The sequence below is a fragment of the Ammospiza caudacuta genome, chromosome 2, assembly GCF_027887145.1.
Source record: "Ammospiza caudacuta isolate bAmmCau1 chromosome 2, bAmmCau1.pri, whole genome shotgun sequence".
Lineage (NCBI taxonomy): Eukaryota > Metazoa > Chordata > Aves > Passeriformes > Passerellidae > Ammospiza > Ammospiza caudacuta.
In genome coordinates, this window is record NC_080594.1 from 41667966 (window position 1) to 41812144 (window position 144179).

General features: G+C 39.3%; 1 protein-coding gene across 1 annotated transcript; it reads right to left on the reverse strand.

Moving 5' to 3' along the window:
* Window positions 1-28580: 28580 nt before the first annotated feature.
* On the reverse strand, window positions 28581-113851 carry SLC36A4 (solute carrier family 36 member 4). Its single transcript, XM_058825645.1, is given in 12 exon segments — window positions 28581-28888; window positions 71234-71403; window positions 77106-77275; window positions 91289-91387; window positions 92097-92324; window positions 100926-101010; window positions 102219-102314; window positions 103572-103660; window positions 104677-104767; window positions 105288-105411; window positions 113744-113827; window positions 113830-113851. Coding segments are annotated over 12 exon segments (1566 nt in total).
* Window positions 113852-144179: the final 30328 nt, after the last annotated feature.

The following is a 144179-nucleotide window of genomic DNA, read 5'->3' on the forward strand; positions in this document are numbered from 1 at the left end:
AGTGTAACTGCTGAAAATGAAGATGCAATTACCCAAAAGAGAGTCCTGCAGCAAAATCAGAGGTGAGAACAAAAACAGTCCAAGGAACTTTCCCAGACACTAATCAAAGAGGCATGCACATATCTGTGTCTGTGTACTGGGTGTACTGGGTTTGCATGGCAAGCTTTTGGTAGCAGAGGATCTACAGAGGTGGTTTCTGTGAGAATCTGCCAGAAACTTCCCCCATGTCTGACAGAGCCAATGCCAGCTGGCTCCCAGAGTGACCTGCCACTGAGCAAGCTGAGCAATGGTGGGGATAAAATGCCAAAGCAAAATGAATAAGTGCTGAACAGCAGCCAGAGGAGAGGAGTGAGAATATGGGCTAGGAACAGCCCCACAGACACCAAGGGCAGTGCAGAAGGAGGGGCAGGAGGTGCTGCAGGCGCTGGAGCTGAGATTCCCCTGCAGCCCATGGGGCAGCCCATGGTGAGGCAGCTGTGCCCCTGCAGCCCATGGAGGACCATGGTGGAGCAGAGATCCACCTGCAGCCACTGGAGGTCCCATGCCTGAGCAGGGGGATGCCTGAAGGAGGCTGTGACCCCATGGGAAGTTCATACTGAAGCAGGGACCCACACTGGAGCAGTTCATGAAGAACTGTGTCTCATGGGAAAGACTCAAGTTGGAAAAGTTGTGGAGGACTTCCTCCCATGAGAAGGACCCCGCACTGGAGCAGGGGAAGGGAGTGAGGAATCCTGTCCCTGAAGAGAAAGGAGTGGCAGAGACACGATGAAGAAGAAGAGTGTGATGAACTGGCTGCAGCCCCCATTCCCCGTCTCCCTGTGCCAATCTGGGAGAGCGTAGAGAAATCAGGAGTGAAGTTGACCCTGGGAAGAATGGTGAGATAGAGGGAAGGTTTTTAAAACTCTTTTTTCCCATTATCCTTCTCTTATACTGACTAGCAATAATTAAACTAATTGTCCCATGTCCAGTCTATTTTTGATGCCATGCTAATTGAGGAATCATCTTCCTGTCCATATCTTTAACAGTGATTCTATGAATGGACAGGATTTTAGAAGATGGGATCCAATCATAGAACAAGGGATTGTAACCAGTAGTAACCAGCCAAGTACTAAACCAGCTACTAAGACTGCCACTGCTTTGGGAGTGCTGATGCTTTGTTCCACAATTTACACCTATGTTCTGACCATGGGAGGGTCAAGGTGGGCTGGGCTATGATCAGATAGTCCAGCTGATACTGATACTGATACTGATACTGATACTGATACTGATCCTGATACTGTCCTTCCTACTCCATGTGCACCCCTCTGCACTCTTCTATCAGCCCCTGTCAGCCACTCAGCTCTTCACATACCCACAAGGACAGTGTAAGGTGCCCTTTCCTTTGATTACATCTTTAAATGTTATTGCTGTATAAATGTCACCATTTCCAGTGCTGCCCACAATACTACCCACTGCAGAGCCTCATGCTGCTTTTTTAGTCTGTGGCTCTTTTCCTTTTTTCTGCTTTCCTTCTGGCTCTGGACCAATTCCTTCTTTAAAATTCCTTTTGAAAGGTTCAGCTTGAGAACACTTCATTTAAGTACTGACAGTAGGTTCATACTTTCAGAAGTACTGCTGCAGAGCACAGGAACTCACCAACTTCCCTTGATGAAATGCCTCATAGGTTTTTTTTAATGACTCAAGGAAAAAAACTGTCTTGGCTCCTTTCCTCCCTCCTCAATGATTCAGCCACACAAACACACAGAGCAAGATGTGTCAAAAGCCATTCTGTAAACAAAATTATTTAAGTGAAATGAATCCTATTGCATTGGTTTTGTACAAGTCCAGTATCAATTCTATGGGACAGGTTGAATTAAACCCTGGCTTAAGTTTGCATAAATTAAGACAACTCTTATTTGCTATCTGAGATCTGTCACAAATTCCTCTTCCAGTACATGAACTTCCATTCTTCCAAAATGCTACCCCTGAATGTGCAACGTGGTCTGGCACACAGCATGTATCACCAACAGAAAATCTCTCAGAGAAAGATGGACAGGAGCTGGAGGGAGGCAAGCATCTGTTCAAACTATTCAAGGATTAAATTGATTGCCTCTAAATTAATTGGGCCAGAGAAAGGAGATAACAGGTTGGCAACTGAACACTGCTCAGAGGGATGTAAATTTCATAAAAAGGTTGGAGTACAGTGCAAGATAATTTATAACAGTGAGGCACCCTATTCCACTCGGCTACAGAATTGAAACAGCTGAAGAAAAAGGTCTGCAAACATAATGCAGGGAATTTTTGGTAGCTCAGAAAGGTTGATAATAAAATAAAGGACTGTAAATGGGGGCTCTGGTCAGTTCATCACGCCACTGCTTCCTCTTTGTGGGGAAAAGTCCTTCCCTTGCTCCAGTGTGGGTCCCTCCTATCGGCAACAGTCCCCCACAAACTTCCCCAGTGTGAGTCCTGCCCATTGGCTGCAGTTCTCCATGAACTGCTCCAGCGTGGGTCCCTTCATGGGCTCCAGTCCTTCAGGAACAGGCTGCTCCAACATGGACCCCCCATGGGATCACAAGTCCTGCCAGCAAACCTGCTCCAGTGTGAGCTTCTCTCTCCCAGGTCCCACAGGTCCTGTCAGGAGCCTGCTCCAGTGTGGGCTTCCCATGGAGTCACATCCTCCTTTGGGCATCCCCCTGCTCTGGAATGGGATCCTCCAAGGGCTGCAGGTGGATCTCTGCTCCCCCATGGGCTGCACCATGGGCTGCAGGGGGGATCTCAGCTCCAATGCTTGAAGCATCTCCTGCCCCTCCTTCTGCGCTGCCCTTGGTGTCTGCAGGGCTGTTCCTGCCACATGTTCTTACTCCTCTCCTTTGGCTGTTTCTGACTCTTTCTGTCTCTGCCCACAATCACTCCTGCACAATGTGGTTTTCCCCTCTTCTTGAATACAGTATCCCAGAGGCACTAACACTAACACAAGTTTCCCTTGGGCTTGTCCTTGGCCCGCCGTGGGCCTCTCTTGGAGCCCACTGACACTGGCTCTGTTGCACGTGGCGGAAGCTTCCAGCAGCTTCTCTGAGAAGCCACCCCTGTAGATCCCCTGCTACCAAAAGCTTGCCAAGCAAACCCACTACAAGGGACCAATGTGAGAAATCTGGTTTGGAATAATTCAAAGTTTCAGGAATGGAAACAGTGGCTGTTTCTGGATGTTGTTCCTCTCTCAAAAGGTAGGTAAGAGTACCAGAATATTGGCATGAGTCAATGTCCTCTACACTGGATGGCTAGAGAAGCTTGCACTGCTGACTGTTCATTAACAGTAAAGGAGGGCCCTTTCATCAGTGATTGCAGATTTTTGCTGGAGGGAGAAGCAATTAAAGTTCTTTAAAATTGCCTATTCCTGAAGTATTTCTCATTATAAAGGACTGAAGAGGGAATTACAAATCTGTTATTTTTTCACCATGCGATCACAAAATGAAACAGTTCCTTAATGCATTAACGTGATACTTGCAAATAAATGTGAGATAAGTTTTGGGACAAAACCTATGTTGTTTGAAAATCTGTGAGCAGATTAATAAAAAACCAGTAATTTGGTTCAAATAACTGAGACGGGCCAACATGATTCTCATTCCTATTTCTTTTTCCTTCTTCCACCCTCCAGGGAGTAGTTTATCCATTATAAAATGGGGGTTTGCCAGGACCAGGTGTTATTAAGTAAAAATCCCTCATGCCTGGTTATGTTTTACTCACTAAGATATTACATAAAAGGTTAATAGTGCAAATACTGCCCTCACCTTCCTGAAAGGGAGGAGATGGTGTACTATCCATAATTAAAAGGTTGGTGGTTGCTTAGACCTAGACACATTACAGGATACATTCAGTGTCCCTGAAATACACTGATACATTCAGGAAACCTGATTTTCAGGGTGTAAGTGGGATTGCAAACACATTTTTCTTCTCTGCATTGTCTATTCCTCAGCTCTGTAAATTCACCCCAGAGCCAGAAATGCTCAGTGGTTAGGAAACACTGCAGATCAGTCTCAGAAACTCTGATAGAGGTTTCAAAGCTACTTTTCTACCAGGTTATGGCACTATTCAATGTAACAGAGCATAGGCTAAACTACTTTCATTTTAGGGTAATATAGACTGATTTTGCTTTAAATGTTCTCTGTTCTCTAGGTAAGAACAGTGCTTCCCACCTGTGCTTGGGCACAGCCTGGCTCTCAGAATGATCCAGGTTCATCAGTTCCTGTTGGATTTAGCAATGGCTACTGGGGCACAACTCTGGCATCAACCACATTTTAAATTCAGTCTTAGGAGGAAACTACAAATAGTAGCAGCATGCCTTCAGCTGGCTATTCAAAAATCAGTGACCATTAACAGTACTGAGTGCATGAGAAGGTGTTTCTAAAAGGTTTGCTAATCGCCCCCTGTTCCTGAAACTTGGATCACTGCAGGTCCCCTCACTGATGCCACTTTGCCAGCAGCCAGCAGCTGCTGACAGACATGAGCTGCTGAAGATGAACTGAAGTACCTATTGCTTTTTCACAGTACAGTACTCCTTACCCAGAGATTTTTGTCTTCAACAGTCTTCACTACCTGTCTGTGTTTTCTTTGTTTGAAGTCAAGTAATAAATGATTAATGTAACTTCAGATGCCAAATGCAGTGCCCACCCAACACGGTTTGACAGAGACTGGACAGTTTGATGGTTGCCTCAAGTTATGCCTAAGGGTTTGTCCACCCTCTGAAAAGCAAAGTGATAGGGATAGCTAACCTAGGAAAGTTGCAAGTCAGCAGGCACACAGGGCCATGGAAACAGAGCAAAGCAGAGTTAGCCCTGTGCTGTGCTGGTTAGCAACCCCTTGTTCTCATCCACACATCAGTTTATCATCCTCATAAGTCAGAGTTTTAGTAACACAGGCTTGCCCACAACATCAGCTTCATGGTCAGCATGAACCAACTGGGGGAGTCTGCTTGCAGCCTCTGGCTTTCTGACATTCTTTGGAAGGGGCCAAGGAGCTTCTGAACCTGTCAGAGTCCATCTGGTTCTAGCAGATCTATCTCCAGATTTACAAGAAAGAAAAAAAAAAAAAAAAAATAAGTCAACAACTTGATCTCACTAAAGAATCACAGAGAAGCAGAAATGGAAGAAAGAAACTCCCTCTTCCTCAATATTTGCCAATGTGGACTGTGTCTCTCCTAAATGTTATCCAAAGTCTCCTATGAAGTGCCAGTGGTCCTCTTAACTCAAGACAAGTCAGTGAAACTGAGCTTTGCACTTAATGGAAAAGCCATTTTGACTGAACAAGGGCATTTCCATTAAAAAAAAAATCTATTACAGAAATTGATTGCAATGCTTATACTGGGGCGTATGAGAAGAAAAGAGACAGAGAATGTAAGCCATTCATCATTTCTTTGCAGATGCATGCTCCCCAGAGGCTTAATTGTGGTTTGATTATATGCAGTAGTAGCTCATTTACACTAGCCCTGGCAGAAGGCAGTGAGGACTAGCAATGCTTTAACAAAATGTCACACACAGCTTTTCCTTCAAACCAGGCCAGGGCCTGCTGAAGTCAGGGTGATGAAGTTCACTTTACCTAGATCTAGATTTCCAGCCAGATGTCTTTCCTATCAGGTTTCCTCAAGCCTATTTTGGTCATCAGCTCTAGCTTGAGATGCATGGCTCCAGCTGGCAGGAGCCATTCCTGTCCGTGGCACACAGAGGCACTGTCCTGTGACCAGCCAGATGTGGCCAATGTGTTCCTTAGTCAAATGTGTTCCCCTCAGCCTTTGCATTGGCTCAGTGGGTTCTGGCTCAGAGGTCAGCAATGCACTCTGGTGAGGTTAAACAGTTTTGGAGACTTCAAAGGTACACATTGTATCACAGTATGTCACCCTTGAAATAAGCAGTGTCCTGTAGTGAGGCCACAGGAATACATTTCCTCCTTGTTTATATATGTATAAAATACACTGCTAGTTTCTACATGCTATATTTTTCCTGAAATTTCACTTTTCTTTTGTTTTTTCTCATATCACTTCACCTCCTCATCATCTTTCTCTGTTTTCCTCTGCATTTTTCAGTCTTATCTTCCTTGCCATCCTGTATTCTATTTTTCCTTTCTACTGCTTTTATATAATGTCATTATTTATTGGTTTTTATCAACAAATCATCTCTTCAATACACTTCTTACACTTATACTTTCCAAAAACTTTGGAAGAGAAAATAAATTCTATTCTGCTGCTTCTGCAAAACATCTGTTTAGTGTGTTAATACACGTATTTCTAAATATTGTAATACATGAGTGTAAAAGCAAAAGAAAAAAAATTACATTCAGACTATTTTCACATAAATGTAAAATCTTTCTGAAGACTACACACATTTATGGGATAATAAATTATTATCCTGTATCACTTTTATCACTTAACTTTTATTTCCTTAGTCATGTTCGCACTTTCCTCCATTATTTTTTGTGATACAGCTCAGCTCAGTCACTCAAAGCTCTCAGAAATCACACCCACCTTGTTTAGTCTCTATCCTGCATAAGGAACAGGAATTCAACTGAAGAGGCAGCCTCAAAAATTGCTTTTCAATCTTCAGAGCCATGCATATCAGCCCTAAATACAACAAATACAAGTCCATCTGGCATGTTAATTGCTGCTTACCTCTTATCTGTGCTTGCAAACCAGCTGCAAGACTGTCAAATTTGGAAATATGTTTCATCTCCAGTGGGGTTAAAAGCAGTGCTTAGGTTTCTGTGTGCAGTATAGAATGCAGGACAAGATTGCTCCTGGGTAATTAAAGCTAGGGACTGGGACATTAGGATGCTGGGGAGCTCTCCACATCCTGCAGAAGACCCCTAAGCAAATTTCAGGAAGGTGTGTGAACTCAGCAGAACTCTGCTGCTTCTGGGAGAAAGGCACACGCTGGGTTTTTCCATGAAGATACAGGAGCTCACTCAGTGCCAGCTCAGCTCTCTCTAACCAGCCCTCTGCAACCAGCCCTTTGCACTAATGTGAAGACAGGTGGAGAGAGCTGGAGCTGTTCAGCCTGGAGATGAGAAAGCTCTGGGGAGGCATTCTAGGAGCCTTCCAGCCAGTACCTAAAGGGTCCTACAGCAAAGCTGGAGAGAGACTTTTTGCAAGGGTGTGAGTGATGGTACAAGGGTGAATGGCTTTTTGCTGAAAGAGGGCAGGGTTAGATTAGATTAGATGTGAGGAAGAAATTTTTTACCAGGAGGGCAGTGAGGTGTAGGAACAGGTTACCCAGAGAAGCTGTGAATGCTCCATCCCTGGAATTGTTCAAGGCCAAGATGGACAGGGCTTGGAGCAACCTCTGGAAGGTGTCCCTGTCCATAGCAGGGGTTATAACTAGATGATCTTTAAGGTCCCTTCCAACCCTAACAATTCTGTGATTTTATATGTAGCAGAAGTAGCATTGTGGCACAGCGGTGATTTCATACATCCTTATTCAGTCTGGCAGCCAAAACCTGGCTTCTTCTGAAAACTTTCCAGAGCAATAAATAAAAGGGTTTCTGCTTGCAGTCACTGCTGCTGTACTTTGGAAGGAGTATCTGGAACTTCCAGCAGCAGATGGCCCTTCCACATCTTCAGAGTTACTTGGTGGACCTTTGATCTTTCTGCAGTTGCTTCAATAAGCCAGCTGAGTCCGAATCAGAAAAAAATCTAAGGCTCATGAAGAAGTTTAATCCCTCCTAATAACCCAATCTTATGACATTTACAATCTTCCTGTTGTTTTTATGTTCAATAACAAGGTAGAAATCTTCTGCAACTTCATAATTGCTTGCAAGGCTTTTCTAGGAGCATCAGAACCATTTTGCAGGTGCTGCAAAGGACTGAATTTGAAGTGTGCTGGAGCTACTCTTCTCTCCCATGCCTGCAATGTGTGTTCCTGGGTGCTGGTGTGGCTGGTGTGGTTCCACTAAGCCATTGCTGACTTTTCTCAGACTGCTGCCTCCCACTGGACTAGTCCTCTATTCCAGAGAAGAAACATTGAGCTGTTTTTGGAGATAGTCATCTTCGAGTCAGTGAAAACAGCCTAAAACATGCAGCATCTGTTTACCTCCCTTGCTTGCCAAATAAAAAAGTGGTGGAAGACTTCTGGAGGGTATGCAGGAATAGCTTCGTAAAGGGTATGGCAATAACAGGGAATGGCAACTGTTGACTTGCTCTTCTGATTTGACTGCCCTTCCACATTGTTATCTCAGTTTAAAAGGTCTTGGAATCACAAATTTAAATGCACTTAATTATTCATTTTTATAGAGATTAATAAATGCTCCTTTCCAACTCATCATGAAGGCCTTCAGTCCAAGGCATGTACATTTGTATCACTCAAAGCATTTGGCTATTGCATAAAAAGCTTTGCAATGTGAGCTGCATATACTTGCCAGCTTTCCCTGTCTCCCATCAGCATTGTTTAAAAGGGAAACTTTAGGGGGACAGTGCTCCCCTCAGAGCTGCTGAAGCACACAAATTCATCCAGTAAGTCGAGCAAAGGTAGAGCATTTACATAAACTGTTCTCTGTCAGGACTGTGGTCTAGACATTCCCACAGATGTTTCTCACTTTAGTACAGTGCAAAGTGCAATTCGTTTTGTCTAACTTTGTGCATATTCCCACAGCTGTCCACCCTGAAGAGAGAGTCACCTCCACAGATGGTCTCACCCATGGGTTTCATGATTTGATTTGACAACATTGACAACAAAGGGAGATCACTGATTTATTGTTCTATGTCTGCCATTGTATGAAATGAAAATAGCCATGAGCGGCTTCTCTTTCCTTGGCCACAGCTACCACATTGCCAGCCTTCATTGAACACACCTCAAATGTCTTTTCCTTATGATCATCCCAGTCTTCTGCACCTCCTTGTTCCATGGAACATCCCTTTCATGTCCTGAACTGTGGAGAAAGCTGACAATATCCCTGCTGTGTCAGCTGGTAGGTTTTCTCACACTGCTTCTACTACATGGGCAATGTCACTTAAGAGCAGGAATGATGTTTACCTTGAAAAGGATGGGCACTTGCAATCTACTTTTACTAATGATGGACTAAAGGAAATCACATATCTGAGATCCTGCTCAAATATTAATGTCTGATCTGTATATTTTTCTATTTTTTTACAAATTGAATGTTACATTTCACAAGGAAAAAATCAAGATGCGTTGATCAGAGAACTTTTAACACCAGAGACTTATTAATAGTAACTACAGTACAAAAGCAGCTGTTTCCAGCTTTTATACAGCATTACATTTGCTTTATGCAGATAAAGAGAAATTACTCATGAGGCAATGGAAGGAAAGGTGTAGGAGGGTGAATCATGTTGGAAGAATAGGAAAAAATGAAAGTGGGGGCAAAATTTTTTAAGCATGCTGTGTCATCCCCAGTAAAAAGTAATTTGCTATATCAGTGGAATGCTATCAACTCCTGCTTGGTTGGGCATAATGCATGGTGGAGGAGGGAATATTTCAGTCAAATTGAATGACAGTAATTTTGGGGGAAAGAGAATGACTTTCATTACTTTTTTTTTTTTTTCTAGAAGGAAACTCATTGGCATCTTCACATCTAATTCTGATTTGCAGGCAATTAGTGCACAGTTGCACAACTGGAGCCAAACTGTTGCTATTAGCAGGACTCAGCACAATTGTCTAAGGCTGAAAATAAGTGAACACAAAAAGACTGCAGGTTTTCTTGAGAACAGGGTGACAAACATTTAGCGAAAACATGGTTTATCTGTTAAAATTGCAGTTAATTTTAGGGATGTGTCTTCTTTTGTTCCAATGACCTCCATCATATTATCGAGATTCCTCTTTGAAACAGGACTAAGAAATGCTCTGGAGCAATCTGTACTTCAGGGATAACAGGCTATGTCAAATTAGAACTAACTAATCACTATAATCTGCATATTACACAAGATTGACTGTCACATTGGATTTTTATGCAAGTTTATAACAAGAAACACTGCATGTGCCACTCTGACTGCTTTTTTTCAGGATGACATCTTCCATTTCCTCTGCCAAGGGAGACATTTTATTCCATAAGCAGAGATTGGAAAACAAAGATTCTCATGTCAAAGTCAGACAAAAAAAATACATTTAATATTGTGTCACAGAAGCCAAAATAAAGGGCTTAACCCAGACACAAAAAGTGACATGACTTACAGGCACACTCTAGTTTTCACGTGCAGTTTGTTTCCCCTTTGTGCTGCCAATATCTCTGCCACTTCCTGGCATCCAAAGAGCCATTCCCAGCAAGGAGGGCAATGATCTGGGCTCTCAGGGCTCCTTCATATTAATTCCTCCACCATTCCTTACTGAAACCTTTTCTAGCAGCCAGTCTGAGTCCATATACAAAATGAGGTGGCATCTTGCAAAATTTATAATCATCCCATGAGATCTTTCATTATTTCTTTTCCATTTGAGGGGCACAAAACACTCATGTGGCATATTTAAGGGGAAAAAAAATCCCCAATTGTCCTGTTTTCTCAGTGTTAAGCAGTTTTGGGGTACATAACCCATGCCTGTGTTGCAATTCAGGTATGTAAAACAGGCAGGGCACCCCAGGCCCATTTCCCTTGGCCCCAGGCTGGATCTCCCAGAGCAGTGCTGAGGGAAGCCCCAGCCTGGGTGCCTCCATCACAAGGCCAGAGCTACGTTCACGTGTCTTGTTTCTCCTCCTGAATTCCCTCCTGCTCAGAGCAGTAATTCCACAGCAGATCACATCACCATTTCATTGCAGCAATCCAAAGGACATCCAAATCCTCTGCACAAATATTGGGAGAGGAAAGTTTACTGGGGAAAATATTACTCACAAACCCTTTACACTGTCCAGCTGATAACATGTGCCCTTCATTCCCTTCGCTTACACTACAGAGGTCAGTATGACCAGCTCACCCCAACTCCCTCACCTGCTGCCAAGTCATCTATTTCTTTGAGTTTTTCTCTGCTCTTACCCTTCTCCCACTGCCTCTAGGGTTGTCTCAAAGTGCCACATCCCAGGCTGTGCTTTGGGACACAGATGGAATCTTTGCTCTACCAGGAACACATGCTGACTGTGAGGAAGTTGTTCTCAATTTAGGCTCAAGATTGTGACTCCTCAGATTCTGCCACTGACTGCCCCTTGAAAGCACCACACACCTCACTGTACTTCTCCACACCTTCTGACAGGTCTGGAGAGATTTGCTGAGGTGTCAATACCAAGTATGCAGGATTTCATGCAGGATAACACTGAAGATATTTTATGCACAAATACCTTTGCAATGACAAGAAGGTTTCAGTGAGGAGAAAGGTGTAGGCAGTATTGGAAGGAGTGGGTCTGATCAGCTTCTTGTTTCTCCCTGCTGCAGTGAATATCACACTTGAGACCAAAAGACTCCAGCTAGAAGGGATCTAAAGAGGAGGGACAGGATATGATTAATTATTTTAGTTAAAAGAAACAATATTACTTGGCCACAAGCCCCCAGGTAATAAAGAATTAGTTTTTCTTAGCTAATGAGAAATTACACCTCTACAATATCTGAACAAGAATGCAGTCCACTGAAAGTAATTCTTCAAGAAAGGATGTCAGAAAAGACTAGGAAATGCACAAAACATTTGCACACCACTGCAAAAGGGCAGTTTTGATGGAAAATCATTGGAACTGGATTTAGAGTAATCCAAACTCAGAAATGGTCATGGAAGGTGCTTTATGGATCTAATGTACCTTTTTCAGTGGCAAGACAGGGATTTATTATTACTTTTAAAATTTTTGCTTGTTTGTTTGTTTTTATTTGTTTTGCTTTGTTTTGTTTTTAATAACTAGCTATTATTCCAAGACCTATGTATAGCTACATTTATTAAAGATTTGCATTTATACCCAGTAGGATGGGAGGATCCAAATCTGTGCTATTTTTGAAAGACTTCAAGGGGCACATCATTCCATAAAGGCAGTGTAACCAGTTTCCCACCTGCATCAGAAAGTGGTATAAGAATCAGGTCCACAGGAAACAAGCAAATTAGGAGCCCTTTTTCTAAACAATTGCCCTTTTCCTGAAGAACCTGATGATGCCTTGAAACTATGAGAGAAAATTCTGACAGGGACAAACTTCAAATTTTAGAGGTCTAGAAAAACAAGAAGGGGGAAAAAAGGGAAGAAATAAAAAAGAAATTAAGAAAAAGAAAGAGGGAATGCTTATAACAACAGCCTTTGTGGGGTTTTTGAAGAATTCTGTTCTTTTGCAAAATGTTAGAGGGCAGACTGGGGAACTTGTGCATGTGTACCAGGGCCTTGCCCTGACTGCATGCCAGGTGCCACCAAAGCTGCTCCATCACTCCCCTCAGCTGGCCAGGGGAGAGAAAATATAACAAAAGGCTCGTGGGTTGAGATAAGGACAAGGAGAGATCACTCACCAGTCACCATGGTGGGCAAAACAGGCTTGCCTTGGGGAAAATAGTTTAATTTATTGCAAATCAAATCAGAGTGGGATAATGAGAAATAAGAACAAATCTGAAAACACATGTTCCACTCAGCCCTCCCTTCTTGGGCTCGGCTTCAGTGGTGATTTCTCTGCCTCATCTTCCACAGTGGCACAGGGGGATGGGGAATGGTGGCTGCAGTCAGTTCATCACACACTGTCTGTGCTGCTCCTCCCTCCCCACAGGCAGGACTCCTCACACTCCTTTATCCCTCCAGAGGGCTCTCTGCAGTTTTGGGAGTGGATATTTCCTCTTGGTATTCTTTCTCAGGATCTTGCAGTCACTGGCACACGTCATGGCACTCTGTTTCTTTTTTCCTGTATTCAGATCACAGATCACTGACACATTCAGAGATGACAGGTCAGAATTCATGCAGATAAGAGATCACATTTAAAACATTTAAAATTCCCCTATGTAAACATCAATTTTATAAAGATCTATTTTAAAAAATCCCTCAAAAATATTGAGAGTAAATGGGAAAGATTCACAATTTACTAGATACTTCTGTTATAATTTGATTAGAGACTCAAATTTTTTGAAATGTTCCTACTATAAAATTATCTGTGGATATGAACACCATTTTTAAAGTTTTACACTGTATCATTACACATCTTCACTAGAGTTGTCTTTTTGAGATATCCACTGTTAATACCTGCATTTTTACTGGATACTTCACACCTGTAAATTCTAGATAATTTAATCCAGTACTCCTAAATGCTTATTTTCCCAATGGATTTTCCCAAAACACCAAAACTTGCTACTTTATGCCTCAAGGATAGCCAAGAACTTCTCCAGACTGGCAGATGACCTCTGTAGCTAGCAAATTTAAGTCAAATATTGCTCTTTTAGTCTCTCTAGTTCCATTTTTTATGTTTCTTTATATTTTAGCAGTTAGACTTGGATGTCAGGGACCCAAACCACCTCACACTGGATCTTTAACATTGAGTAGTCTTTATCTCCAGGGTTACTTTTTCTCCCTTTCCTCCTCCTCCACAATTTGTCCCTAGTTTTCCTTCTGCTCTACTCCCACCCCCAACATCTCTGTCTTTGCCTGACTCCTCTCAGAGTAGGGCATTCAACTGCATTAACACAGAACCTTCTTTTTCTTCTGCATCATTGCTGAAGGAGCTACTTGACAACAGTAATTACAAAGATCCCTGGTTTGCCACCTCACTCTGCCAAAAATATTACACTTAGTGCTAACCTTATATGTTCCTAATTTCATTTTCAGTCCCAGGAGAGCTTGTATTCAGGCTCATCTGAATTCTTTCTGAGTGTGAGGTTTTCAACCACTGCAGTTCCTGCTCACTGCTTAAGGAAATGATGTGTTCTAATCCAAAAGCATAATAAACTAGATCAACTGCTTTGCTTTCAGTGACTGTCTTAGCTACTCTATGAAAAGTCTGGCAAGATTTATTCTATATAGACATAGTAATTTCTTTTCCTCATGCTTCTGAAGACCAAATCCTTTTCACCAGTAGGCTGGTTATCTATCTCTCTGCTAAGCTGGAAAAACTCCATAAAAGTAAATAACATTATGCCAGCTTCATACTAGGCTTTTTATCAGAGTTTATTTCTTTTCTTTAGAGGCAAGGAGTTCTGGATACTGACCTTAACTAAAATTTTCAAAAAGATCATATAGACTTTTTCTTGGTTTGGAGCTGCCTGCTCATTTTGAGATTTCCTGGATCTCATTTGAAATCGCACAGACTCCTTTGTTTGTTAGACACTCAGAAGTATTAGCAAATTTAAAACCACTAACATTTCTCCATTCCCACTGTCCATGAAATGCAAGAGATAGTTTCTCTATCTTGCAGGCATATTATGAGGAAAAATGTGTCACTGTAACCTAAGATCTCAGATACTGTGAGCAAATAAGGAAAACAGCAAATAATGAAGCAAATACAGGTAAACAACTCCATAGCCATGAACTAATTCTTTCTTCCTTCACCTTACATTATTGAAAAGTTCTACACCTCAGCTGTGGTTATATTACTTGTACTAACACATAAAATAGCATTTTTTATCCTTCTGTACTTTGTCCTTCACAGACTCAGGATGAGTTGTTGTCCCAGGGGAAATCACAGAAATGAGGAACATGAGCAAGATCAGGTTTCTGCAATACAAAGCTGACCCAAAACATGAAATACACTTTGGTGCCATGTAGGTCATGTAGAAGGGCAAAATATACCCAGTAACAGCTGTGATTGTTAGTTTATACTCAATGGGATCAGAAGTTGATATCATATCTGGTGCTTTTTCTTCCATTTCAACCAGCCATCACAGGTCTTCTGAATCCCCCTCCTCAATTGTGAACGGCTCTTAGACTTCAAAACTACAAAGAAGTCTTCCAAACTCAAATCAAATAAAATACAGCGTGTCCCCTGTGTAAATATGTTCCTCCATGAAGAATAAATCTAATGAATCACACAGATCTCTGCTTAATGACGCTTACAGCCTCTTGTTTCCTTTCCTTCTGTAGCAAAACTCCCCATCCATCTCCCAGGAGCTGAAGGGCTAAAAGCTGGAGCAAGCTGTGGTTGCTTGCAAGGGTTGGGAGCTCTGCTGCTGGAGCAGCAGCTCCATGAGTAAGTGTGATAATCAGAGGAGCTGACAGCTCCACAGGGTTCATTTGAATGCATTTCCCCAAGTCACAGTTTTGAGGAAACTTTAAAGAGTATCTTTGACAACATTTTCAAGGTGATATCTATGCCCTCTGCCAGACTGGTGAATAGCCCTGAATGTGTCAAAGTCATTAAAAGGTGATATGACAGGCAAAGATCCTAATGTGCAATTACATAATTCACTGCCTTGGCATATCGGGCTAAAAATCTCAAATTTCCCAGAACAAAATATTACCAAGGAGAAAACAGTGAGATCCATATGCAATCTGCTTTGCAGGGAGAGAACAGAAACTTCACATGTTTTTCTACCAAAGAGAAAATAAAGTGATAATTCAGGTATGATTGTTTCACATCTCCTTGAGGAGTGGCACAAAAGGATTCCCTCTGTAATAGAGAAACGCCATAAAAAGGCACAAAAATTGTAGACTAGATCCAGGTCTATAAGACTGGAAACAAAATGCCATTTTTAAGAGGTGAGGAGCAACTTAAAACCAGCAACTGATGGAGCAATCAGAGTAGATGAGGTGCTGAGAAGGTGAAGTCTCTAAATAAGCTTTGAAACACTAATAAGTACTGTTACAAAGATACTTTTCTGGTAGCAGTATTGCCAGGTAACACTGCCCCAGGCTGTCTCCCACCAGCATCTTCACGTGCGCCCCAAAATTCTCCTGGCCTGAACCTTCAGAGCTCACTGCCTTGTCAGCTTGAAAATGTTTTAGCTGTTGGAGCTAAGACCAATGAGATAAATGCAAGACCTGACACTGTTTAACATTTTCATCAATGAACTAGGAGTAAATATAAAACCACTGTATAAGATTTGTAGAGCTGATGATGTAAAAAAGAGTGAAGAGAAAAATAGTACCAGAGACAGAACATTATTAAGAGCTGGCTGGTGTTGAGGAAATTATCTCATCAAAATAAGTGAAAATTCATATTCCTGGGGAAAAGAAATCCAATATTTATGCATCAAGGGTTTTTATCAACAGTAAAATATGGGTTATCTTGGGCAGTGAGTACACACTGGAGAACTGTCAGGAAAGACTAGAAAAAGATGACAAAAGATTATATTTCAGAGAGAGAATTGAGTTGAATTAGTTTTCAAAGATAATCAATTATGTCATTCAAATGCTGGAATACTTCTGTGAGAGAAAGCACAATGTCCTACGTCTTGAATGGGGCTCTAATCTGGTGGGGAATAAAACAAAAAAATTTAACAAGATGTCTAGAAGCAAAAAGGAAATCTAAATTGGAAACTACAGACAAAATTCTAGCAGTGAAAGAGACTAAAACAAAAGAGAAAATGTTGGATTTTCAGCCTCTTGATGTTGCATAATGACCTGATGACTTTTTGTGTCAGGGCTGAGATTCTGGATGCAAAGTAACTGTCTGTAATGCATTTGACTCAGGTTTGGTGATCTCCTGATGCTCTTTTTCATTTGTAAAATCTATGAATATCTGTAAATATTGACTTTGCACTTCCACAGCTGTTCCTTTTTTTGTTTCAGTTTCTAGCCAAATAGAGAAGGAATATAAAATCTTTTGCTTAGCCTAACTAGAATCAGTCCATGTTTTATTAATACATATCCATTTCTGTTCCAACAGCTGGAAGAGAAGAGGAAGCTGAAGAAGGCCTAAGCCCCAGACTTATACTCCTGGGCTATACATGTTTTCATATTTTTTTTCAAATGCCAGTTAAGCACTATGACGTATGAAGTGAAACCAGCAATGTAGAAGTATTTTTTTGTGTATTTATACAGCATTTTGCAAAACATATTCTGCTAGTTTCTTCTTCTGTTGCCTGTGAGGCTTTTCAGCAGCATGCCATTATCCCAAATGGCATGGTTTCTTGTAGATATTTGTCTCTATATATATTATGGGTCCAATAAAAATCGACTGAATAGGAACAAATCTTTAAATTCGGATTTGTGAGCTTTAGGCAATGCAGTTATTACCGGAAAGTTGGAACTCATTTACCTTTATCAGGGTCTAATTAAAACACCATTTAAAAGGCACATGATAACTGCAGTGTTCAGTGAAGCTGCAGGAGATTCACAAGATGAGAAGGAGCAAAGAAAGTTCAGCTCAAAAGAGAAATATATTTCCAATGAACAATTAACCACCCTTAATCAGGATCTGCTGGCAGAAAGAGGTATTGGACTGGGTAACAACTCCCAAGCCTGGAGAAGAGAAGGCTCCAGGGAGACCTCATAGCACCTCCCAGTACCTAAAGGGGACCCATAGGTTGGGAACAAACTTTTTTTAGCAGGGTCTAGTGATAGAACAAGGGGGAATGGCTTTAACCAGAAACAGGGCCCTGTTCACTATGAGGGTGGTGAGGCACTGGTGGCACAGGCTGCCCAGAGAGGCTGTGGGTCCAGCATCTCGGGAGCAGAGCTGTGAAGAGCTGTGAAGATTTTGTTGGAGGCACTTGATTGTGGGATCTCAGCACCTCAGGATGGAGGTGCAGAGTGGCTGAGACCACCCTTGGGGGGTTCGGGAATCCTGGAATGTTGCCAGAAGTGTCTGGTGGCAGGGCTTTGATCCTACACAGGAGACGACACCTGTATGAGGACTGGGAAGTTTTCACTGGGTGAATTGTGAAGGGATAAGTTAGTTAAAGTGTAAAACACAGGGTTTAGGATTTTGGTACAGGGGGGTCTAAAGAAGTAAGATGGAGGAATTGGGGCGTGTCCTCTTCTTCTTCTTCTTCTTCTTGGCCTCCATCTTCTGTGGTGATGGTGGCACTTTGGGATTGGTTATTACTAAAAGTGCACCGGTTAATAAGGGTAGAAGGTATTGGGGAAAAATTATAAATATTGTATACGTAACTTCGGGTAAAAAGATAAGTGACCGCCCCGGGGGCTTGCAGTGTGCCCATGGCTGACTTGCTGTGCAGACCTCTGTCGGGCTGAAAGAAAATCTTTTAGATAAACAATTAATAAACACCGAGACCGAGACAAGATCAGAAGTCTCTCCTCGTCCTTTGAAGCGTCGGCTCTTCAAGGCCATCCCTGGGCCTTTCCAGGCCACCAGAACAGCACAGAAAACTTACAAGTGGCGTCCCTGAGCTATCTCCGGACATAAATCAGCCGGGAGAAACAGAAAACCTACACTTGATGATGTAGGGAAAAGTGTAAAGGTGTTTGTGGCTTGCCAGGAGCAACCTCATGGAAAGCCAGCCTTTGAGAACCTGGTGAGTGCATTTACACAGGTATTACTCATAGATAACTGCAAAATAAATGAAAATTAAACTCCCCCCAAGGTAATAAATTTACCTTCCTCAAAATTAATAGCCAGGAAGACTATAAGTATTTATGAGAAAGGAGGAAGAAAATATTTAAAAAGTCAGATAGAAGTCATAATTTGTTCCTTTGTGTGTTGAATAGACACTACAACTGACTGTGAAATTTAGTCTTTTCTATCATTAGATCTCACTTTTCAGTTTCAGAGTCTTATCCCCATGTCTCTCTAGAACAGAAAGACCAAGACATAAGACATTACAAAGTCTACATTTCAAAGTGTTTCACCATTTGGCCAGTACATCAGGGTCTGGAGTGTCCTGCAATGTGTGAAAGGAGAAATTCTTTAAATTAAAATGTTTTGAAGCCTGTGTCTTATAAAGATGGTACCTACTTATTTATCTACCCATAGCCAGAAACAAATAGATGCCTTCTTCTATTATCTTCATTCAGTGCAATAAAACAAGAATGAAAATTCTGAGACTCATGGCTGGGTTATAAAAAACAACAGAGCCACTGGAATGGGATGTTTGAGATAAGCAAGCATGAGGTGACAGCTCCTCGAGATGCTCTGGCAGCAGGATTCATTTCCTAATGCATGTATGTGTGCCTGCCATGCTATTTTGGCAATGAAGAAAGAGGAAATGACAGGACAAGAGCTGTAGGTGTTTGCCCAACAGAGCTGAGGGCTGTGCATGGAGCCCTTTTTCTTGCATGGCACTGGTTTTGCTGCACAAGTTGAAGCATTCTTAGAAATCTCAAATCAGTTAATCCCAGCTCCTCACATGGCTGCAGAGAGTAGGAATTATTCATTAATTCAGCAAAGGAAGAGTAAAAATACACTTGTAGATGATGTAGAAAAAGAGACAGAGAGGTTTGAGATGCACACTGTTCATTTATAAATCCTCCAGACTCCTAATGGCAGAGTGACCCCATATTAGTAACAGAGTTCAGGAAAAAATTAGGAGAGTCTTAGCAAAAGTTTCTATGATGTAATATTCTAATAAAAGAGTCAAACAAAAAAAAAAAAAAAACAGCAAACCAAAACAACAACAACCAAAACAAAAACCAAACCAAAATAAACAAACAAACCCCACAAAACAACTAAAGAGGAAGATAAAAATAAATGCTAGGGAGAGGTGCTTCATAATGCAGAGAAATGGCATTTTCTCAGGACATGGATCAATCAAAAAGAAAATCCTGTTTTGTGCCAAACTTTGATGGAGGTAATTGAACGTGAGATGACAATACCCTCATAACTTCTTATATACTATTCTATAGGGGAGTACGTGTGTTGCACGGCTAAGGCAACATCTAATAAATACCTGTAATGGCAGAAATAAATACCCATAACTTTCAGCAAACATTGCCCAAAGTGAGCCATCCGTATCCATATCTGTGTTCTGTGCAGAGCACTGAACATCTGCCATAACTCCCTGATGGATGGTGCCTTCCTAAGTATGAATTATATAAGCCAAGATTCTCTGAAGTAGCAATCAGACATGGGGATCTCACCTGCATGCCTGACTTGAGATATTGCAAAAAAAATAACTTGTATTGCAGACAGTTTTGGGTAACTGCCCTACAGTTCTGATCTTTTGATAGGAATGCATTGTATTATTGCTCTTGAAGTGTCATCCTTCAGCAGCAAAGAAGAAGGGAAAGAAGAAAGAAAACAGGAATCAGTTATTCTCACCTGCTTAATTACTATGGTGAGCTAAACCCTTGCTGATGCTGATACAAATCTGACTGGTTTCCTCAAAGCACAGCACCCTGGAGATTATTTTACAGAGATGCTTCCAAGGCAATTCACAGTGAGCTAGGGCTGTCTGAAAGTGAGAACACTGCAGACTTTATGGCAGGTACATTCTTGAGGGAAACAGACTTATTTGCTATGTTTGCTTGTCAAGCCCAGCACCCTGTCTTCAGTGCTAGTAAGAACTTTATTTTCTGTTTGATTTCAGAATATTGTGATGCTTTATGCATTTCTCTCTTTTGATTCATACTTTTTTTGTTGAATATCACTACTGTTCTTGCCATATCACTTCAGCTAACTCTAAAATAACATGGAAAAAGAGAGATAAACCACACAGTCCCAATAAAAAAAAAAATATTAAACCCCCCAATTTCTCTCACAAATACAAAGATGTGAGAGTAAGGGCTGAAAAATGGCAGTCAACAACCACTGCAAAGCCAGAAGTTACACAGTTTAGAGTTAAAGTCTCCAGGCAAGTCAGAGACTTGTTTGCTGCCACAGGGTAGCTGACCTCACTGCAGGACAAACTGCACATTTCTTCCCCTAAGCCCCAAAAGAATCAAACTACACTGGGAAAATAACGTTGTTGCAGCAAATTTTGCTGGCATTGCAGCGTCTGTAAGGGATCATTTGTCATTGAATTGAACAACATGACTGTTGTAGGAGAATTGTGATGCCAGCTTGGCCTCTAGCAGTCACAAGATCCATAGCCCTGTTCTATATAAAAAGAGAGCATTATAATTTAGGACATTGAGAAGGGTCACTCTGCTCCATTTTAATTAAGAAATGTAGCACTTACGATTTAACAAAGGAAAAAGTTCTCTTATAAAATGTTTGACAAGCTTCTTAGGAACTCTAGCTTTGCCTCCAGAAGAAGATGCCAACATTTACAGGACAAAACCACAGAAACTGTGATAACTGGCACTGCATTTGACAGTGCCAGGCAAGGCATGTTACTGAAATAAAATGTAACATGGCAGAAATGTGATTGTAGAGAGGAGAGATGATCAGCTGAGCTGGCTGAATCTGATGGAAATAGAAACTGTCTGATGAATAGAGGGGGAAGGAAATATCTGTAAGAACAAAGCTTGACTGGTGCAGATTTTTGCGAACAAAGCACACCTTCAGTGTGTAGTCTGAGGCTGTGGAAGGTAGGCAGGACTGATGGTGAGTCCCAAAGTAGCCTATAAAGGCCTGAGGAAAGAGCTGAGGTCACTGCTTGCTGCTGGTGGTTTTCTCAACAGTGGATCAGGTCTTGTTAGCTACCATCTCCCTGGGTTGTCCCCATGCACATGGACTATATCCAGAAGGGTGCCCCAGCTTCCAGCCTGGACCTTCATCTCAGCTTTTTCAGCTGCATTTCTGCTCGGACATGGTCCTCACCAGTGCTGCTCTCATCCCACCACCCCAGCCCAAATGGTGTGTTTTCCACAAGAGAGCCAAGGCCCACCCTGGCCAGGTCTTTGAACTGAGGGACTGGAGAGCACCTCCAGCTATTTGAGATACAGCCCGAGTGCCCCGTGAACAACCTCTGGGGCTTACCTGAGGGTCTGTGCTGCAGTCACAAGACCATGGCTATTTTAAGAAATTTTTATCAAGGGCAGACCTGAGAGGCTTCTTTGATGGAGTTGAATTGAATTGAATATACCTCATTTTGTTTCTTGGATAACTCCACTGGACACAGACACATTTGCTTATTAGAATCATTGTCAACTGAACCCTTGAACTTCCCATATTCTCACCTTTTAAAATCAGCTGTGACACCTGGGTTCAATAAAAAAAGCAGAAATTTGAGATTCACAATAAATATAATTCAGATATGCATTTATGATATACAGGTGTTTTGAATGAACAAGGCAGAGCATAAACAACAGCTCACAGCACGATGATGAGCAGCATGACTTTGTCTAAAATTGATAGTCAGGGACAGAGCTAGCCTTGCATTCTGAGCCAGAGAAGATCATTGGATGCAAGGCATAGCAGTGACTTCCACAAAAATAGCTTAGGTAGGAAGAGAATGGGTAATTTTAATAAACATGTATATAAAATGTATTTATTTTTATATATAAAAAGATCCTTTCAACCAAGCTGACATGAGTTCAGCAATTTAAATAAAAGTATAGAACTTAAGATGGCAGAGAATTCACTAAAAAATATAAAAGTAAGGAATCCCCCAGTGACAGATAAGGTGAAACATCAGGTTGGGAAGACACAAAATTATCCATGGACTGATGAGACTCAGGAGAGAGAGAACTCAGATGCAATTACCCTGCAGAGGTAGCATATGCACCATGGGTTCTAACAGAAACTTGAAACAGCGGAGTTGCCAATTGAGGGGAAAGCAAGGAGATGAATCTGATCCAACTACCCATGCAAATATTCTCAGCAAAGTTTTGAAGATTAAAGCAGTACCTGTGTTGTAAAAGCTGTGTACTCTTTGAAGGGTAGCTTGTAAGGCTGACCAGGTAAAAGAGTTAAGTTCCCATTGACAGATTTATTCCTGTATATAGTTGGGTCATATTTAGTAATAATAAGTTTGCTGAGCCTTAGGTTGACACCCTCTGGAGCCTACCCAGCAGTAGGAACAAATGGATTCTCTATCTTGTGGGCGAGAATTGCTCCAATAATTTATTATTCAATATGAATCCATTAACAGTAACAATGTCCTAAGCTTTGGAGGAGATGCTGTAGCACAAATTATGCTGAAAGACTAACAAATCCTCACAATGATTTTATTAACCTTGGGGAAGTATGAAAAAAGAGCACTGGGCTTGGTTTCCCAGGACTTTGGTCTCTGGGCTGGCAACTGAAACCAAGAAAAAAAAGGTCGTGTTCTACAAAGAGATTATATTAGATATGAAGATGGTCCAAAAAAATCAATAAACTCTGAAACTTCCAATGGCATTTATATGTCAACATTTAGAGGGCTGGATACATTAAAGGTTATTTAAATTTTGGAAAGTTGCTGAAAACAAAAATATAGAACAATCAATTCTCACTAAGTATCTAAGATACAAATGGAAATGCTCCCAAAATAAAACTTTGTTTCTGAGTGCATATATAAGAGCAAAACTGAAAGGACTTCATTGGCTTCAATAGTTTGAGCTCACTCATTCAAAGTCAAGTAAATCCATCAGGTCAAGAGACAAATACTGTACAGCATAAATTGTCCAGAGACATCATGAAAAACAACTCACAAAATGCCACATCCACAAATTCCAAGAAGCAATTGAGCTGTTTAAAAACCACTAAAGAAACTATTACCTGAGGAAAAGGAGTGCTGGGGGGGCACACGTACCTTTTACCTGCAAGATGACAGAAAGCCCAAAGCTCAGCAGTACGAGGCGATGCTGCTGAGCCCCAGAGAAACCAGTTTTCCCAGGAAATACGACGTGGGGGCGGTGTTGGAGCTGCCAAAGCTGGTAGCAGGAAGGAAGTGAGGTTGCCACAGCTCCATGTCCAGCACACAGTGATGCTGAGCACATATTCCTGATAAGCACATGACCATGTGTTTACACATCCCAAGCAGGTGTGAGCCAGGTAAGGGAAGAGGCCAATAAGAAGTGGATCCTGCAAGGTGGGATAAGGCTTTTTACCATGCCAACTGGCTCAGGTGTGGAAACTGCCCTCCGGGGCAGGTACTGGGACATCGTCATGGGTGGGAGAGAAGCTTCAGAAAATGTTTACTAAAGAAGCCCTACCATTGAGTCACAAGGTGCAGAAAGGACCCCCTTGCTTTCCAAACTCCTTTTCAGAGAGAGGAGCCCAGGCACAGCTGGATTCAGTCCTAGTTTAGTGAGAAGGCAAGAGAGACTGCACTGGTCAGGCACAGGGCATGGACAGACCGACACCTGTACTGACCATTCCCCGCTCACATGGGATTGACTGGACCCTTTTATCTCTACATTCACTGAATCATAAAATTCCTTTTTTCCCAATACACTTTGATTCACCACTTCTCCCACCTTTGGTTGTTACTCCAAATTTCCATTACAAGTCCTGTACATGCCCAAAATACACTTCCCATAGATCCTACAGGGTGTTCCCTTGCCCCTCTAAGCAGTAACGCTCTCAGTTTATAGAGGTATCATGAGAGATGCTCCCCAGTCAACCTCTTTGGTGATTTTCTCACCTGGACCATGGACTGATTGCTGTGCTGTGAAAACACTAGAAGAAGCCAGGTTAGGGCTCCATTTCTCTGATGAAGGTATTTTGGTTCCCCCATTTCTTTGCATTGACAGAGATTGGTCTTTAGGCACACCAGTGGCCCCTCTTCCCTTTTTTGCCGTGCTACGAGACAAGCTCCTAATCATTTGGTGCAACCTGTGAAACACGCTCTTTTGAAATTAACCCTTATTCTGTAAGAACAGAAAACAAGGTGAATTTATTTGAAGTGGGGTTCATCCACTCACAGTTGAGGCTCTGTGCTTCTTTGTGTCTGTGCAGATGAGTGCTTTGCCACATAACCTTGCAGATTCTTTTTCTGTAATTTGAGAAGCACCTCCTTTTGGATGCAGAGAAACTTTTGTTCAACTCAATCTGAATGTCTACTTAGATGCTGCTTTCTACACCCCAGCTACTGCCTGCCTGGAGTGAATCTATGGAACTGCAAATTGCGATCAATTCGTAATTGTTAATAAAAGCATTTCAAGAAAAAACAAATTAAACCAAGAATAAAAAAAAAATTACTGCTATCAGATGCTACTCATCAAAGCATTCTAGAACTTGGAGATGAAACCACTGAGCTACTAATATTGAGTACAAACTAATATTTAGACCAGTCTCAGTATGTACGTCCCGGCATGCTGTCAGCTCACAGACCTACATTACACTAATCAGAACTATGCAGGAGTCTGGAGGATAACTCGGTAACTGTGGGCAAGATTCACACTTCTTATGTCATGTTAAGAAGGTCCAGGATGACCAAAACATCTGTAGAAAACACACAAAATCATGGAGAAGGTTCTCCTCCCTTCCTGAAACCCCACCAAGATGTTGCAGTCATTTCTTCCATGGACAGCATGTGAAAAATGAACTTCAGCTGGTGTTGAAGCTGTATTGCTTGTTTTCTGCTAGAGAACACTTGGTCACTTGAGAAATCAGAATTATTAAATTGAGAAATCAGCAGCAGAAATACTGATTAATCATTACAGAACCAAATAAATTAAAGCAGAAGAATGGGAGGTCTGACAAGGCTCATAATACATTCCAACAATTATGGAATGGTAGTGAGTGATGTATACAGCTTCTCTAGTCCTTCATCAGGACATTTTAATATATAATTAATAAAATAATCACTTTTCTATTATGTCCCTCTTGCCTTTTACTCTCCCTGAGATGAACTGAGTGCAATCTCTTAGGTTGTCCATCAACTAATCTCATTCCTCACTTCTAGTCAGGAGTTTTCCAAGTTAACACTTTCCCTTCTCTGTCAACATGTTGAGACAGCACTCCATCCTTACAGATAAGGCCAAGTCCACAGCAAATCTATATAGGCTTGTCCCATTTTAAAATGGCTGGATTTTTCTTTTTGGTTTTCTAAACAGGAACTGGAATTTCAGTGGGAACACCTGCATCTCTTTTTACATTTAAAAATTAACTTCCTACAGCACCTCTAAAAAGATGCAGAAGCCTAACTTTAACTGTGCCCTCATGAAAACCCTTGGAGTGAGGGTGAGATTTTTCACTACTGCCTATGTGACTTTAAAATGGGATTTTTTATCAATGAAAAATCAGTTCTAGAGCTTGCATGCGAGTCTCACGTCAGTCACCATTCCTTGGACAACTTCAAAGGTAAATTCTGCAGTAGGACAGCTATTTCTTCTAGTGATCCATTATTGGAAACAGGCAGGATAACACTGAGTTTGCAGGATAATTTGTAGTTTTATTGATACAGAAGATTAAAGTTTTACAGAACATCAGGCAAACCCATCCTCTTATTTGCCCAATACTTGAGGATGAACAGTTACAGACAAGAAAATTATCCAGTTACCTGTAGTGCAGCTAATGATTAAATTACATTAAAACTGTTAACAATATTATATTGTAAAATATAAGTTCATATACAGTATATAAATACAAAGGCTTTCTGCTCCTTGTCAGGAACATAAGCTAATCACACATTTTGCAGTTTAATTTAGCTTGTGCTAAAGTACATTTCCATCTTAAATATATACCTTAATGTAAACCATACCTATGAAATCTCTCAGTTTCATTCCCCGCCTCTTAACTTGCAACTAATATTACAGCACTTTAAAAGCTGAATGAACACTCTTATTCAGAAGAGGTTTCTGTCAGAATTTCCTCTCTCTTAAATCTTTGGCAATGCTTTACAGGACATTCTCATTAGTCAGACTTAGTTTTTTACCACATGACATTTTAATCTTATCCAAAGCAGGACACTCTGGTTCCTGACTCCTTCTGTCTGAAAGAGCAGGCCATGCAAATGTATGAGTGTTAAAATTATAAAAATCCTACACTGTAGGAGAAAATTGACATTGTGCAAAATACATCAATAAACATTTTAAAGATTCAAAAGATATAACATTGTTAGACTTGGCTACACTGGCCAACTGCATAAAAGCACTACTTCATACCTGGTCAGTCGGTGGCCATTCACTGCTCTGGAAACCTGTGCCTTGACAGGCTGCACTGCAGTCAGAGCAGGAAGATGTGCATGGCTCTGTCTCTGGGCCAGCCTTTCCAAGGTCTGATGGCTAAGATCAGAACCCTCAAACCCATCAAGCTTCTGAACAAGTTATCTGAGTTTCACAAGGATATGTTACATTCACTGGGTACTGGGGCCACCTCTGTAGGCTGTAGGTATCCAGCTCAGCAAATATTCATTGATAGAAGCGTGGCAGTATCCACTTGCACCTGACAAAATCACCACCAAACTCTGAACCGGACCAGTCCTTCTGCACCCTGGTAGAAGCACCTTCTCAGAGCTGCTCACCAGGACACAACTGAAGTAGAACAGATATGAATGGACTTCAAAGCCCTTTATTCTCCCAACACACAAGTAGAAGGATGAAAAAACAAGAGGAAAAGTAACTTGCATTTAAATCCTCTCAGTCCTACTAAAGATGTTTCTTGCAGAAGTATTTCATGTCAAGTAAAATATGCTGTACAGAAATATATTCTATAGGTGTATGGGTAAGGTAAGTAACAGATTCACTATGAAACAGATGGAAACACTGAGATTTAATGTCTTTTAAAACAGCTTAAAGACTAAAAATCCTTCAAGACGAAAAGCTGAAGTTACCTTTTTCTTCTCTGCTAACTACCTGTGTTTGCTCCGCTGTGGCACTTCCATAAGAAAGGTTAATCTGTGGTATCACACAAGCAGACTCATCCCTTCCAAGTGCCTGCCAAGTATCTAATTTTGCCCATGCTAAAATCAAAATTAGAGGATTACTCAGAACTATTGCTTGAACAAATACATGCAGTTTAAACTACATGCTGTAACAAATCCCTATCAGAAATGCCCTCATCCACATGGAGATAGAAGTGCACATTACAGTCACCAGTTGGTAGATGACAGTGGAAGAATTCTTAAGAGAAAATATAAATATAGATATATTTAGTAGTATATTACTCTAGCACTGTAATGCCAAATGGTAGATTACCAAATGGTAAATTTCTGAGGAATATACTGAAGGCAGGCAAAATATTACATATATTTCTATCTTAATTTGTATGACTACAGTGGAGAGGTTTTGGCATAACATATTTCTTGGGGGAATTTTATGATTAAAAATATTCTGTAGAAAAAATTGTTTCTTCATAACAGGAATGAGTATGATAAATAGTTATGTTATTGCACAAACTATAGGGTTTTTAGAAAACAAGACCAAAAACAGTGCTTCAACATTTGGAGTGAAAGTCATCTATGAAGTGTGAGACAGAAAGTCAAATATGAACCCTGAAAATCAGGATTGTTCATAGGAACTCAGCCAGCAGGCTTGCTAAACAAAACTAATTTCTACCCAGATACCAACTTATGAACCTACTATTTTTTTTTCCAAAAAAGACAAAAGAAGCAAAAATACGTAAAAAGCATGTTAGATACTACTTAAGGCAGAAAATAAAAATGAAAAAATAATTATTATATGTTCCAATAGAAATATAGATATGTAGTCTAAGACTTCAAGCCACAGGCAATAAAAAATACAGCATTTTATACTTTTGTATAGTTGAAATCAAGGATAAAGAAATTGTGTAAAAAATGGGTCAGGGTAACAGTTACCAAAATGTACAAAAATAAACTGCTTATCATGTGTGATGTTGAATGTTTTTGCATGAAAATAATATTGCTTTGATAAACAAAACAAAATCTTGTAACTTTTCATTCAAAGTCCAGAAGAGATATATAATTACTTTCTAAAAAAATAATGCATTTCCACATGTATATCCTACATCTTACAAACTGTACCTCTTTACACAGTACCAGTAGTTGAAAGCAGGTCCTGAGTCAAGAATTTCTTGTTAAGGAATGAAATAGTTCACAGTGCCTGGTTAATTACTTTAACCCAACCACCAAGTCTGTAGCATTTACATCTGCAGGAAAGCTCCCTGTTGCATTAGCAAGAACTGTGGATGCTGGATAAATGATTTCTTCAACCGTCACGTATGTCCCTGTTAAAAATCCAACAAATCCAACCACAGCTATAAAAACATCTTTAAATATTGTCAATAAACTTAGGTTTTCCTTGTAGAAAGTGAGGATTTCAATCAGAGGTGGCAGAATCAGTCCCAGAGTGCTGCTGCTGACAGCTCCGACGAAAGAAATCACCAGGTCTAGGCGAGGGATCAGAACTGCTACAGCACCTAAAGCACAACAGGAGAAATGGTGGCTTCAGATTCAATGTCCTCATGAGAAACAAAACTGCAACAAACACATCATCGAGTGGGTCAGGCTTTTTACAAAGTTCCATCATTCTGTATTTTTCCAGCTCCTATACAGCACTATATAGAGTGTGTGAGAACTATAGATTAATGCACATATTTGTCATTAACCCACATCTTCATGCTCATCTGAGAGACCCAGCTTCAATTCTGAATTTCTGCATGAGCTGGCAGAGCATCAAGTTAAAGTATTCTTGTACTTACAGGGTAAAGAGATTTGGCCTGCAAATCACAGAGAAATGAAGGATATGGAATTGCAAGGAAATGTTTTAGTTTTTGGTTGTCGATAGATTTTTAGGATGAAGGAAAAAAAGCTGAGGAAGAGTAGAAGGGGCTGCTGCATGCTGCTCAGGAGACGGGGCAAAAATATATTACTGTCTATTAATTTGCATAATTAATAATCTAAAAATCACATAAAATTATTCAAAATGAACAAACCTGTGTGGCTTGGCAGTCACACAGTCATTTAAGTGACTTTTACCTACACACTTGAACAATCTTGGTTTGTACAACTGCTTTCAGTCTGTAAAATGTCGCTGTAATAGTTGCCCAGTTAACTAAATGAAAACTTGGCCCTGCCAAGAGGAGTTTGAACACAAGGCCCAGTAATCCTTTTAAGCTTGGCCAGTGTCACCTCCTGAAACTACAACAGTTACAGAAACAGAATCCGTCATGTTGGACCAGAAACACTTCTGGTTTTAACTGCTTTGGCTGGCAAGGTCCCCTAGCATTAACTCAGATATATCAGTTGTGTCATCTTTTCAGTCCTGGACTAGAAAACAGCTTTCAAAAGCCTCTATATGAGCCCTGTATGTGGCAGAAATGTCTTTTTTCCCTTCCACGAATATACTGCCTTTTAACTATCAGACATTAGTGTAAAGAGCATCAGACTGTTTGCACCCTTCCACCACATCTCATTGAGACAAAGAAGCAATCATAAAGAAAGGGGAAGCAGAAAAAAGGTGCAAATGCCACCAGCATTAATACCATGCATTAATACACATAAAAATACCATGTAATATGTTTTGGTTTTTCTCTAACTCCCTTCTTCACTCTGAAGCCAAAATAAAAGCATGTTTGGTTTTAGAGCAATTTCACTGACCATATGTTATTCAGTGTTTATGGTAATGAACAAATGGAAGAAGCAGGAAGGAGATCTCCGCAAAATACATGAGGATGAAAACCAAAAGGTGTGTATTAGCTTTATAATGCATAACCATGAAGTTGTGCTTTCTATTTGTAGAGTGTCTTTGCTGTGGGCTGAATGGCACCAGCTGCATCAATTCTGACACATTGTGATTATGAAAGGCAGCATACTCAAATGATGTTCCTGTTGATGTTCTCCATTGAGGACAACTTTGGGAAAACTGCACTGGAAAATACACTCAAAATTCACTTACGAACACAAGAGCTGTCCACTGCTGCCTAGCAACTTTGCTACACATCTTAATGAAACTTGTAACTATAGAGTTCTCACATAAAAAGGAGCTAAGACTAAAATGTATAAAACTGCAGAGGGAGAGTGGATTAATAACTCATCCTATTTGAAAGGAACATATCACGCACAGATCTGCCAGAAAAAAAAATCTATTAACTTGTTCCTGCTTGAGATGACTGTAGTTTATTAACACTGGGATTCTACAGAGATATGAGAGGCACTGTTTAGTCAAAGAAAAACTGGACAGAGACAGAAGTGGAAACCTTAAAAACACCCTGGCACTCAAAAATAGGTAAGACAGGTTTTTTTATCCCACTGTTAGGATGGACCTACTCAATGCCAAACATATTCTTCCATTTCATGATGTGACATTTGAAGACTGGAAATGTCACATGCTTATGCATTATCCAGGCCAAAGCTGAATGAAAGGCAAAAGGAATTATGCCAAAGTTAATAAAAGTCACTAAATACCCACCACTGTAACTTTTGCAGCCATAAATGTTCAAGCCACAAAAGTAGGCACCATAAACGTACAAACAATACAAGATGAGCACACAAGATTGCTATGTGTGATACTTACACAGCCATACAGAGTCCAAAAGTAACTGAAAAGTGCAGCTGAAGTGTATTGCAGTGTCTGGTAAAACTCCCAGCTAATGACTATGTTGAATGTGCTGTTCCAAAGTAAAAGAGAGGGCTGCACACTTATTATCTTGCCAATTCAATAGATGTAGTGGGTGTATTCATTAAATATAGATTTTCAACTTCTGTAATAGACCTCTTTCAGTTCCACATGTGTCCAGAGTTTAGAAGGCACTCATTAATTTATGGTTTATAGTTTTGATTCCAACACTTATTAAAATAATGAGACTATGTTTCATATTTTTTAATTGGAAAAAAATCCAACTCTAGTTTGTAATTGCTTCAAGTTACAGAAAAACAAAATGCAGTGTGTTGATTTGAATCTCATCAAACGTTTGTCTGACTCATACAAATTTGTATTAATCTGGATATTGCTGTGGGAGGAAGTTTGGAAAAGTCTTTCAAGGTTTTAATTAGTGTCTTATTTATTCCCTAACAAGCCAAGAGAAATACAATGCATGTTTATTACCTACCAAAGAATGTATTCAAGAGTTAAGAAAGGGCTCCTTTTTCCAGAAGCAAATAAGGGGCATTCCCACAGGTAGGAAGCCTAATTTTCCCAGCCATTTGTAGGTTTCAAAAATACAATGTAAAGAAGAAATTCTGATCCTTCATCAGCAGTTATGAAACCTTCTGGTTTGGAAGTTCAGCTGAAGAAGTAAGTTCTGTATTAGTAATAAGACACTTTTTTTTTTGGTCAACAGTTAAATTGTCTTTAGGCTTGAATAAAAGAGTGGGGGCCATATGAACAAAACATTCTGCAGAGATAACAAAAGGTATAATCATATTGATTCTACCTTAAACTCTGCAGTCTAATCTCAAAACCTACAACTCATGGTTTCTCCAGCCTCTCTCAGCTATGTAGCTCCACATTTGGGTCAGCTGAGACTTTTTAAGGAGAGGAATGCTATACTGCAATGTTTAGATTTTCTTAAGGGACATAACACCCCAGAGGGATGATACTCTTAATTTTATTATCTTTATTTTGTAGTGCTGCTTCTTTTACAACTTTTTGTTATAGAATCAGCGTATTAGTTGCCAGACTTGCTTCTTGGGAGGCAATTCCAGTGAGATTGCTGGGGAGGAACGAAGTTTTGCCATTTCCACCCAACCTAAATGCATTATACCTCCTGATGAAGTCAAATAGGTGATTACCATATTCCAATACTTCCTCCAATAATCAAATATTGAGCTACCTTACTTATATCAGAAAGTAATGCATATTCCATGCTAAATCCTTGAGCAGGACGGGCACAGCTGTAATCAGGATCCATGGATGTAAGTAAAGATTGAATATAACTTTGGTCCTATACATAGATAGTTCAAAAGCAAAGCATATTATGACTTCATCAGGACACTTTAATCACAGAACTTACTTAAAAAGCCTTTATTCCCATACTTCTAGTAGTACTTAATTAATTTATAAGCATCTTTAGGACCTCAGAAACCAATTTTGAAATTTAAAATGCTAATAATAATAATTTCTACTATATTTTTCTTTTCCTCAATAATAAAGCTATTTAATACTTCTTCACTAAAATCATTAAAAGAAATTATTTTTCTGATAACACCAGATTTTAGATTTTATCTAGGTACTCAAACATAATTCTGACAAAGAAAACCAGGTTAGTGGTATTCAAATGTTGCATCTGAAAAAAATAAGTAGTACATACACTACCAGATCAGTAGTATGGCACAAAAAAACTTGTCCTAACAACAGGTTTTATAAATAGGCATAGTCAAAAAGACTGGGGGCTTCTTAAGTACAAAAAATGTTGGATATTACTAGGGAGTGGTAAGTTCATACAATTGAAAAGTAAAGTAATTGTCTCAAGTGATATACAACCAGTTCTCTTCAAAGGGAAGTGACAGTGCTGGGGAAGCCCCTGTCCTGCAGGAAGCCAGCATACACCAAACTTTCTATTTGTACCACTTTTCCAGGACCAGAGAGCAGACCACAACACTGACGGGTGTCTGACATCCATATGACCTTCCAAAAACACAAAACAAAATTGTATTCTTAGCATACAGATGTCTATGATATGGTAAGGAATGGATCCCTTCCAGGAGTTAAAATTGCCAAGAATTCTGCCTGTAGGTAAAACAGCAATTCACAATTTCAGCCTGAATGCTCTTTCCTATCCAATATCCCAGGCTGCCCCCTCTGTCCATCTTTCTTTACTGCAGTAGTGCTCACCCACTCAGTCTGCCATCCTTTCTTCCCTCCCCCTACTGCAGTGTTTGCTGGATCCCCTTCCTTAATGCAGCACCTGCATATTTCCTTCCAACTCCCTCCTCCTTTTCTGCAACACTTCCCTCCACATTGCCCAAGGTTTTTTTCCTTTATCTTTTGTGAGAATGGAAGAACATTTCTCTGATATGGACTGCCCCAGAAGGCTCAGCCAGTTTGGCTGCAAGGAGCAAACACGTGCAGGCTGGACAACTGGCAAGTCAAGATAACATCACCTCCCCAATCCTACATCACAATTAAAACTATTCACCTTTTAAAAATAAATGTCAAGGTCTAACAAAATCTAATGTTTCCATGAGAAGTTGCTCGTGTAAATTTAATAAAAAAGAATGCCTTTCACAGTGGACACCAAACTGTTTTGATACATATGTACAAAGGAATATGAGACCAAGTAAAAACTGTTATCTATCTGCAGATAAACCAACGCAAATAATAACTTAAGAACATTTGTGAATAATTTACATGTTGATACCTGCAGTTTAAAAGAAGGATTTTAGTTAAAGATTCTGACATAATTTTACTTTATTTTTTGCTAAAAATGATAATTAACATAGGGGTTTAGGTGGTGTTTGTCTCAGCTGTTGAGACATTAAGACTCTAAGATACATATAGAAGGTAATTTTTTAAAAATATATTTAGATTGTCTTCACAAAAAGTAATTTTTTTAATCCAATTTTCTAAAAGGCAGACTTTTAAATTTGCTCAATCTCAAACCAAAACTAAATGTGAAAAGGAACAAAGCAGAAGACATGTTGCAGTTATATATGAGGTGACAAATTCTACTTGCACATTGGAGAGAAGGAGGGACAGCTTGCACACAGGACAACCACACACATCATCTAGTTTGGCTTTGTTCCCTTTGGAATGAAAAACTCCTTCATCATTATCTTCCTGCAACACACAGTATGAGGGAAACATAAAGTACTTCACATCACTTGCCCTCACACTACACCACCACATTTTTTGTTGCTTTGTCCTGTGCTAGAAGGAAAGACCAGACTCACACAGGAGAAGATGGTTTCAATATCCTAATCTTTCACAAGCAGAGGTGATACAGGTCACTGCCCTGACACACAGCAGGGAATGGGCAGATCCATTCCTTCCCCAGAGCCCCCCACCTTTCTCAAACATGTAAATAAATTCAGGTTTTACAGCATTTGCATCCAAGACGTCAAAACTGTTATTAGAAGGGTTTTTATTATTTTTATTCCTTAAGCAGAAAGACACATGAAGAATGACACCAGACCAAAGAGCAATTTAACAGCAGTATTGAGTCCACTCTTCTTACCAGGCTACTTAAAATACCTCCAGCCAGGGCAAAGGACTGGCACATACCACTGCTATGAGACACCTGTTTCAAGGCAGCATTCCCTCCTTGCTCCACTAATAAAATCACTCCCCTTAAGCTGTCTGTGTTCTAGATAACCCCAAAATTCAGGCAGTGCAATTATTTCAGATTACAGCTTCCACAACCTGCACCCATTTTAAGCAAAATCCAGTGTCACAATAATCTAGTGCAGGAGGAGGCTGTATGAACAGGTGTGGCTTCACAGGGACAGGGATGAAGCAGCAGTGACACAGCTACAATGCAATTCTTCCCTCTATTCTCCTCCTTGGGACCATCCAGACTGACTTCTCTCTCTGAGCCAAATGTCCAAGTGGAAGTCAATGGTAGCTTGGCCTCTTCATCCTGTTCTGCCTGTCCCCATCAGATCTTCAAAATTAATGTATTTTTACTAAGCACCCCCCTTAGATGGCAGCAAACCAAGAAAACCAGGCTGTGAGAGGCCAAGGAATGTCCTCACGCTGCAGTTTGTCCAGAGCTGCAGTACCAAGTGGGCTTCACAAAATCAGTAAGCAGACACGCTTGGCACAGCACACACCAGATTAGGTGGAAATGTATTTGACCATTTAGTTAACTACAAACCATGTAGTCAGAAATGCCTCCTGTTTCAGGCTGTCAGATGTGAAGCATTTTATTTATTCATTTGTCTCTGCAGTAAATTTATTTGAACTTTGCTGCTGATACTTTATCATAAAATAAAAAATTTAAGACATTCTCCAGTGAAATAATGCAGCCAGCTGTTAACATGCATTTCTGGATTCAAGGAATGAATGCAAATCATACAGCAAAACTCAGTAATACTAAGCTACAAATGGATGATCCTAGACCATAAAAGTACTGGCACTTCCCACTGGCAGTCTCCTTCTGATTCTACAGGCTCACCAGAAATGAGTCCACAATTGAACTTTTGTCCTCTTTGTCTCACTCTCTCAAAATAATTTGTGGCTCTGAGACAGCTGAAAGGTTTTGAAACACGTAAGCAAAAAATAATGTTTGCTTATCCAAGGACAAGACTGTTTTTGCTACAGAGAGCAGAGGTGAAGAAAAGAGTCAGGACGCGTGGTTAAGCCTTGAAGAGCCAGCCATACTGCTTCCAATGATGCTAAAGAATGGTATTTTCCAATATTCACCATCACCACTCCATACTCCCCAATCTTTCTCTTGGATGCACTGCATACATCAAGCTATCCCACAGGAAAGTAGGTGGGGATACACGGCTACTACTTTGTAGTTTCATAACAAAAGCAATAATAAATTCAAATAATTTTGTATTAAAATTTTATATTAAAAAGTTTGTCTTGCCATTACCCTTGAAAATAAAATTTTCATTATATGCCTTTTGATTACTACATAAAGCAAGAAATAATATGGTGAAGATGAAATTGAACACACTTAGCTTTAATCTCAAGCTAATATACTTTGCTCCATAAACACATAAATATGAAGGAGAAACATCACCAAAGACACCTTTAGGAATAGTAAAAACTACTTATCTTTACCCTTCAGGCTTCTTTTCCCGTTTCATAATACAATTTTACATTTCTTTAATAAAGATAATTGAAGAAACAGATGATTAAGATGACAAGAAGCATCTGTTATTTTGGAATCCTTTTGTAGTAATAGAATCTATCAGGGTGCCATAAATTGTAACAATCATGTCAGGTAAATTATCTTCTCTAATCACCACCTAAGGACTAAACAATATATTAAGTAATAGAATAAGTTAGCCCTCTCTCACCAAGTATTAAAAAAATTAACATAACAAGGAGATTATTCTCTAAATAGCCTTTAAGAAACTTCTAAGTCTCTAACCCATGTTTTTGGGGAGCAGGGATTGTTTATATGTGCTACAGCTTCCACCAGCAGGAACAGATTAATTTGTAGAATTTCCAAAGAAGGAAGTGTACCAGACCAGTTTGATTAATCAGAGAATTCATCACAGAGCTCTGTAGTAAGAAAAACCACAAAGAGGAGATTTAAGCGAGGACATACCATAAAAGAGAAATTTAGAAACATCACATGGAGAAGTCCGGATGTTCAGAAAATTCTACTAATTTAAGGGATGCTACAGGCAATAAGAAAAGCTTTTACAAGCACACTGGCAACAAAAGGCTGGAAGGAGGATAGTGAGCCTGCTCCTGGATGGAGTGTGGGATTTAGGGACAGCACACCCAGCAAAGGCTGAGGTATCCAGTGCTGCCTTGGCCTCAGTCAGCCTCCCAGTCCCTAGTGTCAGTGCAAGACCTCAGTAAGAAAAATTTCCTTTGGGAGATGAAGATTGAATCAGGGATTATTTGAGACAACTCAGACCATAACAATCTACAGAACATGAAGAGTTGAATTCAAGAATGTTGAAGAGAACTGGCCAATGTCCTTCTAACATCACTCTGTATTGTCTTTTACAAGTCATGGAATCTGGGGGAAATCCCTGGTGACAAGGGAAATTAAACGTTGTCAAGAGAGGCCAAAAGAATAACAGAGGGAAATACAGGCAAGTCATAATTACTTTGGTCCTTGGAAAAATCATGGAGCAAAGTCATCTTGGAGCATATTGCCGGGCTCATGAAGGAGAAAAGGGTATCTGGGATCAGAAAATTAATGGATTTATATAGGAGAAATCATGTCTGACCATCCTGATAGCATTCCTTGATACAATGTTTGGATTTATGGATGAGAGGAGAGCAGTAGATGTTATTTACCTCAATTTTAGGGAGGTCTCTGACACTGTCTGCCACAATATTCCTGTGTCTGAATGGAGGGAAAACAGAGAAGCAAAGAACCTTAATGGATCAAACAATAGCTGTTAATGGGTTGTGCTCTACCTGGAGGCTGGTAGAAATCCTACAGCTAGTAGGGAAAGTAAAAGCTTCCTGTAACTGATAAAAACGCTAAATGATCACTTAAGATGACATGAATTATGTTCTTTAAACCTAGAAAATGATAATGTGCTCACCACAACACTAATATCTAAATATGTCCCTGTATCACAAAGTACCAGTGTTGAAAGTGAGCTGACATCACATTTAAGTGATTCATTTACATTAATTTACATCATTAATTTTTAATCCTGATTCAAAACTGGATCAAATTTGATATTTTAACAGTGATATTTCATAGTACTTTTATGAAAATGGCTTAAAAACATATTAATTCCTGCTTATTGATAACTTCAGATTACACATCAGATTATTTAAGTAACAGCTAAGTACTTTACTACACAAAATGATTTATTCCACAGAGAAATTTTAGCCATTTTCAAATGGGAAGCCACACTCTGATTTCACACAATGTTAAAAGTTTTTCATAAAAAGCAAATACCTGGATTCTCATGTTGTTTTTAAGTATCTGAATTGGCCTACTTATTTTGGGCTGTGAAAAGCAGAGGTTTTCAGTATGATTAGCAGCTGTAGCATATGGCACTTACTCTATTATTACTGACATAGTAATAAATAACTTGTGAGCTTGCTGCAACGTATCAAAAGTAAATTAAAAAATAATGCCCTTAAAAAGATAACAATCACCACCAACCACACTGCAGTGGGATGACCAGTGCATTTCCATAACAATGCTTTGCAACAGCTGGTGTCAGAGGCACGGGCTAGTTGAAGCCTGCTGTGGTGATTGATCATAGAGAAACAAGAAGCTGCCAAGAGCCTTGGCTTCCTGGGGAGGATCATGTGGTTGAGGTTCAGCTCCCTGTGTTGACAGTACTGAATTACGGCCTGCAGTCCAAATCCATCAAAAAATGCAGTCATCTGCAGATGTTTTTAGTCTTAATTTGTTGGTATTTCACCTCACAAAATGAAGTTCAAAGAGAGCAGCTTGCTTCAATCACATGGGTGAACTCACCTCCGGCCCAGCACAGGGAAATTCAGGCACAGCTCCTGTCCTCTCCCAGCATCCCATCAGCCGAGCAGGGATCACACTTTGCCACTGTCTGGGAACACTCACTGCATGCTAAGCACACCCAAGGGAAGAGGCACCCTCCTAGGCATTCTTTCTTAGGTTTTTTTTGACCCAAGTGAATCAATACCCAACAAAAATATGTGATTGCATATCAGAAGCCTGTACCAACACATATTGTCCTTTATCTGTAATTTACAAAGAGCTCACCATCAGCTTTTCACCTTGATGGTGAAAAAATGACCTAGTGCTTACAGCAGAATAGGGGAATTCAGGTTGGACATGTTCCTCCAAGGACTAAGGCTTAAGTCCGAAATACTGGGTTTTCACCTACAAAATTACCATTCAATTATTTTTTTTTCTAAATAAGGAACAGGGCTTGTCTTATGTGAGCAGAAACTTTTTTCCTGGCTATCCTCAAATGCTTTGCATTCTGTTTCAGGGGTGTTTTTTTTTCCCATACCAACTCTATCTTTGGTAATGCTTTTAAGTGGAGAATGAAATTATTATATGTGAATATACTATATAAAGCAGTATGAACTCCTGCAGAATAAAAGACAATACTAAATATCAAGCATAAGATATTACTTTGTAATAATGTTATTTTTAATTAGCAGATATTACAGCCACCATATCAACTAATAAAGCCAACCAAAAAAAAAATCACATAGTAGTATACTACCTCCATACTTTGATACAAATACTGGCCTTAATTAAAATTTATTGGAACATTCTTGTGGAAATTATTATGTATATTTGCTGTCTGTGGTCCTCATATTACTAAAAAATGATTTGCAATTAGTTGCAAACTAGTTTAAAAAAATTACTTGTAAACTAGCAGAGAAAAAAGGTAAATTCCAGTATGTTTGAAATTCACCAAACCCCTAACTTTTTACTGTCCAAAAATTCCTATAATTATTTCATTGTTAGCTCTGGACCACACTGTTATTCAGAATATAATATTCAAATCTAGAGTAATTTCGTAAAACAAAATTCACCTTGAGTGTTAAGTATAGGCAAGATCTTACATTACTTTGGTGTTCCCAAAACACTGATCTGAATGTTGGAGCAATATTTTACACTCAACCTAAACAGACCTGAATCTAAACCACTTTATTCATGGCTAAGAGCTTTGTAAATATTGATTTAAGGATGTGATTATAACCATGGAGTTAGAATATTGATCTACCCATTTTCAGTGTAAGAATCAATTTAGAAAACAAGTGAAACACAAAATTGCCACAAATTTTTTCAATTAGGAGAGATAATACTGCTGTTTATAAATCAGATGAGCAAGAATTTAATTAGTTTCCCTCTGGAAAAAGCGATGAAAGAAACAAGAAAAGGGAACAATGAAAATACTCACAAGAGAATGGTATCATCAAATGGTATCAGAATGGACTGGGAGGATTTCCAACATAAATAAAAGGACAAAAAACTATAGTAGATCTGTATTTGAGTAAAATGGGGCTCATGATAAGATAGATCAGTGCTGACTGCTGGTTTCTGGGCATAAACAAAAACTGATGGTTGGATCATATTGAATGTCTAATACAGTCAGACAACACAGCAGGTCAAAATTTTGCTATCAGTGTCATGAACAAATATGCATACCTCAGTGGTAATGCTCTGTATTTGTTTTAATGCAAGTTTAGTGTTTTACCCCATGGATGGAAATACTCAGTATGTTTACTGGGTAATTATACTTAATTAGCAAAATAATTTTAATAGTTTAATTTTATAAAATGTGGCTATTTATTTGCATGCATTACATAATCTTGATTACAGTTCATTATAAAATTAATACTTCAGATACTGTATGAAAAACCAAAAGATAAAGGAAGAAATTCTGTATTTAACAGCACCAAGTGTTGACAGATTAGGAACAGGTCTATGAGATCCCTTCCCAAAGACCTTGAAGGATCTACTACAAATGAAATGAAAAACAGTTTTTGTGCTAAGGAACATTCTGATTTTATCCCTTGCCTTTGTTATCACAAGGTATTTCATACACTGTCAAGAAAAGGGATTCTTTTTGGATGACACAAATCACTCAATAATTACAGTGTAAAAAAGAAAGTCCTTCAACAAGAAGAAAAAGAAAATGACAATGTTTTATCCATCCCTCCTTTTCATGGCATGAGTTTACAAGTATATACTACAATCAGGTCATCCAGCCATTTCTAAGCATCCTCCTCTTTGGAGTGAGTTGCAGTATTTCAGTAAGCCAGGGGAAGGAAAAACACATTAAAAACCAAAATAAAGCAATAATGCCAAAACCATAACACTACAAAGATTTAATTAATTTAAATGTGCTATAAATTTTTCCTTATTTTTGCTCTATCACTTTAAAGCTGCCTTTATTTTATTACAAGCAATCTTTGAAGTACTAGCTCTGCAGTCTGGTACAGTCATTATAATCAATCCACAGAGGACTTAATTCTCACATAGTTCCCTTGGTTTCTCAAGACTAAGAGTTTGCTGCTCATTACACATGGTAAGGGTGGATGAAACGAAACAATGATTAAAAATTGCTAATTTTGACCTAATGCAGTTCAGAAAGCACAGCAAGCTGCTACCACTCAGAAACCAAGGCAGAAATTTGAAAACCTTTGTGAGATCAGCTTTATCAAGCCACAAATCATGAGTAACACTCAGGCATCATTAATATTCTAGCTTTTATGCTTATTTGAAGCACTAGCAAAGAAAATGCCTGGAGTGACTAATTCCAGCTATGAAGTAATTTTTAAGAGACAACTGAAAACAAAGCAGTGTTTCACCCTTATTGAAAAGAAAAAGAGGCACTAGGATGCAGGTATACAAACCAGCACAAAAGTTATACTTTGATGGCCCTGAGTATTTGATTTATTTCTGTTTTCAATGTGCAGTGGAAACCTCTCAAACATTTTCAAGGAATACTTTTGCTACTTTGCAATTTTCAAAACACTTACTTGCAACCTGCTTATCATTTGTGGTATTTTGAAAAACTCTGTACATTTGGCTCTCTGCACAGCAATCTATCTACGCTTGAGGAAAAATGCATTTCCTCATCAATAAATTAGGAAAGTATTTTGAAAGTAAGTTGCAACCCAACTTTGCAGCACTGTTCTGCTGGATCTCATTTAAAGAGACTTACAATCAATTTTTTATTTTCTTTTTCACTCAGTGAACATTAAATATGGTATTTAGCTATTCAAATTTCAAATGCCCTCTCATCCTAACCTAGAAATACAAATTAAGATCAGTTTTCTCATTTTTACATGAGCTCATACCTTTTGTGTGATGTTGACTGCACTTCCCCTGCCTCCCCTGAGAAAGCAGAGGTTGCTCTTCAACAAGTGCTGCTACAGAAACATAATCAGACTTCCCGTCACTCTTAAATTTACATAAAATCCTACCTAAATGCCCTCTGTCAGTTGAGTGATCTCCAGAATGCCACAAACATAGCACACAGAAGTACGTGCCAGTTCTCCAGTGAATTCTCCACATGGACAGAGTCCTTAGCAAGGAATTCACTGGACCACAGTTTGTCTCTAGAGCTAGTATGTTGCTGGTCTACTTAGAGGTGTTAAAAATAATTACCACAAGAAAAGCAAAACAAAATGTCTGCAATGTGTAAATGTAAAACGTACCTGGAGATGTTTAGAGGAATTATTTCCTTCTTGCTCAGCAGTCAAATCTTTCTGTGTGCTGCATTTGTGGCTAAAACATGAAAGTGTGCACATCATTGCTTTAAACAGGTCCCTGATCAGTTAGCTGAACTAGTAAGACCATTTTCTTCTACCAGATTATTGTGAGCACACATTTCCAAAGAGAAATGGAATCCCATAGGCCATGGCTGAGCCAGAGTTTTTGTCTGGTTTTCTAGTTTGAGTTAGGAAGTCATACTCCAAGGGAGAAATAGCTTCTGTGTCTACGTTGCAAAGACTGGTAACAACTTGACTAGTACCAACATCTCTTAGCATTTTGCTCCATATTTTACATATGTTCCTGAAGGGAATTTGACAATAACTTTGATCTTCCTTTTCTCATAGAATTACCTAGCTCCCCAGTCATATTCACTTCCTTGCTAAGTAGAATGTTTGATAGGTCTTAATTATAGTGTGTATCTGAAAATGGCTTGGAATTGTATCTAAATGACTTTCAAAAGTATCCTAAGATTTTAAGTCTCCCCATTAAGTACTCAGACTTCACTGTCAATCAGTCAGAGGAATATCATTGAGCAAATAGTGCGTAGCTGGTTTTGCTCAACATTTTTGTATCTATTCTTCCTCAAAGCTGCACCACTCCCTAACTAAAATATTTACTAAGGTGGCTCCTCTGGAGACGACAGTGTTCAGCATCTCCCAACTTACTAATGAGCCTGCTTATCTTTACTGGCAACATAAATATCCTGTCTGCAAAGAGCAAAATCAATAAAGGGATTAACTGACTATCCCATTCTTCTTTTAAGTCACAGCCACAGGGAAGACCACTTGACCAAACACTCACATCACTCTGGGCTGATTGATACCACTAAAGATACAGACAGAGCTTTATAAGAAAGGGAAAACAATTTGTGCTAAACAATAAAATTAGCCAGTTGTATGAACATTTGCCTATATATAATGCCTTTCCTTAACCCATACTTGTAAGAAATAAAGATCAATTCGGCAACACAACCATGGGACAGAGTAAAGATTACAAGATATGACAGCCGGAGACAGAGTTCTAATGCCTAAAATTCCCAAGATTTTATTGAGTAAATTCTTCAGACTTCATTTTCTGCTATGCAGAGAAATATCAAGAAATAAATATAAACCTCAGAACTGTATGTTTTCTTTAATGAGATGGCTCACACAAGTAAGCTTATTTATTCAGTGCTGCAAACCAGAGAAGTCATCCCCTGGCTAATGAACCCATTTGTTCTTTTGCTCTAAAGTGGCTTCCACTAAAAGACAAGCACATTCTGTGAAAATCTGTTTTGAGCTACAGAATCACAAAATGTGTCAAGTTGGAAAGGATCCATATGGATCACCAAGTCCCAACTTCCTGCTCTTCACAGAAGCCACCTAAACTGGTTTTCAAATGTTAGGGAGACTTCATTTCCCTAGGCCATCAGACACTGCCTGCATAACACTTTCAGAAGTTTGTTTTCTCTCTGCTGACTCACCCCTGCCCTGAAAGTAGTTCAGTTTCATTTTTATGTTACTAATTCACTGTTGATTAGAGTTTATCCTGGGCTGTGTAGGCTAGGATTAAGCTAGAAAAGCAAGAGATCAGGAAGAGTAAATGATTTTTAAAGAATTTCTGAAGTGCAAGCTGCAACCTACAACTGAAAGGACAATGAAATACCAATACACTGAGAATTAGTAACAATGCAAACGCAAACCCAACCTACAGGAGGGCTTTGGCCATGATAAAAGCAATAATTTCAGCTGGCTGCTCCAGTAAGAGACCACTAAAAGATCACTGTGAAAATTATGCTACAACTATGATAGCCTTATCTTTAGAAAACAGTTATTTTTTTCTTTCATAGGTTTTACCTCTGTTGTTATGGTCATTTTATACTTAATTCTAGTTCAAACATATTAGTTCAATTTGCATCAAAACTCTCCATCAGAAAACTGAAGTTTTTTTGCTCTTTAACTTCCATACCAAAATCAGTTCAGCACAACTTATTCCTGAGCTTTGTGCTTTAGCTCTGTTAAACACCACAAAAAAAGTTTTGTCCCACAATAGCTTCAATATTTGCTACAATGTTTAAGATGTTTTCGTTAATTGATGACGACATTGACAAAGGGATTGAACACATGCTCAGGAAGTCTACAGATGACACCAAGCTGAGTGGTACAGCTGATGCTCCTGAAAGATGGGATGCCATCCAGAGGGACCTGGACAAGCTCAAGAAATGGGTCCATGGGTCTCAGGAGGTCTTGTTAAGGGTGCTGCACCTGGGTTGGGGCAACCCCTGGCATCAGCTCAGGCTGGGGATGAACAGGTCAGAGCAGCCCTGCCCAGAAGGACTTGGGGGTGCTGGTGGCTGAGAGGCTGGACACGGCCCAGCCGTGGGCACTCCCAGCCCAGGCAGCCAATCCTGTCCTGGGCTGCATCCAAAGCCCCGTGGGCAGCAGGGCCAGGGAGGGGATTCTGCCCCTCTGCTCTGCTCTGCTCAGACCCCATCTGCAGGGCTGTGTCCAGCTCTGGGGAACCCCCAACACAAGAAGGATGTGGGCCTGCTTGAACAAGTCCAAGCAAAGGCCACAGAGATGATCAGAAGGATGGAACACCTCTCCTACAATGAAAAGCCAAGACACTGGTGAGAGAGGTGGGGTTGTTCAGCCTGAAGAAGAGAAGGCTCTGAGGACACCTTCTAGCACCTTCCAGTACCTAAAAGGGGCTTACAAAAGAGCTGGAGAGGGACTTTTCACAATGGCACACAGGGAACAAGGACAAGAACAAGCAGTAATAGTTTAAAATGGAATGAGGATGGGCTTACATTAGATGCCACGAATAAATTCTTTAATGTGATAGTGGTGAGACTGGCACAGATTCCACCCCTGGAAGTGTTTAAGGCCAGGCTGGATGGGGCTCTGAGCAACCTGTTCTAGTGGAAAGTGTCTCTGCCCATGGCAGGGGATTGGAATTAGATGGTCTTTAAGGTCCCTTCCAACCCAAACCATTCAAATGTGTGTACCCAGATGGAGGCCATCAAGAGCACTGGATCATGTAGTCCTACTGCAGTTTAAATGGCTTCCTGAGAGAAACACAGCACACTTTTTGATCTCAACTTTTATTACTGGCAGGCTTGTCACTTTCAATTCAATGAGTGTCAAACAGTTACAAAGCTGCATCAGGATGAGTAGTTGAAAACAGCACATCAGCTGATTCGGCTGTTGCCATACTAATGCTCTTCTGAAAACCCTGAATTAGCTACACTAAAAGAAATGGAGATGGAAAGAGGAGAAACAAAAGGAAAAGTAGTGATTCTCAAGGAAGGCAAATGCCAGAGTGATGATAAATGTAATAAGGTAAGACACTGTGATGATAAATATTTGGACATCTATAATACAGCTGTGGAAAGAGTTTATTGTGATAAATGCCAAAAAAAACCTTTCAATTTTATTTCACACAGGTCTATTTCCTTACAGAAAACTTCTCATGCCTTCAGTGAACAAAAATCTCACTTTTGACTTCAGACAATTTTGTTGTAAATAGGTATCAACAGAGAAACATGGACATACTGTGAGAAGGACATAATTTTATTTTTAATTCTACCATATAATAAAATTGATGCAGAATTGTGTTATTTTGCACAGGCTCCTTTATACCAGTAGTCTCTGCCATGCAGAATTTATAATCAAATAAAAAGCTACATATAAGAGGGACAAAAATGGCTGCCTACTTCAACATGAACTGTTTTTATAGTACAAGTCTAAGAAAATATAGTGTCAGAAATTAAAAGGCAGCCTACTCTACATTACTGTTCAACTGCCTGTAAAATTGTACACTAAAAATGAAGCCTTTCAGAGATGACATTGAAAAGGATCCAAAATTATTTCACTTCTCCATTCAATAAAACAAAATTCAGTTTAAAGAAAGGCTTTTCCTGTATAATAATACAGTTTAAAATTGTATAAAATAGAAACTTCTGAAATCTAGTGGTGTTGCTGGAAACCCATACTTTTAGAAAATATCTACTTCAATAAGTGCAGAGGAGCATCCTGCAATGCTTGACAAGCTGCAATCAACTTTGTAGCACTGCTTAGTTGAGGCTTGACTATGCAATGTATGATGTAGCAGCTGCAGAACTCTCACAGTCAAACACTCTCCAAATAAACACACTTCTTACATCCTAAGGGTTGACACAGTAACTCTTTATAAAACTAGTGGAATAGAACTTGGAAGTTCTGGTCATCTTTCAAGCTTTTACCACGTTAAAGACAGAAAAAAAGGTAAAGCTCAATGAGGTTGTTTAATTTTCTTCCAAAATCCAATTCAATATTTAGGCATCAGCTTGAGAATTACTTTAGAGATGAGACTGATCCTGCTTTTTCTGTTCCCTTATAGAGCACTCTAAATTTCAACTCAAGTAACTATCTAGTCTGTACCTTAAAAGAAGCACAACTGCCAATAGCCCTAATGCTGTCACACACATCCAACAGAGAAGTCTTTCTGCATATTAAGGGACACAATTCATTTGTTTTCTCAACAGGTTCATATTCAAAAGTTATAAAAGCTTTGTAGCTGTTTTTATCAAATACTTTCATCTATTTCAAATAAACAAATAAAAATAATTCAAATAAACTTAGAGACTGTGGCCCTTCATAATGATGTATATTCATTATGCTCTGTGGATGTTCTGTAACTAACCAAATATTTTATGGTACTGGATATTAAATAGTGTAAACCTTACCTAGTTTCATGTTACCACATTACTGTGCAGATTGGAATATTTATGGTTGACCTTATTCAGTTTTGCTAACAAAAAACCCCAGAGCGTGGGACAAAATCAAAAGCATTATAGTATGACCTTAGAACACAGCAGTTTGCGCTGATAATTGTTTTAATGGATCATTTAAATAAAAAATTTGAAATTCTAGGAACTTCCAAAGAAATTTGATTAAAGTTACTTCACAGTTGGCCTAGATGTATCCTCAAATGCAGAAAGACTGAAATCAGTGCAAAACAATTTTATCCAACTGATTTGCTGTGGCCAAATTTTTCCAACACAGGTCTTCAGAAATAGGCAGTATTAAACCTCCCCAATATTGTATCTGTGTGTTATAGCATCTAAATTATCTGACTTCTTTCCTCACAGCCTGACCACCTGCAGTTGTATAGGCCAAACTAATGAGATAAGCCTCACTGGCATGCTGCACCAAAGTATCAGGCTGTGTAAATCTGAACATCCCTGTGTTTTCATACAGTCAAAGCTAAGTACTCCTTAGGCACCTCATCAAACCCTAAATTGCTTCCTATGGATAAACTGAAATTAAAGATGACTTACATGTATCAGCACAAGGATAATTCACGACAAGTGTCTGAATGACAGCATTTAACATAAGTGTCAGACACACAGCAGCGTGACTTGAAGAACAAAAGTAAATCCTCCAAGATCTGCAATATCAAAGGATAGCAAGAGAAAAGCACTGGAAAAAACCTGTCTCATACACATCTAAACATTCTCAATTGTATGTTTAATATTTGAAATTTTTATATTTGGCCTATTTATGGAGATCAAATTCAAAGGTATATTTTCCCAGTTCTAGAGAGTTGAATCTTTGGCTGTGTAGACAAATGAAGGAACTGGAACACTCCATTCAGCAGTAATGAAGTCAAAACTTGAAATGCTGAAGTAGAGAGATAGTGAACATTTAAACAACGGAGTTAATTAACATGCAGATCAGACAGGTGATGAGAACATTATGAAAAGTGATTAGCCTGCACTGGGAGAAAAGAAAATGTAAAAATACAGTCAGATTTTCTGGAGGATGATGTTTCAAAAATTCAATTACTAAAATCCTGACAGAATTGGGCAGGAAATGAAAAATAAAGCTTGATAAGCCTATTTATTTTGGCTCATAAGCATTTGCTTAAAATGAAAGAATATTACTTCTTACTCCAATAGACTTTTGTGATTTTGACTTGGGCTAAGGTATTAGTCCCATTCCATGAAAGGTATTTCAATAAATGTGCAATATTTTATAAGAAGACAAACCCCCCCCTTCCTATGTTAGCTGTAACAGGGACAGGTGAAAGGACTCCAAACTGCAGAAGTTCAAAATAAAGTAAGGAATGCATTAGGCATCCTTATTGTATAGATGAATGTTAAAGGGCCTGGTCTTGAAATCATAATATGGACAAACTCATGGTTTTCACTGCCTTAGTGGTCTATTTGTGAGAGTGGGAGCTCTTATGTTAAATCTTTAATGTAAGTGCTTTTCACAAATCTTTGACAACCAGAAGAGTATGTAGGCAAGGTATATATTTGTATATATAGAATATCATTTGCTCTTTTGATAACAGGAAGGATCAAGACTGTACAGAAAATCTTGGTTTCATGATTTCATAATGTCAAAGCTTCATAGCAAAACTACAGAATACAAAATAACACAATTTGAGACCAGATTTGAATACAAAACTGCATGCTGCATTTTGAATGTGCTTGACTGTTTTCAAATAATACCAAATTTTCCAGGTCAAAATCCATGCAATTTTTCAGCATTCACACGAGCATATTGACAAAAATATATTTAATCAACAGGAATAAAAAGCTGGAAGAAACACTAAGAAAAATCATGATTCCTAAGTTTTATTTGAGGGCGATTTGGTAAACGCTCATTTTCTAGCTGCAGGATTTGATTAAAATGTAAAACACTGAAGTGTAGCATATTTATCATTTTCCTTCCCCTTTGCTTCAATCAAAAAAAACTAAAATCTTATGCCCCATTTCCAACTTGAGTAAGCATCTATACTGACAGCTCCCATCATCACACTACTCACACTAGCTTTAAATAGCTTCTTTATCAACCTTAGGAAGTTGAGTCCTCCACAGGTATTTGCACTAAGTTCTGCCTTCCACAGGTACCTTAAAAAGCCAGTGCTAAGGGCTATCATGGATTTCCTTCCCATCTGAGTATGAGAAGAATGAAGTTTCCACCACATTTTCCAATGTAAATGGAAGCCTCCCGATTAACTCAATTTAAATCAATGCAGTGATAATTAATACACAAATGATACACACCTGTTCCCTCAGGATGCCACAATTCTGGGGTTTTCTCTCAACAGGAATGTGATGGGTACTAAATACTAAATCTATTTCTGTTTATTATTAAGTTTTTTCACCAAAGCAACTCAAGAAACGTCTCTGCTTTTAGAAGTATTATAGTTAGTAAGGACTGGGGTAGATACATATCACCTGTTTCTCTCTCATCCCTTTATTTGCTCATTTCATCTACCAAGACACAGAACTTCACCAAATCAGCTTTTTAGCTCCTCTGGAATAGGATAAGGTAGGAAAATTATTTTGCTTTGATTATAGTTTATTTCTTTTTGTGCAGGAAAGATCTGTCCATGATTATTTCAATGTCCAAGGTATCCTTTATCAGCTAAAGTAGATATGCTTTGAAATCATGATTGATTATGAGTAAGAAATCCCTTGGAAGATTTTCAGTTTCATTTATTGGTTTAAAAAGCCTGAATTAAAAAATGCAGTAATGATGCCATAGATCTCAGTACATAACATGTTTCTTGAAGCATAATAACTCCTAACTTGAGTGAAATCAAAGATCTCACAAATAATCTCTAATAAATGTCTTTTCTAACTTGTTTATGGCGTGAGGCCAATGAAGACTTTTACGACATTAAAAAAAATCACAGTATGAAATACTACAGAACCATTTGGAGAACAAGGGTTTGAAATGAACAGTTTCACAGAATTGCTGAAAATCTCTCCCCAGAGAACTTCTATTGATAGTTCATTCTGCTCCTAAAACTCACAATACAGCTCTGCTTCAGCACACTATGGGACACCTCGCTTCTGTGGTTTCTTCTCCTCTTTGTGTTCCTACAAATTGAGCAATCAGATGTAAATCATCACCATCCTTCAATTTTTGCATCACGTTTTGTTCTCCTAACTACTAAACAATGTACTGTAAATTATTTTGGGTTAAAGAAATTTGTTGCTGCTATTTTCTGAGAGCAGGCTAATTTGCAAACCCAATAGTATTTTAGAAATCTTTTATCTATTGTAAAAGTGATGTTTACCTAAATCATGTTTGCAAGGTGCTCTACAATCACAATGCATGTGAAGTACCAGCATCAATTTTCTGTACTGGAATTGCCTTTGGAAAATTGCCATTGTAATGTAATTTCATCACAGCATTGCAAAAGTAGAGAGAACTCAGAAATTGTGACTGAGGCACTTCAACCCTCACCATTTTAACAAGACCAACTATCCTCTTTGTTGTTTGTCATGACCATCTGACAAAACCCAGTAACTGTCAAAAGAATTAAAATCCAGACACTTCACCAGAAAAGAGAAAATAGCAGTATTGACTCTTCATGCAATGAAAAGCAGACCACATTAAGATCTAGTTACACCACTAGAAAATTAAAGGAGTTTTCATATGCCTGAGAGTACATTCCTGTACCAAGTTTAAGTGGGCTGAATTTGGAAGACTGATTCACTCACAAGAAGCACCTCTATATACCATTTGCGTCAGATATTTCATGAAATATGCTTATGTAAACAAAACAACCTTGAGCATGTTTTAGGTGTATTTTTAAATGAAATGTTTGCGTATTTTTCTATCTGCAGTCATGTATTTCAGTTTGGCACTTATTATCTTGTTTCTCCAACTTTCTGCTGTAACCACTGCTCTGCCTGTGTGAGAGGTCACATCCCTCAAAGCAGATTTGAAATTGCATTTGTCCCCTCCAAAGAATGCTGATGGCAGAGATGCTCCTAATTTTAGCATAACAGGGAAGTATCTAGTGTTGAACTGAATGAGTCTGGTCTTGTGATTTAAGCTAGATAGGGTAGATCTGTGTGACTCAGAAAAAATTAAGCTAAAATGCTATGGAGTTCTAACATATACCAAAACAGCAAATTTTAAAAGTTTTTATGTATGCAATTTTGAGTCTTTTCTGAGAGATAACAAGCAACTCATCAGGAAGTTGTAACATCTTCTGGTAGCAAAATATTCCTAGTTCACTCTTGCAACAGCATCTCTACTGCCTACATAAATAGCAACTAATGGATTCAGCTCCAGAACTCATTTTTGCCTATGGAGATCTCAAGGCAACAGGAACCAGCAGTTAAAGGAAAAATATGCTATGGAAAGGACAAAGCATTACCCTCTTTAAGAGGCTGGGAGAAAGAGCAGCCTAGAGCAGACCAGTGCTATGGAGCTCCAGATCTAATGGCACAGGAACATACAAGCAGTGTGTACCCACTCTTCACTAGCAGGAACCACTCAGAAACTACAAGCACTTATAAAGCATGATAGACATGATCCAACACCTGCAAGCACTCTGTGAGAGCTAAATCCTTTAATTATCTCTGCTGTTCAGTCATGTATTGATTTTGAAAACATTTCCAAATTACTGCAAAGCTGAAGGATCAAATCTATCTTGTTAGCTATGGGTGGATGCTCCAAATTTGCTGAATAACCTCACACTGGTAATGCTCCTCGCTGACAGGTATCAGGAATTAAACTGTGAAAACAATATTCAAACATCTACTGGATGTCAGAAACGTCAATCACCACTTGCAATCACCACTTTTCTTCAGTTACATTTGTTGTGTGGCTCAGCACTTCAGAAAATGAGATAAATGTCTAGATCTAGGCTATATTAATTGCAGGCTTTCATTCCTTAAAATGCTGTCATCTTACAAACCTGGGCAATAAATAAGGAGAATTTATCATTTAGTCACATTCTACCATATATACATTACTATTTGACTGGCCATAAATATAAAAACCTTTTATGTTTATATGAGGAGTTTTAAGAAACTGGCTATCTTGTGTCCTACACCTCTTTCACTAATAACGATGTTTTAATGATGTCACTCTATCTGTCAAATGCTCCACGGAGTTGTGACTCATAATCTTATACAGGAAATACTGTATAAAGATTTTAAAATACAGGATTTTAAAATATACTGCTTTTTCAACTAAATCTCATATTTACTCTTCCGAACATATCCTCTTCTTTATTTCAAATGTCTCCAAGAGTTAAGCTGAATTTTTAAAGTATTGCATTAGCTTTAAGAACAAGGAGAACTGAGATCTAAAGAAAATTTGCTCTTAAAATGCTTAAATACATTTTAAAATTGTATTTTTAAACTCAAAGGATCTACACCTGCATAGCTCACGAACATACTAGCTGGTGCATATTTGACTAAGAGCCACAAAGATGATTCAAAGATTGAGTATTATTCATGAGAGAGCTGAGAGCGCAGGGACTGTTCAGCCTGGAGAAGAGATGTCTCAGGAAGACCTTGTCATTGTGTACACTTACCTCATAGGAGTAAGCAAAGAATACAGACTCAGAATCTTCACAGTGCTGCCCAGTCAGAGGACAAGAGGCAGCAGGCACAAACTGAAATACAGAAATCTCTTCCTGAATGTGAGAAACAACATCACTGTGACAGTGGTCAACACCAGAGCTAGTCACCCAGAGGGGCTGTGTAGTCTCCATCCTTGGAGAACTCAAAAACCACCTGAGCAGGACAACAGGGCTCTCAAGCTCCTACAGGGTGCCTTCCTTCCTACCTCCACTCTCCTATGACTCTAGATTTGCTTTCATATCTTCACTAAAAGACTATTTTGTTGTTTATTTGTATAATGGAACTGCTTATATGCAGGTACTATTTATCTAATTTTTTCCATTTTTTTTTTTCTTTTTTTGTTGCTGTTGGAAGTACTGCCTGGAAAGGTGAATAAAGTAACACACATACTGTATACACAAGCAGATATATGAACAATTCAAAAGTTCAGTATTTTTCAAAAGTAAAAGAAACCCATATCAGTCTCAAATAGAAACATAAATATGTTTCACGTGTTTTTATTTGCAGCTGTTAAACTGTATAAACAAATAAAATTTCACCACATAAAAGACATAGAGTTGCACAGACAGATTAGAAGAACATGACTAATTTAAGTGGCAATACTGAGCATAAAGTAAGACAGAATAAAGGTTGACTTCATATACTGAATAAGTACTTGCACAAACTTGGTAATAAAAGCATTTACCTTTTTCAGTGTGACATTATAGCTAATGAAAGTTTAAGGGACTGCATGTTTTCACTAATCTGATTTTTTTATACTTATAAAATAAATAGTGAAACAATTTAATCCATTAATGTAACGGATTTTACACCACACAAGAAGAACTAGAAGACTTTCCAAGCTTGTATGACTGTAAATTATGTGCAATTCTCAAAGACAGGCACTGTGATTACCAGCATATTTAACAACACAGAAGTCTGTATTTTATACTGTCCTAGATATCCTGTGTCTAATTATCTCCATACTAAGATTCTTTGTAAATGACCAAAGAGTGTTTCTTTCTCTCTAGTGCCTGAACCTTCCAAGGTCATTAACTGCATTGTGAGAACCCCACAGAAAACCAAAGTAATTGCAATGAGTCACATATGTGTTAAATGGCACCAATTCTTCAGAACTCCGAAGTACCTAATGATTAGGACATCTCTTGAGAACACTTGGAAAAGCAAGTAGGTGGCAAGAACATAAGATGGTAACAAAGGAACATCTAATTATCCTAGTATGTATATGCATCACAAGCTCGGTGGTCATCCTCTACAGAGAAGATAAGGCACAATGCAGACAGTATAAGTACCATGTTTTACAGCTCTACAAGACAAAACATACACACTAGCATTGCTATTGCAGGCAGAAAAGATGCTGTTGATGTAGAACAAGGAAAACAGAAATAACTCTTTGTCCACATTGAAAACAAAAAACAACAACAACAACAAAAAAAAAAAAAAAAAAAAGAAAATTAGATTTAAAGTTGATGAAGCCTCAAATTTAACATCCCGTTTCTAACAGTAGAATGTAATACTCAGTTCTCCCATGAATACATCATATCCCAAGAGCACATGGTAATAAGAGGACATGGGAGAACATTTTACAAGTTGGGAACTAACAGAATGAAGGTTTCTTATCCAAGCAAAGCGAAGATTCTGTTGCTACAAAAAGTCGGTACGGAATTGCATGGTAAATAAAGTATCTGATATACTTCAAGTAAACTTTTCCAACAGTAATGCATGCAATTTGTCAGCATCCATAGCAATATTTTAAAATGCAATTTAATTAAACATATAAGCCATTAAATATTATTTTGCTGCAATCAGAAAAAGTCCACAGGCTTTGTACACCCTCAGAGAGCAGGGTCTCTGGATTTGTCTGGACCTGTATTAGCCTGAGCTGATTTTAGCTTGTTTTAACTGTGAGACCAACTCTTTAGCCATCAAACAGTCAAACTGACTTAGTTCTGAGATTAAGGTACTTCTTAACAATCTATTAAGTTCATGTACCCACTGAGTAACCTTCTATTTTGTACAGCAAATTCACATTGCATATAGCTTTTCTATCATAATTAACTTGGGCTATGAGCGTTAGTGTCATTGTATCTGGACTACTAACAACTGCATTGTACTTGAATTATACTCATATAATATTAGGCTTTATTAATAAAACCTTGCATCTGTGTATTCTGTTCTATCTTAGCCCATAGCAAAATGGGCTGTGTAAAAAAAAACCCTAAGCAACAAACTTAGGAAAAAGTTGTAATTTGAGATTTTAGCCAAACATATGTATTCTTATGTACTCTGTTCTTGTATCACAATAAAGAAAAGTTGATCATAGAACTTCAGTCTTAATACACTGTTTCTTTAACAAAGTAACACTGTTTCTTTAACAAAGTAACAATACTGTCAATTTCAGAAGAAACCATCAGATTATTTGATACTCATCCACAGCATTTTGTCATTTGTACTAATCCACTTCCACACCTTTGCTCGTAGCTGTTAAACACTTTTCCTCCTGACACACCATCTCACCAACCCTATGTCTCTTCTCCCTTCATAACCATGAATGTCTTTCACTTCTTTTAAACAAGGATTCATCTTTTTTCCTTTCATTTTCAGGAAACTGCTACCGATCCCAGATTTGTTCACACATCTTATCTTCAGGATCTATAAAAACCACACATTTGAAGGCTCAGTCCCAAACACTTCACTGGCTTGGGATTGGGTCAATGGCTAGGAAGATGTGCCTTTTTTTTTTTTTTTTTTTTTACTAAACATCTAATTAAAATTTTCAGTTATTTAAGGGGTTTTTTTACTACATATTGATTTATAAGCATCAGCATTTAGAGAACAGAAAAATCCCTACAATTACATTATAGTTTTCAGCTTTCTCACATGAAGGCCACCAGAATAAAATGGAAATGGATAAATAATTGGAATTTGATCCATAAGACATAATTACCACCTGATTATATAACAGAGTAATTAAACTAGACTTAACTGAGATGCTGCAGCATGTCTGCCACTCCCAGCAATGTGCAGTGTTAGCCTGGTTTTGACTAGGGTCTCTGTCAAAACCTTCTTCCTTCTGTGCTGTGAAGGCACTGTCTTTAACAGGATTCTGCATTTTATATTGAAATATACTTTTTACAAAAAAAATATCTCCTTATAATTTAAAAAAATATTCTCCTGTGTCCTGGACTCTAGGAGTACCCCACCACTTACAGACAAACTTCAGGAGAGAGCAAATCCCCACACTATGAAGATGGAGATGTGAACAATACTGTGGAGGACCATAACAGTTGGGAGTCATTCCCAAGAAATACACGGAGTGTCTTTAGTACAACATTGCAGCAGTGCCTGACATTTCAAAATCCAGGTTGAAAACCACCATATATACCCCATGAAAATCCTGGAATGGATGGGACTTGATGGCTGTGATAACAGAAAGCCTCTGCTTTAAATGCTTTGGAAAGGAAATCCAATCACATTCCCAACTTGAACAATTGAAAAATCACTTCAAATGCCTGTTAAAGGGAAAAGTTTTGCTTGGTTTTGAATTCTCTGCTGCCTCTTAGAAGGATGAAAAGCTATTGCCTGTATCTGTAAAACAAGTTATTGGAAATGATCACAGAAGTTTACCCACCATTTACACTGCTGTAGAAGATTTGTTTCCTACTTATGGAAATCTCAGATCCTGACTGCCACACTTCTAAATGAGATACACAGTTGAAAATTAAAGGTCCGAATTTGTTTGTTCCCAAAAGCATAAGTACAACGTTGAAACAGACTGTCCAATTTGTCTCTTAATTTCCAAATAAACATAGGAGACAATGTAATTAAAACTTGGAATGTAGAAGCACACACAAAAATCAATTTTTGTTCAGAACAACAAACTATTTGAACCTGTAAAGAAACTCAATCCGAGATAATCAGTGCATGCATTGACCAGCTTAGCACATAAAATACTAACAGCTATATCAAACTGCTCTAGTGTCTCCATCTGTGTGAATGTTGTTGATTGGAACTTTCTTGGGATCAGAAAGAAACATTTCCAGCACTATCAGCACTCTCTCATTCCTGGAGGCAACGGGTCTCCAGGAAAAAATGATGGTATCATCTTTCTCCTGCCATTCAGCTGCTTGGCCCTACATTGTGTAACCCTTCCCTGCAAAACATGCCTTTCCTGCATGAGCTCCAGGACCTCCCATATCCCCAGAGGCTTGTTTTAAGCGTTGCCATCATCCCCCCTCACTGAGTTAGAGGTCAGGCAGACACATCACCTGCTCTGCAGCTCTCTGCAGTGGTGCTTCAGGCCAACCCCAGCACCCAGCACTGGAGAGCAAATAACATCTCGCTCCTCTGCGTCATAGTTTGCACAATTACAGTTCCACACTGATTAAAAAAGCTGTGATGAAAACCGAATTGCAACCTTCAGAAAAGGCTATGGAATTATGAAATTAAGGGAACTAGAATTATATACTCAATTACCCAATACTGTTATTTTAAAAAGCTGCCGTTTAAGAAACTCAATTCTAAATCATGAGCTGTAGTAAATTACTTCATTGTACATACTAGATCAATTTAAGGTCAAACTAAATTACATTTTAAATAACTCACTGGTCTTTGAACAAGTCTCAAGATTCTAGTGCAACTTTGGGGTTCTAAAAGTAACTAACTAGATAATGAAATTATCAACTTCAAAAAGTTCACGTTCATCTATAAATAAAAACTTAAACATTCTATTCAATTCCTTTGCTCCAAAATTTAAACAGTATACCATGCCCAAAAGTACTCCAATGCAGGAGTAAATCAGCACAGAAGAACGTCTATCAAAATAGAGAAAAGCAAAAAACAGTTAAGTTTTGTTTTGTAAACCTACTGGTACTAAGGCTGGAAGAACTGAAAGAAGCTGAAAATTATGTCTGGTTTTATAAATTCTTATGCTCTCAAAATGCGTTATTATTACCAATTATTCAGTTAATATTACTGCAAGTGAAATCCTTATAAATATTAAAAGTCTTTCTCCTTCAAAATTACTTTTTCCTATGCTTTATTTTAACAGTATGACAGAGTATTTTCAAAAACATTGATTTTTTTATATTAGGAAACCGAAATTTTACCTTAGGAAACTATTTCATTCCTGTGAAACTTCAATTTTCCATGGTTCTATGCACATGAAAGGAATTAAATATTTAATACTGCTGCACAGTGTAGGGATTCCAAACAAATGAACTTTGTGATGAGAAAATGGCAAAAGAAACTGGGAAGTTAGTAACAAAAAGAGACCTTGGAAGGACATGCAAGAACAATCTCTCTCAGGCCCTCTCAACACACACAGGTAGCCAGTTGAAATTTTAAATAGCCCAGACAATACTGAAGATCACAGCATGAGTTCCAAATAGAGGACAAGAAAAGTATAAAAGTTTTTTTTTAAAGAGCAGGTGTTTTCAGCAATAGATAATTCTTATCTTTTCATTTCCTGTGGTCCAGTGAATTGCATCAAACCCCAGACAATACTTTCCTAATGTTCAGTATCCCATGCAGGATTTATGCTTTCACAAACAAAGAAGAGCGAAGTGATTCTTGAAGCAATTACTGACACCTTGTGCATTGTCCAACTCTCTAAAATATGCACATCCCTCTTTGGTAATACTGTCAACCACTGGCTTCTATAAAGTCTCTTCAAGGTCCTCTGATTTCATAGTTACCTGAAGTGCATCAGTGAGAAACACGGTATCATGACTTTCCTGATTCAGCCAGGGAATTGACACCAGCAAGGGATGTATTTTATGGACTCTCTCCATAAGCATAAGTATCAGGACTCTGTTACTTGCAGATTTTTTAAGTCAATTTTAGAATTCCACTTTAACTTTAAATACCACCTTTGCAGAAGTTCTGTCACCAGCCACTGGCTTGCAGCAGAGCTGCACTATGAATTGTGAAGACTGAAGAAGCAGAACATAAACTTCTCAGCCAATTTTCCCCAAAATATTTCCTGCATCATCTACATCCCCAATAGCTAGGAATTTCTCAATGAACTGACTAAGCTATAACCCCCTCAGTTAGTAAAGTACAGTATTAACTTATTTGTGCCAGTATTTTACTATTTACAATTTTTTCTCTAACTTACACTATCCAGTCCAGTACTCACCCACTGCCCAATATCCACTCATGCAATACCATTTTCAAGTACAAGAAATTTGTGGAAGGAGAGAGATATGCTAAACTGCCTTTGGTTGAAAAAAAGAAAAGCTATGGGTTATTCCTTCAGATGACAGCAACAAAACTGAAATTACATGGGGTTTTGTTCATGACTTCAAATATGCTTGATGTATTTACTGCCTATTATCTAACTTCAAATTTTTCTCTTTCATACATACATAATATTAGTACACACACCATCCAAATTCTCCAGTGCCAGATAAAAATATCGTTGGAGGCATCTAGCAAGTGGTTTTCTTGAAATTTATTGATATAAATACAACAGATATTTTAAACAGGTCACAGGAAAGTAGTGTGCAAGTAGGAGAAATCCATTTACTGGAAGAGAAATGCAGGAAGTGCCTTGGTGCTTTAGTGCTGAAAAGCTGCTGTGCAACTCACTACCACTCAGGGAAAAAGGCTAACTAGGAGTTTAGCTATTATACATGTTTTTTTGACCCCAGCTATTATTTTGGTCATTTCCAGTCTTACTCCATACATTGTAGCCTGTAGGAATGCTCACCTACTCTCTACTGCTGTGAAAGACTCAATGAACCTGACTTTACACCAGAATAGTCAGGGTCAGCCTCATAAATTTTCTCTGTAATGTTTTGTGGTCTGCATAATAAAAACACAGGCATATATCTGAATATACATAACAGTCCATTTTGTTGCATAATGCATTTTGCAATGTTTTTTCTGTGATATTATTAGAAAAAATTATTTTGATTCTCAACTTGTGGGATAACTTTATAGCTGTACATAAACCAGCAGGCAGCTTTATGGAAATGCTAAGCCTTTCCAAAACACAAAACAGCAAATATTAATGACATCCTACATCAAAACTTCTTCTCCAGTCTTCTCTAAAGCTTCAAAGGAGGTTCAGCATGTCTAGTGTTTGCAAACACAACACACAGAAAACCATCTTTAGATGAACTATTCTGAAAGTAACCATACCAGTTTTTCTAGGATCTTCATTTGCAAAGTGTAGCTCTTCCAAGTGACAGAGCTGAATAAATAAGTTACAAAAAAATTTAGCCATAACTTCTCTTTGTTCCCTTTTATCTAAGAAAGAACTTTCAATAACAAGTAGAAATGAAACCTTGACTGCCTAAGGACTCGTGTGCTGGCAATTGAGAGGGGCAATATTCAGCACTGAGAATTGATTTTGAACTTGCTCCACATTCATGGCTTTTAGATTTAAGTTGGAAAATCAAGAACCACAGGACCCAAGATCCTTTTGAGAAACCTTCTCATGATTTTTATTATACACAGTCCTTTGTTCCAAACTAGCTGAAGACTGATTATCTCTGGTGAATTTAAAATGTTACCCTGCACTTTGGTAACCAAATCAGTAATACCGTATTCTTGCCTTATATTTTGCTATCAAGTACTTTTTTTTTTGTATTTAATCATAGCCTTTATTTCTATTGTGCTTATCCCCTGTAATTTTATGTTATATAGAATGACAGTTATTTGAGCTAAAACAATTGCTCACAATAATAAGTGTGTTTATTTTTATTGTGATTATTGTCATTCCAGTTCCCTCACGGCAAGAGCAGAGCACTCTACGTTATGCATATGCACCATTTAGTAACTAAGCTGTTCTTTTCCTTGGGGTTCAACCAACTACTGATGAAAAAACAAAACATAACTATGGATAGAATGAAAAAGTAAATGAAAATAGTAAGTTATCTTCTTACTCCCCTGATAATTACCAATGAAAATTGTAAGAGTAACATGGGAAAATAGCTACTGTATTATTTTTGCATGGAACTATCAGATTTCTTTTCTTTTGGCAAGGAATGGCTTTTAAAGACATAAACATTTACCAGCATGTGTTGATAAGAAACTGACTCCCCCAGAGCTGAATGTGGGCTGAAGTCAAAGAACACTCCTTTTTCTCCACATAATCTCTCTCATCCAAGTATGTCCTTGTCAAAATAGAGTCCAGAACTGCACTGACACGTAAACCACAGAAAGCCAAGATTTACATGGCAGCAAAACGATGCCCTTTGCCTTGCTTTCTCACAATTTCACTGTCCTTTTGGTTGCCAGTGGATACTCAGTTCATGGCTTCAGAAATCTCTGGACAATGATTCCAAGATACCTTCCCAAATTTAATGTGTACTTCTAAGCCCAGCACTATTTTAAGCACAATTTTAACTACTTTCCCCTTGATGGATAAGAGAAGAGAGACATAGCACCTTCCAGTACCTAGACGGGGCTTACAAGAAAGCTGGACAGGGACTTTGCTCAAGTGTCTGGAGTGACAGAACAAGTGGCAATGGTTTTCAACTAAAACAAGGTAGATTTAGATTAGATATTAGGAAGAATTTCTTCAAGAGTGTAGAGAAGCACTAGAAGAAGTTGCCCAGAGAAGCTGTGAATGCCCAATCTCTGGAAGTGCTCAAGGCCAGGCAGGACATGGCTTTGAGAAACCTGGTCTAGTGTAAGGTATTCCTGCTCATTACAGGGAGGTTGGAACTGAATGATCCTTAAGGTCCCTTCCAACCTGAACAGATGTAAAGAGATTGTATGAATGCTAACATTCTTTTATACCAGGTATAAAAAAATTACCTTAAACACGAAGTATTGGAAAATGCCTCCTAACATCGGTTTTTGCAGTTTATGGGAGTACACCAACTACAAGTTTATTATGGCCTGCTTGTACTAACATGTAGAACAAAATATGTGTAGGAAAGGATCTCTAAAACTAGCAGACAAAAGAATGGCACCTACAAGCTCCAGCTTGATAAATGCAAGACAGAAAAAAGCAAATTTTAAATACACAGATAAAAGAGCAAGGATAGTAACTTGCTGGATTCATCTTTACAATCAAGATGGATATGCCCAACACTTCAGGTAATCTTCTCTGCTTTGAAGTAGACACCACCAGAGTTAATTGGGACAGTAGTTCCTTTTAGCAATTAAAAAAAGATATAAAGTCGTTTCTAAAACAGTGACACATGGAAATGTACCTGGGATACCCCAAAACATGAAGGATTCTGGTTACTTTTCTCCTACTGAATAAATGTTAACACTGCCAAATAATTCATAGTTTCTCCTAATTCACAGCACACTCTCATATCCTCGAAAGGCAGGTTAATTTATTACTACTCCACAGTTTATTTGGCACAAAGATGAATAGGAATTATATCTTAGATATCCAGCTCAACAGAGCCACAAAAATGAGTTATTTTAGTTTTCATTTATGATACTTTAACCTTTCCTTAACCCCAGCTAGCTATCTTGCAATTTCTTTCTAGCCCATTAAACATTATTTTGATTGAATTTGTTAAAAATTAGCTACCTGAACAGACAGGACTTTAATTAATGCAATGAAGTCCAAAATTACTACCTCTTTTTTCTAAAAGTAATAAATCTAGGATCTGTGCTTCTGTAATCAAAAGTTATTCATATTTCTGAGCTGCATGCGAATTCCACTGGACACTTCCACAAAGTAAGTAACTTCTAGATGGCCACCTTGAAACAGGATCAAAATGTTAAATCGCAATCCACATACACTTAGAATGTACATTTAACTGAACAGTAAAACTGAACAGTAAATTCTTCCAGCCTAGTCTATATGCTTAAGTACCAGGTCTTAAAATTAAACTCCTGCCATATTCTCAGTGGTGTACTTTGCAGCAAGCATTTGCAATAATTTTGCCTTCCAGCAAGAAATATAGTGTGCAGCTATGAAATAGGGATAATTAAAGTAAACATAAACCACATAATTGCATAAACCACATAAAAGCTTCCTTCACCACTTAGACTTTAGATTTGGAACACATTGTGTCAAGTTGATTACTTGTCACATAATAGTAATGGCTCATTTGATGCATTTATACTAATAATCCTCTGGCTTCTTGTCTGATACCACAGATTAATTATGTCCAATAATTAAAACAAAAAATGAAGGGAAAGGCATAGAAATAAAAATGGAAAAATAAATGCAGCAAAGTTATAAAATATAAAGTTTATGGTTACTGAATAAGTAGTGGATAAACACAGAATACGAGAGTGAGAGGCTTTACAAAAAGAGCAGAAATGGGAGGTTGAAATCTGAAAGGTCACAGAAGATGCAACCAGCAAGATTATGGTGAGGTACCACTGAGGGGAATAAAAAAGCAGTAAGAACAAAAATATGGCACCTGATCTTATTCCAGCAAAGACAAAGACACTTGTGGGGGGAAATGTTGATTGAATAATTGTAAACACATAATTCCTTCAGAGATCTGACTTTGAATGAAGGAGTCTTTAGTAAGGAGGTTCACATTAGTTTATCAGGACAGCAACATGATCCAAGGTATCTTTTACTGAAGGAAGAACTTTAGCTTAGATAACCTTACCACAACACCACATGTTCAATAAGAACAACATTCAACCTCAAAGAACAAGACATAGAATTTTTGACATCACAACATTATTGTGACAACAGAACAGTTTTATCAGTGAGCATTACTGCAAGTCAAAACACAGTATGTTCCATTTCTTGCTGAAGGAAAAACACACAAAGTAGTTGAACAGAGAACAGGGGGGTTGTGCTGATCAGTGAAGCCAATCTGCTCTTTTCTGACTGGATGCTAGAGCTAGCATGATGAAGAATATGGAATTATGTGCTGTGGTGAGATAAAGAAAACCAAAGAAAAGAGAGAAGATACTCTACATTTGTAAGCAGTAAGATGTTAATTTGCCTCACATACCATAAAAGTATATTGTTGAAGTATTCCTCTTTCTCTCCCCATCCCCTGAACTCTAGAAAACAGCTTTTCTGTTTGTGCCTGACATTGCAAGTCAGCCCCAGGAAAACTTCCAGATTAAAAAAAACAAATCTAGATAGAATAAGGTTTGCAGGATACAACAGGAAGGAACAAACTACTGAATCTTTGAACATGAGGTTGAAAACAAAAGGATTAAAAAGTGAATGGGATGTCATTTGTGCTACAGGTTCCTTAGATTTTCTGCAGCAGTAAATTAATGTTGCTCATAATCACAACTTCTACACTGAGGGACCTTATCAAGTGAAAATGTACAGATTAATATTCAACACTACTCAACTCAGATTATCCAACTAAGCAAAGCACATGTTATTACTTTTGGTATGTCCATGAACTCAAAATACTTTTCAATTCTGTGTTGGAAGGAAGACATATGTCAATGTCCTGGAAAAAAATGGGGAGATTTTTAAAATGCCAAGCACTGTTATCTCTTTCCTCTTAACTGCTCACTAAGAAAGTGATGTTTTTCCATCTGCTGAATCCTTTACTTTCCCCTTAGGAAACTCTGGATCTTAAAGGAAATTTCAAGTCTATGAAGCACTGAATAGATGTAAAATGCATAAGGGGTACATACAAAAATAGCTGCTCCACTCAATAAGCATGACAGAAAATCACTGGCTCGTGTATGACATTTAAGAAGAAACCTGATAAATGACCTTCTCTTCTAAGTCAGTTCACGCATAGAAATATAATGGGCTAAAATAATGGAGAAACACAAATTCATGAATTATTGAAATATTACAAATAAAGTTCACTTTCTATGAGCTAGAGAATATATATTTTTTTGTTATTTGGACAAAGAATTTTCACATCACCACTTCACTATATTTGTAAGCACACAGATGGAAAATAGAGAGTGGAACTAGAAAATAAAAGCAGGCTTGATTAGCTTTAAAATTATTGTTATAAAGGGAAAATGGGATTTAACTGTAGGCAACTGAACATGATATTCAGCACCACTTCTCAGTCTTCCTGAGAAGAATTCATCATACCAAATGCAGGATATATTTCTCACCTATATTCCTTCAAACATGCCAAAGAAGGGAATAAGCACTTCTGTGGTCTAGTTCAACCTGTCCAGAAGCAAATATGTAAACCAGATCAGGCAAATTTTGCCATTCCAAGCACCTTCTCCTCTCTCTTGCTTCCAGAGAGTCTAGCCTGGAAAACTACTGCAGCTGTAGAGGTGCAGACAACAGAGTTCTCCATGCTAAATTAGACAAGTATTAAAACACAGAAAACTTTGCAAGTTATGCCAGGCATGACCTCAAATCTCCAGAGCAGTGACTGACAGGTCAATTTACACCAAAAATAGTATTAGGAATTTTCTACTTGCACTTCACCATAACTGAATACAATTTACAAAGGAGTCTCCAAAAAGGAATCATAATTTTAAAAAATATTAATAATGAAAAAGTTAATGCAAATAATTTAAGAATTAAAATAATTATTGCTCCAGAATATGATCAAGTACTTCTGAATACATGAATGAATTGCTAAACTACTTGTTCTTAATTTGTTTTGTAAATTATGGAACAAATGTCACAGAACAAAAATCAAGCAAATTTCATGACAAGCCCTAAATTACTTTTTAATTTTCTAATTACAAATCTTTCAAAATTGTCCATTTTTCACCTCAATCACAAATCATAGAATCAGAGTTCTAGAATAAATAAGGTTGGAAAGGACCACGGTGGGTCATCTGATCCAACCTCCCTGCTCAAGCAGGGGCATCCTAGAGCACATGGCACAGGATTGTGTCCAGAAAGCTCTTGAATATATTGACAGCCCAATATTCAAACTCATACTTTTCTTTCTTTCCCACAAAATATTTTCAGAAAAGAACTGTACTCCAAAATCTGAAGCACAAAATCACAATTCATTCAGAAACCTAACTAACACCTGAACAGAAGAAATCCAACATACACCATAGTAATTTAAAAAAAAAAAACAAACAGATAAAGCAGAACTTGTTTTAGCTTTTCAGGAATTTACTTTACAACCTGAACTTTCTACATACAGCTTTAAAAATATAAAATTTTGCAATGATAAATATTAACATTAGACCATTCTGCTAGTCTCTATGGCTTTATTTGGAAAATGTATTCACACATTAATGTCTCTAGAACAATGAGCAGTAAGAAACACTTCTGTGATTTATTCAAATAAACCATAACATTTACCATTAATCATAAACCACAGATATCTGGTATCCATATACTAAAGCTGGGTAAAAGAAGATTTTAATGTTTGCGCTGTTAAAAAGATCATTAAGTTACTGTATGTCTATAAAATGATGCCTACACCAACAGCAACTCATAAGACAATTTGTAATGGCACTTCAATAGAAAGGACTCATAATCGGGATATATTAACCCTGAAATTAAGAACTTTATTCTTCTTGAAAAGATAGTCAAAAAGGTTGAAAAAAATCTGATTTCATATATCTACTTCTCATGCCCAAGCATATGTCAAAAAACCACCCAATGATCATATCTCAACTTAAAACCACAGTACAAGATCTTCTGCTTGGAAGCAAGAATTATGCTCACAGCTCCCCATATCCAAAAAAGCCCCAGGTAAAACCCCAATACACAGCGGGGGAACATGAACTGAATTAATCAAGTATTTGATTTTATTCCTTTGACAATTCATAAACAATTGTTTTGTGTTAAAGCCCACTCTGATGGACCTGTTAGCAGTCCACACAAATATTTATATCTCATCTGGAATTTTCCTAAATCACTAATTTAACTATTCCACTTTTCTGTCATTAATTAGCCAACTCTTATTAAAAAAAATCTGTGTCTAATAAATGATACATAAGCCTCTTCTATATAAATGATTATTAGCTTATCCTAAGAGTATTGCATTATTAGACCTTAAAACTCCTTCATGTTAACTCTCCTGGAGCTACTCTAAGCAAGTATTTTATTGGCACAATGTCAATTAACAGTGTAAGACATCTGGTAAACATAATTTTATCTTGTGTCTAATTGTTCAGCATGAAGAACTGTTCTTTCCTAAAATCAGGTACAGTTCAAATAGGGAAATATTTAGAAAATGTAACTGATAAGCTCAACTGAAAAATGCATTTATTCTCCTCTTGGTAAAATTACACACTAAGCTCAGACTTAATGGCAAGCAGCTCAGTAACAGCTCCGTTCACGCTCAGCTGGATCAGCCCTTCAATTAAATTTCTTTCATTTCAAGATAATAATCAAAACAGCTGACAATTCAAGTGATATCTCCACATCCACATGCAAATGCAGTATTTCTTAATTTACCTTTTAACAGGAAAACCGTGGCTGCAGGAACACAGCCCTAAATTAAGCTATTAAAAGAATAATATTCTAAACTTCTTGTGTAGATGAAATATACTATTAATGCTCAACTCCAGTTTTCTCCATTATACTTGCTGATATTCTTCAGCAGCTACCAATTCACAAAAAAAAAATTCTTTCACTACTATCTTTAATAAATCAAACACAACTTATTCTTTAAAAATGAAACTAATGCTAGAACTGTTCCTTTCTATTTTATTCCCTTACTTCATGGATTTGCTGCCACCTTTTTAGATGAAGTATTTTCTCAATACTGCCTTTTTTTTCCCCATACTTCTTCCAACACATCCAGCAAGCAGATTTAATTTCAGTGTCCTTCAGTCAGAAGACATGAGGAGGCCTTTGCTTTGAGATATTTACATTTTCATTCTAGAGGAAACTTACAGTCTTGCCCCATCCTAAATTTTTGACCACAATTCCTACTGTGAGGCATCAGAAGTGAATATGTCTGATGTCATTTATCATCAACACTGACTAAAGCTTAGCAGATCATCTCTCAATCTCCAAGTTCTCAGCATACTTTGAAGCTTTTAATACAGGAGGAATTCATTGCTAAAGCTGAACAAAATCTCTCCAAATTTTCCCCTCCCAGAATCACCATGATCTCAGTACAAGTGAGCAAAAGGGAGCAAAGAGCTCTCTTGCTCATGATGTAACAGCAGTTTATTTCAAGCAATGGGCATAACAGAACTGATTTGCGTAAAAAGGGTTTTTTTTCTTGCTCTCTGAGACAAGCTGACCTCTGGAAAGATAAAACTTACAGTTTTCTACATAAAAATGTTAAATGATTTTTTAACAATTTATCGAGGGTGGTCCAGGTCCTTCAGAAGCAAACTAAGAAAGGTGCACACTTTAACAGGTAATCCCAATGTGCTGGACATACAATCCCATCACATAACAGGCTTGGCTAAGAGCTGAACCTTGGGCATGATGCCCAACCTTCACCCAGGTAGATGCTGCAAACACAGATCCTAACTATATTTGTGACATGTGTTTTAAATATGTAAAGTCAGGGTAAATACTTTCAACATTATAAAAATTCCACCCTGACAAATATTTCAAAGCACTGAGGTTATCTGACAAATACCACAAATACCAAGGCAGTACCCACACAAAATTGCACCTGCGTATCTCTTCTAGCATTTTCCAAATCCCATTAAGGCTTTTGTCCTATTCCTTCTATTTTCCTGTGTTCCTAATTTCTAACTTAGCCCACCACAGTGATGCTTAGTCCAACTTTCAATCCTATTTCTGCCTAGCTATTTAGACATCCAGCTCCCACCTGCTTTCAGCATCCACCAAACCCAGGCTCCAGCTCTAGGTTGGACTTTCAGCACAAGCTTAGCTCACCGCTCCACTCAGTGCACCAGGTGCTCACCTAGTTTATAAAATAATGGTTTATGTCAGGATTTATGAAGTATGGTGGGGTCTTCCAACTTGCTACACCATCTACAGTGAAATCCAAGCAAAGATGAAGAGATGCTTGTCTCTTGCAAACAAAATAGAAATAGCTGAAGAAGAACAGGGAAATCTAAAAATGCAGAAGATTCTTGTGATCATTCTCCTGCAATGCTAAGTGTCCAAAAGTGAGCAAGTAAGTAATGAAAAACCCTAAGCAACACAAATGGCTCTTGGATGTGTGTTATATCCCCAGTCAAATCCTTACTTAAAACAAACCTTATCAGACAAGAAAAAAATGACAAAAAAATAGACTCCTGGTCTGCTTCTTCCAAAAACTCTCTCACTCCAACAATAAAACAATGACATAACTTTTGAGTAATGCAAAATTCCCAAGAATTAGTAATAAGTGATTTTTCATGTCTGCTCTTAAAAAGCTAATGTGCTACTAGCACCACAGCTGAAGTTCCTCTTCTCAAAGAGCTACTTTCAAGCAAGCAGATTTCCTTTAATCAGTGTATGACCTCTGAATGGTCCAGACATTACAACATACTCCGTCACTGATATCAAAACCATTTAATTTCTAAAATTCAATTTAAAAGGTTTTGGATTTTTACTTTCTATTAAAGAAAAACACTTTCTGAATCATTTTAGGAAGAACGTTCTGCAGTCAGACAAAGTGCAGCTAAGTGAAAAGTGACGCTATTTAAATTAATTCTGTTTAAAACCAGTGCTTCAATGAAAAATGAAGATGAATGTAAGCGTGGGAGCTTACACAATTGTTGGTGAAAAAGTATTACAGCTACTGCATGCATACAAGTTTTAGAAACCACTTGGGAAAAACCTGAAATGCCATTAGGTTAATACAACACATCACACAACAGCTTGGCAAATATCAAACCTTTAAGAGCAAACTTTTAATGTTACTGTTTTGTGCCTTGCAGCAAACAATTTAATATCCTCAAATATCCCAGTAAGACCCATAACACTTCAGCAGCTCCATTTCAGAGATTCATATCACAGGTAAGTTGCAATGGCATACACTAGGTACAATTTTACTATACACATTTTTTTCAAAGACATAAAGGTAGAGCATTCTAATACTACATCTTTATATATATAGCCACATCTTTTGTATATATGTATCTTTACATATATATGGCTCATTTCCTTTCTTTTTCTACTTTCTTTTCTTGGACATTGTTTCCCAGTTTTCCCTTTTCAGACTACCCAGAAATTACAAAAGTTAATGATAAAATTAAGGAAAAAACCTATGAAGTAATTTATAATTTTCCCAAGTCAATTAGGGAAGTGTGCCTTTAAGCCTGTTCACCACTGGCTATTCTCATCAGACACATACATGGAACTATCTTTCACCTAAAAACCCTTGAAGCCTTTGGCTGTAAGCAACAGTTTGGATATACAAGATTTTTAGCTTTTCAAATCTATTGTGATATCATTACCAGGGCAGGTGATAAGGAGCACATAAAGGGCATCAGAGATTGAGAAGTCAAGGGTGTCATGACAGCAAGGTGTGGTTAGGACTGGAGATCTAACTGGTGACCTTTTAGTGTCCTGGAGAGATACTAAAAAGTGTTTTGAACCTTGAAGCTTTCTGATCTAGATGTCTCTCAAGTATTACAAGAGCTATTCATCTGTCCTCAATCTTAAAATCTTAATGCCTTGATCACCTGAAATAGAACACAGGCTATATGATGCTTCAGGAGACATGTACTTCATCATTCAAGAAAAATTTGGGTTTTCTTTTTATTTTGTTAGTTTCACAAAGTAGATGTATTTTCAGAGCTGCAAGTTATTAGATTAATGGTATTTCCCTTTGCTTACTGTAGTAATTAAATTGCACTGGCATTAAACTGTTTTTCTCAACAGACTTGACCTTTAGAAGGTCTTACTAGATGTCAAAGTCTTCTTTTACAATAATCTTTAGGTGTCATCCAGTACCTTATCTACTGCATTCATCAAGGGAATGGAGACAAAAAACTTAGTATCTTCTCTTTCATCAGTACTTTCCCCTAAAAGACAAAGTTTAGCATTTTTTTTGCTTATTTATCAGTTTTGATTGCTTTTAAGATATTAATAGCTTATTTCAATACAATTGGTCAAGTCAAGAAGCCAGATTTGTACTAGAAACAATTTTTTTAACAATGTCTTTGAGAAAAGGTCGCTATGTTATTGCGCACTTTGGCTGGGAGCTGCGAAGGCAAAGCTGAACTTCCCCCACAGTTCATTATCTTCAGGAGTATTGATTCCTGGACGAGACCACACTCACCATCCAATGCCAGCTCTGCTGACTCCTACTAGCACATCTCAAGCAGCTGTGAGAAAGCAGGGACACAGCAGGAGGGAAGATTAGGGGACAAGCAAGAAAAACCACAAGAGTAACAGGCAGTGAAGGTAAAGATGCCTGCCTCCAAAAACTACTTTGGAGCATTATTCTAAAATAAGTGGCACTTCATGAACTCCATGACCAGGCATCCATGTTTGCCAATGCTACTTTTTGGCTACAGACCCAGCATTATCTTTAGGCTTAATCCTCAGACCAACAAAACAGAAACGATTTCTCCACGACAAGCATGTACTGACGATCACATAGATAAATGCTGACAAATCTCAGCAATGTGCATCTCACTTAAAAAAATTTATTTGAGAAAGGTTTATTTTCCAGTTGGCAGCTTTAGGGTATTACCAGCAAAATATATTGTCGTCAAATAATCGGTCAAACCTACTAGAACAAATGTGGTTAAAATACAAATACATTAGTTTCATTTGTTTGTAAAAGTCAAAATGCCAGGTTTGCTAGCCTCAAGAAAACTAAACAACAAAACATATATTTAAATAAGCAGGTCCCAAAAAATGTAATAGCAAGTTTTTTAATGGATGTTCTACACATACTTACAGGTTGAGCAGACTAGTAGTGCTCTCACCACAAGCTCACTGAGTAACTTCCACTTCTGCCTCACTCTGGAGGTGACAACTGGAGCCAGAATCTCTGCAGGGACGTAGAACTGAATCGAGTATGTCACAAAAATACCAAAGGAGTAGAGAATTTTTACAGACTGATACAACCTGTTGAAAACATTTACAGTCATGTAAGTATGTAAGTTGCAAATTCTTCATAAAAAATTCGCTTGATAACAGCCGTAAGGAGATACATATATATGTATATATGAATTTTTTTTTCCCCAGTAAACATGAATATATTTTAACTGCCTAAGAAATTGCAGAAGATAAGCCAACTAGAGTAAATCTTCCAAGAAAGGGCAGACATTCTTACCACTGTTACTCGTGGCTGAGTAAACAAATGATAAAGAGCTATCCATGCCTCCAACAGGTTTAAATTTACATATATTTTTAATTCGTGCTGCATTAATTACAAGCATTTGTCATTACTTGCAGTGAACTAACAGAAATTGAGTCTTTGTATGATTTTCTTTCTATGGACATTATAAAAATCTTGGGTGAGGGCTTGGTTCATTGCTTCAGTCCTTAAAAAGATGTTCATCTGAAGCAAAGCCAACATCCTTATTGATGACATGGATGAGGTGATTGAGTTCTTCATTAGCAAATTTGCAGACAACACTAGGCTGGGAGCGTATGTCGATCTGTTGGAAGGTAGGAGGGCTCTGCAGACAAACTTGGAATGGTTGGATGGATGGGCAGAGTCCAATAGGATGAAGTTTAATAAATCCAAGTGTCAAGTCCTGCATTTTGGCCACAATAGCCCCCTGCAGCACTACAGGCTGGGGACGGTGTGGCTGGACAGTGCCCAGGCAGAAAGGGACCTGGGGGCACTGGTGACAGCCCGCTGAACATGAGCCAGCAGTGTGCCCTGGGGGCCAAGAAGGCCAAGGGCATCCTGGCCTGTGTCAGGAACAGTGTGGCCAGCAGGAGCAGGGAGGTCATTCTCCCCTGTACTCGGCACTGGTGAGGGCACACCTTGAGTGCTGTGTCCAGCTCTGGGCCCTCCAACGAGGCTGGAGAGGGGCTGGGAACACAAACCCTGTGAGGAACAGCTGAGGGAGCTGGGAGTGTTTAGCCTGGAGAAAAGGAGACTCAGGGGTGACCTTATCACTCTCTACAACTCCCTGAAAGGTGGCTGTAGCCTGGTGGGGTTGGTCTCTTTCTCCAGGCAGCAACTGACAGAATGAGAGGACACAGCCTCAAACTCTGTCAAGGGAAATATGGATTGGATATGAGGAAAAAGTGTCTTACAGAAAGGGTGATAAAATTCTGGAATGGCCGGCCTTGGGAGGTGGTAAAGTCACAATTTCTGGATGTGTTTAAGAAAAGACTGGATGTGGCACTCAGTGCCATAGTTTAGCTGAGGTGTTAGGGCATGGGTTGGACTCAGTGATCTTGAAGGTCTCTTCCAGCCTAGTGATTCTGTGAATGCATAAGTAAGAAAACAAAAAGCACCAGCAAGAGTAGGGAAAGAACAAATAGGACCTGAATCTCTGTATCTCTCAAAGCCTGGCAGGGGTCACTTGAACATTCTCTCTTTGAGTATCACAGTCTGTATCTGCATTAGTAAATAAAATCCAGGCAGGACTGCTTTTGGCCCTTTATCCTGTGACCAAATGGCATGGCAAAACTTTTATCTTTACAGCTCAGCTCTTTTCCACGATACTTTCTATGATTCTATGATATGAGGAAGAAAAGAAAAATAAGCTTCAACTAAAATTACATTTTGACTAATAGGTTTGAAATTATCAGTATCAAAGCTTTGACCATCACTTTACACAGGTCAAGGAATCTCCAAAGCCACATTCAAATGGACAGAAAAGTTATTGCATCAATTTACATGCTGACATAATGGTGTAGCTAGTTTAGAAGCTACTGCTTTCGTGACACACATCTTTTTGACTGGTGAGTAGCTTTTAGAAATTTAGAGGGAACAAGAGTTCTGCAAGACTGTCCTTATTCCAGAAGATATAGATTAGATTTTAGATTAAGATATAGATAGATTTTAGCTGGTTAAATTTTAGCTGAGCAGATACCCAGAATTCACCTCTACTCTCAGGCTTCAGACTACCTCAAGCCTTTACAAAAGTAATTTCTAAAATATATTCAAAAACAGGATTGGTAAGCATCTCCATTACACTATTTTTTCTACAGCTCTATGACAATTAAAACTTTCCAAATTAAAAAAATATTTTTCATATTACTCAGGTGATTTTACTAGTAATTTAATATTATATTCCAATCAGAAAAAGATGACTCCTTAGGCTACCTTTTAATAAAAATCTAAATCATTCATATGTGCTACACCACTTTTCAATTCGTTTTTTTAGATTTCATTATACTCATCTGAAGAGTAGAAACACTGGCAAGCAGTGCAACAAAATTTGCAGAACAACACAGCTAGACCAAACAGAGCAATAATTATGTGAAGCTTTCACTTGAACTAAGCTGCATGTTAAGTCTTGTTGAACTTCAATACATGAATGTTTGTATGGTCATTAACTTTTGGGATTCACAATAAGGGAACTGTTGCACAAAGACTCACTTATATCTAACAAAGAACAGGTGGTGGAAAGAACCTTCACATTCAGCCTCAAGAAGACAAGAACCCAAACAAGAACAAAGAAGAAATTTTTAACAATGAGGATAGTGAAGGGATGCCCCATCCCTGGAAGTGCTCACGGCCAGGTTGGATGGAGTTTGGAACAACCTGGTCTTATGACAGATTTCTCTGCTCATGGCCCTGGGATCAGAACAGATGATCTTTAAAGGTCCTCTCCAACTGAAACCATTTTATGAATCAACAAGACCCAAACCAAAGACACTAACAAATACTAAAGCAGAATTTTCTGTAATTTACATCTGCAAATACTGAAAACTACTCTTTAAGTCAATTTTCAACATATTCTAAGTAATATATTATGCTGAATGACAATTTGTAGTCCCAAACACCATCTAAATAGAACAGCATCAAGCCATTTATCCAAAAGCACCAATCTAGCAGGATATTTTTAATACAAGTAGTCCTCTATTTAAACTAAACTTAAGAACGTAACTAGTCTAGGGCCGGTGTATGCCTTCCAGTCAATTCATCTGCGAGAACATCAAATAAAACTCAGAAAGCAGCAGAATTTTAATTTAATTTTCTTTATCAGGAAAAGCTTATTTTTAAGACAGAGGTTGTCCAGCTGGAATTAAACACATAAGCCAAGTCTCACTGCTTAGATACACTCCAGGTCTTTCACCTGTCTTTCTTCTTATGAAAAAATTCCTCTGCTCCTTGCAATTTCTCTGGTTCAAACTGGCAACTTACTGGCTTTTTATGTGAGGACCAAATAGCAAAATAGTGTCCTACGGTTCACTGGAAATTTGTTTTGCTAGCCCAGTTAATTGCAACCATTTGTCCCTCAGTACTGTACCAGGCAGACCCAAGTCCTGCACAGCACTGGCATCGTATATCACAATCCCTGAGTGCACCACCGAGCTGCTTCTCCTAATTTTGTTTGGTGCTCTGGGGTACTCTCCAGGTTAAGACAAAAACAGATGACTTTGTTAACTGTGGATATGTGCCCTGAGTAGCTTTGAGGTTATTACGCTTATAATGCCAATTTCCAACCCTATAGAGCACCAGTTTCCATCTCTTTTATTATCTGTTTCCTTGCATTAGGCCTGCAAAGCCATCAGCACAAATATCATCATCATCACATCTGCACTGTAGCCAAGAGCTATTTGAAAACTCCTATGTGAACGGCTCTCTTAGACAGCAGGGATGCAGAATAAAGTTCATTCTGTTGCTTGCATGAGCACAATAAAAAGCAACAGTGAGTAGCAACCTTAGCTTATTCCACATTCCTCTCACTCCCTGTTTTTTAATAACACCTCTCTTAAGGCACAAATAAACCCAAAGCCACCATTTAAAACAAGCTTTTCACTATTCTTATAAACAACAAGGACTGCCATGGTTTATTAGAAATAGAAGTATTTTTCCTTTCAGCTGCATCACACAGAAAAGATACATTAAACATTTACAGATTTCTGGTGTTTTGGACAATCACAGAATGGTTTGGGTTTAAAGGAACCTCAAAGATTATCCAGTTCCAACTCTCCTGCCATGGGTAGTGCCTTTCACTAGATAAGGTAGCCCAGAACCCCATTCAGCTCAGTCCTTAACACTTCCAGGGATGGGGAGTCCACAACCTCTGGGCAACCTGTTCCAGTGCCTCACCACCCTCACACTACAGAATTTTTTTCTAATTTCTAATTGAAACCTGCCCTCCTTTAACTTAAGGGGGAAGGGAAGGGAAGGGAAGGGAAGGGAAGGGAAGGGAAGGGAAGGGAAGGGAAGGGAAGGGAAGGGAAGGGAAGGGAAGGGAAGGGAAGGGAAGGGAAGGGAAGGGAAGGGAAGGGAAGGGAAGGGAAGGGAAGGGAAGGGAAGGGAAGGGAAGGGAAGGGAAGGGAAGGGAAGGGAAGGGAAGGGAAGGGAAGGGAAGGGAAGGGAAGGGAAGGGAAGGGAAGGGAAGGGAAGGGAAGGGAAGGGAAGGGAAGGGAAGGGAAGGGAAGGGAAGGGAAGGGAAGGGAAGGGAAGGGAAGGGAAGGGAAGGGAAGGGAAGGGAAGGGAAGGGAAGGGAAGGGAAGGGAAGGGAAGGGAAGGCCCAAATCTCAGTTGTTACAACAGCAGTATAAAAACAAAGCAAGCAAACAAGCAGGAAGAAATAGATGAAGGTTCTAGCAATGAAAAATCATTCATCCTTCAAGACACATTTTTTATACTCTCATATATTAAACATTGGAATCAGTCTGGCAATTAAACAAAACTTCTTAAGAGTATTAAAAATGCATAGATCACATTGACTCCAATGAATGAAAAGGAAGAAAAGAAAGTGAAAAAGTAACATTTAAAAATTGAGAACATTCATTACATGTGTTCTCCCCTTTTTCAAAACATAAAAAATCAGCATTCATTTCATCTATGCAGGGGTTATTTTGCCAGTAATTTGAGATTTCACTACTTTAATAAACTACTACAATAGACATTGAAGAAGTAGATGCAAGTATATAACCTGTAAAACATTACTTGATCAGAATGAAAACATTAAAATACTTTTCAGTTTTAGCCCTTTTGCACTGCAAATTAGACAAAAATTAGGCCTATTAGACAAAACTATTAAGAAATAAATTATATTAGAGAATAGTTAGAGTATGTCCATCCACAGACAGATATAAAACTAACTATACAGTGGTTCAAATCATCTTCAGTGCATCTTCAGCATGTGACATTCATAACATTAAAAAAATAGATAAATAAAAATTGTAGAATCCTCGAGACACTAGCAAACATAAGCTTCATTCTCCTGATAGGAAGTCATCATATACACTTTCCCTGGACTTGCACTTGAACTAAAAACCTATTCATCTTTGATGTCTTCTATTCCATTTGGCCACTTGCTAAACTCAGTGATTACACTAAGATAGGGCACCATATTACCAGGATATCCAAGGTAAAAGTTGCTTGTTCCAGAACTGTGTGACAGTTTCTTGCAAACTGTGTATTCCCTCCCTCAACAGTCCTGGAACTAGCTCCTTCTAGAGATGGAATGATTTATAACATCATTGATCAGCATTTATAATATCATTGATCACCCTCCCTATGCAAGTCCTTTTAATATGGAAGAAATGACTGGCGAGGACCACAGCTCTATTGTGGATACATTAAAAGTCTGAGCACCCTGAGGGCACTGGGGCATGGGACAACCTTTCTAACACTTCTGCCTTCTAGGTTACTGCTTTTCAATCACAGAGGCACTTACCACTTATCCTGCGGCAGGTTTAAAGTTATGCTGCCTTTGACTTCATCCCCGAAGCGCATATACCCCAGGGTGGCCAGTGAGATGTACAGTGCCATGACTATTGCCATCCCAATGTTCAGTGCCTGGGGGAAACGGGAGCTGTCCTTCATTCTGTTTTCCAATGGCAGCACCTGGAAATACAGGGAGAATCAATCACATCTGATGTTCTCAGAGTAAAACTACTTGTCTCGCCTCTTTCAATGCCAACTTCCAAAATTCAGGTTATTTTATAAATAAGTAAGATTATTCTACAATAATGTTTTACCGCCCAGTTGGTCACAATGTCTTCTGTACCCAATAGAAAAATTGGAGATTAAAAAGCACATATTTTGGTTGGAAAAAAGCATCAGTGTGGAATCATAAAGCAACATTTATAGGCTAGAAAAACTGCCAAGAGAAACTTATGGTGTGGAGATGAAAATACATAAGCAATGAGAGTAACATGAAATTTTTTTTGGCAACAAAATTTTTCAGAATCCAAGGACATTTCTCCAATTCCTGTCAGGTATGCCTGCACTGTCAGCCTCCATCACAGATAAAGCTACTGACACACAAGCTCAGCCTCAGCACACAGCCTCAGCCCTCCCAGCAAATACTCTGGAGTCCATTGTCACAGAAAACTTTTATAAAGAAATCCTTTCCATAGGATTTTTCCTCCTGAGAAGCTAAGAGGCCTCAGGAACAAAATGTAAACAATGATTATCTGCTGCTGTGGAATGCAACATGTGGATCTGTGATTGGTCTCATAGAGTTGTTTGTAATTAATGGCCAATCACAGCCCAGCTGGCTCGGGCTCTCTGTCGGAGCCACAAACCTTTGTTATCATTCTTTTCTATCCTTAGCTTAGCTAGCCTTCTGATGAAACCTTTTCTTCTATTCTTTTAGTATAGTTTTAACGTAATATATATCATAAAATAATAAATCAAACCTTTTGAAACATGGACTCAGATCTTCGTCTCTTCCCTCATCCAAGAACCCCTGTGATCGCCGTCACAGTCCATGACTACCAGAATGCAGTCCCATGCTCTCCTTCATCTCTCTAACAGATACAGGGCCAGGTACACCAGGCCCTGCTTTTCCCAACTATAGTGCTTTGAGCCTCACTTAGTCAAGCCATCTCACTGGGCCTGCCATCACTGCGAAGTGAAGACACAGGCGTTTCAACCATTACTGCACGAAGTTTGCTGGGAATTGCCTTTTACTTTTACTACTCTACAGCATTCAGAAAAACACTCTCACTAAGTTCCAATTTAAGTTTTTAGACACCCAGACAAAACTTCCAGGCAAGACAGTAAAACCCAGTGACAAGCTCACATGTTGCTCTTCCTACCTTCCATTTCACCAGCGAACAGATCATAAAAACATCAGCTGATGGCACATGGATTCTCCTAGACAAGCACTTCCCCCACCTCTTTCAGGAGAACTGTACAGTCATCTCAAATACTGAATATGGGATATAGTCCAAGATTAAGACACATAATACTGTATGTCTACATCTAAGTGAAACATCCAAGCTCCATTGATGCCTTAGGATTTTAGCTTTTCTATTTTTCATATATTTATAATCCTGCAATTCTTTAGAGTATAACTCTAAACTCCATACAGAGTGTTAGCAACTGTTTTTCTATTTTAGTCAGACAAAACAATTCCTCTCTAGGCCTGGGAATCAAGGACATCTTACTGTCTCAGCCCCAAGAGATGTAAACAAAAGTGATTTGGAGGGCAGCAAACTTGGGGTAAAATGACTTCATTACCTGAAGCTGAAATTGAAAAATTAATCCCCAATATGCAAATGGATCAAACTTATAAAAGTATGGAAATCCATGACCCATCATCCATTTTTGGATGTTGCCCCTGTGGGGGGCTTCATCTGCCCTAAAAGTACCTGAAGGCCTTTAATAAATATAACCACTTTTTATTCTCTTAATTTTTTCTGGCCTTTGTTTTTAGGTAGTCCCAAAAAGGCATCACTAGGATGAAATCAGCTAATGGAGATCTAGGCAACACGGACAGTGGAATAAAGTTCACAGTTCAGCTTATCTTTCAGTAGACATGCAGGTTATATTTGATGACGGCACAGTTAATTAAAGAAGCTTGTCACCCCTGGTTAGCACTTATGTCATATCTAATACAGACAAACAGCCCCAGTGCAATAAGGTTGCCCTGTAAAAGCTAGTGTTCATCATACAAAATTGCTTTTTAATTGACTGAATATTTACTATTTAAGCAATATGAGTTATGAAAAAAACAGATTTCATCCACTAATTAACTAACAAATTGATATATCTGAATTTCTGGCATATAATTTTCTACATGGCAATTATTCCTTTCCTCCTAGTCACCCACTGAAATTTACTTCCTTACTTGTAGTAGCATAACACCACTGCCAGTCTATACCACATGGCCCTACTTCTCCTGCATTTCAAATCCCAAAAAGTAATTTTACACTTGGGAACCGAGACGTCCCTAAAAAGGTACACATTTAGAGGCAATTTTTATTCCTATTCAATTAAAATGCATTATACATGTTAACTTCTTTATATATTTCAGAGCCTTCACTGCTGATGTTGCTCCACCAGAAAAGAACCATAACTTAGACTGTAACTTGATCTGGTGGGGAATGCAGAATTTAAACAACAAAGAGTCTCAGAAATTAAATCAATTTTTAAATGAGTGTCGAGCAGCAGGAAGAATGCAAAAAGAGACACGTCCATAACAGACTCTAACCAGGGTATCTGCCTTTTAAATCTTTTTATATTTTAACAAAGTTCTTTTCACAGGCAGACAAGATTATCATAGAATTGTTTCTCTGAAAATTAGTTCATAAATTAAGTAAAGATCTAGTGGCACACACTACATTCAATGTTCTTGATTCCATAAGGAAGCACTGAAATTTTCTTTTTAAATTTTTAACTATGCAGACATTTTTTATCTTTAGTATTTAAACCCAAACAGTTTAGCATTTAAACCAGAAGACCTGTGTTTCTCCAAGAAAACAAAAGCATAAAAAAATTAAAAGCAATTTAAAACCATTATAGGACAATGTTCTTAAGCGTACACACTCTGCTTTTTAACTATCCACAAAACCAAGTTTACTCATTAAATGCAATGATATAATTTCCTGTATACTTATGAGTAAATCAGAGTAAAACATATCCATTTAAACTCATGTTCTCCTATCAACATCTCCTATTTAACATTACAACTTTCATTTTTGCTCAGTGTAAGGAAATGAGACACTAAAAGAAATACAGGATAATAAGACTGGTGGTGATAGACACATTAACATACGTAGACCGTGAAGTTATATTTAAAAACACTAATTCCTCCCAGCTTATCCTTGAGTTAGTATCAGGACTACATGTGCCTCCAGGCTGAACAGACGAGAATGCTAATGCAGCCTTTTGTGCATCACTCAGACCAGGTGAGAGTGTCCCTGCCCAGCTCAGCACGAGCCTTCCCAGGTTCAAGTTCCCTCTCTGAGCAGCAGCAATCTCAAGACAGTCGTCATTGCAGGAGATGCTTCCCTCACTATAACTGATCCCCAAAGAAATCATGCAAAGAACTTGAGCCAGGTTTTAGAGAGTACCTAATATCACCCACTCCAGACAAGCTAAAAAGTTCTGTAACTCATCCCTTGCCTTGAATATCCTGCTACACTCACAGTCTTCCTGCAAATAAGCTGCAGGGGACTGCCTAATTTTAATCAGAAATCTCTACTGTACTTTTCATATAACTGCACTAAAAAAAAAACCGTACTAGAGAATTTGACCTGCAGACAATCAGATAAACTTTTATTTAATTTTCATAGCCACTGAAAGCTAATCTTGGAATGGATAGCTTAAGAGCAGATGTGCTTAATGTTTAAACACATAAAGTCACCTTTCCATTTCTCAGGAAATCCCATTAAAATGACCATCCTTTATCCCCTGCACTTTTAAAGTAAGTATATCAGGCAAACAGCTATATAGAAGTTTTGATTGGCTTAAGCTAGACAACTCAAGAATTTTGGAAAATTAAAACCAATATATTTATCAATTTACTCAGGGAAGAAAAGTATCTAATAATGCTCTACAGCAGCAAAATAAAGCCCTGTTCAAAGCAAAAAAATCTGATATCAAAGGTATTCAAGATATGTAAATCTAAATTCTATTACCTAACCTCCAAAGACAAATATTAAGTCCTCAGCAGACAAATGCAGTGCAAGCCTGGCCCATTCCTTTTTGTCTGCAGAAGATACCAATGAATTCATCTGCTCACTGAAAGGTGGATTTGCAACCACACAGCCTATGGGGGAGCTGCAGAAAAAGTACAGTTACCTCAAGTAAAATAATAGTAACAACGTACATCATTATTATATTACCATGGTTGCTTTTCTGTCCTAGTGCATGTGCTCTTGCACTGCACAGAAAAAGGTCATGCAATATTTTGAGCAACAGGCTTCTTCTATTCCATCACTTTTAGGTACACTTTTAAAGCTCACTCTCTTTACTAAGCCACAGAACACCACTATTTAGAACACGTAGAATAAACAATCCAATTTTCCTTAACAGATTCCTCATGACTGAAAACAAAAGGGCAGCTACTATTACCCAAGGAAAAATGCAAGCCAAATGGTGACTGTACATCAATTTTTATAGTAAAAGTTTTATATGAAATAAATAAACCCAGAAGACAAGTTCTCACTACAGAACACACTGCCTTCTGAAACCTGCTGAGCAATTCCAATCACTCCAAAAACCAATCTCCTCAGACTCCAGTAAAGCTCCTTTCGACTTGTTTCACCAGGAAAAAGAATTACTCACCTACACAAAAAAACCAAACTCAATCTACCACCCTATTCTGATGGCCTTGATTTAACAATGCTTGAAGGAATTGTGTAAATCTTACCTAGCTTGCCATCCAAACTTTGCACTCTCCAGGGGTTCTTATTTTTCTTTTATTATATTCAAGAATTTATTTATCACTTTATTATTACATTTATTTAATCTTTACCTTCCTCTGAAATTTAACAGAAGTTCTGCAAGTTTGTGTATTATCATGTCCTATGTGACTTTGTGAACCAAATCCAAAAAATTTCTCTCCAATGAAAACTGGAAATGATAAAGCAGCATTTTAGTTCAGTCATCAATATTTTAAAATATTTTTAAATATCTGTCCTGTCAAAATCACTGAAGTGTTATATGCTTTGCTGGCCTTTACAATAGTATGTGGTTTTATCCAGCAAAAGATAAATGCTAATAGAAAATTACGTTTCTAATTTATCAGACAGTTCCAGTCCCCAGCCACTTGGACTGCAGCCTACAGACTATACAGCACTATGGTCTAACACGTTCTGAATAAGTTATGCTACTCTCAAAATTTCCACAAGGTAGGTGATAAAAAAAAAAACTACTTAGAAATGCAAGTGTTGCTGAAGGGTATATTTCAATCTACTGCAATAATACATAAAGATGTAGTATATGATTGTGTATTTCTGGACTCTTTCTGGCTCAGGAGGTAAAAATGAAATTTCCCAAAGCTGTAATGGCACTTAAATTTTTATGCCAGCCAATGATCAAACCCACACTGAATTTAAGTCCCCTCAAAATAAGTGACAATGATTACTAAGTTCTCACCTATCCCGACCTGTTCCTTTGTAAGCAAGAGAAAAAATTTACAAACTTCAATCTGTTGCAATGGAAAGGTTTAAAATAAAACGTTTTCCCAAAAGGTCTTTTGTCTTTTATGTGAAATGCTCCTCCACCCATACGTTCCTTTATTTTCTAAGGGGACACAGAACAAAGTCTGCACATATTGCAAGGTCCTGCATGGGGCTGTGCAAATTTCATAACTGCAGAAGTGAAAAAATAAATTACAATGGTTTCCACTGAGGACTAATGAGTATGACAGGAAATAAATGGGATTAGAGACCTACAAAATTTTTTAACTTTAAATACAGAAATTTCTCTGCCCTGGGATAAGGAGCCTTGAAAATACAGACATATACACTCCTGGATCAACAGCTAATAAACAACAGGACCCCAAAACAGAAAGTGTTTTGCATGTCACATCTTACATTTTACAAGGCCATCATTGAAAGAAATAACCACCCAATTCTGAAAAGAAACCCCAACCAATCCAAACAGAAGGAAGAGAAGGCACTGACAATTTCACTTTCTTTAGAACAGTTCCATACAACTCAGCTTGCCCTGAGAGCATGCCATGCTTTGACAGCTACACTACCCATCACCCTTCCCATGACACACTCACACAGCTCAAGCACAACACCAAGAATACACCAAGACAAGCTGAAGGACACACACCACATCACTTCCTGCTATAATCTTCTCACTCCAAATATCTTCCCCATTACAATATTTTCCCTTTCCACCTCTCCCATTTCTTTTAGGATTCTTTCTTCTGCTGCTCCTGAGAAATCAGTATAATTTTTCAACCACAATGTTTATTAGGGAGCCATCACTGATGCCTGCAAAAGTGTTCAGCAGTACATTACTAAGGGCTCTCAACTCTGGGAGAACATGTATTTATACAAAATTTTAGGTTTAGGAAAGGTATTCTTTAGTGAACATTCAAGAACATTACTGAGTTAAAAATTCTTTTGACAAAATGATAGGTTTATTAATACCTAGTATTTTCAGCCATATAATAAAGTCACTTTTTTTCCAGCTGCTGTCTCCATCATCCCTTATTCAATAAATGTAAATGATTCATGATTTACAACAGATTTAACTTAAAAAATAAACATGTTGGCAAAATATTTAAGAGGCAAACTAGAACTTAAACTTTATTTATTGTTACATATAGACACAAGCATTGCACACTGCAATGCTACTTTCATCAATGAAAAGCCTGCACAGAGGCTATTATAGATGGTAAAGTTAAGATGCTGCTGATTAAATGACAGACATGAAAGTCTAAAACCAAGGATGCAAGTATTTATTCTAGGTAGCTGCTTTCTCCGGGAAAAGTCATTAACATTTCTGCATCTTCAGGGTTATATTCAAGATCTTTCTCACATCATGAAGACTTACATTTAAATACAACTTGGGAATTCCATACACTGCAGGTAAGTGCTCACTCAGAACATAACAGAAAGGAAATCTTTTCCAAATGTCACAACTAAGTTCAAAAAAGCTGCAGTTTAGAGGACTTACAGAATGGTGGGCCAGGGGAACAAAAAATCTGGCTCCAAAAAAGCAAAATAATTTGGATGAATATTCCTGCCTGAAATTATTTAACTATGTTTCTAATTATATATAACATCATCATAAGTAGTTTGTGCATCACTCTGCCTCTACTGCATGTATAATTAAGGCAGACACATCTTCCATCTAAGACAGGGTCACATCTAAAAGGAAAATTGGCTTTTGTACCTCACTGAAGCTGTGTCTCACACCCCAAAACCCACCTGCCATAAGCTGGCAAGGCAGAGCATGACAATTTGGCACTCTGACACTTGCTCCTTGCCTCCTTCTTCCAAGTCACCAACCACAAAATGATTAAGAAAAGTTTCAGGCAAGTAAGCAGTAAACTTAAAATGCCTTTGTTCTACGATTGCGTAAATGCATGTATATCTTAGGTTTTCTAAAGAAAAAGAAACATTTGAATGCTGCAAGCATGTGTGTGGGATGCTGCCTGAAAGAATGTTATCCTAGGGACTTTCTGTTTGTGTTATTAAGAATTGCCTTTAAAATAAGAAGTAATAAAAGTACAATATGTAAAAAACAATGGTTCTCCAGGGTGAAAGCAAGTTCCTCCATTCTCAGGAAGTGCAGATTACTGCTAAGGAATATTTAACTTGATAAAGAGGTGATATCAAGTTGTCTGATACTTTATCAACATTCATCTGAATTGGGGAGATGTATATTTTTAACAGTTTCTGATACAACATCTTTCTATCTGCTGCACCTAACAACATTCTCTGTTTCTAACACATTTGCTCATCACCATTTCCTGATTTTGCACAGTAGCTACAACACACCTCTTGCTAACACAACATGTGAAGTCCACACTTACCATGTACATTTAGTAGTAGGTCATGTCCACAGTCATCAAACCCAGTCCAAATGCAAAGACATGCTTGTCCAAACACAAATCCATCCTCAGAGAATTCCCACCTTTCACATTTTGAGGATACAAGCCTTTGCATCATCAAAAAGAACACCAATGGAATTGATATACCTTGGTCCAAAGAGCTGATGCCTCAAGTAGATTTAGATGATGTCAGGTTACCTGTTAAATGTCTGCTTCTGATAAATACAGTCTGGTCTTAAGGACAAGGGAAGCATGCCACTGGGTTTCTTTTTTTTTTTTTTAAGGACAATACTAATCTGTCAAAAGAGTTTTTGACAATGAGAGGCTTTTATCTCAAAGCCACAGGCCTAACAAGCTCATCTGCATTACTTCCCAAATCCAAATAATGACATTTTAAAACGATAATCCACTTAGTTTTCTCTTTTTAAATCTTCTGGAATTGGTTAGCTGCTGCCTAATGTGATTCCAGAGCCTGTCTTCTGGTATACAAATACCACCCTATCTTCAGCTGCAAAGCTGTGATATCCAAGTTCAAAAGCAGTTTGAATAGACATCTTCAAGTAATAGGCCAAAATATAAGAAGTCTTATTTTCCAAACCTGAAATTAATGTTGGAAAGTAATGTTTTTCTCTTCACTAAGCTAATCTGTCTGCAGCACTCAACAGGAGGAGAAAAATCACACTCAATTGTAAAAACTGCAGTTAATGTAGCATATTTATATGTAATGGAGAAGGAAAATTATATTTCTTGTTTAAATATTATGATTCTATTCCATCCTTCTTCCTCCTGAAGCTTATTATAAAGTATCGCTTTCACATTTGGATTTGGTTTTTTATATCTAGAACAAGAAACCCAAGCAGACTTTTGACGCAAAATATTCATTAAGTGTAACTGCTATTACATAAACTGAACATTATGCAAAGCCTTTACCTGCACATGGCAATGCTGCAGACAGAGCCAAGCCTGAAGGCGCTGCTTTACACCCTTTTAAAAAGGGTGTTCAACACTTTTAATTTCATTTTGGACAAACTCAGTCTGAAGTTACTTTTAATTCAGTAACAAAATCTCACATTAATTTTTAAATCAGGCCTACTCACCTCTGGAATATGAAAGGAGCATTCTAACATGGTTCTTACAAAATAATGTTTCATGTTCTGTGAAAGACATCTTCACTCTACTACATCACCCACAGTTCCTGCATTCAAGGAGTAGCATTGGTTCTCTCTTCTGTTCTGTGGCCTGAACACCAGCCCCGTGCTTTGCCAGGCAGCATCATCTGGCACAGGGAACCCACAGCCACAGAGAACCAAACTACAGAGGGAAAGCAGCAGCTGCCACATCTCCCAGCCCCAGCAGAGTCCTGTACTCAAACAGGTTCACTGAGGGCTGAAGATACATTTTCTCCACTTTGAAATCCACATTCTGTCCCTGAGCCAAAATCTTCACTTGAAGGTTTAAACAAAACCAAACATCTTATGTGGTTTGTTGCATCTGAGAGGAATAGCAGATTTGTCTTTACAAACAAGCTGTGGGTCTGCTGGTAGATAAAACTAGCACTGGGAGATAAAAGAAACAATGGGAAGGATTCCACTGATTGATGAATGGAAAAAGATATTTGCTTTTACAAACAAACTTTATGTTTGCTGATAAACGAAATCAGACATTGAGAGACGAACGAAATAATGGGGAAGAAAAACCTCTAAATTCCATATCAATTAAAAATTAAAAGGGAGGGTTATACATTAGAGGGAAATCTTTGGTATCAGGTGTATCGGGGAGTCTGTACCTCTCAAGTACCTCAGCCAGTGGAGAAAGAGAGAAGGGAAATGTGGCTGGGAAATCAGGATAAAAAGGAGGCTGCATCCTCCAAAAATTTGAGAGATCCCAGAATGCTCCATGGTCTCTCCCTTTATTCGAAAAAAGACAGAAAGGACTCCTCTGTCTCCTTTTTGGACATAAACCTCTGGTGTTTGTGGATTAATTTTCTTAACACATCCACTTGGGAGTACTGCATTTCTGTTGCCACTGCTGTTCCACAAACTGAACTGATGTCACCAGTCAGTAGGATTTTCACAAGGTCACCCTGATCATGGTAAAGTCTAAACTTACAAGTGATGAAATCCCATAACAACTCTCAACGCTATGAACGGTAACCCCGAGACTGACAGTACTGAGCTCTCAGCTGCTGTTTGCTACCTCGGGGTCACTGGGTGCCCCTGCTGCCAACTTCTGTTCCCACACAGTAATGATCCCCACCCAGCTGTCAAGACAGCCACCATTTGCAGCAGCAACCTCAGACCAATCTGGAGTAACCCCATTTTTACAGACATCTCTAAGTGGCAGCAACTAAATGAACAGCACAAGCAACTGACTGCAGCACTTCTTAATCCTGTTACAAGCATCACTCAGAGTGTAGCATGAATTAACATTAATCAGCTCTTCAACAGCTCTAACCTTACTCCTGCTACAGCAATTGCAACAAAAAACAACTTGCCTAGACTTCAGCAAATTACCAAAATTGCTCAAACCTGCTATCAAGTAAGAGTCTAGATGGATCACAGGCAAATATGAACAGCTCAATTCATCACATTAATATCATCAATTCGTCATATTAATTGTTTTCAATTTAACGAAATATATCTCAAAATAGTTTTATATTACTGGCTGATGAAATGTTTAAACTAGCTCTTAGTACCACCCAAATGCTACTTTCTAGGCACTACCTTGGCTTCTTTGAGATCTTATATTTCAAATATAAATAGTCCACGTTTTTGTTATTACAGACTCAAATCAGTAAAATTGAGGTTCTTCAAGTATATTTATTTAGGGATCGACTATACCCAAAGCAACAATATTCCAAAATCCATACTGTTGATTTTCTTACAGCACTATGACAGCTAATCAGTCCTAATCTAACAATAGATTTTAACCAAAACCCATGTTCATACACTCATCATCTGTGAGGCAAACATGATCTCTCAAGATCAAGAGGAAAGTTCTAGTAGGAATCTGCTGAATCATTGCAGCTCTCTGAAACATGTTCAATTTAGCGAGCAGGTCCTCTGTTTTATTAGTGTCACTAATTTTTATTAGTTACTAATGAACTATAGTCATATTTTAAGTGATGACAAGTGCTAAACCGAAAGAAAAAAAAATTAAGATATATGTATTTTGGAGCAATGGGATGAAAAAAAACCCAAGCAAACACACTAAGGGCAGTTTCCCTCTCTTGTCAGGTTCTGCTTAAGATGACTTCACTAGCCCAAAACCTCAGAATTTCATTGTCCCTTTTCATAACACCAGTAATCTGGCAGCTCTCAAGATGAGAATTGGCATAACACACATTCAGATTCAAGGAAAAGGAAAAATGAGACCTCATAACATACCATAACTGGTATGCCAACTTATTGTATAAAATTAAGCAATCAAAATCAACTTTTCTGAGAATTAAGACCTTAAGGCATCTGTTTATAATGCCATGTTCAGACAGCTTCACAGTAATACTAGATATTTGCAAGACATTCCAGAACAGAACCTAAAATCAAGTATCTAAAAACGAGACCAAGATTACATAAACCCATTTTATGTGCTTGCAGTCAGACAAGAGCAGACTAAGGAGCCAATTAAATTAAATGGAGCCTTTTTTTTTCCTTACCAGAACAACTCAACCACATGGATCTAGGAACGGTAAGACAGGGGGTAACAAAGTTACCACACACCAGCTACACAACAGGTTTATGATGGCAACTTCCTGAGCTATAATAACTAGTTATCAATTAAATCATTCACCAAGAATTACATTAAATACTAATTATGTAAAGAGGAAATGTCTTGCTTTGCTTCACTTATCTTTTTTTTTATTTCATGCTTCAACAACTTTGTTTAGTTCTGATTATTCAAATATATGAAATAATCTCTTCTTCAGATCTTCTCTATAGTGAATGCAAATACAGCATAAGCATGCATGGCAAACATGCTGCATGCCTAAAATATCCCTGAGAGGCAGGGACATCTTAATACCATGCTGCATATAATGAACAGACATTAAGCTATAGATTTTCACTTTCATTTCAGTTTATAAAGGTAGCCATGTTATATTAATGGTTTTTTGTAATGTAAGCACACACACAAAGTGTATTGAACCATAATAAACATAAACATTTAATTAGTTTGTAATACTAATAACAAGGTGAAAACTTAACCATGCTTTCAATTTGCTTTGAAGAGGGAGTAAATTATCACCAAGTAAAAAACAGAGACAGCCTATGCAGAAATACATGCAATACATACATAACACTAATATGTAATAATATAAAGTAGCATTTTTACATTTTAAAGGTACACATAGAATAAACCCTACATCATTAAGCTCTTGAATAAAAGAGAGATAAAAAAATAATTTCCTTGAAGATGTCCTTAGTAACAACCAGGGAGTCAAACAAGCAAATGCTCTGGGCAATTCTTTAAGAGGTTTACATCAGAAGTCAATGCTGCCACTACTGATGTAAACTTAAGGAGCTGTCTAATTTGGGATCCAATGTGCCAGCAAATAATTACAATAAACGAATTCCCTACCTATAATTTAATAAACTACTGCTACCAAATGATAAGCCCTTCACCACCTTCCTGAGGCTTACAGAGCTCTCACTTGGGATTCCCTGTGTGCAGTACATGAGCAAACCTGACAAAACAGGGGCATGCATCAGATGTACTATGCATGACACACACAGCAAGTGTACTCTGTCCCAGGTAGACTATATAACCAAAAAGTAACAAGCTTAGTGTAGTCCAGTCTGATTCTCTGAGCCTGTGGAGGTTTTTTTGCCCAAGACCTGTAGGTATCAAATAATCTCAGACAAACAGCTGATTTCCTATAATGAAATTTCCACATGACAAAAGATGTTCAGATACACACAGATTTATGGTAGGTAAACCTCTGAATCAATCAGTTCATATGTGAGAAACAGTGGAAAATATGTTACAAAGTATGTTTTCAAACTAAGTAAAAAGGTTTTCCTATTCAGCTATTCTGCCACTGACAACACAACAACAAAGTAAAATAATCTGGTTTAAGTCAGAATTGACAAATCTAAAAAAGAAAACAGACTTGAAAATCTTCTGTGTTATATGAGTGACAGACAATAATTTCAGCTTAACTGCATGCTGCTTTGGAGTTGTTTTAGTTTGGGTTTGTTCAGAGTTTTTTTGGGGGATGGGGTAGGGACAGAAGGAGGGTTGGTTGGCTGGTTTTTAATTTTAAACATACACTTTAAGCATAACACTTGCTTAAATATGTAGATATATAACAAATAAAGTATGTACACTAATTTCCCCAACAATTTATGACCTACCATTCCAAGAGGCCTCTTGAGCTACCTTTTAAAATATACCACATGGAACAAAAGTGGTTAACTAATGAGAGGAAAGCTAATGTCTCTGCAAATAATTTGATGGATGAAAGGATGAGTGTTAACATCTTTGAAATGGGTCTTAATATCTCTACTGGCTTTGGGCAGCAGGTTCATTACAGAGCCCCAACAGTCTGGCTCCTGAAACAGCCAAGTGGCCCTGTACAAACCTGAACTTTGAACTTTGGGGTAAAACAGTAGGTTCAAGGGGGGAATATGTGGTAGGCAGTTCAGGAAGGCTGGACCCTCTGAGTACCTCAGCACTGGGGAAAGGAAAAGGGCAACATGCAGCAGGGAATCTGGGATAAAAGGAGGCTGCACCCTCTGAAACCTTGAGAGAGAAAACCCCACAGGTGTGTGCCCCAGAGGAGTCTGCCTTTGGTTACATAAAGTTGCAGGACTCCTCTGTCTCCTTTTTGGACATAAACTTCAGGTCTTTGTGGATTTTCCTGACACTAACTATTTGGGACTAAATGCATTTTTGCAATTTGGGACAGGGCTAAGCATCCAAGCCATGGGGATGTTGTGTCCACAACTTTCACCTTATTTGATTAATTAATTAATTAATTAATTAATCCTTTTCACACGAACACAGGAGATTAGTGCTTCACAAAATCAAAAAAATAACAACAGGAGTAAAACTGCCTGTATCCCCAGCACAAAACCAGTGATTTTGAAGAGTCAGTGAAAAGCACTTACCACACCAATTCCTTCAAAAGCAAATACTGCAGTCCCAAAAAACAGTGGGTATTTCTTCCAGCCAACCACAGGTGGCAGTTTTCGAGGATCTGCTAGATCCTGAAGAAAACAAAGCAAAACAGTGCATTACCTCTTCCTACAATTTTGACTGATGCATTATGTTATACAAAAGAAAATTCAGTACATGTTGATAGTGGTGTATATGTTGCTATTTACAATCCCTGGTTTTCCTCCCAAACCTAGTCCTCTATACACATTTATAGCCACCTTCCCACATGGAAACTTGCAGATGTATTTATTCTAGATTCCATCACTGTCACTAGAAATTTTCACATTTAATGTAACAAATCGGCGTGCATAAGGGAGCATCAATTAAAACAGAAGGGAAAGTGCACATCTCAAGTCTTATCTTCTGCAAACTTCTTAGTGTATTGCTCTTTCTAACCTGCTTTCATACTGCACAGATATTCTTTAAAACCATAAGGGACACTAAAAGAACATCTCTTTAACACAAGACAAAGTTCTGCAGAATGATTAATTACTATTACTATTAATTATCCAATTTTTTTCATAATTTCTCCTGCCTCCTTGCTCAGTCTATATTCTCATTGCCTCTCTCCCCATGCTCCACTTCCCACTCATGAAAATAAATATTTTTATTATCTTAAATTAAGATGCCTTAAATAAAGTTAATGTTGCCTTTCAGAAATTGTCAGTCAGTATATATCTATCAGAAACCAACTGCCACATTCAACAAACATAACTTGCCACACTGAAAAGAACAGATAATAAACTTTTTTATACTCACTCTAACAATATACTGGTAAATAATCACCAGGCTGACAGCCATGGACAGATTGGCAAGCAATGAAAGCAAGGACAGGGTCTTAAGGTCACGAATGAAGACCAGGAGGACCAGGAATGGCAGGAAGCACAGCATGTATATTCGTAAATCAGTATTCCTTTTCTCAGAGGAGCTGCCAGTGGCACTAACATTCATGGGAGCAATCTTACTTTCCAAGAATCCTTCATGGACCTTTATTAAAACAAACAAAACCAACATGTTAAACAGTGGTAGAAGTGAGTATATGGTCACATTGCTGTTTTCCTACAGGGAAGTTTGTCTCTCTGCTCCACCTGGTGAGGGACAGGAATTTTGAGATCTCTGTATGTGTACTCAGTGCAGAGGGGAAGACAAGGCACTTCTAGCAAGTATTTCATACTTAAGGCAAATGATGAAATGAGGGCTTGAAAGCATCATTATCCCACCACTGAGGAAATTCACACATGCAGTTTAGATCAGAGTCCTTTCAGAAAGGGAGTTTGGTAAACTGGAAGCAAGCCAGACAGATCTGGGCCTAAAACTTAAGAGTTAGAATTTTCCTGGGGAGAGGAAGTGGGTTAGATAATAAAATGCTATTGCACTTGAGTTCAAAGCCTAACAACCTTATGCCTTCACCATACACATCACAGCAGCATACATACAAAATAATGTTAGAATATGAACATGCCTGCCTTTCCTTTAATTCAAATGATTTTTTTTCACTCTTCACTTTATTAATGAGTATTAACTCAACTTTTAAAACCATGACAGAATTGAGAGTTCTGTATCTAATAAACTGATACAAATTAATGCCTATAAATTAAAAGTAGTACACAGTGTGAAAGTGCATTAGGTTTTTTTGTACATAACATTACAATAGCTGTATGTAGTGCAAATCAGAAGATTGAGTTTGGAACTCTTTATGACTCTCACTGCTTCTTTTAGGAAAAAGTCAGCATGGCTGCAACTGCCAAAATTTGTTTTGTGGAAATTTACACAGCCATCTGTGCTATGCACACCACAATCAAAACATTCAGAGCTACTGGTGATTCTGCTTGCTGCAAAACAAGAACTGTTTTATTTGTTTTAGATCTCCTCATGCTGTTTCCCTTAGGTATCCTTTTCTTCTCTACCATTGCATTCAGCATCTTCCAAATGAGCCTATGACTGTACTTAATCTGCTCATGCTGTATAAAGCCTTTGGCTTGATGGCTACAAAAACATACCTAAACAGCGAAAAAAAAAATCCTTATTGCACAGAGACAAACAAAAATGCTAAACTGATATATAACCGAAATAACTTGCTTGATTTGCATTGTTTCAAACAATCCACAAATTCAGAAAGAGTCAATTAACTTAAAACTATTCAATCTGTAACCAAAAGCACTGTACTCTTTTTTCCACAATGAAAAAGAAAAAGCCAAATTATATAATTCTGCAACTGCATGCTTTCCAGAAATCTCAATTATATGAAAACATCGCTGGTCATTATGGAAACACTGATGGTTTCTACCTTGCAAGAATCTAAAGTGTCTTGCAAGACATTTAACATCTGGTAGTTTTCATTAAGATACCATTTTTACAAAGCTACAAAGAAGTTCTAATTACATTTAGAATTTAATTCCCACAGCTACAATAATTTGACTTTGCCAAGTTGTAAGTCAAACACTTAACCAAATTACTTCCCTAATGCCACATGAAGTAAAGCTCTCTGTGGAAGCTTCCTGCTTTCCCACTACACGTAGAACAGAAATGCAGAACAAGCACTTTAGGCCTTTCACTTTAACAGGTCTTGTGTGTTTACTTGCTTGCAGGCACTTGCAGGTAGCCAGAGCTGCTCTGCACACAAGGACATGTAAAAGAGCTTCTAAGAATCACAAAGTGATTTGAGCACAGAAACTCTCTGCTACAATAAACATTTAGCCCAGCATAGTCTTCAATTTATACAAATATCTGTAGCCTGATGAGCTATTAGAAAAAAATAAATACCCAAACCAAACAAAAAACTAGCAGGCAAGATACAGTTCAGGTTCTAAAATACATTTTTACAATACCACAGTATAAACCAGCTTCTACTCAAATAATTTCAAGTATTCAAACACATCAGTCTTCCCATAAAGACAAAGGCATTCCCTTAGTACACATAAACCCCATTAGAAAGTGCCTGAAGTCAGAAATATTTTTTTCCTATTACCACCACAAATTCCATTCAACTGGAGTTTACTGGCTAATACTGTTGGAAAATGCAGTACACAATAGTCTATAAAATCATATCCAAATTTTGGCCTACTGTGATCAGCTGCCCTGATGATGGGTGTGATAAGATCACATCTCCACATTCTGTTAGGTAAGTGTGGTCATACGAAATAGCCTTTATAATTATCTGCCTTTTACTTTTTCACAAGAGTACAGAGGGAAGCACAGAGAAAGAACATACTACACCTACAAACCCTCCCCAGCCTTCATCAGGTGAATCGATACTGATGCACAATCAGCAAAACACAGCTGACTAAAATTCTCAGACAGTGCCTCCCTGGCCCTACCTTCCCACCTCCCATTTGCACTCTCAGAATGAGTTATATTCCTGCAATAAATCACAACACTATAACCTGCTTTACAATACAGTAAGTGTGGTAACCCTTCTCCCTACATTGTTCCCTGATCCAGAATTCCCTGGAGAAGGAAATGGAGGCCAAACAGATTCTCAAAAACTTCATGACTTGCAGGAGCCTGTAGCAGGTCCCATTCCTTGAAATATAGTTTAAAGAAAGAAGTCAGGGCATCAAAAATATTCTAGCTGTAAGGGGAGAAAAAATAAAAAATATACAAATGATGAAATTCTTAACCTGCTCAGTACAGATTACTATTCTGCATTAACCAGATTTGCAGTCACAGCTGTCTTTAGTCTGAGATAGGAACAGCATCTACTTGTATGTTTTTTTACAACTTTCCCTTGTCCTCCCCTTTGACCTCACCAAGTACAAAACTTGACTTTATTTTCTAAACTCTTTGCAGTCCTGGCTGCCCCTAAGCCCTCCAAAAGCCACTTCTCCAAGGTGAAAAAGCCCAGTTTCTGCAGCCCTCAAAGGACAGGAGCCTCAGCCCCAATGATTTCAGCGGGCTCCCCTAAGCTCACTTCAGTCAGTCAATGGCATTCCAGTATTGAGGATATCAGAACTCAGCAGATATGGTAACAAATGGGTAGTAAGGATGACAATCACTTTCCTCCATCTACCAGCAATTCTTCTGTTCATACAACCCAGGATGCTGCTGCTTTTAGGGCACATTGCTGGCTCTTGATCATGACCACTACCCTCTGAATCTGATGACACAAACAGCTTTATTATCCCCTCTTTAGCTAGTTGTCCGTCCATCCATCCATCCATCCATCCATCCATCCATCCATCCATCCCATAATAACCGTTCTTGGATACAAGGATAATTACTGTCAGTGACAGCATGGAAAAACTTGCTAAATTCAAAGTGACATCTAGTGCTTTCTCATCATGTACAAATTCAGATTCATGGACACAGTTATACTGATAAAAATGCACAGGAGGACACAGTTTATTCCCTTTTGTGGATACATATACACCTTTAAATCAACTTTGTATCAAGAGAGCAGCTTTAACACCACCAGTCAGAGCAGTACCACTTACAGGCTTAGGCAAGACCAGAGAAAATATCCTGCAAAGGTGGATTTTGAGATGTGACAAAATGTGGGATCCTATACATTAGCTCAGAAGAGGCACACCAGATAAGATTCAGCAAGGGTTAATCTTGTGGCAGAACTAAACAGGCACCAGTTACTGACAGGCAGAAGAAAGCTCAGTTGGAAAGTAAGATGCAAAAGTTATGGAAAGTAAGGCTCACTACTCTCTCTTCAAATGAAACAATGGCTGTGGGAGATCTGACAGTAGAGTAGCAACGGAAAACTCTAATGAAGATGAGATTATAATGACTTTTTCAGGCTAACATCATCATGACTTTAAAGTGTTTTCCTAAATTTTGCTTTGAAAAATTGATCAGACAACACTTAAAACTGTTCCAAAAGTACCAAAATACAAAAGAGCAGGAAGAATTTTGGATTTTTAAACATTTTCATGTGCTGTTTAGTTCTGTGCAGATCTACTGCTGACTGTTAGGACGGACTATGATGCACTTTCTATCTAACGTAGTGTCCTAAATATTAGAATTAATATTACCTCAGATTTCTATTGTGGACAATAATCACGTTCAATCTTGCTCTGCTGCTCTCTGCTAGTGCATTACTGCATGTGGCAGTCATGCTGAGCCAAGAGCAGCCAACACTCCATGTAACTGCCTTTGTCCTGAACAAAGCAACATGACCTGGTGTCAAACATTTCCCCAAACCACATGAGAAATATCATTATGGTTTTAGAAAGGAAGCACATAGACACTCTAGTCACTAAGCAAAGTGATGCCCCCAGACAAAAGATTTCATCAGGAGTTACTTCAGTTACTCAAGCATTAATTTACCATGCTGGTGTGATGTCTGGAAAAGTTTTTTTCACTCATTTACACAACCCAAGCATAGCATTCAGCTGAATACAAGAATATCAAACATTTTGCAAATCTAGATATCAAGTACCTTCTCCACTCAGAAAACTAATGCAAAATTAGAGGCTGAAAAAAATCCAGTTGAAACAACAAAACACTTCCTTTTTACAGGAACTATCTCAGAAGCATGAAATAATTCCATGTCCTTAGTCTCTTTAACTGAGACCACTGTTTCCTTGCCTGTGTCCCAAACCACACTCTTTCTGTCATGCAGTTTTATGGACTTTTCAACATCTAGTGAACTCAAAGCAGCAGTCCTTGAACTCACTTGTTCCTCCTAATTTCTTCCTTACTTAGCTCAGAGGAACAGCCAGTTCAACACACAAGGCCAGGTCTGGGATAAAATCAGTACGTTATCAGAGAGATAAAGACTATATTATAATCCTGCAATTTTGCATGAACAGGCCAAATAAATGTTTCACAGCTCATTTAGTTCTGGCACTTCCCTGAAACTTAATACTGTACTTTGCAGCATTTTTAACACATCCAGTTTTATGACTAAGCACAGTTCCCAAAGTTTTGTGAGGTTTTTTCCTAAAAAATTGGGGAAAAAAATCACAATTCCACTACATAGTATGCTATTGATGGGTCATCTTCAGGGTGCTAAAGATCTAAAAAAATGCTCTCAAAAAGCAACAACATGTTTTCATTTCTTAGCTTTATCAGCAAACAATGAAAGAGGACACTTGCAGAGAACTCAGCAAACATAGAGAGAACTCAGCAAACATGCAGAGAACTCAGCAAACATGCAAAAGAAAGGAATAAATTTTCATTCACTAAAAAGGGTGGTGAGGCATTGGAAGAAGTTTTCCAGGAAAGTCTTGGAATCACCACCCTTTTAAGCGTTCAAGAAATTTGTGGATGTGGCAATTGGGACCATGGCTTACTGATGAACATGGCAGTATTTGTCGATCTTGATAAAAATCTTTGCAAAACCAACCTTCACATTTCCATGACTCTATGAAATGCCAGGACTCTTGACACAGGGTCCTCTGCTGTCCAAGCAGGAAATGCAAAGCAACTATGGCATGAAAGGGACCATGTTTTTTTGAGCACAGCTTCTTTTTTCTATCCCTGTGTGTTCCTACCCTAGCCTTGCTGTACTCAGCCCTCAAGATTTTCGTTCCAGCTTTACTGTTCTTCTCCAGTCTGAAACACTTTCACCCATAAGTCTCCTATTACATCCTGACAGAGTTAACCAGAACTTTTGTCACCAGTCTAAGTTTCTTTGGTGCTCCCGGAAAATATTTTTCCTTAGGAAAAGCTTGACTTGCTATTCAACATAACTGAAGATAGGATCTTGCATCACAGTGTCTGGGAAACCATAATGTAATGCAGAAAAATCTCAGTATAAGTTTCCACCAGTTTCAATGGGTTTAATTTGCACACACCAACATGCAAATATGATCAGCAAAGTACAGATTACAATGCAGATGTATCAGGTGTGCTATCAGTAGCAATTTTACTATGCTTTTCCTTTATCTCAGTTCTCCCATTCCTGCCTCCCCACTCCCTCTGTCCACCTTCCCCATCCTTTCACTACCCCAAATCATTAGAGATTTAGGCTGTACCAATTTTCATTCTTTGCTGCCCTCTACGGGACTGATTTCTGCAATAAAAGTTGCCAGGAAGAAACAAACCAGAGTTCTCCCTCAGAGAAGAGCAAGCACAGAGCAGTCCAAATCAAGTACATTTGGAAGTGGAACTTCTGAATTGCTTATGACTTTAATCCACCCATCCATAGGGTCCATGTTACAGGTCTCTGCAGCTACTGCTTTTGCAGCACTTGCCTTCCTGTAAGAGCTTTCAATATTTCCTCAAGAAAGCAACAAGTTTCCTGAAAAACATTTTAGGGGTTTTTTTCCCCCATCCTACAAAAGCCAAGGTCAGCAAATGTTCAGTCTCATCTTTTGCCTAAGGCCACAGCATAAACATAACTAGTTGATCAGGTAAGCATTTGATAAGAAAGGCTTTAATTTAATTTAAAACTTGCATTACAAGGCATGCATTAAAGATCTCATTTCAGAAGGCCAGCAAAATGACATCAGATAGTATTTTTAGCTTTAGAGACAGATTCTTAAGGCAGGAGTGCAGTTTTAAAGGCTTTTTTTTTTACTCCCACACAACATACAAATTACAGAGTACCCAGCTTCCAAATACACAGATTTGCCTAATTCTGATAGATCTTCATCCACAGACTTGGAAAACTTCTTAAACACTATACAAATACTCATCCACAAGGGGATGAAAAACCCAAACTATCTTCTATGTGCTAACTGCCCAAGGGGACACTCTTCTTCCCAATTAAATTAAGGTAAGCTGCTATGCCAAGACACCTGTTGCCTACCTTATGGGTAGAGTAAGAATCCATATGGACAATTAATGCTCAGCAACCTACAACAACTTATTCCTCACTTCACTACTCACAGGAGCATACACAGAATCAGAGAGTCACAGAAATGTTTGGGTTGGAAAAGATCCCCAGAATCACCAAGTCCAACCTTTGACCAATCATCACCTTGTCAACTACACCATGGCAATGTGTGCCTCATCCAGTTGTTTCTTGAACACCTCCAGGACTTCACCACCTCCCCACATAGTCTGTTCCAATGCTTAACAAACCATCCCATGAAGAAATTCTTCCTGATGTCCAACCTGGACCTTCCCTGGCATAACTTCAGACTGTGTCCTTTCAACCTGTCACTGGCTGCCTCAGAGAAAACAACAATCCCCACCTGGCTACAGCCTCCTGTCAGACAGTTGCAGTGAGTGATGAGGTCATTCCTGAGCCTCCTTTTCTCCATGTTTAACACCCCCTGCTCCCTCAGTCACTCTTCATATCACTTCCTCTCTAGTCTCTTCCCCAGCTTCACTGCCCCTGCCAGGAATCACTCCAGCATCTCAGTGTCTTTCTTGAAGTGAGGGGCCCAGACCTGGACACAGAACTTGAGGTGCTGCCTCACCAGTGCTTGTATGGATACAGGTCCAAGGAGATTTAGACTCATCAAGCTTTATGACAACTGACTAACCATAGTTCCTTGAGCAGAAAACACAGCAGAGCACATTGGTAGTGTCCTGGAATTGTGAAAAGAAGAGAGGGCACCACAAGCTCAACGCACCTGTTTGAGCATCCATCCTGTGCTGGCTGACCCTCCATGGACCACGTGCTCAGACACACAAACTGCTGACTGCAACTGCCAAGTGTGCCCTGAGGAAGAACCAACACTCACCAGGACCCCATCAAGAGAATCCCCCTATGAGAAAGAGCTTGGAAGGACTGGAGAGCAAGAGACAAAGCAGGTAAATGAAAGCAGGGGGGACTGGAGAAAGAGACAAAGCAGGTAAATGAAAGCAGGGGCAGCGTCACGAAAGTGCCAGGCATGATTTTGTTTGCTTTTGTCAGTGATGGATGGCAGCAGGGAAGAAAAGGGGTAGCTGGGTTTTATTTTAAGGTTTGGGGTTGCTTGCAATCTGTAAAGGTGTTTGTGGTTGTGGGGATCCATTTGCAATGTTTAGTCGACTTCAGCAACTTCAGGCATAAAACTTGAAAGAAAGAGATGTGACCAAATGCAAAGCATTCACAGAAGAGCAAGAACAATTTTAAGATTATATCATGTCTCCCCTCTAAAAGATAGAGGGGAGACAGAATAAAAATATTCAAAAATATAAAAGATGTCCACAAATAGAAAAGAATAAATTACTTATAGCTAGAACATGAAAAAAAAGAACTTACAATATCAGTAAGAAATCTGAGGCTTCTATAAAGAAGCAGCTGTCTAACAGATAAAGAAAGCATTGGAACTGACTACTGAGGAAGCTGTAGAAATGTCAATGTCAGGCATTTTTTGGAACAAAAATCAGGATTCATTTAGATACAGTGGATTCTGTGAATAGAAGGGACTAAACAAGAACCTAAAAAAAAAATTCAGTTATGTGAAAAGGATAAAATATGCCCAGGAGTTTGGAGAGAAAAAAGGAAGTCAGCAGAAAGCCTAGAAAAAAAAAATCTGGGACAACTGGCTCCTACACCATTTTATGCGTTATCTTCCATCATTTCCACAATTAATTTTTAAACTCAACAAACAAGTCAGAAGGAAATACACACTTTCACCAGAGCTGAATGTAGTTCACCTTGCCCACTGCGCCCCTTTTAACCAAAAGCTTTATAGGAAATAAAAGTGAGGGAAAATGAATTTAAACCCTTAACTGCTTTCATACTGCAGCATTACTCACTTGTTTCACATTTTCTGCCAAGAACACAACATAAACGCCACAAAATCCCAGCTGTGTTATCACTAGGAAAAAGTCCACAATATACCTGAGGAAGAAAAAACAAACATACATTATACTTAAGATCCAAACAATTACCCCATCGCTACCTAATATGCAATTACTGCTCCTTTTTGGAGTAGTCAAAATGCTAGACTCAAATGCCACATTAATCTCACAAGCAGTGCAGTGCAGGTTACTCCTCTGTGATCATTGCAAGAACACTGTGGCTCAGACTGCTTTAGAAAAAAGTGATACACTTTTGGTGGCCTGAATGGTGGCCTGCAGACAGACTGCAATGAAACTCTGCTAGAGTCAAGCACAGAGCAGAGATCTGTCCCAGAGAATGGATTTGCTGCAGCATAGGTCTCTGGAGACCCCAATGCCCATTTGAGGCTTGTAATTCTTTGGTGCAATAGAAAATTATATGTAAGAATATTAAAAAATCTATCAGAATTATATATCAGAAGAAACCAATTTTCCCTCTAATTGAGCTCTACTTCATCCCTATGAAGTCATCACAACATACTTTAAAACACCAGCTCACTAGCAAGATGCTGCATCCTGGAAAGTAATAGGAATTTAAAAAATTCCTCCACAAGTGAGGTAAAAACCATTTTAAATTAACGCTCAGCAATGTGTCTGTTTCAGACTCACAATTTCACTACTGTGCAGTCATACCATAAACTCTACAAACAGCAACAGATGGCAAAGAAAAAATAATGTGTTTTTTTGGTAAAAGACAGATAAAATATTTAACAGACACAACAAGCCATTTATATCTACATGTCATTATTGCAAAAACAGTAAATATTTCTCCACTATTTGTATGTTGTATTTAAACAGGAACCAAAGAATTGTTTTGCTTTGTCTCAGAATAAATATATCAAAGTAATTAACATTTGCAGGGTAAACCTGCAATGCAGAGAAATGCTGGGAAAAGAGAATGAAAACTTAAACTACTTCATTGCATTAGACAACACAGAATGCATTTCTGGTTATAACACATCTCTTCCTATATTACTAAACAGAATTCATTTTCTTCAGAGCTCTTGCAGAACTGAAAATTGATATGGCTAATAAAGTCAGATATCCTCCCATCTCACCACTACCAGCTGGCAGGAGGAAATAACACTGCATAAGAGCATTTTTAAGGAAGGTAAAATCTTAGTAAAATAGACATCTCCTAATCATTCAAAGTATAGCCATTAACTTTTAAAAATGAATTTACTCAATTCAATTCTAGCTCAAGCTTACCGGCCCCAAGAAGCTCGTTTCTGAAGAGCACTCAGGGGCCCCGCTTCCATGGCACAGCTGACTGTATCACTGTATCCCAGGGAGGACTTCCTCATCCTGATACCAAAAAGTGAAGAAAAAACAGAGTTACCAGAAACTATGACGACCCAGAACCCTACTTTGAAAATGCTGTTGGTCTTCCATGACTATACCACTTTGTTACCTGTGGCAACACTCTGCTGCTGAATTTAAGAGGTATGGTTTGGGCTTCTTTACCCCAGCAAGGGCTATTTAGCACTCTGCAAGCATGTGAAACACAGAGCTGCTTCCCCCCAGTTCAACAGTACTAGATGAGTTTCTTACAAAACAAGGGGTTTTTCTGATAAACTACTCCAAAATCATATTCTTCTTACATGACCTTAAGAAATTAATCTCGAATCTAAAAGTTACAAAGAACTTAAACAGAATTCAACTCTTGATGCACAAGCAGTTAATCACAATTGATTCAATGATCTTATTTCAGTCATCAACTTTAAAGACCATTCTAAACTACACAGGAAAAATTCAGGAATGAAAGGGTCTGTTCACAGTACAATATCATATAAACCTGGTAAAATAGATTTTCCAGCTACAGGGACATTAATAGTTTTGTGATTCTACTCAGTTCAAAAGTTCATTGCACTCCAAAACATGAGACCCTCCCACTGCTTCTCTTTATCACCTGACAGTACAATAAAAATATTTAATGAAAGTCACTATTAGTCAAAATTCTCTGTCAGTCAAACCTGAGTAACTGCTTGCCCACAGTACTGCACATGTCACTTGGAGGAATATTTAATACTTATCTGCTCAATAGCATCATTTTAACACATTCCTTCAGCACTACATATTCAAAGAATCAAGTTGCCAAATTCAGAGACAGAGCTCACATGTAATCATGAAAGACATTACCAGTATTTATCTTTTACTCCTATAAAATACTTATAAACTGGGAATTCATAGATTATTTACATTTTTCAAAGCTATGAAGACTCAGAAGCTCTATGAATATAAAGAAGGACTTAAAATAAGCAATTAAAACTGTCAAGAGAAAGACTTGATTATTTGCCAGCAGGGAAAAAGGTACTGGACAAAACAAGTTAAACCAAACTCATTTTGTATTTGAGCAGAAAACAAATATGTTTTTTAATGTGTTGCACAAAGCACAGCTATCATTACTAGGTGCACACTAAGAATTTGAGAAGAAGATTCTAAACTGACAGAAGAAACTGCTACAGTACCAGAGTATTTTGTAGACCAAAAATCACAAAAAGAAAAGAAGAATTAAAAAAATTAATTCAAACTCAGCAACTGAATGAATAGTTCCACATTTACCTCTGACATAGAGAGTGGCTGCAACGTACCAAGATGTGCATACAGTGAACAGATATAACTCCTATGAGCACAAGGCTGATTGGTCCAACCTGGTATGGAAAAAAAAAAAAGGGATGACACAGGAAATACAGACACTTTCATGGAAGTATGCTGGGGAAAAATATTTACATGAAAAAATTTCACATTGTAGCAAACAAAGTAATAATTAAAAATTTTTCACTCTCAGCAGGGTGCTGCTGCTGATGTTTCATGTCATCCCTTACTTTCAGTTCACTACTTAAGAGAAGGCTATTCAGGGGTGATCAAGCCATAAGTACGAAATGAGTACTTCACGCCTCTGTTTCACTTGCCAAAAAACTTTTTCAAGAAAGAAGACTGCACAGACTGCACAATTCAGTAGTTTGAGCCACTTGAATGGCAATGACAGCAAAAGTTAAAAGCTCCAGACAACTATGAAATTAAATCATTTGCTTCAGAATAGAAGCTTGACCATAAGTTTTCACAGAAGGAACTTGCCTTACACCCATGTAATTTTCACTCTCAAACTGAACAACATGTACTATGGAATTACACGATTATTTAGTCATAAGGTGAAAATTTCATTTGATTAAATTTACCCTGCCCTAGGAAATGCATTGTTTGTTACCAGGTATAAACAAGCTGGGTTATATCCTATTTTTGCAGAAACACTAGATTGATTTAACAAACTGATGCTTCATCCTAAAACATACAATCTGTCTCTAGAGAAGTCTGTACAAAGATAAGACAATCCCTAGAAACAATTCCCATGAGACATCACAGGAGTCTGAGTAAATCAAAATATTTCTTTTTTTCTGACAAACTTTTTGTTTGGACTAGAAAAATACTTTGGCTAAGCAAAAATGCCACTCATGCAATGAAGTCTTCAGGGTGAAGCGGTAACTTCCTATAAAATAAAAAAATCTTAATCTTCACTACTGATTTCCCCAAAATATAGAGAAGAAATGACACAACTCTATCAATAAGGCAGTGACAAATAAGAAGCATTGAGATTTTAGTTTTTCAGGACATATATCTGAAAATCTTCCTAGATGATTTTTCTAGTCTATGAAAAAAGAATTCTTACCACAATGCCAGCATTTTTTATTGCAAGGGGAAGACCAAGGAGCCCAGTTCCGATGTTTCCCTTGAGGAGGTGAGTCAGTGTTTGTATAAACCTGAGGATAAAACGTCACATTAGAAGTACACACTGATGGGGCAGAGGGCAAAAACAAAGCCTCACCCTTTCTCTATAATAAAATGATAAATTTCAAGTTTCAACTTAAAATTTACAGTGGTCCAGCTATTTTAAAGAAAGTGCAACACATTCAAATAATGTTTTTATTCATCCTTACATGTGAGCACCCTCAAATAGAACACACAAGTCTGATCTTCAGTTCTTTATGCCAGCTTGTGAGATGTTAACTTCTCAGCCATTTCATAGTTCTTTTCATAGTTCTAATCACTTTACAAATAGGAACCTTGAAATATTTTACAGCCAGTACATTGTTAGCTTCAAAAGAAGTGAGAACCTACTCAAAATGGGCTCTTTTTTGGGAGAATTATGCAAAGTCCTTATGTATAACCACAGAACTGTTGTTCTGCAGGTCCAAGAAGACCCTTTCAGAGTTCAGCAAACTGCTCATAATAAACAAGACAGAGGCAAGAAATCTGAGCAAGCTAAAGATTAACACATACGTAATGCCTTCCTCATTATCAAGCTGGTAGTGTGTCTTAACTGGCAGGAAAGTATTTTCATGCTCTTCATCTGAGATGCCATCTGAGTCTTCTTCTTCAATTAAAGGCTTCATTACTTCCATGCCTGTACAAAAGAGGTAACACTACATTAGCGTTAGAAACAAGTTTACAGTTCAGAAGTAAGACATGATTCAAACTTCCCATACAATGAGGTTCTAACATATTCCTAAATACAAAGATGATTTAAGCAGATATATAGAGCACAAGTTTGCACAGGATAGTCTCTCTCTTTAAAGTGCCACACCACCATAATAATAACTATTATTATTATTGTTGTTGTTGTTGTTATTGTTATGGCAAAACACTACAGTTTTTCATTAAGAAAAGCAAATTTCTATCATGAAAATGTCACTAGTTTAAATCACTTTGCAAGCTAATGCAACATAAAGCAAAACAGAAAAGTTATCCATCATTACAAAAGGGTGAGATTAATCTTAAACACTGGTAGCTACTTCAGAGTTAAACACTAAGTTTGCACTCAGAGAGGCAAGACAGATACCACAGAAAGTATCTCCATTCATTGAAGAAAGAACCAAAATACAGGAATCAGGTTGCATGCTTTGAAAGCTGCAATTTCCTGAACCTTTTAAACTAGCATAAAATTCCAGCTAAGTAACAGCACCAAGTAACAGCAAGCAGTCAGTAGTGAACAAAATTGCCTTTCAGGCAAAACTAACATCTTATGCCAGTTTAATGTTGAGGAAATTATAACCATTCTAAATTACTACAGTTAAGCAAAGCAAATCCTGCCAAGAGCAAAAAGATTATTTACCCTACACTTGCCTACCACAGTACCCATTCATAAAATATGTTGAATAAGTCTCAAGTTCCCTGTAATGTTAACATTTTGTATTAAAAAAAAACCAACCAAACAAATCACACTACATTTACATTTATGTTACAAAGCAGGCGTTGTGTGTCAGGGTTTTGGTGGTAATGGGGCTACAGGAGTGGCTTCAGTGAGAAGCTGCAGGAAGCATCTCCCATGTTAACAGAGGCAATGCCAGCTGCTTCCAGGACAGATCTGCTGTGGGACATGTCCAAGCCCATCAGCGATGGTGGCAGCACCTCTGCAATAACAGAGTTAAGAAGGGAAAAAAAACCTGCCAAGTAGCTACAGCTGGAGAGTGGAGTGAGAATATGTGACATGAGCAGCCCCACAGACACCAAGGGCAGTGCAGAAGGAGGGGCAGGAGGTGCTCCAGGCTCTGGAGCTGAGATGCCCCTGCAGCCCATGGGGCAGCCCATGGTGAGGCAGCTGTGCCCCTGCAGCCCATGGAGGTCCATGGTGGAGCAGAGATCCACCTGCAGCCCATGGAGGACCCCACAGTGGAGCAGGTGGATGTCCAAAGAAGGCTGTGACCTCAAGGGAAGCCCACACTGGAGCAGACTTCCTGGCAGAGGACCTGTGGACCCATGAAAAGAAGAGTCAAAGTCAGGAGCGGGTTTGCTGGCATGTTTGTGACCCCATGGGGACCCACACTGGAGCATTTTTCAGAAGACTTTCTCCCATGGGAGAGGAACATGGAAACATGTTCCACACTGGAACATGGAAAGAGTCTGAGGAGTTATCCCACTGAGGAGAAAGAAGCAGAAGAAACAATGTGGGTGAACTGACCACAGCCCCCATGCCCCATCTCCCTGCACCACTGGAGGGGAGGAAGTAGAGAAATTCTGAGCGAAGTTGAACCTGGGAAGAATGGAGAGATGGGTAGAAGGTTTCTTAAGATTTATTCTTATTTCTCATTACCCTGTTCTGATTTGATTGATAAGAAGTTTAACTAATTTACCCAAGTCCAGTCTGTTTTGCCCATGACTGCAAATGGCAAGTGATCTGTCCTTGTCCTTTTCTCAACCCACACACAAGCATTTTGTTGTATTTTCTCCAGCTAAGGAGGGGAGTGATAGAGTAGCTTTTGTGGACACCCAGAATCCAGCCAGGGTCAACCCACTACAGCCATTAAACAAATGATTAAGGTTCATATGAAGTCTTGGAGATATTTAACCCACCAGCAGAGCACTGAAGCCAGTGCTAACAACTTCTAGAGAAAAACTGTAGAACAACTGCAAAATCCCCACAAAGCAGAAAGCAGCTTATCCAAGTCATTAACATTAAATCATATAGCTCAAATTCTCCTGAAAACACCAAAGGGTTGTCAAAATTTCATGTGTGAAAAGCTGAAAGCCAGTAATGAAAGCACTTGACAGAAGCAAAGATGCCCAGTCAAGAGCAAAAATCAGAGGTCAGAGACTCAACCAGAAAGTACGCTGTAAAGCAAATTTACACTTAGAGATATTCTAATTATACAAATCAGGGTGGGCTTCACCATATTTCTGTACATGGCACATAGTCTATGAATTGATCAAAAGAAGGATCACCAGAGTTCCCTCCCTCTGCTCCCACAGCATTGTGCTGACTGGTTCTTGAGAATGCCACCACCATCCTCCCCCTCAGCTCTGAGTCCCTGCTGGGCACATTTGATGCTCACAAAGACCTGCACACTCTAGTTCTGGAATAAAAGTTTGCCTCCCCAGGGATCAGAGGGAGCAGGAAGTTTCACCCAGTAAGCAACTGATTAGGCTGATTTTCATTCTTTAAGGTATTGATTCTAAACAAACAACCTGAAGGAACAAGCCAAACTACAAGCGCGCAAGTCTGTGATCACATGAAATCTGACAACATATAAAAGAAATAATACTTAAATTAATCTTCCTGTTTTTTCTCCATCACATTTTGTAGGATACTCTTCATAATGCCAAACAATAATGACAAGATGCAGCAAGTCAGGTTCTTATTTAGCAGTAGCACAGGACCAGCATGACCCACAGGACCATGCTTTGGTGAGTATCAGCAACTGCTCAGTCAAGGGAGAAAAGTAAAATTTTCTTCTTTCATTGCAACCTGAGACTGGAACGTTTGGCATATACATACACTACACTGTTTACCATGCAGCCAGATGACACACAGAAGACTCTGAACTTTATTTAGACATCCCATTTTACTTTCTCTCCCAACTTCCTGACCCATCTTATGATCACAAAGGTAGTCCTTTAAGAATTGATTTAGATATACTCAAGCACTCCCCTCATCTTTCAAGTAATTAAATTTTTCCTAACACAAGCTATTTTTCTTCTGAAAAGTCATGTCCCCATGCTTAAAGCCATCGAGTCATCTCAGGGTTATTGTTATCACTGTCCCACTGCCCCATTCACCCACCTTCTCAGAAAAGGCTTAAATTAGACCCAAGAATATCCATTTCCAATATGCACACTAAGGCTTGGAGTTCACTGTTCCTATTCTAATGCAACAATGCATTTGAGAATAAGTTCCATTAGAAGTTTTAAAACACAGGCTACAGCAACATCATCAATTCACACTGTCATAAATATACAGGTTATGACTTACCACATCTTCCTCTGAAATAGTGCATTATAGAAAACATTCCAAGAATGCTATCTGGTCTCTATCCTAGCCATAAAAATGCTCTTGAATTGCTTCTTTTCTTCATCACTCCTCCTTCATCCCATGACTGCTGTACAGTTTTGGCCTAAATATGTGAACCCATTGACAGTAATGGTACTGAAACATTAATGGGAGGTGTGGATCATGCAACTTTCTAAGCACAGGTTTTCATTTGATAACAGATCTCTACTGTTGGAATCGTGTGGCTGTGTCCCACAGTCCATACCCACAGTGACATCCAGGTTTGTGTAACATCCATATTGAATGGGTCCAAACTTGTAGTCTAAAGCACATGAGGCAAAAAAGCTTGAGATTTCCATACTTGGATCTCACTTGAAATTAATTATTCTGGAACATCCACAGTCATTGCCAGAAATCTGGCATTGAATACCCCCACATTTACTTTGATCCCTTCCTACAAAGGTCCAATATGTGCAATTTAAACACAATGTCAAACTGCAGCACAAGCACAGCATATGCATGTCAGACCTGAATCAGAGATGAAGTTGTCTTGCTGCTCACAAAGCACATGATTCAGAGCACACCTCAGCCAACATTAGATCCATGCTCCACCAAACTGTCCTGGCTGCACCCAAACACACTATGAATAATCCAACCCAGTGATCAGCCACAGAACCCACTGAAAATTCTGCATTATCATCATTCAGCACAACTAAAAATAAGGAAATTCATTTCTGCACACCCTTTTGTTTTCACTTAGACGAAGAACAAGACAATTTTCAGACCTATCCTTCCATCACCCAATATGAATTTCTTTCCTCCTTGTTCCACCACAAAAATCTTTTCAGATCAAATGCTGTCTTCTGATTGTCTTTAACAGTTAATTAAACTGACATTGTTTCTGCTTTCTTCTGTGAACATCCATGCAAGCAGGGTGCCAAAAAGCTCTGCATCTACTGCTATCAACCAAGGCAACACAAAGTGAATTTCATCTTCTCCCAGCCTTATCACAGCAATCTTGAAACTAATTCCTTAAGCCACTGGAGAGATAAATCTCTGATTCATTACAGCTGCACATCACACTATAATCATGCATAAATGTCAACACTGTATCCTCAAAGACCCAAATTTCAATCATTAATCAGCCCCCAGTAACAGAGAGAGATTAAATCCACAGTATTAAAATTGTTACAACTATTACTCCCAATTCTGTGTACTTTGCTATCCCCTAGAATTTGCCAGCTTCTTGCCAACACTTACGGATGTACTGCCAAAGAAACCTTTGAACTGTTACTAACTTTACTTAATTCTGAGGCTTTTCGAGCACACTGAAGAAACCCTCTAGTTCAAAAGTTCACCAAATAAATTAATTTTCACCAAGAACTTTACGTAATTTTTCTATATCGCTCAAGCAATTAACACTTCCAAATTTAACTGAACCACTCAGTAACACGGGAGATAAAACTGATCTCCATCATTTTCATTTTATGGAAGAGACAGTGACAAAAGAATGAAGGAGTTTGCCAGGCAGGCATAGCAAGCTAAAGGAGATATTAAAAATAAAAGCCAAGTATGATCCTCTAATGTTCCTTTGGAGAAAGTCACACCCCAGACAAATTCATGTCTAAAACCCCTTTTCCAAATCCAATTTAGCAATATGGTCTGGTTTTCATTTGCTTGGGTTTTTTTACCCTTCAGGTTTTTGAAGTCAGTGTCAGCAAAGTGAATGAACTGGATGTGACATACAAGCATATAAAGATCTGGGGGACAGGACGTAGCATAACATTGTTTGCATCAGCTGGTTTGACTCATTTATGGGAGAGGGAACACGCAGGTCTTGTTGGAGCAACACTTCACAACTATATTAAATGCTCAGCAAAAAGCAGTAGGCAGAGGAGGTCCTGCACACACTTCACTGCTCACTCAGCTTCTACACAAGAACATGCCCGCAGGGCCAGGAACACTGCCCAAGATTCACAAACTGTGAACCGTGTTTATTAAATAGAGGGTGACCCAGTGCCTCTGTAATTGGGATAAAGATTCAATTTAGCAAGCAGCTATTTTGACTGGGCCAGCATGCTCCATAAAAGATAAAATCAGCACCACATCATCTTTACACTAGCCTAAAATGCAGGTTTATGCTAATGTTTTCCCACAGGCCATGAAAAGTCATATTCATGATTGTGGGGACATACCCAGAGCTTCTGTCCCCAACCAAGGCTGGCTGCTCTAGTGGGACAAAGTTAGTGACTGAATTATGAACAAGCAGACACATTCAAGGAGCCTTCACTGCAGTGTTAGCGCAGAATAAACATTTATATCTGGCAGCAGCCACACCTGTGACAACAGGAGAGGCTCAGTGTTCCCAGCAAGTGCATTCAGTTGCCAGATGATCCGTGTATTACCTCTGTCCTGTGGAGAGGCTTTTCAATTCAGCATTCAGAACCATGGCTCCCAAGTCAAATTTAATTACAAAGAAAACATTGTGACTAATTATTTTCATGGTAATGCTCAGTTACTCCCTCAACCACAGAAAGAAATAGCTGTTTAGGTATTTAGGTACTTTAGCCTACAAACAACCCTCCCAGCACTTCTCCAGAAGACATCTCTCTGCACAGTACAGCTTTGTCCACAAAGCACACATGATCAGCTAAGTCACATGCCTCCACCACCTCCAAAGAAATTACAGAGCAAGACAAAGTGACTCTGAATGGTACTGCCAGAGGCACGCTGGCCCAGACGGATAAACCTTGGTAAATTTTCCTAGCTCAAGCGGGAAGTAACAGACAACACCATTAAACAATACACAAGCCAGGTCCCTTTTTATTTTCCACTACAGCTACTCCTGTTGAATATAAGAGACATAAAAATAAACAAACAAAATGCTCAAAATAAAATATATTATTCAGTTTGAATATTGAAAAAGAAAATCTCATCTGGTTTAAAATTACTATTAAATACTAGTAATTACATTTTCCAAAACAGTAAAAGTGAGCATCAGCTTTTGTTGTGTTTGTCAAGAACTCCAAGCTATGCCTCATGCAGTTATTTGCATCCCTTTTTATTTCTCTTTGGAAAATAAATCTCGGATCATTTATTTCTCTCCATTACAGACTGTAACTTAATAAAGTAGATTTATTCAGCTTTGTGGTAGACTGTATTAATCTAGAGAATGGTTATTTCTAAGCAAATGTTGAAAGTCAGTAACACCTCACAATAAGCAGGAGGAAGTGTTTGCTTTTGCATCATAACTGTTGGATCCAGACGGCTCATAAAATGGGCACACTTGCAGTTATTAAACAAAGTGCACACAGGTCTGCATAGCTATTGCACACTTACAGAGGAGCAATTTTACCCCAACCCACAATGGATTATTTATTCTGACAGATACTAGTCTTAAATAATCCACTATCCTGTCTAGACCAAGCCACACATTTCTACAATTAACACGCTCTTAAGTGACAACACATTGGCAAGACTTCAGTTTTATTAAGTATTCAATAGCACTGAACCATGCAAAAGGTTTTGGAATTCTTATCAGGTATGGAACTGCATTTATAAATAGTTAATAACATAGAAAATCCAGTTTCTAGGGCTTCTGACAGGAAAAACTGTCCAATGGGTGAACTTCGGTGGGGGAAAAAAGAAAAAAGCCCTAAAGTTTCCTTCAGCAACCTTTCCTCCAAAGTGACAAACTCTCGATGCAAGACGGATCAGCCTTGGGGAAAACAAAATTTGAAGCATGTCTTCCAAGTCCTATCATTGCCATGGGACAGGACAAAATCTGCAGGTTACAGTGGAACTGTAATCCTCATATTCCCAGCTGGGGGAACAAGGATGACTGGGGGACAGAAGCATCTCTCTTATGAAGAAAGGCTGAGGGAGCTGGGCTCGATCAGCCTCAAGAAGCAGCAGCTTAGAGGAGACCTCACCAATATATTCAAGTATTTAAAGAAGGGTGCCAGGAGGACGGAGCCAGGCTCTGCTCAGTGGTGCCAACCACTAGAACATGAGGCAACGGGCAGAAACTGATGCACAGGAAGATCCCCCTGAACACGAGGAAGAACTTCTTACAGTGTGGGTGACTGTGCACTGGAACAGGTAACCCAGAGAGGCTGTGGATTGTCCCTCTCTGGAGATACTCAAAACCCATTTGGATGCCATCCTGTGCCATGAGCTCTAGGATGGCCCTGCTCGAGCAGGGAGCTCAGACCACATAAACCCACTGTGGTCCCTTCCAACCGGACCCACTCTGTGATTCTGGAAACACAGCTCTGAGATGCGGTCTTCCGTGAGTCTAGTCCAGCCACAACAGCACTTTATAACTAAACCTACTACGAGCTAACTTGTCCAGCCATGGGCAGAAAAATCAAGAGATGAACATCTAGGTGTCCTCCATCAATTAGATTTAAAGGTGGTAAGAGTAATATACTGTAAATGCAATAAATACAATACCACTAACACATAAACACACATATGCCCCGGGAAACCCCAACCCAGCCTTGAAGGGCAGATAAATGCATCACCGATGCAAAAAGAACATATTTCCATGAACTTCTACGGAGGCCGTGACTTCACCAAGAAACCGACCGCCAGCCAGGTGCGACTGACGGGCCGGGGAGCGCCCTGCCGCCGCGCAGAGCCCCTGAGGGCTGCGCTGCCCTCAGCCCGCCCGGCCCCGGTCCCGGTGCCGGTGGTCCGGCCCCGGCAACTCAGCCCTCGCCGCCGCGGCCCCGGCGAGGCGGAGACACCGCACCGCAGCGCCCACCCCCGCTCCAGGTGGGATGGTTCATCCCGCCCGCCTCGGTGCGCTGAGCGCCGCAGCGCATCCCCGGTGGGCCGAACCATCTCTCATGAAGCGGAGGGGGGTTGGGACCGGCCGGCCGGTCCCGGCGCTCAAGCCCCCTCCTTCCCGCCCCGCAGCCAGCCGCACTCCCGCCGCCGCCGGGCAGCACGACTCGGGTCGCCTCACCCAGCTCCTCCCTGCCCGCGCCGGCCATCGCCCCACCGGGCTCCGCTCGCCCTTCCGCCGATGTGGAGCCGGCCGGCGCGGCGCATGCGCCCGGCGGGAGCGAACCATGGAGGGCGGCGGGCGGGCCGGCGGGCCCTGCGCGGGCTGAGGGAGGCGGTGCCGCTCCCGGTGCGGGGCCGCCGCCTGCCTCGGCCTCCTGTCCCGCGGCAGCACCCGCCCATGGAATCGTGGAGTATCTCCACTTGGGAGGGACCCATCAGGAACTTCAACGCCCTGCTCCATGTAGGAGCACCTAAAGCCAAGCCGTGTCACTAAGAGCGCTGTCCAGACGCTCCCTAACCGTGACATCATTGCCATCCTTAGGGATGCGCTTTGGCTTTGCTGTAGCCCCAGCTGCGCTGGCCCCACAACGCGGTGCCCTGGCCGGGCTGGGGAGCCCGGTTTTGGATGGGCACTGCAAGCTTCGAGCCAGAATTAATCGGCAAACACGGCAAACAGGGATGAGTGTGAAGAGTTCAGCAGAGCTGGGCAGCTGGAACGCTTGGAGATTAACCACTAACCTCCCCACCTTAACCTGTTATGCTAGTTGCTTTCCAGTATTTCTTCTTTCCTGCCAGTATTTCTTCAGCAGAACTACCTATATCTGTGACTGACTTGACTTAAGTAATAACGTTTCCAGCTGCTGCTTTCCTACAACTTTTTTTTTTCATGGAGAATGTAGGATAAAGTAATTTGATTTTTTTTCCTACACAAGAGAAATGCAGTCTTCTGAAGCTTCTCATAAACTTCAGTCATCTTTAGACATACATCATTAATTAATTTATCTACTGTGAAGAATTTCCAGTGGGAAAACATTCATTTTCAATTGTCAAATTTATGTGTATTCCAAATACTCCTCCAAAGTTTCATTTAAAAAATGAGCCATGTGCATGAGCTATTATCATCAAATTTATTTCAGAAAAGGGTTCCCAGTAGGCTATCCATGACTGCAGGTTATTGATTTAAGTAACTGACTCACTAATTACAATATTTGTGTCAAGCATTTATGCAATATTCTACTTTGTTTATAACAATGCCAAACTTTGTTCAAGAAAATATAAAATTAACAGATCTTTAAAGTTGCATTGAGTTGAGTGTTCATTCTTTCTACCTTGTCATTGCATCTCAGGACTTGACTGACTAAATCCTGTGTAGACATTGAAGAGATGTTAAGGACATGATACGTGTTTATTTCACATCCTACCCAATGGAGAACTTTGTTTCAACTACTTGCTGCTACTTCCATAAAAATTCTTTTTTCTGGGAGCAGGTTTGTTGTGTGCTTAGAGAGATATTTCTAATATGCTCCAAAAGTTATATCTAGCATGTGAGTAACCAGTGGTGACCAATGAATATTCAAAAACACATGGGAGATACTGTAATGTGATAGAAATTAGTGATTTTGTAATCTGCATTTTGTTTCTCTTTGGTAAGAATAGAAGAATTTGCTTTAATGCGTGCATCTGGTTAAATTCTAGCCATCCATCCATCAAAGCAAAATGACTTCATGATGAGAATATTGCAGACACCAAACACTTATTTACCATAGGCTTCCTTTTCTGAATAGCATTCACAGCATCTCTCTTAGATGAAAGTCATGAATTCAACTCATGTTGTTTCTGTTGGTTCAGAGCAAGGCCAGATGGGGTACAATACCCAGCTTCTTCCATTTTTAAATTTTTTAATTAAAAGCTAACACTGAAATCTTTAAGGGCCATTTTCAGTAAATTTATTTTGGTCTGCTTAAATCCCCCTTGTTAGAATAGATGCTCTGCTAGGTCTATCTGAACACAAATTATACTCTAGCTAAATTTACACACCTTTTTAGGGAAAAAAATACAAAATCAATCAAATATACAGAAATACTGTTTCAATATACAATCCATCTACACATATGCTGGCTGGCTTTAGCTTTGGGGCTGCTCAAGTCTTGAGGGAATTCTGTTTCTTCATGGAATCTTCCTTTTGTGATGCTATATGTTTGGCTTCCAGACCCTCCATTGGCAGTGAGTCCATAATTTGCTCATGCATGGTACAAAAAAATGTGCCTTTTGAGCCTGCTACGTGATAATCTCTAGTCTTGCAACATAAAAATAATTATTGCATTTACCCTGTCATGTTATTCTTGACAGATCACTGCCAGACTTTCTCCTGTCTCTTTTCCAGGCTGAAGAGTCCTAATTTATTTAAATCTCCCTTCATAGAGATGCCATTCCATCTTTCCTTAATTCCTGTTCCCTTCTTCTGTGAGTTCCAGATCCCCATGTTCAGCTGCAGTTGAGGATGCCACAACTGCAGCCATACAAAGCCACTAAAACCCCTCTGCCTACGTCTGAGGGGTTTTCACTCCTGCTTTTTGTAAACATTTGTATTTTAACTTTTTTCTCAGGTACTACCTTGCAAGGTGATCACTCTGCACGACATTTTAATGAGCCATTGGTAGTCCTCAATTATGTTGCCATCCAACTGCCTGTAGACTATGATTCTATCTGATTGGCAAATGATTGACATTACTCTAAGATTTATATCACTGCTTTATATCTAAGAGCACATTTCAAAATCACCTTGAATATCAATATGGCATCTACATTTCATGAGATCCTGGATAGCAAATTGCTCACCTGTGTATCAAAAAGCAATACCTCCTCCTGTTAATTCACACTGAACATCATGGGATCAAACTGAAAGAGGGATGTTTAGGCTAGATATACAGAAGAAATTCTTTACTGGCAGGGTGATAAGGCACTGGAACAGACTGCCCAGAGAAACTGTGGATGCCCCATCCTTGGTAGCATTCAGGGAGAGTTGGGATGGGGTTTTTGAGCAATCTGGTCCAATGAATGCCTTCCTGCACATGGCAGGGGAATTCACAGAATCATAGAATATTCTGTGATGAAAGGGACCAGTCAGGATCATCAAGTGGAGCTCCTGGCTCTGCACAGGACACCCCAAGAGTCACACCAGGTGCCTGAGAGCATTGTCCAAATGCTCCTTGAACTCTGTCAGGCTGGTGCTGTGACCACTTCCCTGAGGAACCTGTTTCAGTGCCCAACCACCATCTGGGTGAAGAACCTTTTCCTAATACCCAACCTAAACCTCCCCTGACTCAGCATCATGCCAGCTTGGAACTTTGAGGTCCCTTCCAACCCAAACCATTCTATGAGTCTATGATTATGCAACCTGAAAACATGTATATATTTCTTTATCTCTTTTCCTTACTTACAAGTGTGTGCTTCCTTTCACAGCAGTTCCTTATGATCCATATGCTGGTCTGTAACAGCCCATTTCCAAGGGTTCTTATTTTCCTTCTTTTTCTTGGTACAAAAATTAAGCACTGAAAATCTTACACTGTGGTTAAAAACTCAGTGTTGTAATGCTGTTTTAAAGAATTGCCATTGATAGAAGGAGACTCAAGCGTTTAGAAGGACTTGGTTTGATGTATATCAACTGGGGAACTCTTTTGTAATATCTTGATATGAAGTTTCATGCAATGTTCACCTTTCTTTGCCACGAAAAAATTTTGGAAGGAGGTCCAGATGTTGATTTCCATTGTATTTCCTAGAATCACAGAATGGCTGAGATTAGAAGGGATCTTTGAAAATTATCTGGTCCCACCACCCCGGCAAAGCATGGCCACATGTATCCATCCAGGCAGCTTTTAAATATTTTCACAAAGGTGCCTCTGGAGAGCCTATGCCAGTTCCTGGTGACCCTCACAACAGAAAAGTGTTTCCTGATATTCAGAGAAAATCTCCTGTGTTTCAGTTTGTGCCCATTGCCTCTGGTCCTGGCACTGAATGCCACTTAAGAAGGCCTGGCTCCATTGTCTTTGAAACTTCCCTTCAGTTATTTGTAGACACTGATGGGATCTGTTTGAGCCTTCTCCCAGCTGAGCAGTCCCAGCTCTTTCAGTCTTTTCTCATGGAAGAGATGCTCCATTCACTCATTCTTGTGGCCCTTTGTTGGACTCCCTCCAGTCTGTACTTCTCTCTTGCTCTGAGGAGCCCAGCACTGAACACAGTACTGCAGGTGAGGCCACACTGGTGCTGAGCAGAGGGAAAGACTGGTCACCCCCCTTGCCATGGTGTCAGTACTTTGCCAGTACAGCCCAGGATGCCACCAGCCTCCTTTGCATCGAGAATTCCCTGCTGGCTCCCATTCAGCCTGGTGTCCACCTGGGTCCCCACTCCTCTCTTGCCAAGCTGCTTTCCAGCTGGGGGGCCCCCAGCATCCCCTGGTGCCTGTAGTTGTTCAGGACGTGTGTGGCTGAAGATGGCAGGCATGTTGTCAATGTCACCAGTTAAGAACACAGATCACAAAAGGCCCCTTGTGTTCAAAAAATATGCTTCAAACTCCAAAACTGCCGCTCAGAAGTTTGATTGCTACAGCTGTAACACAGAAATGTTGGATGGCCCCCACTGGAATCCATAAAACATAGCTGTTTAGTAACAAAATGTTAAAAGCTTGGGGTGTGTTGACTCTCCCTAAGCTTTGATGGAGAATAAATATGATTATAAAAGATACTGCAGCTGTCAAAAGTGCTAGTGGTGGTTCATACTTCAAATAGAAATTATCAGCACATTTTAAATACCAGAAACATTTGAGAAAGCCGCCAGGATTTTTCCCAACATGAATCATCATCATGTCAGTAAAGTAAAATATTTTATCTGTCACTTAATGAAAATAAAATATCTTTATTTGCATATAGATCTGCATGTGCTGGGACTTATCATTCAAGCATTGCCAACATCAAGGTTTGCTTTTGTTGTTTAATTTGGTGGGCTGCCAGTGTCAACTTTCTTACAGTACACTTCAAAGTCAAAGTACAGCATCCCCTCAATAAGTAGGTCACTTGGGAAAATGTCACAAATGTTCAGATATTTGTGAATCTTTGTCAGCTCTTATTTATCTTTAAATAAAAAAACAGATGTACTGCATGGTAAACATACCAAGTTGCACTAAAGGAGATCATATGATAATTTTGGGCAGTGCCTCAGATTCACAACACTTCGCCATATTGTCCTCCTAACTTCACAAGTCCTACAATCTGAAAAATAGTGCTTGAATTCTGAGGGTGTCCAAGAAATACAACTTCCATATGCTCTTAAGCATCTGCATAGACCTACCCTGATGCTTGTGAAATTAGGTAGATGTCTGTAGTTCTGCTCATGACCAGAGACGCTGTCAAATCTTGACATCTCACTCCAGCTTATGGTCAGCTGTGTCTTGTCCTGGAGTATTCACAAATGAAAGGATCAGGGAGATCTTAGTCATGGCCCTGTTCTGGACTTCTTATCAGATTTCTCCAAGACTATGTCCCAGGACTGTCAGGGAACAGACCTCTTCAATCAGCTCCCAAAAAGCACTGTGGACAAGAATGTATAAAATCTGTCTTCCTCCATTTCCACAGTCCCCCCACAGTATTCCAGCAGGCTTTACAGCTTCAAACAGCTCATGTATCCTCATGTAACATTTCTAGGGCATTTAGTACACCCCAAGAACTGAAAACAAATGACAGAAGAGGGGAGAAGAACTTTGATGGTGTAAGACAAACCATTCCTGTTTTAAAAATTCTACCATTCATAGTTTTTCACAGCTGGATATAATCCATTGGCATAGGTCTCTTGGTGCCCATAGCTGTAATATCACAAAAAGTCAGGGCCCACCAGCAGAGCCCTAAGGTAGCTGGCAGCCACCCTCCCACTCCTATGATTCACATCTGCTTTGGAAACTAGTACAGCCCATGGCACAAAGCATTACTCCCAAGTCTGCTCTAATTCAGGAGAAACCTCCAGAGAACTACAGCTCAGAGCACTGAAAATCCACATTGCAGCATGCTTGTACAGCCCTTGTATTCCAATGAAGCAGTGTTCAAAGAGGAGTGTGAAGAGGAGGATGATCATCTGCCTGCTTGAGCTTCCTGAGGTAAAAGAAGTTGTAGAACACCATAAAACCATAGCCAGTTTGTGATTAAAAGGTGATACTGCGAGTACTTTTTATAGCTGCAGGTAATATTTACTGTAGGAATTTAAAAATAGCTGCCTAGGTAATTTCAATTTACTTCAGAGGATGAATCACATCCAATAAAAAAAAGAAGCCTCCTGGAAAGGGTTAGAAAGCACAAGATGTTAGAAAATCTATGATCATTCAGACAATTGAGCACAGGAGTAAGGACATCTGTAGTGTTTTCCTAGGATCAGTTTCTTACTCTGAAATTTGCAACTGCTGTATACATACAAGTACCTACATTGGTGATAATTTATTCAGTAAACATGGTAATCAAGCTCTTTCTCATCTGCTCTGAGCTTTATTTAATGTCTGTGAAAACAAAAATGTACCATTTGGCATTTATCTTAGAAACTCAGGTCAGCCACTCATATTCAGGAAGCATTTAGAAGCTGTCCTTTCATCCACAAGAGCCACACTGTAGAGCAGCATAAAATCAATGACACACACTCTCTTTATAGCCAGACCCAATGTGAGTAGTTTAGAAAATAACTGATGGGCTGTTTCTGTCTGTATAATGTATTCAATGTGCAAGTGAGCAATCGTCTGTCTGGACAGCTGCCCTTGGGCTGCTTGAGAACAGCACCATTCCCCCCCTGGTGCAGCCTCCTGCCCACTGGAGCTGCATAAGCATGGTTGCAGCTTCTGCCCCTCTTCTGAGCTGCTCTACTTCATGTGTTGGACGTAATGCTCTGCCCACTGTGGGTGGTTGACCTTTGCTGTCCACCAGAGGCCCACCAAAGCCACTTTATTACTACCCTCCTCACCTGGACAGGGGAGGGAAAATATGATGAGAGGTCTGTGAGTTGAGATAAGGATGGGAATAGATCACTTAACTGATGCCATCACATATTTAAGAGACTCAACTTGGGGAAATTAATTTTATTTATGCAAATGAAACAGAGCAGAATAATGAGAAATAAGAAAAAAAAAATCTAAAACCACCTCTCTCCCAGCCTTCCTTTCTTCCTGCACTCAACTCCCAGGATAAGGGTAAAGGAGAGAAGTAAAAAATTCGCTTACTTCCATTCATGGAGTGTCAGTGTCACAAATTATCAGCCATTGTTTCATCTTTCTGTTTAAACACAATGAATGGTGTCTTCCATTCATGGAGAAGTTCTGCTACGCTGTAATTAGAAGCTACTTGTAATACAACCTGACAAAAACCATTTTTCTCCTTAAAGATCTAACTCTTTGTTGAATGCCATGTTTGCTTTTGAATTGTCAGTTGCATAAAACTTCATCCCAAACCTCATAAATAAAGCACTTACCAAAACGAAAGGATTCACTGACAATGTTGTCTTTTTCTGGAGTACTACTTTGAATGATATTTATCAATACAGTGAACACGTCCCCTTCTATACAGAAGTTCATTCTGCTCTTTATTTCACAAAGACATTTTCAAAATAATCAGCATATCCATCTTTTACAAGTGCTGCACATTTATATTGAGGTAAATAATAATTCATATTAATTTAATATTGAGTATTATACTTGGTTGTGGACTTATAACAATAGAATGGGTACTGGTACCCATTTACAGCTACAGTTCTGTATGTAGCATAAAAAGAAATTATGCCATTAACTTTATCCCTGTTTTCCTTTTTGCTAACCCTTTTCATTATTCCTTTTTCTTCCTTTCTCAGCTGAAAACTCTGAGATAAGCATGATGTCAGCAGCAAAAATAGCAAAGCATTTAACAGTTGAATAAAGGTGTGACTACAAAGAGGGACTGAGGGGACAAAGAGCTGCTTCATATATATATATATATATATATATATATATATATATATATATATATATTTGGAAATCCACCAATTCACATCACCAAATTATATTCTAAATAGGAAAATTTTGGTGGAGACTGCTATTGATTAGTAAAGGGCAAGCATGACTTCAAAATTCAATAGGTGATATTTTGGCATGTGTGCCAGTCCTGGTTTGGGAGTAAGCTGCATATCCCAAAAAATAGGCATGTAGACTGACTATACCAGTAAGCTTGTTAGATGGTGAGTAAAATCAATGTTCTGTGGTAATCTATATTAAATTATAATCCAAAACCTGGTATGATTCAGAGCTGAGCTTGCACTTTCCCAGGCATAACTGGCACACGTACTATTCCCAACAAGGTTGGATGGGGCAATCTCATTTTGGAGGGTGGTAAACCTTAAGTATATGGGATCCTACCTCATGCCCAAAAAAAAGGATCATGCCCTGTTTTGGTTACAAGTACAGAATTTATTCTCTGGTATAGATGCATTGAAGAGGGGGTCAACAAGCACGTGGTTCCTGATGGAGCCAAGAAGTTGCAGAATCTCCCTTGTCTGTAGCTGGAACAAGGGCAGAGCATGGGCAAGGGGGAGAGAGAAAGCAGATGTTGCTGTGCAAGGCGCTTCTTTCCTGTGTAAAGCAATGTTGTGAATCAACCATGTCTGGTGTAGTCAATGGGCACAGAAATGAATGCCAGAATCTTCCGAGTCCAGTTCTCTCTTCCACTCTGAGTAAAAATGCCTGCAATGTCCTTTTTCAGTCACAGCTTGCTCCAGAGCACCAGACCCAGTAATGAAAATGGGACACAGTTATTTTTCCCTTGGCTTATTCAGACAAATTAAGACAGTATGAAAACAGAAATATTAACTGCTGACATTTACCAGCTGGTTCTGGTGGCACTGCAGTGGGATGCTTGAAGGAAAGTTTGGATATGATTTCTGCTCAGTTCATTCAGTCTGAGTCAACTTCCCCTCTGTACACTACAGCACTATAATTAGTAGCAGTTCAATTGCATTTCACAAATTAAAGTGTTGTGTAAATTGTTCCTCTATTCAGCACAACACTTCTCCTCTTACGGGATAATCCAGGCCAAGGAACATCCTGAGACTCCATGGAGAAAGACTATCACTTTTTGCAGAGCAGAGGGAAGAGAAGCAAATGAGCAATGTCTATTCATGTTATATGGTAGTTTGTCAAATTTTAGCCAGAAGTAGGATTGAAACTGGATGATCTTTAAAGTCTCTTTCAGCCCAAACCACTCTATGATTCTAACATTTTGCTAATGAAAGGCTGTTAATGTAGGAAAGAGGAGGCAGAAGTAGAGGAGGAGACCAGATATTGCTGGGATAGGAAACTATCCTGGACAAATCCTCTCTTCACTGTATCATAAAGCAGGTTTAAGAATCTGGAAGGAGAGAGAAAGGATATCTGAATGCTTAATCAAAGGGTACATGGGCTTTAAATGCTATTTAGTCCTCCATGAAGATTTAAGAACTGTGTTGAGGACACAGAAGGGTTTTTAACACAGGCTGATGCTCCTGTGTTAGCAGCACAGTGGGTCATGTAACAGAAGTGTCTGCCTCATCCTTCCTAGATATCACAGGTACAACAGGGGACAGCAGCTCCTTTGGGACATCTCCATATATCCATAATCAGGCTCTAACCTCCACAGCATTATTTGAATTTGGAGCTCCAGGGTCAGATAAGGCAATTACTCCTTTTGGGGATGCAGACACACCTGTCTGAATTTGGGCAGCAGCGAATAATGAATGGCACTGAACAGCAGGGTTGCAGGGGTGATCTCAGGGATGCCAACCCTTACTCTTAATACTGGACTGCACCTGGGCAACTGTTAAAATATCTGGAGTGGAGGACTACACTGTACATATCAGGGGATTAAACTTTGGAAGCTCAAGTTTATGTATGCCAGAATATGCTCCTACTTCTCCAAAGCAAAATCCACCTTCTCCAGGGAGCATATTTAAAGCACAATTTCAGCAACAGGTATGCAAGATCCATTACCAATCTTTTCAGTGTGAAAAAGTTAAAGTACCTCCTCAGACAGGGAAAAGTGCTTAGTGCTTGGGGCTTTTTTTGATAAATAATCAGTTTTATGGTATTTTTGGTGGACCAAATTGGCACAGAAGTTAAAAGCAATGGTAAGACTCAGCCTGAGGCTAATATTAGAATATTAAATGGTAAGAAGAGCTGAGTCAAGATTTGAGATTTAGACTTGCTTCATCTCATGGTAAACATTATTAAAACTTCTTCAAGGAGAAATAGTGGCAATATTGACTAAGTTTTAATTTTAACAACATAAGTTAATGTCTTTCTCGTTTGCAAAAGAGAGGGTTTTTTTAATGGAAACTTTCCATATTTGGCCAACATTTAGATCATCCTTTGTAGGGAGAAGATGAAAGACTATTTCACTGGGAGATGGTCTGAAGTTGTTAGTGTTGCTGTCCTGTTTTCTTGAGGATAAAGCAAGAAATTTTCAAAAGAAAAAAGAAGTAGCAAGGGAAGTAGCAAGGATGGAAAATACAGTGTCAGGGAGCAGCAAGAGCAGGTGAGACATAAGGTACAGGTGACACTGAGGGACAGGACAGTGTCCCCCTGACATGGCCCCATCTCACAGCACCCAGCTAGAAGAGCTGAGCAGGGCCAGCAAGTCAGCAGGGCAGGATCCACAAAAAGCCAAGGGCAAGGCCCTGAGCATGATGAGGCCACGTCAGAGCTGCCCTTGAGCACAGGCAGCCAGACTCCAACAAGGACTTGGTGTATAGTTCTGATTTTGGTGTTCTTATTTGTTCTTCCTTTGAAGAATGCTAGTATGATTCAGTCAGCTGCTCTGTGCACAGGCCAACTCTGTCAGCAGCATTACTAAACACACTTTTTTGGCTAAAGGAGGAAAAAAAGTAAGAAAATAATAAAAGATACAAAAAAGGTACAAGAGAGGGAGGAAGAGGAAAAAGGAGCTCCAGATCTAACATTAAGACACTGCCAAAGCTGGTAAAGGTGGAGATGAGGCATCTTTTGGTTCCCTCTGTCTGTCTCAGGAAAGTTATGCTAACTCCCAAGATAGGATGTGCCAGTGCACTCATACTGGATTGCACTCCACGTCCTACCAGGATGTTACAGAAATCATTTGTCACAGGTCCAAATTTTACTGTTTCTGTCACTATATTGAAAGCTTCAGCAAAGGGTCTAGGGTTAAACTGAGTTTTTTCCTACTTTCTTCATCTGAGCTCTTAATTTCTTACCTTACGAGCCTAGTCCTCTGGTTACTCAAACCACCCTCTTTTTGGCTAATATTAGTATGTCTCTTTGTTTCAAATTATTCAATTTCTTAATATTTTACTTTGTCAAAATATTTTAGCTTCTGCAAATAGTTTTAGGTAACTGGCCAGATCAGATTCCTGTTATCCTGGCTAAGTTAAATATAAGAAGCCAAACAAAGCTTTGAAAAATTGTGACTTTTTCTTATTAAAATATGTATCCACAAATTGCTTGAAGACACTTCTGTATTGTGTAGTATAATGATGGCAGAGTCTTATTATTAACACAGTATTAATCTCCACCGGGAAAGACATGAAATTCCATTATATGCCATTTCAATGGGGAAAAAGAGAAGCTGAGGAAGAACTGAAATACAGAGAAAAAAAAAATCAGCTTGCCTAAAGCTACACAGAAATTCTGCAACATTGGAAGGACTTGAATTCCATCTTCCTAACAAATAGGTTAATACCACTCCTGCCCCATAAAAGCCTTTGGCAGTTTTATTTGTAACAGACCTCATGTAGGTCAGTTAATGTGGACAGTATTCATTTCCATCAGCACTGCAGATTAAAGAGGACAATTTCCCATGGCAAAGCCATTTAAAGGCAAAGAATTAATACAGTTATTTTTAAAATATCCCACTCCTCAACGGTTCATCACCACCGCTATCAATTCATTTAAAAAATTACAGTTCAGTGCATAATGTCCCTGTGTACAGTGGTCGAAGTGGTCCCAGATGTGTTAGCGTGCAGCTCCAGGGTGGCATGTCACAGCCGGCAGTGGCAGCTGATAGGAGCTCCCTAAGGGCAGCCCCAGCTGATGCTCCCAGTTCCTAACCAGCTCTTGCCTCCCATCTAGTGGCTGCATCCGTGCACCAAACAGTTTATTCAGATTTTTTTTTTTTTTATTATTATTAAGGTACTGAACAAGTAAGAATCTTGTCTGCAGTAGAATAATGTAAGAAATTAACCCACATTCTCAGAATTTTTCTGAGTAACTTTGCATAACTTTTCAGAGTAACTTCGGTAAACTCAGCTACTCAAATATGGTTGGTTTCTTCAAAGTCACTACAGGATCTTCAGAGCTGAGATTGAAAAAATAAATCTGAACATGGAATTCTTCTATTACCTCGATGAATTTGATCCCTGTAAGGAAGCTGTGCTCACAAACCTTTCACTGCCTATGTTAAAACAGAAAACGTACTTCTCATCTCCAACAGCACAGTTAAAATCTGGTGTGGAAAACTACAAAACAGCAGCCTGTAAGGAAAAAAAACGAGGGGACTGAAAGAAGAAAAAGAAAATCCCAAAAGTGAGCCCAGACTCTTGACTTTGCAACAACCACAGAATTTGGAAGCGTCTTTCAAAGATCATCTGGTCCAGCCTTTCGTGGGACATTGAGCCTCCATGAGATTAGGACCCTGTCCAGTCATGTCTTGAAAACCTCTGGTGAACAAGGAATTCCCTCCCTCCGACCATGAGCCAAACGCCTCCTGTTTTGCACAAGCCATGTCCAGAGGAGGCAGAGTCTGTAGCTGAACAGAGCTGAAGTCACTGAAGCTGCAGCAAGGAGGTGGCAGGAAAGATGCAAACAGCAGAGCTTGGCTCCTCACTGCTCCCAAAAAGCAAATGTGTGTCCTCAAGGAAGGCAGCAGCTAAAAATGCCACTCAGCATCTGTAGTGCACAGAGTACTGTATGAGGGGAAGGGAGGGAAAAGCAGAGAGGTGGCTAGGGGGCAGGACCAGCCTTGGTGCAGCTGACAGCAAATAATGAACTCATCCACGTGGGATTGTTACTTTTATAGGACATCTATAAATATTAATCATCCATCTTTTTGGTGAATGTAGCAGGCAGAATACAAAGCAGGGAATTATCCTGGCATGAGATACGGAGTGAGAATATGCTGGCATGTATTGCTAGTCAATAGGTATTCGGAGTACTTTAGTGGGAAATAAACTCTCCTTTTGAGTTTATTTCAATATAGAGCCTATCTGTTTCTGGATTGTATTCAGCATCTAAGCACAGATCAGAATTGATAAAGTCTGACATACTTTGTATTACCAGCATGTACTTCTACTAGCAGTAACAGTAAATTAAACAAAGCCTGGGCACAGTCTTTAGACACAGCAAGTGATTGTTTAAACTGTTTAATTGTTAGGATAGAGCCTGGGGTATTTTTATGCTCAAAGTTTCCTAAACAACTCCCAGGCATAATTTAGGATTTGGCATATGCCATGCATCATTCTCAATTAAATTGTCTCCCTATTTTGAAGGGGAAAAGGGCTTGAAAGTTGGCCGCTGTGCAAAAGAAGTAATTTAATATGGTACTAGAGGCATTGCCTTTGGCTGCATCCATGCTGCTAGGAAATAAAAGCAGCAGACTAAAAGTTTAAACAATGTTCCCCTAAATATGTAAGCGCTAGAGTTTCAGGAGCTTCTATAAACATCTTCCCCTCATCATGGGCGGCATGATGGTTCTTTCTTTCTCTTTCTTTCTTTCTTTCTTTCTTTCTTTCTTTCTTTCTTTCTTTCTTTTTCTTCTTTCCTTCCTTCCTTCCGACACTTCCTTCCGACACTTTGTTCCTTCCTTCCGACACTTCCTTCCTTCCTTCCGACACTTCCTTCCTTCCTTCCTTCCTTCCTTCCTTCCTTCCTTCCTTCCGACACTTCCTTCCTTCCGACACTTCCTTCCTTCCGACACTTCCTTCCTTCCTTCCGACACTTCCTTCCTTCCTTCCGACACTTCCTTCCGACACTTCCTTCCTTCCTTCCGACACTTCCTTCCTTCCTTCCTTCCTTCCTTCCTTCCTTCCTTCCGACACTTCCTTCCGACACTTCCTTCCGACACTTCCTTCCGACACTTCCTTCCGACACTTCCTTCCGACACTTCGACACTTCCTTCCGACACTTCCTTCCGACACTTCGTTCCTTCCTTCCGACACTTCCTTCCTTCCTTCCTTCCTTCCTTCCTTCCTTCCTTCCTTCCGACACTTCCTTCCTTCCTTCCGACACTTCCTTCCTTCCTTCCTTCCTTCCTTCCTTCCTTCCTTCCTTCCTTCCTTCCTTCCTTCCGACACTTCCTTCCGACACTTCCTTCCGACACTTCCTTCCTTCCTTCCTTCCTTCCGACACTTCCTTCCGACACTTCCTTCCGACACTTCCTTCCGACACTTCCTTCCTTCCTTCCGACACTTCCTTCCTTCCTTCCTTCCGACACTTCCTTCCTTCCGACACTTCCTTCCTTCCAACACTTCCTTCCGACACTTCCTTCCTTCCGACACTTCCTTCCAACACTTCCTTCCTTCCTTCCGCCACTTCCTTCCTTCCGCCACTTCCTTCCTTCTGCCACTTCCTTCCTTCCGCCACTTCCTTCCTTCCGCCACTTCCTTCCGCCACTTCCTTCCTTCCGCCACTTCCTTCCTTCCGCCACTTCCTTCCGCCACTTCCTTCCTTCCGCCACTTCCTTCCGCCACTTCCTTCCTTCCGCCACTTCCTTCCTTTTCTTTTTTTCAGGAAGAAGCTTGCAGAGTTCAAAAGATCTACCAGTATTTGGAGCAGTTGCTTATAAAAATCCTCCGCTCTCCTAAGAATGCAAGGAAATACTGAAATTTAAATGTAGAATTAATTTCTTACTTATCTTGCTGTTCTTTAAATAAAAGATGAATATTCCCTGGTGGTGTCTATTCTTGAGTAAGGAATTGTGCTCTGGATTTTTATGGAATAGAGGGATAGGGAAGCATTTCCTCAATAAAGTCAACAAATTATAGAATCACAGAATTATTTGGGTTGAATGGGACCTTAAAGATCACGCAGTTCAAATCCCCCTCTCATGGTCAGGGTCACCTTCCAATCAATAGACCAGGTTGCTCAGAGCCCAATCCAGCCTGGCCATTAATTAAATCAAATAGTTAAGTAGTTATTTAACTAATTTGTACAGTTTTTAAGCAAATATTAACTTAACAGATATTAACTAATAAGCTCAATTTAGTTAATTTCAGTTCCAGAGAGCTCGAACTAATAACTCCGAGAAGGTGTCCAGCATTTTTAACCAGTCCTTATTAGGCTGTATACATCATGAGGTCCATGCAGAAAGAAAAAAAAATGTGTTTTACCAAGAAAATTATAGGAGTTACCAGTGTGCCATTGGTATGTAAAGAATTAATATTGAGTGATTATAAGTGAATGCATAAAAGGTTGGAAATTTGCAGAGTTCTCTAACTACTGGCCCTTAAATGCACCAGGTACCCTGATTTTAAAAGTACTATCTGAAGTACAAGCAACCTGAAAGAAACAAAAGTACTGCCTGAAATGATGTGCTAAAATTTCTAAAACTCCCCCAAGGAATTACCTAATTATATTTAATTCCAAAAATCAGCCTTTTTTTCACTTTTGAAATCTCACTTGAGCTATTTCTGCTTTACAAGTTAAATAGCAGCTTTGCAAATGGATTGGACTGATTCTCAGTCTCTTTTACAGCCCTTATTCTCTTCTACATCCAATATGATATAAAGGAGCTTCATCATAGGCAGTCTTATCCAAAGTCAGACAAAGATAATGGTAACCTTCCCATAACTTAAATAATTTTAGTGTGAGGCCCTATATAGTGGCAGATCTCAAAGCCTGAATTACTAATATGTATGGACGTATCAATTAATAAAGAATCCTATCTTTATTTAAACACACCCATTTTTGTAAATACATGCAGAAATAATACTTTGAGCCAGTTAATTTAGCAATGATTTCTTGCATTGAAACTAATGATATCCCACTGGAATAAATATTATCATAGATGATCCAAGGCAGAAGCGTAATCAAGCAAGATTAGGGAAATAACACACTATGATCATAAATGCTAACCATATTTGTTTAATAAATGATGCTTCAGGCAGAGTCCCCAAGCAAAAAATCCTTAAAACCCAAAGGTTCTTGAACCTTGTTTCCACTGCTGAATGATGGATGCATAAATCTGTAAATCTGTAGAAGGCAAGGGCCACAGCTAGGTCACAGAAGATGTTACTTAAAAAAAAAAATAAAAGTATGCTAAAAATCATCATAATATACTTTCCTTTTTCCACTGAAATAAGCTGTTTTTCTAGAAGCAGCATTCTTCTAGACATCGTACTGTAGTGATGGCTGTGGTGTGACTGGTGCTTTGCCTGAGATAGAGTTTGAAATCTCCCAGGCAACAAAGTCCCAGCTGTGTCTTTTCTCAGGTAGTAGTTTTGTTTTGAGATCAATTGCAAAATAAGAGATACTTGCAGACTTCAGCCAATGAAGGTCTTTAGTGTGATGTCTGCACAGATAGCATACAGTTATCAAGCTATTTTGCACATGTCAAGCCCATTGAGTTTGTATCCAAAACATAACTCGCTAGATTTTAAGGCCTGTCTAAATGGTACCCATCTTTCTAGTGATGATCATGGCTTTGTGTTAATGTGTACAGTAGTGCAAATATAGATAAGCAATGCTAATTCCACAGAGGAGAGGAATATATCACTATATTACATTCTAATAACCTTTATAGCTGCCTCTAAACAATTGTCTTTTTAACTCCTTTTATCACTATGAAGATATTATGACCTTAGTCTTTGTCTTGGTTACATAATTAATTAATTCACTTCACACTCTTGGGAATCACTGGTGGTGTTGTGTCCTGGGTTGACTATATGATGCTTTTATCCCCAGTCGTCTCATTCTGTTTATGTTGAATAATAATAAGTTTTGTACCTTTAAGAGTGTTCCAGAGAGTGAAGGGGGAGAGAGAAGAAGCAGCAGTTTGTTTTCAGACACTGCACTCCTCCTCCACATTCCTGCTCCTGGACTGTGTTGTCTGCGGACAGACAGCGGGGCAGAGAGCTCTTCTTTTGCTTTTTAGTTAGTGTTAGCTAGCTGAGGCAAAGAAGTTCCCTGGACTGGTTTTTTTCCCTTTTTCTTTGGACCTCTTGAAACTGCTCTGGACTGAACACCCAGGGGAGCACCGGCAGCTGCAGCTGTGGCCCACCGGGCCGGGCCTTGCCTGCGACAATTCCAGTGCCTGAGGGACTGATCAGAGACTGAGTGAGCTGAGCTTCAACCCGGGGTTTTATCAGTTTGTCATCTCTTTTAGAGTGGCAAGGGGTCTCATTGTTTTGATATTGTTTTGGTTTTATTGTTTAATAAACAGGTTTTTTCCACCTTTCTCCAAGGAGGTATTTTTTTCCCTCCCAGACCAGTTGGGGGGAGGGGCCGATTGGATCTGCTTTTCCCACTGGAGCTCCTTTGGGGAAATCTTCCCCAAAGTTGCTCTAAACCTGGACATGTTGACACAGGAGACCATTTTATTTTTCTGGTGCAAACAGCGGGATGCTCATAGGTCCACAGAGGGTAGTTTGGGAAGCAGACGTTAGAGATGGGCTGTTATTTGTTAGTATCAAAACACAGTTCTCATCTGTGCTGCTTGCAGTTGTGTTGTGGCCAACATAGGGTTAATGAGGAGTGCGTGAAGAGCTGTGTACATGCCCTTCTCCATGCCTTTCTTCTGGCTGAAAAAGTTAATAACTACTTCAGGTATGCACAGATTCTGCCAAGAATATCTCTGTATAGGAACTATACATCTCTAAGTCTTGAGCTGCTCCTTTTCCAACTCAGGACAGTTGAAGCAGGAGAAATGACTAGGCAAGTAACAGCACTAGTCAGTGTAACCCTTCTAAGTATTCTACACCATCAAAAAGATCCCTTTGCAACACCCACACATAACCATCCTGATAATTTTAAGCAATCCTGAAAAAAATAAAATTTTCAGGCCTTGCGTGATCTTGAAATTAGTTTCCATTCAGCAATGAGTTGTCAATAATAAATATGCCAATAGCTGTATCCATTCTTGTGCTTGTAAGACTTGGTTGGTTTACCATTTCATAATCAACACAAGTGTCTTTATCTATTCCAGTTGGTCTCATAAGAGAGGAGAATCTCTAAGCAGGGAGAAAAAAGCCTGAATATTCCTAGACAAAGAGCACATGTCTAAATGCTATTTAGATACAGCAGGACAGGATGGTAACAGAACATGTTTTAATGTAAGCCAATAGTAGTTCCAAAGCATGTATTTGGATACTTTTCTGGAAGAAAACTAGTTAGAGTTCCAATGGCATTTGCATAAGTGATATTTGCTTAGATAAATGTTTGAAAGAGTGGGATTTTTTTTTGTTTTCAATTGCTTGTATTAATGTTCAGCCATAGCTAGGCCAGTTTCTTTGATAATGTTTCAATGAGTTTAATCCCTACTGGATGAAGACAAACTAAACAATAAATGGGACTCTTCACTCTTAGCTGCTATGGCTGCTTATTAAGGTTGTGTTCCTTGTGGAGTTCCTGGTTCCTGGTTAAGGAACAGTCTTAATGAAATACTGGCATGGCTCCCATTATAGTAATTAAACTCTGAAAATTACATTAAAATAGCAAATGTCTAATGTGGAAGAAAACATCTGGTAACAATATTGCTCTATGGTGCCATTTGGTGACAGCAGTGAGGGCGCTACTCTGTCATCAGTGATCTGGTGTAATTACAATGGGATCGTAAGCATCAAGGGAAGTTTATCTCAAAGTACTAATGTGGCGCAGGTGAACAAAACTGTTCCCAAGTCAATAAATAACGTTGGTTTTTTTTCTTCCCTTTATTCTTTTATTTTTTTTTTACAGGGACAGGGGATCAGCCAGCCATTTGGGCCACCTACAGTCGTGAGATGGACTTGTCATTTAATGCCATTTGCAAACTTATGGAGCTCAGTCATAATCTAGTGAGATTTCTTCCCCTGCTGCCTCCTCCTGGAGGATTGTCCCAGTCTGCTGAGTGAGAAGAGTTACAACTACATGCAAGTCTGTATTTCTTTGGTCAGCATTCTCCTGAACTCAGAGTGCAGGTAAGTCAGCATGGCCACTCCTGAAACACAGAACTCAGGAAGAAGCAGGCAGGTAGGTAACATTCAGCAATTCAGGTCATTCACACATGCTTCTTATTTTTAATAAAGTGCTTTAAAAAACTTCATCAACCAAGATAATCTGTCTCCATGGGAGGGCATGGGAGCATTGTACAACAATGAAAGCGTCCTCTGCTCCTTTGGGAATTGAAGAGGATCCCCCTCTTTTTCCAAGGATCATATCTCTTAAGTAATCTTTTCAAAAATATGATCCCTTAATCAATGAAAGGAACTGATCCCTTAAATCAATAAAACCAGTACAAATAGACAAAGTAACATTATCCACAGTAACAGAACAGCACCACTTCAATTTCACAATCAAGTGTGCTGAAAAAATGCCTTGTTTTTCATTAAGAAAAAATGGGGGAGTATAAACAACAAAAAAAGGTTGAGGAATCTACTTTTAAATTAAAACAGGTCCTCTACAAATGCAAAGACTGTGTTTAGTATGCAGTTTGAAACGTGGAGAAATATTTCCCTGGTGTATCTACCACACCCTTCCTAGAGATGAATGACAAAATGTCCAGTTCTACTCTAAACAGTGAGAAATGTCATTACAAATTAAGTGGGCCAATTCAATCCTGGATTTACAACAGATTATGTTATTTAATGCTTTGTGAACTGGTCTTTCACCAACAGAAGATCTGCAGTAGATAGGTCACAACAGCCTGGGCACTTGCCCCTTTACTGTGACAGACTGGAACTGAAGGGCACGGAGAGGACAAGCTGCAGAGCACTGATGACAGAGGAGTCATGCTGTGGCCATGCCATTCAGTCCTCTGTATTATGTTCTAAAACTCCTTGTAAGTTAGATGTAGTCCAAATATCCATTAAAAAATAGGTGAGAAGCTATTTGGACAGAAATAATTTTTAAAACACAGTCTTCCAGGCTAACATGGAATGAAAATTAAGTTCTTATACAGCTTTTGCATTTTAGTTCTGTTTGGTTCTAGCTTCCTTTCTGGAAGCACATTTCTTACAACATTGGCCACAGAATCATGTATCTCTTTGTGCCCGGGGACAATGCAGTTTTCACTGACTACTTTTTAATTTCTGTTTATTTGCACAAAATGTTTCCCCCCATGTGATAAGCCGTGTTATTTTGCTGCACAGTCCTAAACCTGAAACATTTTCAATGGAGTTCCCTTGGGGACAGAGGACTGGAGCCTTAGGATGACTAATTGTGTTTCTAAATATGTCTCACAGTAGCCTAGCAGGCTGTAAAGAATTCCAATATTTATAAGGAAGAACTGGACAAAAATAAAATCTTATTGACAAAAGCCAACACATGGCTAATACGGATGAATGGTGGAAATCTGCCAATAATGGCAATGTCATTTCCTTCTCAGCTGTTCTTGGGGCAATGTTCAAATTATTTGTCTCATTGACCCCTTTCAGAAAAAAAAAAATCCTTTCCTGCCCACTATTTATTGACCATGTTTAGAATGGGACAGAATGAAATGATATTGACATAGTTTAGCCTGTAGGGTTTAATTAACACCGCTGAGAAGTCTGATGCCCAGAAGGCACAGCTGCTTTCATATGGCATGAGCTGGTAGAGCCAAAGCCAGGAAGAGAGCCCCAGTGATGAGTTCTGCATCTGTGAGAGCAGGGCTGCTGGAGGCCTCCAGGAGTTAATCTGTAGTGTTAGCATGTGCTCCTTGCCAGAGCATACCACATGGCCCACAGCCTTGGGGAGTAATACCTCGAGTTAGAATCAAAGTGAAAAGAGCCAGGCAGGGAATATTGGTGAATGGGTCTTTTGTGTTCCACAAAAGGGAACAAGGGAAGGGCTCCAGCCTGCTTCACTGTACATCAAGTATGCAATGCTCATAAGAATCATCTGTTCTCATCCTTCCTACTGCTTTGTTACACAACCCTTAATTACAGTTCAAGTAACCCACCCAAGTCAAGGATTTGATTGCCAGCAAAAGATGCATGAACTGATAACTCTGTGACACAGAGAAGTGTGTAGCAGGTTATACTGTTCCCTTCTGAAGATTCCTGGTGGTCAGATCTTAATTTGAGGAGCTTTTCAGGAGAAGTCCAATGATGACTGAGAAGTGCTTTTGCATAGCAAAAAGAAGAGCTGCTTGCTCTCTGCCTTCCAGAGATACCTTTTTACCCTTACATGTTTTTTTGTCACTTTCTTTGTCCTCATTTTAGAGAGTATGAAACAGATGTAACAGGGCAGCCCTTCTCTAGAGGGGATGTACTAGAATGAAATATACATGCCCTATTAAATTTCTGTAAAACGTTTCCCAATTATATTAATGCTAATTGCTGGAAAGCACACAGAATAAAAAAATTTTTTCTGCTTAGACCCTGATCACGAGTGTGTATATCATGTCCAACCTAACAGTAACATACAGCCCGGTAAAATTGCTCAAACCTGTCCCATGGAGTTCACTGGTTTGATCTCAAAAACATAATTCAGCAGCATAAGAGGCGCCTGAGCCAGTTCTGAACAAGGGAGCTGAGGCACCAAAAATTGCTTAACAGCCTATTTGAGCCTGCAGCAGTCAAAGAAAGTGTGGGACAGCAGTGAGAAGGGACAGCAGTGTGCATAGGTCAATGGAAAAAGGCTGGAGAAGCCTGGCCAGCAATCAGCATCCCTTGTCAGCTGCCCAAAAAGTCTTTTCAAGCACAAGCTAAATTGTTTGTCCAAGTTCTATTTATGCATGTGTACTAGTGTGCTACTGTGGGGGGGAGCTTTGGGGGTATAAATTTCTGAAAGAGTAATATGGCCACTAAAAGGAAATTACAAACTGATCACAGAAAAGGACTGTAAAAGTGGCCTTTAAGCAAACTGTAAAAGGTGTATAATGTTCACACATGCAGCTGGCCTGTGCTGCTGCATCACCACCACAGCACACACAAAATCCATCACTCCTGACACTGCACAGGAAACATCCCCTCCCTATCCTAACTGACAACAGAGGATGGTCCTATGTGATAAATTCCCCCTCTGTAGGAAGGGTTCACACCATTTGCAGGCATTTTTTCTATGTAGAGATTTTCAATTTTGCAGTAGCCACTCCCTGAAGGAGTTTCTGGGCTGGCCAGATTGCGCACCCAGGATATTAGTCGACTCACATTTTCATTTCTTGGTCGCCATGACTGGACTTCAGCTGTATTATATATAATATATGCTATAGAGCATGTAATATGTACTGTGTACCTTATATCTATGTATCTTAGCTTGCTGTTTGAAATTATCATGGCAATAAAAAGATATGAGACATCTAAGAGCAAATGAAGATTGTTGAAGTGAGGGGAGAACAACCATCCTATAATGCATTGAACTCAAGTTTATTGATCGATCAGTCAGTTTAAATAATAGTGTTAATGCACTTCATGCATATTCCAAAATCCAGGTTTATGACAGAGAAAACTCTAACCACTCCTTTTGTTTTACAATATCGTTGATTGTTTATACAAAATAAAACCAGTGTTCCCACTGTGATATGAACGGTTCCCAAAACTTCCATATCTGTTCCCAGGGTGCCATCTTTTCCCAGAGAGGGTGTTTCGCTTGTTATGGGAAGACTGCCTGAGAACCTTATTGTTTATACAATGATGCCTGAGAGAGACTAATTGTTTATAGAAGTCAGGCTGGGAACTGCTTTGGAACTGCTTCACAGCTACCTGTTACTTTTCTCTCAATTGCATGGCTTCATGGCCTTTTTCCTCAAGCCATGCCTGAACTAAACTCTCCACAGAAGATCCAAATAGTTATTTATGTTTTCAGGCCTGTAAGAATCTTTTAAAATATGGTTTTAGATTTGAGCTTTGTAACAAGTGAAGCCTGTTTGAACCTGGAACTGCGAAGATCTGCTTGGCATAAAAAGTGAAGGAAATTTTGAAATTGTTTATTTTTTGACTCAGACTAGGCTAGATGAGTCTTCTGCTGCTGCTTCAGCACCAGATCACCCAGGAGTCGAGAGGCAGAAGCTGACAGGAACGATTTGACTGTGCTTAATGAGAGGACATTTCTCACTCAGCCACTGGATTTTGACAGCTTAGTTTGAAATCTTGCAGTGTTTGCATAAGACAAACAACAAAGAGTATTCACAAGTCAAGCTGACATTATCCATCCAAGTTTTAAAATGTGAAGAGCTTCAGTACTGGAGAAAGGTTTTATTCTTTAAATATTTTTACTTTAAAATTGTTGAGGCAGTTTATTCTCCTAATTAACCTGGCAAATAGTCTGGGGTTTATATTTCCATTTCTGTTAAAAATCTTCTGATACTAGTTCTGAAACAAAACTTTCCACATATGTGGGAAAGGCATTGCCCATCTGATTAGCTGTGGAATTGGCAATGTGAAAGGAAACAGATGAAATAATATTTTTCTGTGCAAATTTGCCTGAACCAGACTTAACTCACTGTCCTAAGTAATTAGTTGAAGATAAATGCAACAAAGATAGCTGCAGTATTTCCAGATGAAAACATCTCATCTAGTTAGTGCTTAACTTGGTGAGACTCATCTGATATACAGTGATTGTATCTTTTTAAATTATCACAGTTCTCTTTTCCTCATTTATTGTTCTAGGAAACTGTTGAAAGAACTTCATTTTGAGTCTGGAACCCATAGAATTAGAAATATCAATTTCAATCTTACAGGAAGTTAACATAATTAATGGTAATTTAAAATTTTTCCTTTAAAATATGGTGGGACCCGACTCTCACTGGATCAATAACTTTTGTTTTTCAGTAACTTTTGTCTGGAATAAAAAAATGTAAAGGAAGTCAATAGATGTGATTTGAGGACTGGAGGTTCAGAATTCCCATAAAGCATGTGTAAGGTTTTCACAGTGATGACACTGGGTACATACACTCAACTGATGTTCTTGAAGATTTGTACTTGCATGTCATCTTACCCAAGACCAGACCTCCAAAATAGCTTAGCTTCCATATAGGTCCAAAAAATACACAGTCAAGTATTTTTTGGTCTATTTCAAGTACTGAGGTGGTTTTGGAGCTTTATTTTCACAGCTTTCCTGAAGTCTAAAGTGTGCAAGAGTGTGGTTCTGATTATGGCACTGATTCTGGTCTGCCAAAGACATTTGGAAAAATCCCAGCTAGCTCTCTGCCAGGCAATTCTCATGTGGATCTGAGAAAGATCCCCCAGCACAGCTCCCAAAACACAGAGTGGGTGAGACTGCACCAGTTTTTGCCTTGTTCCTTCAGGGGAGAAAAGCTGACAGCTCCCGAGTCCCCTCAAGCCATGTGTCCAGTTGGCAACGTGTAACTGCACTTTCAAGTGCTGAAGACACCGCACCAGTTGGCTCAGAATCAGCTCTTATTCCATTACAGACACCCCAAAATGTGAATATGCAGAAGAGTAACCGCTTTTCAGGGCTACAGGGGCACCAAACATCATCCACAGGAGACCCATGTCCCAGTCTAAGGCAGTGTGGATGCTGATGGACAACTTGCCTTCTGCTGGGTGGACTTGGCCAAGGGTGCCAAGAGCCACACTCATTGAATTGTGAGACTGTGCCCTCAGCACACAGTCTGGATGCTCATGAGCTGTAGCTCTCAGAAATGCAGCCCTCTTCACGGCCTGAGGACACATTTAAGCGTACTTTCAATTACTGCCAAAACTTGTAGACCACCTGCAGTTGAATCAGAAAGCATGACGAAACTGCTAAGTTAAGGTTGCATCTTCAGCTTTGGAGTTTTGTACTGTTTAACTACTTTTATTTATAAATTTATTCCTCATTTAGATGGTGAAGCAAAGACAGTTGTTTTAGTTGTTTGGAAAACAACTACACTACCAGGCTGTAAGCCCAGAAGTAGAACTACATAATATAAACCATTTCTAGTAGCACCTTTGACACCTTGTTTAAAAGATAAGTTTCTGCACCAATGCTACATTCGTTCTGCTGAAGTAATCAGACCTGTACTGACTTACACCAGCTGCTGATTTGGTTTCTTTGTAAAAGTACATCAATTCTTTAGACGTATCCATGGTTGATGGTATGGGTCTTTTATGAGTTAGTCCAACTGGTATTAATTTTTCCTCGAGATTTCCTATTTTTAGATCTATACATTAAGTACAATTAAGCAGTCTTTAATTTAAACTTTTATGTCCCATTATATTACTTTTAAATTGTCAGCCAGATGATGTAACAGGTAACATGATGGACACATCTGGCATCAATTAAGACTTAAAAGCTAATAATAGTCTAAAAATATAGATGATTGGAATTACATGAGAACAATTTTGTCAGAGCATCTTTAGACATGTGTAGGTCTATTATTCTAATGGTAAATGATCTTATCCCATGGGTGTCTTGCTCTACTCAAGTACAGCTGAAGGTCAGACAGATATTCCAGCCTTGAAAGTGGAAGAGACCAGCAGAGGGATTCTTGTTCTCTAACTAAAAGTAAAAAAAGTTCCTTCTCAGTTATGTTTGTTGCACATTAGTTGGAGGCACTCTAAATCACTCCTGCATTACAAACAAGAAGCAGGTAGAAAGGAGACTGAGAGATGCACATTGAGACTTGCAGCTTTTACATCTAGCGGTGTTCTCTATGGGAATGGGAGAAAAGAGAGTATTTCTGGTTTGTTGACTAAAACCTTCAGTGGAATAAAGTTTCATAGGAAGTTTTTATCATTTTTCTACCTTTTTTCTTTTTGTCTTCTCTTACTTTATCAATTCTGTATTCAGAGGAGTTTCATTTCCCTTGTCAAGCTGCTTTGTTATTTTTCAATTTAAAAAATGCAAAAAATAAAACTGAAAACTTGTGGGATCTCAGCACCTCAGGACGGAGGTGCAGAGAGGCCGAGACCACCCTTGGGGGGCTCGGGAATCCTGGAATGTTGCCAGAAGTGTCTGGTGGCAGGATTTTGATCCTACACAGGAGATGAGACCTGTATGAGGATAGGAGGAATTCACTGGGTGAATGGTGAAGGGATAAGTTAGTTAGAGTGTAAAACACAGGATTTAGGATTTTGGTACAGGGGGGTCTAAAGAAGTAAGATGGAGGAATTGGGGCGTGTCCTGTCCTTCTTCTTCTTCTTCTTGGCCTCCATCTTCTGTGGTGGTGGTGGCACTTTGGGATTGGTCATTACTAAAAGTGCACCGGTTAATAAGAGTAGAAGGTATTGGAGTAAAATGATAAATATTGTACACGTAACTTAGGGTATAAAGATAAGTGACCGCCCGGGGGCTTGGGGAGTGTGCCCATGGCTGACTTGCTGTGCAGACCTCTGTCGGGCTGAAAGAAAATCTTTTAGATAAACAATTAATAAACACCGAGACCGAGACAAGATCAGAAGTCTCTCCTCGTTCTTTGAAGCGTCGGCTCTCCAAGGCCATCCCTGGACATAAATCAGCCAGAAGAACGCCAGGAAAACCCTACAAGTGGCGTTCGCTGCGTGGGCACCCCCCACCAACCCTTTCGGGGGGGGATCAGCCCTGAAGAGCTGAAGAGCTGAAGAGCTGAAGAGCCGAGAGGGCAGCTCCTGAGGAGAGAAGCCTGAGAAAAAAAAAAAAAAAAAAAAAAAGGAAAAGAAGAAAGAAGAAAAGAAAAGAAAAGAAAAAAAAAAAAAAAAACCAGCCAGAAGAGTCTGCAAAAAAACAGCAGTCACTGAGAATTCCATCTCTCAGCTTCTGCCGAAGGCAGTTCGCAGAGCAGCCCGGATCGGAACCAGAAGGCGCCTCTGGATCCTTCTCCTGTGACCTGCTGGACAGAGACAGGAGCCTTCGGACAGCTCTGACGACAGATTCGGTGAGAAGGTCAAAAAATAAGAACATAATTGCACACTCTCCCAAAAAACAACGGGAAATTTTGTCCGCCTTACAAGGCGTGGCTCAAACATATACAGAAAGGATCTCAAAAGAAAAGAATTAAAACAGCTGTTGTTGTGGGCAAGGCTTAATTACCCACTGGCCGAAACATGCCTGCTATTCGAAGTGGGGTTTTGGCAGGAAATTAATAGGCACTTATATTTTTTAGCAACAAAGAAGGACGAGACAGCGTTAAAGCTGCTCTCGTCGGCAAGATTGATGCCAGAAAGGCATCATCTCGGCACAGTCGAAAAGACTGGGAGAGCAACGAAAAGTTGCCGGCACCCTCAGAAGGAGGGTGGGGAGCAAAGCTCCAGGAGAAAAAAAAAAAAAAAAGAAAAAATTTTAATTAGTTCTGGCCTCAAGAAGCCAGGGGAAAGGGCTCTCGAGAAAAGAGAGCAGGAAATAATATTAAAGCCCCGGTCCCAAAACCCAGAAACCCCAAGAAGCTCCTAAAGCGTCCTAAAACTCCGGAGAATACAAGGGAGTCAGGATCGGAGGGGGGGTGCAGGGGGAAGAGAAGGGATCGGGGGGGGAGGCGTTTCCCGCGGGGGGCACGGCGCGGCAGCGGCAGAGCTGGCGGGGAGCGCGGGTGAAGAGATAAAGGGAGACATGAGTGCAGACGCGGCTTTTATCAGCGCGGCGCCGGGGGGTGGCGGCCGCTCCGGCCGGCCGGCAGAGTAGCGGAGACGCGCGCGGCGGGCAAAACTCGCAAAAACCCGGGAGCGAAGTCGGGTCGAATTGCGGGGCGGGCTCGGGTGCCGGCGGGGGGCGGGCTGTACACACCGGCGGGAGGAGCCAGGGACACAACGTCAGAGGGAGAGGAGACAGAGTCGGGACAGACCGAGGGGAGGAGATTCGGAGGTGGAACGAGGGGGAGAGAGTGACGTCTCAGGCGAGGAGGGGCCGTGCTCGGGATCCTATGTCCCAGCGGCTCCACACCCTCCTCAGACTTGATGCCTCTGGTATAACCCTCGGAGTCCCAGTCCCTTCCCTTCAAGGGAGACGTTCTGGTGTTCAAGCTCCATTTTTAGCTGAATTAAAAGCCAAGCAGACACGGTCTCAAATGAGATCACGAACACGGCAATCGACAGGACAGGGGCGGTAGAGCTCATGCTGTCATCCGAGCTGGAGAGGCCGGTGACAGCGCCACCTAGTGGGGGGCAAGGCTTTCGCTTGTATCTCCACAGATCGAGACGTGGGTGTCGGCACGACACGTGAAACCATTTCGAGTGCGAGAACATGAAAATGCGGATCCCAGAAACAAAGATCCAAGAAAAAACAAAGAGACGAGTACTCAAACAGGGGTCGAGACTCAGATTGCCAAGACAACTCAAAAGAGAAATAAGAAGAAACTAAGGACTTTGGGGGGATTCTCTGTTAAGGTCCTGAATGAAAAGCAAAACAATGATGTCACACAGAAGTGAAGCCATGAGTTTCATGATGCTTATGTGCATCATTCTTTCATTCATTGCAATAAGCAATGGGGGTAATTTACCTATTAATCAGCCAAAGCAAAATGTATGGTAGAATTCTTTGACATCTCTCCCATTTGGAGAGGAATTTTAAGAGTAGGATTTTATGTTTTAATAATTCTCCTATTCCTCATACTTGTCATCCCATGCATATTTGCATGTTTAAAACACGCTATGAATCGGATAGTAAAAGAGATCTTCCTGGTGCAAACAGAAGGGGGAGATGTGGGATCTCAGCACCTCAGGACGGAGGTGCAGAGAGGCCGAGACCACCCTTGGGGGGCTCGGGAATCCTGGAATGTTGCCAGAAGTGTCTGGTGGCAGGATTTTGATCCTACACAGGAGATGAGACCTGTATGAGGATAGGAGGAATTCACTGGGTGAATGGTGAAGGGATAAGTTAGTTAGAGTGTAAAACACAGGATTTAGGATTTTGGTACAGGGGGGTCTAAAGAAGTAAGATGGAGGAATTGGGGCGTGTCCTGTCCTTCTTCTTCTTCTTCTTGGCCTCCATCTTCTGTGGTGGTGGTGGCACTTTGGGATTGGTCATTACTAAAAGTGCACCGGTTAATAAGAGTAGAAGGTATTGGAGTAAAATGATAAATATTGTACACGTAACTTAGGGTATAAAGATAAGTGACCGCCCGGGGGCTTGGGGAGTGTGCCCATGGCTGACTTGCTGTGCAGACCTCTGTCGGGCTGAAAGAAAATCTTTTAGATAAACAATTAATAAACACCGAGACCGAGACAAGATCAGAAGTCTCTCCTCGTTCTTTGAAGCGTCGGCTCTCCAAGGCCATCCCTGGGCCTTTCCAGGCCACCTAAACAGCAACAGCCAGAAAACCCTACAAAAACTGTTAGGATTGTTCATTCTATTGCATGTAATGTCAAAAGAGGAGAAATAAAATATTATCAAAACTATGAAAACTTCTAACACATTTTATTTCTAAAAGTTGAAAGAACAAGCGTTTTTTATTTAATTGCTGAGATCAATAGATGTCTAAATGAGGAGAGATAACCCACCTGCAGTTGAAGGAATCCAGCTGAATCCATAGGAAATTAGGCTGATACAGAGATCCTTTGCAGTATTTTTTTCAGTCTGACCAGAATAACTTCTATAATTTTTATTCCTCCTGTTGCTCTATTCAGAACTTTGCATGAGCATAAGTTTTGTTTAATTGAAACTTTCTTACCTAATCTACACAGAAATGATTGAAAGTGTTGGACATAAAAGTCCATTAATGGCTGAATAAAGAACTTTATTCTCAAAAACTTTCTAGCTGTTTCTCATATCTCTGTCACTATACAGCAACTTCAAAAACGTTTCACCCCTAAAAACTGGAATCAGTGATAATTAATACCTCCCACATAGGAGTAAGTAAATGACAAAATAAATGCTTAGGCTATTTAGGCTATTCCTAAAAAGAAAATAAAAGTAATTCTTTCCAGAAACAAAAACTTTACAAGAAGGGATTTCTATGTGTGTATGTCTGCATGCATGTGTATGAGGAAGATTCTAGTCTGACAGGAAAATTACATACTTGGCAAAGAAAAGCTTCCAAATATAGGGCTTGCCTTTCTGGGTGGATCCGAATGGCTGATTGTCATGTGTAATGTTTTGAAAGGTATGAAATATGTAATTTTGTAAGACAGCAGGACCCAGATCCTGCCTGTCTCTGAGAAAATGACCTAACAAAGCCCTGGGTAAGAACTAGCAGTTGCCATTATTCAGAATAACCCTCAATTTGCCTTGTTCTACGGCAGCAGTCACCCCCTGAGATACCAGGGATCCAGAGTCTGGAAACCATTATGCATTAAGCAGTGGTGTTTCTGTTACTGTCTTTACCAGGTCACACTGAGCAGCCAAGGAGGTAGAAAGTCTACTGGCATTTTATTCAAGAGCTGTTCCAGCAGCAGAGCTCAGAGCCCACGTCTGACTGATATCGAAGACCACACCTTTTCATCCACTATTAAGTACTTCTAACTCCCCATGCACAGCACCTTCAGACCCTTTGTAATTAAATGACCAAACCACACCAAGCCCTAGATTACACATTTTTATTCTCTTTCATACAGGTGTTAGGTAGTGTGTGGAGCAATAAACATCAGGGTATACC